Source organism: Psammomys obesus, unplaced genomic scaffold, assembly GCF_907164565.1.
Source record: "Psammomys obesus unplaced genomic scaffold, mPsaObe1.curated_primary_1811, whole genome shotgun sequence".
Taxonomy (NCBI): Eukaryota; Metazoa; Chordata; class Mammalia; order Rodentia; family Muridae; genus Psammomys; species Psammomys obesus.
The window spans coordinates 29,607,160-29,746,193 of record NW_026590062.1 but is presented as its reverse complement, the minus strand read 5'-3'; the positions used below and the strand labels follow the sequence as shown (position 1 = coordinate 29,746,193).

At 47.5% G+C, this 139,034-nt stretch overlaps 7 protein-coding genes across 31 annotated transcripts; 4 read left to right on the top strand and 3 right to left on the bottom strand.

Moving 5' to 3' along the window:
- Window positions 1-2,427: 2,427 nt before the first annotated feature.
- On the bottom strand, window positions 2,428-10,326 carry Synpo2l (synaptopodin 2 like). Of its 2 annotated transcripts, XM_055606252.1 has the most exons (4): window positions 10,222-10,326; window positions 8,703-8,854; window positions 7,798-8,315; window positions 2,428-4,686 (listed from the first exon to the last, which is right to left on the bottom strand). In XM_055606252.1, exons 1-4 carry the CDS (start codon window positions 10,324-10,326, stop codon window positions 2,525-2,527), a joined length of 2,937 nt encoding a protein of 978 aa, XP_055462227.1. In that variant the 3' UTR covers window positions 2,428-2,524. The 2 variants fall into 2 exon arrangements, with proteins under 2 accessions (XP_055462227.1, XP_055462228.1); XM_055606253.1 differs by lacking the exons at window positions 7,798-8,315; window positions 8,703-8,854; window positions 10,222-10,326 and adding an exon at window positions 6,602-6,751.
- Window positions 10,327-18,394: 8,068 nt separating this feature from the next.
- Sec24c (SEC24 homolog C, COPII coat complex component) lies at window positions 18,395-38,462 on the top strand. 4 transcript variants are annotated; one of them, XM_055605862.1, is made up of 24 exons: window positions 18,395-18,464; window positions 20,037-20,236; window positions 23,404-23,539; window positions 26,942-27,111; window positions 27,333-27,704; window positions 27,998-28,134; window positions 29,282-29,350; window positions 30,594-30,705; window positions 30,951-31,078; window positions 32,361-32,499; window positions 32,714-32,829; window positions 32,997-33,121; window positions 33,264-33,455; window positions 33,633-33,726; window positions 33,932-34,048; window positions 34,532-34,702; window positions 35,182-35,278; window positions 35,355-35,500; window positions 35,619-35,757; window positions 35,900-36,018; window positions 36,115-36,294; window positions 36,488-36,679; window positions 36,912-37,001; window positions 37,220-38,462. In XM_055605862.1, exons 2-24 carry the CDS (start codon window positions 20,065-20,067, stop codon window positions 37,358-37,360), a joined length of 3,354 nt encoding a protein of 1,117 aa, XP_055461837.1. In that variant the 5' UTR covers window positions 18,395-18,464; window positions 20,037-20,064; the 3' UTR covers window positions 37,361-38,462. The 4 variants fall into 4 exon arrangements, with proteins under 4 accessions (XP_055461837.1, XP_055461840.1, XP_055461838.1 ...); XM_055605863.1 differs by lacking the exon at window positions 18,395-18,464 and adding an exon at window positions 18,484-18,810; XM_055605864.1 differs by lacking the exon at window positions 18,395-18,464 and adding an exon at window positions 19,170-19,300.
- A 126-nt stretch (window positions 38,463-38,588) lies between these two features.
- Window positions 38,589-46,709, top strand: Fut11 (fucosyltransferase 11). Its single transcript, XM_055606271.1, has 3 exons — window positions 38,589-39,325; window positions 39,410-40,035; window positions 41,610-46,709. Exons 1-3 carry the CDS (start codon window positions 38,618-38,620, stop codon window positions 41,755-41,757), a joined length of 1,482 nt encoding a protein of 493 aa, XP_055462246.1. The 5' UTR covers window positions 38,589-38,617; the 3' UTR covers window positions 41,758-46,709.
- Chchd1 (coiled-coil-helix-coiled-coil-helix domain containing 1) lies at window positions 46,565-47,759 on the top strand. The gene is made up of 3 exons (XM_055606272.1): window positions 46,565-46,762; window positions 46,859-46,977; window positions 47,464-47,759. Exons 1-3 carry the CDS (start codon window positions 46,639-46,641, stop codon window positions 47,575-47,577), a joined length of 357 nt encoding a protein of 118 aa, XP_055462247.1. The 5' UTR covers window positions 46,565-46,638; the 3' UTR covers window positions 47,578-47,759.
- A 2,785-nt stretch (window positions 47,760-50,544) lies between these two features.
- On the top strand, window positions 50,545-66,718 carry Zswim8 (zinc finger SWIM-type containing 8). Its single transcript, XM_055606270.1, is given in 27 exon segments — window positions 50,545-51,314; window positions 53,881-54,034; window positions 54,267-54,361; window positions 54,675-54,847; window positions 55,015-55,122; window positions 55,255-55,336; window positions 55,453-55,573; window positions 55,947-56,148; window positions 56,305-56,480; window positions 56,884-57,868; window positions 58,847-58,978; window positions 59,117-59,296; window positions 59,396-59,579; window positions 59,843-59,941; window positions 60,923-61,047; window positions 61,480-61,720; window positions 61,809-61,967; window positions 62,073-62,301; window positions 62,475-62,767; window positions 62,908-63,131; window positions 64,247-64,735; window positions 64,954-65,137; window positions 65,229-65,405; window positions 65,563-65,630; window positions 65,632-65,683; window positions 65,936-66,114; window positions 66,240-66,718. Coding segments are annotated over 27 exon segments (5,523 nt in total). The 5' UTR covers window positions 50,545-51,106; the 3' UTR covers window positions 66,444-66,718.
- Window positions 66,719-66,833: 115 nt separating this feature from the next.
- Window positions 66,834-78,034, bottom strand: Ndst2 (N-deacetylase and N-sulfotransferase 2). Of its 3 annotated transcripts, none has more exons than XM_055606314.1 (15): window positions 77,844-78,031; window positions 77,219-77,312; window positions 72,941-74,276; window positions 72,648-72,735; window positions 72,242-72,396; window positions 71,874-72,059; window positions 71,508-71,636; window positions 71,203-71,385; window positions 71,017-71,113; window positions 68,934-69,057; window positions 68,621-68,795; window positions 68,035-68,205; window positions 67,834-67,943; window positions 67,573-67,675; window positions 66,834-67,475 (listed from the first exon to the last, which is right to left on the bottom strand). In XM_055606314.1, exons 3-15 carry the CDS (start codon window positions 73,943-73,945, stop codon window positions 67,350-67,352), a joined length of 2,652 nt encoding a protein of 883 aa, XP_055462289.1. In that variant the 5' UTR covers window positions 73,946-74,276; window positions 77,219-77,312; window positions 77,844-78,031; the 3' UTR covers window positions 66,834-67,349. The 3 variants fall into 3 exon arrangements, with proteins under 3 accessions (XP_055462289.1, XP_055462291.1, XP_055462292.1); XM_055606317.1 differs by having other exon boundaries at window positions 67,398-67,475; window positions 67,871-67,943; window positions 77,844-78,034; XM_055606316.1 differs by lacking the exon at window positions 71,874-72,059 and having other exon boundaries at window positions 77,844-78,032.
- Window positions 78,035-78,559: 525 nt separating this feature from the next.
- On the bottom strand, window positions 78,560-135,837 carry Camk2g (calcium/calmodulin dependent protein kinase II gamma). Of its 19 annotated transcripts, XM_055606104.1 has the most exons (23): window positions 135,670-135,834; window positions 134,231-134,325; window positions 121,269-121,328; window positions 113,614-113,668; window positions 112,696-112,761; window positions 109,522-109,594; window positions 109,265-109,367; window positions 108,750-108,833; window positions 108,229-108,323; window positions 107,481-107,603; window positions 103,635-103,718; window positions 103,356-103,398; window positions 100,952-101,014; window positions 98,960-99,003; window positions 92,120-92,152; window positions 89,914-89,982; window positions 88,705-88,749; window positions 87,052-87,100; window positions 85,531-85,644; window positions 83,408-83,483; window positions 82,524-82,618; window positions 80,909-81,153; window positions 78,560-80,536 (listed from the first exon to the last, which is right to left on the bottom strand). In XM_055606104.1, exons 1-22 carry the CDS (start codon window positions 135,732-135,734, stop codon window positions 80,921-80,923), a joined length of 1,767 nt encoding a protein of 588 aa, XP_055462079.1. In that variant the 5' UTR covers window positions 135,735-135,834; the 3' UTR covers window positions 78,560-80,536; window positions 80,909-80,920. The 19 variants fall into 19 exon arrangements, with proteins under 19 accessions (XP_055462079.1, XP_055462086.1, XP_055462082.1 ...); XM_055606111.1 differs by lacking the exon at window positions 85,531-85,644 and having other exon boundaries at window positions 135,670-135,833; XM_055606107.1 differs by lacking the exon at window positions 89,914-89,982 and having other exon boundaries at window positions 135,670-135,833.
- Window positions 135,838-139,034: the final 3,197 nt, after the last annotated feature.

The window sequence follows — 139,034 nt, the reverse complement described above, 5'->3', positions numbered from 1 at the left end:
CTCTAAATTCCAGGCCTACACAATGAAACCGTGTCTAAAAAAAAAAAAAAGAAAAAACAAAAAATCTTTATGACATCTTTTTACACACGTATCATTGTATCACTCACATTCACACCACATGACCCTCTCTTGTATCCATTCCTCTCCAGCAGTGGATTTTGAAGTTTCCAGATGTACCCCTGTCCCTTTGTGGACTTCCCACCCCCGCCCTTCCTGACCACACCCTTCTTCTATCCTATTCTTGTCATGCTTAAACTAGGGGCTGAGAGTCCTACACACACACACACACACACACACACACACACACACACACACACACATACCACCCCCCCACACCCCCCCACACCCCATACACACACCACACAGACCCCACACACACATACCCCCCCACCACACACACACACACACACACACACACACACACACACACACACACACACACACACCAGAGCTGGTGGCCACTGCCCAGACCTTTTATCTTTGGTCCATTTCCTCCCAACCCAAAGAAGAAACAGGAAAAACCATAAATAGTGAAAGGTAACTTTGTTGTTACTACATTCTCGTAAAAAAACAAAACAAAAACAAAACAAAAAAAACAGAACTTAAAGTCTGATCTTCTATGACCAAATACCTGAAATAAAAGATATAAAAATCCACTATTTACGCTATGGCGGCTCAGTCCTTTCCTTGGAATTCTGACACTGTTCTTGGAAGCATCTGCTCATTGGCACAAATATGCCCCCTGCTGGTAAGAAAAGTAATGACACTTTCCTTCTCTCTCCAGGCGGTTCCCAAATTCCCTGTTTTAGTCTCACTCCACACACTCACTCCCTTGTTCCATGCCACCCGTACCTGCCATTATATTCCCTTCACATGATTCCCAGAGAATACTTAACACTGTAACTGTCTTCAGGGACTCAGGAAGTGTCAAGGGCTCAGAGAGCCTTTCTAATTACTCTCAGTTGTGCAAACTGAGCCTTGCCTAGAGAGAATGACCTTTGGAGGACACTCTCCACGGACACTGCAGGGAGAGGGAACCAGAGAAGTGGTGAAGGTGATTAGATCAAAGCAAAATAATTGGCAGGAGGGCAGGATGAGAAGGCAGGGAGAAAGACAAGGAGCAAGGAACAGTCAGCAAAATGGAGTGGAGAAGACCAAAGAAATCAGGATTGATGTAAAACCAGAATAGATGACAGCAACAGAAGGTGTGGGCATATGTTTATTCTTGTGCACAAACCAAAGAACTGTGACACCCAATATTGCAAAGTTCAATTTCCAGATCAAACAGCAAGCATTGCTGGTGGTGGTCTTCATGTAAGGGCAGTTCTTATCCTCCTGGGATTGGAAATCAGGGCCTGAAGCGAAAGGAACCAAAGCTAGGCTTCTACAGGTAGGGTGGGATGAAAAGGAGGTTTGGCCTGTGTTTGCTAGGTCATCAGAATGAGCTGCAGAAAAGGGGAAGGTCAGACTCACAGGACATAACACAGCCACAACTCTTTAACATTGGGCACACATCCTTACATGCATTCTTCCCCTGAGCTCAGACTTTTCCTCTATGCCCCCTCACACATAGTCGGTTTCTTGTTGGCCAACTTTACCCTCTCCCTCTTGGTCACTTTCACTCATTGCTCTTGGTTTTTGCCTCACTCTCTCCATCCATTCTGGTTCTATTCACCATCCTTTCTGTCTTAGACTCAGTAAGCAGTTCAGGAGAAATTTCCTTACTTGCTCAGCACAGGACCCTGATTAGTAACTTCCTGAAATCCAAGGAAATAGAATCCTTGGTTTTATTCCAAGTCTAACTTGTATAACCCATGAAAAGTGTCGCTGCCTGCCAGTCTTGTCAGATTTTATTTTATAAGATGCTGTGCATACATCTCTACATGCTACAGACACTCCTCTCAGGAGAAAGTGCAGTTAAGCTCTTGTGCCCCGCAGGACTCCTTATGGAGGAGCTATCTGACCCTTCCAGGAGGAGGGAAAGAACTCCCCTCTTACCTTTGCCTCAAGAGAAGTGCACATGTATACCTATTCGATGCCTTTCCAGAGCAGATCCTAACCACACACATTTGTGAAAACGCACACACCCACACCCACACCCACATCCACACACCCACCTAGACCTATACCAGCTAACAGAATAAGCAGGGGCTAAGGACATAGTTCAATCCCTTAGTTGCTTGACTCATAGTGAGCCTTTTGCTTGAGATCTCAGTGGTCACTTTACCTAACACTAAGGTGCTGCCCACAGAGAGAAACACAAATGAAAAACAAAACAAAGAGATCTGAGATCTCTGGGTGGAGAAGCCAGAGATCCAGGCAAGGAAATACAGAGAAGATTCCAAAGCACAGATAATTGGTTCAAAAGCAGCGGCAGGGAGTTGAGAAAGTTGAGGGGAAACACTATCTCTGGCAAGAGGCAATCAGCCTCAGATGTGGGGTTGGGGGGAAGCCAGTAGGACAAAGCAGAAGAAACTTCTGGGATTCTACGTTCCTTTACTTGGTCCTGGGACCTATTCCCTGCTCACTGGTGCCCTGCCCCAGGCCTCCAGACATGAGCCTGTAACCCTGTTCTGGTGGCTGAGAACCTGGGCCTGGCTACTTGGAAACCACAGGAGCTGGGAGTGGCAGCAAAGCTCCTGGGAGACTCTTGAGGATAGTCTGGGTTAGGGACAGGGGGTGAGGTCAGCTCTGCTCTCCAAATGGGTTCGTCCAGTGTGGTAGCCGCTCTGGGGGCAAGCACAGTGGGAGCTAGGGGTTCTGCAGTGGGCTGGGGTGCCGGAGTGGAAAATCTGCGGATCTCCTGGACTCGAGCAGTTTTGAGAGGCACTGAAGTGGGGTCAGGAGATGAAGGAACCTCGTCAAAACAAAACATGGCAGTTTTAAGTTGGTACGGCTGATGACGCATAAAATCCAAGGCCTTGATACCCTGCTTGGGGGTCGCCCGAGGCCCCTGGGATTGGGCCTTATAGGGAAGAGTTCGGGCAGCGTGGGGGAAAAAGGGCGAGAGGAGTGGGTTGTAAGCAACAGGAGGTGGGGCACGGATGTTGGGGGAGTATTTCCACGACGGGGGCAGTGAGGGCGTGGGGGAAGGGCTTCTGGGGCTCAGGCCAGGATTAAAGCTAGAACCGGGTATAGCTTCCACCACGAACCTGTCGGCACGACTCTGCCGCTTGGCAAATAGCTCCCCACCCCTCCCCTGGAGCCTTTGGAGCTCAGGCATTCCAGCCTTTGGGGTCGACCCATTCACTAGCCCATCAAGAAGCCCTCGAGAAGCTGGCTTAGGAGCTACACGAGGTGGAGTCTTAGGCGTTGTAGGGGGTGGGGTTTTGGAAGCCAGTGGAGGCGGGGCTTTCGGTGCCACTTGAGATAAGGTCTTGTAACTTCTGCCCCCTGGTGGCTGCATGAAGTTACAGGCTTCAGCTCCGAGGCTTAAAGCGTCCTCCTCCGGACCAGATTCCGCACCGCCGGCCCGAGGTTTTTCATCCAGAGTCTGTACCAGCGAAAGCAGCTCCGGGTTGGGCGAGTTCTTCGTCTCTTCCTTTCCAGGCCGGAACATCTGCTTCCGGGTGCCCCGGCGCCGAGCCTCCTGCAGGATGCCGGTGCGGGCAGCAGGCACGGAGATGCGCTGTTCCCGAGCGCCAGCAGATTCCGGGTCCGCGGGGTCCGGCCCCTCCGGGCGCGCAGAGCTTCTGAGAGGCGCCGACAGGAAGAGGGAAGCGGTGGATGTCATGGCAGCCGCGCTAGGAGGAGTGGGAGGCTCTGGGGCGCCTCCTGGTGTGACGGGCCGGCTCGGAGCTGGGATGTAGAGAGAACTGGTAGCGGTCACAGGACCGGAGGAACGTGGGGTGCTGGAAGTCCCGGAGACGGCCGTGTGGCTGGGCACAACTGTGGTGAAGCTGGGCAGAGAGGTGGGCTCCTGCAGAAGGGCTGCGAAGGGGGACGGAGCGGAGCTGATGCCTCCCAGGCCTTCATTCACCTTCTTAGGGGCTAAGGGCCGGAAAATCACTGCGGTGGTACCTGACCTTTGCCCTTGTAAACCAGGGGTGAAAGGCCTCGCTGACCTGTTAAAGATATTTGGCGCTGGGCTAGGGGCTCCACCATCCGGGAAGGGGCTAGGGCTGGCCTCGGGGGCCGGCAAAGGACTAAGTGGGAGCACAGCTGCTTCTGGGGGAGCACTCTGAGCTCGAGGTGGTGACTGCAGACTCTGCCCATTTAGCATGGCTGCTGGGCCCTCCTGAGGCAGCTCCTGGCTGCTGGAGGCTGCCCGCTGGCGCTGCTGTTCAAAGAGCTGGACCCCTCTCCCAGAGACCTCACTCAGCTGCCCTCCCAGCCCAGAACTGTGACTCTCTGCTGTGCCTGTGCCAGCCCTGGCCAACTCCATGTCCAGATAAGGGCTGTCCCAGTCAGACTGATTGGTAAGGCTGCGAGCGTCCGAGAAGGCCTCTTCGTCCAGCTCTGACTCACTCGTTGGGGGGATGCCGTCCTCCTCCTCTGTTCCTGTCCCCACTGCAGCCCCGAAACTCACTAGCGTGTACTTCTTGGCTCTCTGCCGCCGTTTCTTAAACATAAGCACGCCCTTGGAGTGAGGATTGGGGGCTGCTGTTAGCAGGGATGCGATGGTCCGGCACTTGGTCTTGGCCTCCTTCACGCTCTTTTCTTGTAGGCTTTCTGCACGTTGCAGTTCTGAGGAGATCAAGACGTAGATTGATCAGGGACTTCACAGCCTATTCTAATCCTGCTCCCCAAAGCTCTTACCTCATGTATTTTCACTGAAAGGACCCACAGTGTCTCTTGCCTGTTGCAAAGACTGAAGACAGAGTGGAGGGGGAAGGTGAAACCAAGGACATGGACACTGCCCACACCACAACTCCTGTCCCTTTCCTCTGTTGCATTCCTATTTTCCAGGAGATGAGCCTTATCCACTCGACACATTCTTCACCTGCCTCTCATTCTTGACTGTCAGTGGAGTGGGGGAGGTGTCACTCTAAGGCAGGAAAATCAAACATTTCCCAGAAAGAGAAAAGATAAAGGACACTTCTCCCACCATGCTATCCTCACAGTTTGGACTTTATCCCTACTTCTCACCTATTACCCCTATAACCAGGAAACACAGATTCTTTCTTTTGATAACAGGATCTCTCTACATAGCCCTGGCTGTCCTGTAACTCACTATGTAGACCAGGCTGGCTTCGAACTCAGAGATTCAACTGCGGGTGCCTCTCAAGTGCTGGAATTAAAAGTGTGTGTCACCCAACACACAGATCCTTAACATGAGGCTCTTCATCCACAATTCCACCCGTCAAGTTGTTAATTTCCACACATCGTAAACACTCATAGAAATAACTTGTTAACATCCGCCTCCTAAAAACCAGCCATGGTTTTTTTCTCCATTGTACTTTTCTCATTCAGAATGTCTTATTGTCCCAGCTTACATACACACCAGTTCACATATACTAGCACAGTGTTGTCAAATACATTTGTATACCTACATGTTCCAGGTAGCTCCTCCCTCAGTTTCCCCTGGGGAGGCTCTGGTATCCATCCTATAGACAGGATTTTAGAACTGATCTTAGCCCTCCCAATTGCTAAAACATTCCTTTGTGCTTCATACCTCTGCTATTCACATCCGTGATAATCTTGGATCCAAAATGCAGGAAAAGCCAGAGTGCTGCTCTCCATGGCAACCCCTAAATCTTTAGGAAATTTCAAGGTCACCACATAATAAATACATTTTCCTTTCTTACAAGCTGGTGCTGGCACTAGAGTAGATAGAGGGCTTTAGAGGATAGAACTGTTTCCTCATTTGCCCAGTTTTTCAAGTAGAGAACTCAAAAGAGCAGCATTATCAGGTGGGCATGTGAGGGTCTGTGTGCTAAAGCACCAGGGCAGGACTTCCTCTGCCATGTGGGCCTGAGTAGGTGGGGCCAGGAAGTGGGAGGGGCTGTCCTGCTGTAAGACCCCACCTGGACAAAGATACTTTCTGGTCTGTGGTCCCCAGTTCCTCCTGGAAAATTCCTAACATTCCATCTACTTTTCCTCTCAAGATACCAAGCTGCTTTCTAATTAGGGACCTCATGCCTTTTGCCCCCACGTGTATAACACACAGAATAGTACTATATATGAGAGACTAGACCAGGGAGTCAGAATTCAGACCTAGGAGAGTTACTTCATGAGGATGATAATGGCTACCTCTTCATAAGATCACCATGGACACAGTGAGATGAGTCAACTTAGCATTTAGTACACTGCCAAGGCACACCATGAGCAACCACTATGCTTTCTTGATGTAAGCTGCTCATGGACAACAACATGTTCTTGTTCTTACATATCTTAGATTTGCACATACATGTCTTCATAGTGCACTCTCTCACTCTTTTCCTATGAGCTTCCCACAGTTCTTGTGGTCATAGACCCCTTGCCATGTAGTCAACCATTCTCAGAAAGGGGTGGTGACACTTTCCTGAAAGAACGAGGAAAAGAATGGCAAAAGAGAGAGAATAAGAGCGTATGACCTTTCCCAAAGACCACTCTTCCTACACTGTTGTCAATTGCCCTCACTCTAGCCCCCAGCACTCTCTTGAATGGGATATAGTAATACCTGCATAGAATGGGTCTTGGAGTTCAGGAGCTGGGGCTTTGTCACAGCTGGCTTGGCTGAGGGGCTCTTGGATGATGGGCTCAGTGGTGTCCATGCTGAGAAAGGCGGTGCTGGCTGGAGCAGGACCAGCTTGAGCCACCCCAAGGCCTTTTAAAGCCCCTTTGTCTGGCCCCCAGAGCTGACAGCTGAATGAGCTCACTGGGCTGTTTTTAGAACCTGTCCCCCTCCCTTCTTTCCCTGTCCCACAACTCCTAGTGTGACAGACATGGGCACCTGCCTCCCCTTCCCCTCACCCCGCCCCCCTGAACTCTGAGGTCTGCTTGACTAAAAATAAGCCTGAGCCACTAAACAGAATCTTAGCCAGCAGGATGGGAGGGGGGTGCTAAAATGAGAATTAGGGATAAGTATGGGATCTCAAGCCTGCATCTGGAATTTTTTTGTAGGATATGGGACACTCTCAGGATGTCAGACTATAAACTCTCATGATTTTAGCCTCCACAAATTCAAAGACAAATTGAGAATCACAATGGTGGAAGAGAAGAAAGATAACTAGAGAGAGCTAATCCTGAGATGTCAGAAATGGCAAAAAAGGAGTCTCTGGAAGGGGCATGGGGGCATAGGATGAGAGAAACTTCACTAGATCCAGCCCCTCTGTAGCTCACATCAAAATAGCAGAGATCCTGACGGAAGTGGAACTGGCCTTTTCTGCCCTGGTCTACATTCTTGCCTGAGATAAGAAACCAAAGATCCCTCTCTTTCTCGCTACTCCCCAGGAATCCTTTATGGACTTGTAAGTGTCAAAAGTAACATTCATACCACGCCTACAATTAACACTGTAATGAGCATGAGACACCTTCGCTCTGCTTTCAGGTTCTCCCTACCCGAAATCCTTTCTCCTCCCTTTATCCTGACATCTAGCAAAACAACAACCACCACCAAAGACTTCAAATTCCTTCCCCAGGTCCCCTCCAAGTCTGTTTTTAGTTTGAATTAAGCCATTATATAAGATAGTTATAATAGTTATCTTACAACAAAGTAGGAACCATGAATATTTCTTTTTCCTCTCCTTCACTATTCTTCTCAATTGGTTTCAAATGCTGTTTCCAGAGACTATGAGGTAGGTAGAATGTATGGATATGAAGGCACAGATTTAGGGCTCAGATCCTGATTGAGAACAAAAGGATTCAGGCACTCACTGGCTTGCTTGGCCTTCTGGGTATAAGTAGTAGTAAGGTCTTCTGCCACTGGGTGGGGGACAGGGCCCACCATAGGGATGAGATGAGGACCAGGCCGGAGAGGACCATGTGGTAACAGAAGTGCCTCTGCTGGTGGCGGCTGGAGAGCTGCCCCTTCCTCCCAAGATGGGGAGCTCACACGGCTGTCACCCTGCTTGGGAGAGCCAGTTTTAACAGGTGTTGGTTCTGCAGGGCTGTCAGACAAGTACACCTCATCAGGTGGGGCCCCTGGCAGAAAGGGCCTTGCAGGACCTCGGCGGCGAGTTCGGCGGGGCTTCTCTTGTGTAGCAGGGCCATCAACATCACTGTCTGTCTCTCCATAGTACGCTTCACTGTCAGGGGGGGAACGAAGGCTCCCAGGCTGAAAAGGAGCACCAGGAACAGGAGCACCTGGGGGCTCAGGACTCAATGGAGATAAGGGTGACAGCACTTGAAGCTCCCCTGGCGATGGAGATCTCACAGACCCTTCATCTGCTACCCTGGATGAAAAAGATGACAGAGCTTGAAAGATGGAGCTACAGAACTAATGACTCTGGAGGGGATGAAGAGACAAGGCAGTGGAGAAAGGAGAGACTGGCATATAGTTGGAATAAGTGGGCAAGGATGAGGGGAGGTCTGAAGGCTTTGAGGAAGCTGTGATAAGGAGGTGACAGGCCAAGGATTGAAGTCACCAGTCATTCAAATGCCTGCTCCCATCCATCAATTGCATATACATTCCATTGAGAGATATATACAAACATTTTCCAGTAGAAAAAGCATAATCGGAAAAGGTGCTTGTTAGTCACTCAAGCCAGGCCAGTGAGACATAGAGCTGGGGCAGGCAAGGAGAAACCTAGGCTATAGAAAAAGTAGGAAAGCACTCATACCTCCTCACAGTAAGGACAAGCTGATGCCCTGAGGCATCAATGAGGGTCATGGCACTGGCATGGGAGAAACTGGTGCAAGAAACCCCGTTGATCGCCAAGAGCTGGTCCCTCTCTCGGAGTCCTGCTCTGCCAGCCTGGCTCCGTCTTCGGATCTGAGATGTTGGAGGAGAGATTGTAGATCATGGAGAGCTCCAAAAGGGATGGACAAAAAGGACCCATGTGAGAGGTTTTTGTTTTTGAGGGTTTTGGGGGGAGGGTTAAAAAGGATAGGAAGATGTCTGGGGTGCAACTAAGGAGGCCTGTTCAGAGAGAAGGTACTGGTTGATGGGAGCAGCATAACCTCTGACTGTAGCAGAGACTGGAGAAACTGCATGGGATAAGGTCTGAGAAATGGCGAGTCCCTAAGATATTTTTCCAAGGACAGTGTCTCTACTGGCCAGAAGTTCTTTTTTAGGCCTTGAAATCCCAAGTGCCATTATGTGTTAACATTTTAGAATGGAGCTGGGTGTGGTGGGACATGCCTTTCACCTCAGTGCTCCAGGGCAGGAGGAGAGCTATGATTTTAGGGCCAGCCTGGTCTACAAAGTTAGTTCAGGACAGCCACGGCTACACAGAGAAAGCCTGTCTCAACAAACAAACAAAAACCATTTTAGAATGGTAGTCCACACTGAGGTAACCCAGCTGTATTCTGGGAGATTGTGACACATGCCTATCATTGGTTGAGTTCTCACTGCAGTGTATGAAATCTTGCACTTAATTCTTAGAATGGTTTATAAAGTTTGTATTATCATTTACCCACATTACAGCACAGAAAACTAAGTCTGTAGGTTGAAGTACTCAAGAGGCAGAGGCAGGTTAATCTCTGAGTTGGAGGCTAGCCTGGTCTATAAAGTCAGTTCCAGGACAGCCAAGACTACACAGAGAAACCCTCTCAAAAAAAAAAAAAAAAAATTAGGTTTGCTCCCATAAACTCTTCATAAGGGAGTCTAGGACCTAGTCACCTAGTAAGAGAATGGATTATGACTTAGAGAAAAAGAAACACGAAAGGCATTGGCAGGTTAGGGCACAGTCAGGCAGGGCAGGGCTGGGCTGGGAGAGACTGCCTCAACTCGTCACATATCAGTTTAGTCAGAGAGAAATTAGGACCTTCCCTGCATTCCTGGAGTTTGGAGTAGAAATTAGGACCTTCCCTGCATTCCTGGAGTGTGGAGTAGAGAGGCTCACACCCACAGGGGGGCAAATGCTGTGGCCAGACTTAGCCTCCTTGTCCACATGGCGAAGGCAGGGCCTTCTTTTGCTCTACTCCCTGAATCCGAAATTGGCTTTGCTGATAGTCCTCTAGGAGCTTGTGGTCACAGTCTGCTCCCCTGTAGCCTTGAGCATGCTTACCTGCCCACCTGCCCACCACCTCTTCTTCACAGCCTCCCACTCTGCCCACCTTCCTGGCCCAGAATGACTCTTCCCAAATTCCCCTGGGTTCCCTTCTCCATGAAACATCATTTTAGGAGCTCTCCCTTACCTTAGACACCTGTAAGGGTTTCCTCTGTTCGGCCCCCCCCTGAAGTCGGAAGCCCCAGGGTGCTCCCCCTGCTAACGTGACCTGCACCTCCTCCTCAGCGCCCATCGCACAGCTTGGCCTGTGGCCCCCGGAGTTTGGACAGTGTCCCTGGGAGAGAAGTTGAGGTGCTGGTACCCCGTCCAGCCTGCCTGTCCGGCTGTCCTGCTCCTGCCGACCCCGGCCCCCCCCCCCCCCCCCCCCCCCACTACAGGTCAGGCAACTTGGCCCTGGGATCAGTACAGTCCAGTACACATGTCATGTCAATCACAGCTTGCTCAAAATAGTTGCCGGCTGTATTTTTCTCCCTCCCCCAGCTGTGTTACTCCTAGAACTAATTATAGTACAAACTTCTGCCCTCCATGTCCTCCTTTTTACTGCTTGAGCCTTTTAATCAGGACTCAGTGTCAGTTCTAGGCTTTTTCTTTCAGGCAGCATTCCTTACTCCAAGGATTATGAATCTAAGTGCTTTTGGCAAAACCCCATTGCAAAGTGACATCAGTTTCATTCCCAGAGTTGGGACTTTGATCCTAGCACTTAAGATGCAGAAGCAGATGGATCTCTGAGTTGGAGGCCAGCCTGGCCTATAGAGTTCCAGGACAGCTAAACTACATAGAGAAACCCTGTCTAAAAAAAAAAAAAAAAGAAAAAAAAAAAGAAAAAAAAAGATGCGGTTTGCTCCCATAAACTCGACTGCTCTTTGAACTTACTATTGAACCAGGACCTACTTGTGCACCGCACAGTCTGCTAACCATGGAAAGGATGACTTTTGTGCATAAGAGTTTAATTCCAGCACTTGGAGGACAGAGGCAGGTGGATCTCTGAGTTCAAGGCTAGCCTGGTCTACAGCACAAGTTTCAGAACACAGAAAATCTAAAATGAATGAATGGATCGATGAATAAGAGTTTATATAGCAAGTGGCCAGAAATGACAGATTCAAGCCTCAAACTTTCCTCCAGAGGGTACAGTTAAAAGATATGTAGAAAATAAAGACATTTGTTAGATTGCTCATCATTTCTAGCCTGATGCCTGACCTGAGTTCTATCCCTGGGACCCACAGAGTGGAAGGAAAAAACTGACTCCAAAAGTTGTCCTCTGCACCCCACATGTACCTTGGAGCATTCAAAAAACAGCAGCAGGTTGGTCTAAGGTTGGGGAAAGGTAATTGGTAATGAAGCAATCAGTGAGTGCTTTCCACAAAGAAAATGTTTATGTTTCCCCCTGTGACACTAGCGATCACCACCACCAATGGAGGCCTCGACAACTGGTTCATTAGGCCCTTCACCTCCCCACTCATTAACTGTTCTAAGGCAAACATTACTGCCACCCATAGCTCCCCCATAACGCTTTCTTTGGTATTGCAAACTGCTCTAACTCCTCGGGGCACCTTGTGGGCACACTAGATCCTGCAGACTATAGCAATACCCTAACCCTAACACCAGCACCCAGCCCCTATGCCCAAGTGTTCACAATGCCTTGATTCTCTGCAGCACTCAAGTTTACCACTGCCTACCTACTAAATGGTCTGGAACTTGTGCCCTGGTTCTCCTTTTTCCAAAACTAGGAGTGGTACCTGGTAAAGAACCAGGCATAACAAACAAGCAGTTCAGATCTTGCCTTTTCTTGCAATCCTGGGTGTAACTGCGGGTGCTGCTACTGGAATGGCAGGACTGATTACTTCTTTAGTTATTTACCATCACTTTTCCTCTCCCTGCCTTCAGGATCTCCGACGGGTGGCTCAGACCATCTTCACTCTCCACAGCCAGACTCACTGGCAGCTGTAATGGGTCAACACTGGCGAGAATTAGATCTGCTAAAAGCAGAGAGAGGTGGTCTCTGTCTCTTCCTCAGGGAGAATGTTGCTTTTCTATCAACCAGTCAAGCATAGTAAAAGATAAGATCCTACCACTCCCTGTGGATCTCCAAAAAACGTAGAAAACAGCTTGAGGCCTCTGGACAGTGTATTATTAACAATCCAATGTGGAACTGGATACTACCCTTCTTGTCCCCCCTTCTCCTCTTTTCCTAATCCTACTAATTGTACCTTGACTTACAGACTTCTTCAAAAACAGATCCAAAAGATGTTTAACTAGACTTTTAATCAGTTGTTATTAGGGATTACCTGCTCTGAAGCCAGAGGCTTGCAACAGTGGGTCATACCCTAATTTATGACAATTGAACTTGCCTCAACCACCTCTACACCTGCATTTAGTCTCTAATGATAACGTCCCCCACCTTTCCCCAGCCCTGACTGTTCATCCACAGTAAAAAAAAAAAAAAAAAAAAAAAAAAAAAAAAAAAAGCTGGGAATGTTGCCTATTCATGACAACTCAGGCAGGGAAGCCTGGACTCCCTTTATAAACTTTGTACGCTTTGTAAACTTTGTAATCCCTCAAGATAAGAACGTGCCCAGGCCCCTGCCTGAGGAGCTCCAGCAGCCAGACCCATCCCCCAGACCGCTCTAACTGTCATAATGGCATTTCCAGCCTTTGTAACTGTCACAAAGGTCATCTCCAGCCCCTTAATAGAACCCTTCCCAGATTATGCTAATTTTAAGTGAAAAGTCTGAACAAAAACCCATCAATCCCTGAGCAGGAAAACCCAATTCCTGAGCGCCCCCAAGCCCAGGACTTGGAATCCTACCAATCCTCACCCTGGAAATCTCCACCCCTAAAAAAATCGTGCATAAATTCTGTGTCCGCTCAGTTCCCTGCTGTGTTCTCCCAGGATCAGTGGCAGCCACCCCTGGACTCCTTCCTCTCTGTCCTGGACCCTCCCAGTAACTCTCTTTCATGAGATTTGCTGCCTGGTGTGACTCTGAGAAGCTGCGAAGCAATGAAGAGAAGAAGGGAAGAAGCAAAGAAGTGGAGTGGGGCTGGGGCCCCTGAGCCCCTCAGCTCAGACGGGGACGCCTCGGCTGGAAGCTGCAACACTGGAGGAGTGGAGGCAGAGGCTTCCTTTCAGAGCGGTGCGGTTCCTGGGCTCCCATGACCTAAGACACCTTTCCACCCGAGGACGAAGGCTAACATTTTGTGCATGGTACAAAAAAGCTGGAGTTCTGAGCCATATCCCCAACCTGTGTAGCTGTCAGCTACATGAGTGCTTGGCTCTGATACCAAGCAGTCACTCACAGGCACTGTGGAGGTCCAAGTGAAGAGTCAGTTCTTTCAATAAAGGCTGCCTCCAAGCCGCTGAGGGGGAAGAAACCCACACAACTACTATGACTCACATATCAGAATGTTTTGCACACTCTTGTACACTTACACACACAATTACATATATTTGCTTTTAAAAAAATTTTTTTTCCCAAGACAAGTGTTTCTTTGTGTTGCCTTGGCTGTCCTGGATTCACTTTGCAGACCGGCCTGGACTTCACAGCAATTCACCTGTCTCTTCCTCCCAGAGTGCTGGGATTAAAGGCACACCCCACTACCCTCTGGTTAATTGTTATGGAGATCTGTATTACCCACTACAGGACAGAGTACTGAAGTCTGGTCAGCTCTGATTCGATTGTTTTAATACCTCTTCCTTAAAGCATTGTCTTCCAACTCCTCCCCTGCAGAATTAATCCTTCCGGTTTGAGCAATATAGGTATCTTGTGAACACTGTATTTTTTTTTAAAGATTTATTTCTTATGTATAAAATGTTCTGTCTGCATGTAAACCTGAATGCCAGCAGAGGGCACCAGATCTCATTATAGATGGTTGTGAGCCACCATGTGGTTTCTGGGAATTGAACTCAGGACCTCTGGAAGAGCAGCTAGTGCTCTTAACCTCTGAGCCATCTCTCCAGCCCCCACACTGTATTTTGTAGCTGAACATGTAGATTATTTATACACCTCCTAGACTATTAAAAAGTTGAAGGCAAGGAATGTGTGCAGTGGTCCACAGTCTGATTTTGTTGTTCTCTTTTTCTTTTTCTGCCGAGTTTCATATAAGCCAGACTGGATTCCTGAGCTTCCTGTCTCCACTACCTCAGGTTGTTCCCAGTAAATGTTTGCTGAACTGAATTACTATCATAGTATAAAGCAGGGGGAGGGAGTCAAGGAAACACAAATACAGATGTGTGTGTAAACAGGCAACTGTTGATATTAATAAAATCTCTACTTGTTTCTAGGTTTCCATTGCACAAATGTGTTCCACATTATGAAACCTTTTTCTGTTACAAAACATAACATTCTCATGTGGTCCCTGATTGTCAGTGGGTAGGGTCTGTGGAATAGATGTTCTGCTGGTGTGTGATAAAAGCTATTATCAGAAACAAAGCTATTTATCTTAGTTATTAGTTATGACATAGTTACAAATCAGAATTCAGAGTTAGAAGAACAATATCTGAGTTTCTGTTAGCCTATTGTTTATCAATATGCTGTTATGAAATTACTTGACTTTATCAGTTAAAAAAAAAAGCATCTGGATATCCTTTTCCCTTCATTGACTATTCAAATGTTTATTTTTAAATTATGTGTCTATGTGTGTCTGTATGTGGGTATGTGCCGGAGAATTCAGGTAACTAGAGTCAAGAAGAAGGCATTATATAGCCTGGAGCTGAAGTTACTGGTGATGTAAGCCTCCCAAACTAGGGAACCAAACTGGGAACCAAACTCAGGTCTTTTGCAAGAGCTGTAAACATTCTTAACTGCTGAACCATCTCTCCAATCCCTTAGTTTTATTATTTTTTATACCAATTAGTCTCTCTCTTTTTTTTAACTTTTAATATTTTTGGTTTTTTGAGACAGGGTTTCTCTGTGTAGCCCTGATATATTAGAACTCCCTTTGCAGACCAGTCTGGCTTCAAACTTAGAGGTCAGCCTGCCTCTGCCTCCCAAGTACTGGGATTAAAGGTGTGCACCTCCATGCCTGGCTTAGTTTTTTACATACCAATATTTTACATACATAACAGTTAAACTGAAATTATACATCTTCTGACTCCTTTCATTTTTTTTTTTTTTATTGTGTTTATGAATACATCTAAATCCCCACTACTCAGGAGACTGAAGCAGAAAGATTGCTTGGGACAGAAGGTCAAGATCTGCCTTGCCTAGCCTGGACAATACAGCAAGAACCCTCCTTAAAAAAAAAAAAAAAAAAAAAGAGTCAGTTGGGAGGCAGAGGCAGGTAGATCTCTGCGAGTTTGAGGTCAGCCTGGTCCAGGACAGCCAAGGCTACATGCACAGAAAAACCCTGTCTCAAAAAACAAACAAACAAACAAACAAACAAAAAGGCAAGTGCTACCTATATGTTAGTCATCGTGCTATATTAGTGACTTTAACTGTCAGTGCATATCAAAATCATACAGAAAACTTTGACAGCTATAGGTTCCTTAAAATAACACCCACACCCTTAGCTTTAGGTACTTTTTTGGTCTACTAAAAATTAGCAGTTGTTGGACACTCGCTGGGAAAGCACCCTTCACTGAGCTTCATTCACACTTACAGCCTCTTAAAAAACAAAACAAAACAAAACAAAACAAAAAAACCGATTTATTTATTATACAGCGTTGTGCCTGCATGTATGCCTGCTGGCCAGAAGAGGGCACCAAATCTCATTAAAGATGGTTGTGAGCCACCATGTGGGTGCTAGAAATTGAACTCAGGACTCTTAACCATAGAGCCATCTCTCCAGACCCCCTTGAACTTTTTTTTGAGGCAGGATCTTATGTAGTTTAGCATGGTCTTGAACTTACTATAAATGTTAAGGTGCTTAAAGTTCTGATCCTCCTGCCTCAGCCTTCAGAGTGCTAAAATGGGAGGCATGTGACACTATGTCCAGTCAGTACCAGTTTTTTCTGTATTAGATATGGTTTCTCTGTGTAGTCCTGGCTGTCCTAGAACTCCTTCTGTAGACCAACCTAGCTTCAAACTCACAGAAATCCACCTGCCTCTGTCTGTCTAGTGCTGAGATTAAAGGTGTGCACCACCAGTGCTCAGCCAGGAAAAATAATTTCCAGAGCACTACAGATGATTGTAAGTACAAACTTGAACTACAGAAAATTTTCAAATGCAATTTATAGCCTCCATCTTCAAGCTGTGAGTCTTGGCCTTAGTAGGAGTGAGTAAACATTAAGCATGACAGGTTATATCTTCTTCCTCATGGTGAAATGAAAGCTAAATGAGATAAGTCGTATAAAAGGTAAGGGTTCAGCTTCACCTTAGCAGGCCAGGTGCACAATGATGTTAGTTGCATTTGGCAAATTATGGAATGAGACAACTGTTAGTCAGCAAGAGAATCATCCAGGAGAAAGACACTTGTCACACTTAGTGTCAGGGACTCAAAGGACTAGTGTTAGCTGAACCCCATTTCCAAAACTGAACTACATCTAGGTAGGTTACGATTTTACATTTCTAGCCAGGTTTGGCGACATACACCTTTAATCCCAGGACTCTGGGGACAGAGAAGAATGATCTCTGTAAGTTGGAGGCTAGCTGGGTCCATACAATGTGACCTCTCTCCACCCCATTAAAAGAAAGAAAGAGAGAGAAAGAAAAGCCAGGTGGTGGGAGGAGAGGCAGACATATTTCTGCGTTCAAGACCAACCTGGTCTATAGATCGAGTTCCAGAACAGCCAGGGCTACACAAAGAAACCCTGTCTTAAAACAAAACCAAAAATAAATAAGAAATTTACATTTCTAACAAGTCCCAGCTGATACTGATACCATTGATCCTAGGATCTGATGACATTATTTTAAAACTGGATAGAAACAGGGCTGGTGACAAAGGACATTGTCTGTTCTTCCAGATGACCCAGGTTTGCTTCCCAGCATCCACAAGGCTTTTAACTTCAATTCCAGTGGATCTAATGCCCTCTTCTGGTCTCTGAGGGCACTGCATTCACAAGATGCATGATACACATGCAGGCAAGATACTCATACATAAAAAAATTTAAGGGCTGGAGAGATGGCTCAGAGGTTAACACTGGCTGTTTTTCCAAAGGTCTTGAGTTGTCTCAGCAACCACATGGTGGCTCATAACCATCGTAAAGAGATCTGGCGCCCTCTTCTGGCCTGCAGGCACAAGTGCATGCAGAATACTGTATAAATTATAATATCTAAAATCTTAAAAATTTTTAAACAAACTAGAGAGAAAGTACTGCCTGGTTAGTAACACATGTGCAAACTGATGTACCCATTTTTTTTAAAAGCATGAAATACTGTGTAACTACCATTACATATGAAAAAAATCATTTTGCTTAACCTATACATGAAACCTAGGACCTGAGTTGGCCCTAAGAAGTGTTTAAAGCAGCATGAACACACAATACTGAAAGGATTACAATGCATGCACCAGAGATGTGGAAGCATAAACATTGTGAGTTTGAGGTGACCCTGGATTACATATTCAGTTTCAGGACAGTCTGGATATATATATTGAGATACTGTCTAAAAAAAAACTGGTTAGAGGAAAAAAAAAAAAAAGAGCACAATTATTAGTTACGATTATTCTTTAAAGAGTCCTATCACTACTGAAAGAATTGTAGCTCTTTTAAAAGAGGGAGCAAGATCTTTTGATTCCGATTGTTTTGCCTCTATAAAAAAGGGCACGGCATAAAATGGTAACTAATCTTTATTGAACAAACACTGTATTAGGCAACCTTATGAAATGTTTCTAAATTCATCTCAATTCGCTGTTCAATAGGCATTATGTTCATTACAGTAAAGAAATAAACCGGGGCAGAAGTTATCCAAACGTCGAACTAATTGGCCCACACTGGAACTCATAAACACACAACTTTATAGCAAGGGCTAATACCCTACCAGCATCACCCGTAGCTCAAAGTTCAGGGTGCGATATGAGGGACACAAATCAATGGGGTGAAAGGTTAACAGGAAGTGGCTACAAGACCAGCAAGCCTTAAAGTCTCGACATGACGAAGGAAGCGTTTCTAAAAATAATCTGACCTAGTTTTCTCAATATTCTTTCAACTGGTAAAGCCGTAAAGTGTGTGGAAAATCTGGAAAACAAAAACAAAAACAAAAACATGAAACTCCAGCAGCACTTCCCAAACTGCGGCCAAGACGGGAAAGAACTCAGACGCATGCGCGGCATCCGGGTTCCCGGAAGCGTGCCTAAGGCCGACGTGGCAGAAGGAGGGGCAAGCCCTAGAGCATGGAGCGGAACTTCCGGGGACGACACTCCAGCCCCCTCGGAACCGGAAGTTGAGTCTGGGAGCCTTGACGTTAGAAACGAAGTCGAACCTGGATCTGGAGCCGGGTGAGGAGTGGCATCGCGAGGTTGCGTGGTGGGGAGGAATGCTGAGGAGAGGCCAGGGTATTTCTGGCCTGATCGCGGTCCGGTTTTAGAGGAAAGGGAGGAGCCTGGGGGCGGGGCCTGGAAAGAGACCCTCACCTCCCGCATTTGTGACCGGGCTTGGGTCTCAGCTCCCCAGACCCCTCCCTTCATCTCCTGGCCCGGGTTCCGGCTCCCGCCTTGCCCTCCCGGCATGTTGAAGGGCATTAGAAGCTTGGTCTACTTAATGAGCCGGCCCTCATCGTGGCCCTAGAGGCAGCCTTGGCTTCCCGATCTCGATCTCTGGAGCTCTCAAGCCTCCGCGTCTCGGGTACTTTCAGAGTTCTAGGAAGCTTGCCCCGCCCCTTTGGGTTGTCACCCTCGACTGTCTACCGAGAATGGAGTCTAGATTAGAGTTTTACTCCGAGCTTATTCCGTCCCCCTCCCTCCTTCAGGAAGTTAAAGGGAGAGGGACATCTCTCAAGCTTAGTGTTGGTGGCATGTACAAGGTTTAGGCTTTGGGATGACAGCTCCTAAAACGGCTTTGACTTTAATAAGTTTTCAGTCCGGGAGTGATTCAGGATTCGGGCTTTCCTAGCAAAGAGAAAGGCCCATTGTCCTACTGCAGCACCTGAGAGGTCTCACTCTGGGCCTCTTCAGCTTGTAGAATAATTAGAATGATAAACTGTTCAGATTTGCTGTCCTCTTCTTGGAATGACCCTTGAAAGGACCTCCGACTCATCCTTCTGTTGCCGGGCAAGATTGTAATACTTTTGATAGGAACCTATCAAACAAACATTAGAACAGAAACAGAATTACAGGTATGCTTCTGGATTTAGAATACCCATAACCTTCCACTTGAGGGATGAGATGAATTATATTTGTCACGGAATATTGTTACTTTTTTTTTTTTTTTTAATCTTTAGCTTCATCTGTAAGGTTAATACACTCTTCATGGAAAGACTGGGGTCAGAGTAACATTTGGATTATTGTAGGTCAGACAAAGAATGTTATTTTTCCCAAGCAACTGCTCTTCAGTTTGTCTTTTGTTGGGGGAGGGACTTTAGTTTATCCATTTTTTACTTTTTGCCTTCGTGGTTTAAAAACAAAACCCAATACATTTGAACTAACTCAGTGTTATGGGATGAATGATGAGTTGGTGGTAGAAGGAATGAATGGTAAGTGGAAACATTGTTTTATTTACCTGTAACATCATGGTAGTTATCAGTGAAAGGACTCTGGTTGAGTAGACCCTGAAAACCATGTCCCTGGAGAGTGGTGGCTGCTGTCTGTCCATTAGGTATTTCTGGAGTTGAAATGTAAACCTCTTGGCACTGACACAACATGGGGTTCACAGCAACAAAATCCTTGCTTTGAGGAAAGTGATTGGGTACTGGCTGGGGCAGGAGGTTTCTGAGATCCTGTGGTGGTGTAGGAGCAGTTTAACTGATCACTGCCGATAAGGTCAATCCCTTTTTGTTTCTTACTTCCTTCCCTGAATAGTTGCTTTTTCTTTAGAGAGTTTGTTTTGACTGATTATTTTCCTTCATCAAATAGGTGAGATCAGATCGGGGATGCTCTCATAATGAATGTCAACCAGTCAGCTCCACCTGTTCCACCATTTGGGCAGAACCAGCCTATCTACCCAGGTTATCATCAGTCCAGTTATGGTGGGCAATCAGGACCTGCAGTCCCTGCTACTCCCTATGGAGCCTACAATGGCCCAGTGCCAGGCTATCAGCAGACACCTTCCCAAGGTATGTTTCCAGGTTCCTTTTGAGCTAAGGAAGGGAATGAGCAGTCTTCAGGTTAGATTGTATTGCTCTGATGAAGCTACTTAGGGACTGTGATGGAGGAACATGAGTCTGTCTCTCTGAAAAGAGGGCCTGTGGGTAGACTCTCTCATCCTGTTTTTACATGTGTGACTGTTTCCACTTGAGACATCTAGTGGTAATGCATCTTCCAGATTCAGTAACAGCTCACTTCTGTGGGTGTCACGCCGGACTCCCTCACCTGGCTGCATTACTAAGAGCTAGATGGAAGAATTGTGGTCAGAGCTCTTCTATTGCCTGTTGACTTCAAGCTTCCCTGAAGTCACTTATTTCTCCTATGTGTTGAGATGCCTCTTATTTTACTTCTGGTTCTTATTAAGATTACTCTGGGACACATTTGTCTGTACATGACTCTGGGAGGAAAAGGATATTTGTATGTCTGACTTTTAGTGCTCCCTGGATCTTTTACTGTCTTTCATTTTCCTTTGCTTGGGTTTTCTCTTCTTGGATGTTTTGTACTATCAGTGAAATAAGAAAACTTGGTGTTGCATTAGATTCTTTGTGTGTGTCTTGGGGGGGGGGTTGAATATAGGCCTCGTGTATTCATGCTTTATCATGGCGCTGTGCTGCCAGCCCTCAGGGTTTTGTTTTATGATAATTTTTTAAGAAGAGTAGCTGGTCCTTTGCAGATCTGTGAAGTTATTAATAGTTGACTTTTTGGTTAGGCTGGCTGAAGACTTATAGTGTGCAAACTCTATTAGTCTTTTGCTGTTGTTTTCCAGACAGGGTTTCTCTGTGTAGCCTTGGCTGTCCTGGAACTGTCTCTGTAGAACAGGCTGGCTTTGAACTCAGCCTGCTTCTGCCTCCTGAGTGCTGGGATCAAAGGTGTGCACCACCAATGCTCAGCAACCAAACCTTATGTTGTTTAAGAGAGTAGATTCCACCAGGCCTGTTGGGACAGGCCCATAATTCTGGTTATGAGGGAGCCTGCAGCAGGAGGGTTACAAGTTCAAGGCCTGCCAGGGCTATAGAATTAGTCTAAATCCAGCTTAAGTAATAGAGTAAGATTCTGTTTAAAAATAAAAGTGAAAAAGAATATACAAATCATTAGCAAACTGCTTGCCTAACATGTATGAGAGCCTAGTTTCAATCCCTAGAACCACCAATAAATAAATAGACAGATCAATAGATAAGATGGGTAGGGTAGAATTAGAGGCTTGAGATGGCTCAGCAGGTAAAGGTGCTTACGATTAAGCATAGTGACCTAAGTTCAATCCCTGAGACCCATATGGTAGAAGGAGAACACAAGTTGTCTTCTAATCTCCATACATAATAAATACATAAATATAACGTTATGGGGGAGTAGAGAGATGGCTTAGTGGTTAAAAGCACTTATTCTTGTAGAGAACCCAGGCTCAATTCCCAGGACATACATGGCAGCTCACAAGCACCCACAACTTCAGTTGCAAGGGATCCAATGCCCTCTTCTGACCTCTGCAGGCACCGGTCATGTATGTGATGCACAGATGTACATATGAGCAGATCACTCATACACATGAATACAAAATCTAATAAATACATTAATAATAAATACATAAATACAACTTTAAAAAAATTAAAAAGAGTAGATTAACAAAGAGGAGAAGAAGATACCAGTCAGGCAAGGCATGGATAGGTTTTGAGAATGAATGAAATATTACCATTTTAATCACATTGAAAACAGTGAAGTGGTAAAATTAGGTCTTGGTTCTTTAGAAGTGCTGTGTTCTGGGGTGGGACTTTGACTGGACAGAGTCCACTTCTGCTCTGTTAGGTCTGACTTATCAGAATGGAGTTTGTCACTCTTTTGAGAGAGGTTTATTATTGAAGGGAAACCCGCCTGGTTCTGTTATGGTTAGTGAGCAAGTTCACTGAATCTGATCTCTCCTGAGGGTCAGGAACATTTCAAAAGGGATTTTCCATGTAACTTGTCACTTCTTGTGTTTTATGCTTGAAAGTATGGCTAAGCTTAGTGGAAGTAGTTTTGATGGGAGATCTGATCAGAAAAAGGACAGAGCCCAGCTTTTGTGAGAATGTAGATAACAGCATTGACAGTAGGATAAGCCATCTCACCTTTTTTTCTTGGAGGAAAAAAAGGTCTTAGAGGTGTGAGCAGACTACTGAACATGGAGAAGAGCAAAAACAACATGAGTAGGATTTATAAAATGTATAAAGTGGGGGTCAGAACAGTCTCTGGGAAGTACCTTTCTGGTAGTGAAAGGAAGGAAGGAACACTTGCCTAGCAGGCGTAAAGCCATGGACTCAGTCCCCAGCACTGTAAAACAAACAAACAACTCCCCAGCCACCAGTTTCTTGAATTTCTGGTCCTCTTGATTTCCTTGTTGTATAGGAACAACACCATGTAGTTTATTTACTATTTTCTTTCTTCTTTCTCTTTTTTCTTTAGTATTATATAAATGTAGGTTTATTGGTTGCAGCAAGAGAGGGGAAGGAAGTGGACACTGGGGGAGAGACAGCAGGAAGAGGAGAAAGGGGGAGAAAAGGCAGAAAAACTTATTTACTATTTTCTTTTATTGGTGAGAATATTTTGCCTGCATGTATGTATTCAGAAGTCAGAAGAGGTAGTTGGCTCCTCTGGAATTGGAGTTACAGATGGTTGTGAGCTACCATTTGGATACTAGGAATAGAACCTAGGTCCTCTGCAATTAGAACCCAGGTCCTAAACCACTGAGCCATCTTTCTAGACCCTGCCAGGCAGTTTTTTTATGTTGTGCTGGGATTTGAATTCAAGGCTTCATCCTAGGCAAGCAACTGACCACATCCCCAGACCTCTGGTTTCTTTCTTCTTTTTCTTTCTTTTTTTGAGATTGAGTCTTAGATTGAGTGAGAAAGAAAGTGTGTGTTGATCGGAGGAAGGTCTGTGTTGTGTTGCTCTGAATAGCTTCACCTTAATATGTCGGAGAAAGTAGCCTGTTTGTTGGATATCCATGCCAGATACTGTGGTAGTGAGAATTGCATGGTGTCCTTTTTGCTGTGCAGCTGGAGAGTAGGATCTGTGAAAGTTTCTCTTATTGACTCTTGCTTTGCATTCCAGCCTCAAAGCAGAGGAGAAAGTTATTTCCAGCCATTTATTTTCTGTCCTTTACCCTCAGGTGTGCCGAGAGCCCCACCTTCCTCAGGGGCACCTCCAGCCTCAACAGTGCAGGCCCCTTGTGGTCAGAGTACATATGGCCAATTTGGTCAAGGTGATATACAGAATGGGCCAAGCTCCTCAGCTCAGCTGCAAAGGTATGTACTGGGTTAGCCTAAAGACATAGCAACGTTACGAGCTCTGTTTTTCCCTTTCTCTTAGATTCTTTATTCTCCTCCCTCTATCATGTTTGTCTTCTTGTAATTATTTTATTCCATTTATACATTCTGTGTGCATAAGTGATACATGTGTGGGCATGTGTGCATGGGGTGCATGTGGAGGTCAGAGGACAGCTTGTAGGAAGCAGTTCTTTCCTCCCAGTATGTGGGTTCTGGGGACAAACTCAAGTCTTTAGGCTTGATAGTAAACATCTTCACCCACAGAGCCATGTTGCCAGTCCTTTTTCCAGGTTACAGGTGCTACTGATGTCTAGCCCTATTATGAACCCATCTTAGTTCCTGGGTTCTTTTCCATATTACCTTTCCATATTACCTTTTCCCCCTTTACCAGACATCTATTTCCACAGTGACATTTCCTGAATATTTCCTCATGAACCTTCGCTAAAGGAAGGTTGTCTGTGTCTGTCTCCCTTTTCACTAAATCAGGCACTTAGTAGGACTGACTGGTTAAATTTGTTCATGGCCAGTTATAAGAAGACTCAGAAAAAAAGCTGCATAAATAATGAGACCCTGATAAACTTCTCTTTGCATAAAGAGTCTATTAAAGGAGAACATTCGTGTCTGTCAGAACGTTGTTTGGGTGCTGGTAATAAATTAAAAAGTATAACCATGAGCTGGGTGCAGTGGCACACGCCTATAATCTCAACACTCTGGGAGGCATAGGCAGGCAGGTCTCTGTGAGGCCAGCCTGGTCTACAAAGTAAGTCCAGGACAGCCAAGGCTACACAGAGAAACCATCTTGAAAAGCCAAATAAGCAAGCAAGCAAGCAAGCAAGCAAGCAAATAAATAAATAAAACAGTACACACTTATAACTGCTGAGCCATCTTTCTAGCTCCAGCAACACTGTTTTTACTCACCCAAAATTGTGTTTCTCTAAAGTGGGTAAAGCCCTGGGTTTGATCTCTAGCACCTCAATTAAAAAAAAAAAAAAAAAAACTCATTAAAGTATGAAAACTAAAATATATATGTACAGGAAAATGTTTAGATGAGTTGTCACTTTTTTTTGTTTTTTTCCTAAGACAGGATTTCTTTGTGTAGCGCTGGCTGTCATGGGAACTAGCTCTGTAGACCAGACTGGGCTCTAACTCAGATATCTGCCTGCCTCTGGCTCTCAAATGCTGGGATTAAAGGTGTGTGCCACCCCGCTAGCATTTTTTATTACATATCTAACATTTCTGTTTGTAGGTACATGCGTGGTAAGTGTAGAGGTCAGAGGTCACTTGTGGGTGTTGTTTCTCTTCTACCATATAGATTTGGCAATCAAACTCAGGTCAGGCTTGGTGGCCTGAACTATACCTAAACTATGAGCCACCTCATTAGATCAGGTTGTGCATATTTAATGGAATAATGTTTGTTTGTGTGTGTGTTTGTTTGTTTGTTTGTTTGTTTGAGACAGGGTTTCTCTGTGTAGCCTTGGCTATCCTGAAACTTGCTCTGTTGTAGATCAGTTTGAGGCTGACCTCAAACTCACAGAGATCTGCCTGCCTCTGCCTCCTGAGTGCTGGGACTAAAAGTGCCCAGCTTAATGGAATAACATTTAATGGAATGGGAACATCATAGTTAAATTTCATAAAAATATGAAAACTCCAGAGTGTGTGTGTGTGTGTGTGTGTGTGTGTGTGTGTGTGTGTATTTTTTTTTAAGGCTAAAAAACTGACAAAACTGAACTGTACTGCTTTAAATACAAGGGGATGATAATTGAGAATTAGAGGAGTAGTTACCCCTGGGAGAAAAGGGAAGGAATCATGAAGAAGATATATGTAGGGCCTTTTGGTCTATACTTTTTGATTTGCTTTCTTGTGCCATTGGCTACATTAGAATTGCTCAAGTGTACATATCTGTGTTATGTCTTACAAGTTAAGGTGGGAATCAGTTTTAAACTGTGGTTATAGTTTGTTTTGTTATTCTTTCAGTGTTTTATTTTCCTATCTACTCTGTCTCACTATTTTGCTGTAGAGTTAGATTAAATAGAAAAACTGTAGATGCTATATATAGGTGTGGTGGAGCATTTGACAGAATAACACTAGGCTGTTGGTAGAAATGATCCACATTATTGGAGCAATACCATGCAATATAATTAGACTGACAAGATTGATTGAGCATCTGCCATGTGGTTAATAACAGTATGTTATTGTTGTGTACCACAAAACAGTACAAAGCCCAGCAAGGAGCTTAAGGTAAGGATCACTAGTAAAAATACTAGTTGAAAGCAATACTAAGGATGGGAGTAGTGGGATAGTTCACCATTAGAGTTTGTGCTTACCTAGCTTATGCAAGTCTGTGGGTTCAAGTCCGAGCACAATACACACGTAAAAGAGATTCCAGTTGAAGGAAAAGTAACAGGCTGGCTGAATGAATGACTGGATGAGTGTTAAACTAAAGAACAGATGGAGCTGATCACGTGTAAAGTACTAGCTATTTAGTATAGATAAATTAAGGCAGGGAGAGGCTGGGAGATGGTTTAGTGGGTAAAATGCCCAATGACCTCAGTTTGAACACCATAGCCAGTCCTGGAGGCATGGTGCACATCTGTAACCCCAGCACTCTTACAGAAGATGGGATGTGGAAACAGGAGAGTTGGGAAGAAGCTAGACGGCTAGCTAGCCTGGAGTGTGCTGTGCAGCAGAAACTAGAAATCTGCTTCAACATGATGGAAGTGGAGAACTAACATCTGAAAGTTGTCCTCTGACCTGCATGCACTCACTAACCCTAGCACATATGTGGGCATGCGTGCACACACAGAACTCCAGAGGCAGAGGCAGATGCAGGTGGATCTCTGTGAGTTCCAGGCCAGTCTGGTGTACAGAATGAGTTGCAGGACAGCCAGAGCTACACAAGAGAAAGCCTGTCTCAAAAAACAAGAACAAAACACAAAAACCTAAATAAACAGAAAAAGCTAAACAATCAAATTGTATTTATCAGTCTCATATTACCTAAGTGAGCACTTGCTGTAAGTGTGCTGTGTGCTTATGTGTGCCTTTCCTTTCAACTTCCTCAGGTGTAGATCACAAAACTGAGGCAGTTTGCCAACACAAGACTGAGGCTCAGGAGGCGCTAACTTCTCTATAAAGTGTTTGCCCAAGAGTGCTTGGTGTGTGTGGAGTGAGCCTAGTGGAAAGTAAGCTTTTCCACAAATCTTATTTATGTAGACAATGAAGAATGCCACTTGGCCACAACTGTTCAGGTATGAAGCTCTCAGAGAGCTCAGGATGAACATAACATGCCAGAACACAAGGTAGCTTCCTGTAATGGTGGGGAACTCCACCAGCTTTGACAACTCACCCCTCTAGTCATCTCTGTTTTGTTTTGGTTTTTAATAGGCTCCCTGGGTCTCAGCAGTTTGGGTCCCCATTGGCCCCTGTCGTCAGCCAACCACCTGTGCTTCAGCCCTATGGCCCGCCCCCAAGTACACAGGTGACTGCACAGCTGGCTGGAATGCAGATCACTGGTGCTGTGCCCCAAGCCCCTCCCCCTTCTGGGTTGGGCTATGGTAAGTACTGGTGGGACCTCTATCATCTAGTTTTCAGAAAGATTTGGTTCTGGAAATTTTTATTTCCTGTGCCTTTGAGCCCAGATGAAGGGAGAGTCTTCTGTTTGTTTGTTTGGTTTTTGTTGTTGTTTTTGCTTTCTGTTTTTTTGGTGGGAGCAGAAATAATTTACCAAGTGAGGCAGAATGACTGTGCCTCCACCTCTACTTCTTCTATCTCACAGGCCCACCAACATCATTGGCCTCAGCCTCAGGAAGTTTCCTTAATTCTGGTCCATATGGCTCCTATCCTCAGAGTCAGGCTCCTCCCCTTAGCCAGGCTCAAGGTCATCCTGGAGTCCAGCCTCCCCTGCGATCTGCCCCACCACTGGCTTCCAACTTCACATCCCCAGCTTCAGGTGGTCCTCGGATGCCTTCCATGACTGGTCCACTCCCGCCTGGACAGGGCTTTGGGAGTCTCCCAGTGAACCAGGCCAACCATGTGTCCTCGCCTCCTGCTCATGCTTTGCCCCCAGGCCCTCAGCTGCCTGGGCCCCCAGTACCACCACCACCTATGCACTCCCCTCAGCAGCCGGGTTATCAGCTGCAGCAGAATGGTGAGTTTTCTCCCCACCATCTGGCTAGAAGACAAAGGCTTCAGCTCTTGAGGGCTTTTTGTTTGTTTTGGTACTGCTTGCCAAGTAGTAAATTAGATGGACAGCTTCAGGGTACCATTACTAGGGTGTGAGGTTTGTAAGACAATTTTCATGTCTCATAGTTCATTCAGATAGTATGGCCTTTCTTGGCTTCCTCAGGCACTACGATACCTTATAATCTCAGTTATTTTCCTGAGGCTTTAAGAAATAGGGAAGGGATGTTGAGTTTGTCAACTTTGTGCCCTTGTCTTCAGGTTCCTTTGGACCAGCCCGAGGCCCTCAGCCTAATTATGAGAGCTCATACCCTGGAGCACCTACCTTTGGCAGTCAGCCGGGGCCTCCTCAGCCACTGCCTCCTAAGCGCCTGGACCCTGATGCCATCCCCAGCCCTGTAAGTAGGTGCTTATGTGGTCTTGGGGAAACATGTTTGTCTGCCAGAGATGCAGACTGACCTAGATAAGATGTTTGCTTGGCATTTTCTGATAGTATTCCCTTTTCAGCCATCTTCTATAAGACTTAAAATTTAGATGTGATGTCTAAGCCTTTGAAATGGAACTTGAAGTCCCCAAAGTCTTTTAGGGCAGTTTAACTCCACAGCTATATAGGGAAAAAGGGAACCAAGAGTGATCAAGATAGTGGTAGAGCTCTGGTTGAGAGTTATGCTCTGTGGCTCTTGGACATAATGATAACATGGTCATCTTTGCCCTTCTGTAGAGTAGTTGCCAGTTCCCACTCCCTTAGATCGAGTAGAATATCATTCTTGTTGACGTCAGAGCAGGTAGCAGTTCACTAGTTCCTCTCTGCTCCTATACAGCAGTGTTGTAGGTGACGTCCCCCAGTACTATTGATTGGCAGGCCCCTGTTGTGTGGATGGGGAACAATCACAGCGTATGAAGGTAGTGTACATGTAAAGTCCATTGAGGAAGCTGCTTCTCCCCCAGAGCCACTGGAATACTCAACCCCTCCTTACTGGACATGGGTAAAGTAGTTTTTCCATGTAGGGCCTGTTTTATATCCTATCTGTAACATCAGTGTTGGTTACCTCTTCATACTTAGCCATTGTCATATTCCATTCTGTTCTCTTCCTTCTTCCTTTGGGGTACTACCATGGTGAGGAAGCCTATTGGCTAAGGGGAACCCAAGAACACTAACAGATTCTCCCTCTCTCCTCCATGGTGGGAAGGAGAGTCTAGCTAGACAGCCAAGGCATCTCCCGGCATGAGAGTTCTTAGGCATAGGCTTGGCCTTCTCAGGAACTTTTTTTCTTGAGGGCTTTCCCATAAGGGCCTCCTGCCTGTGCTACCTGACCTTATCTTGCTCCATTGTAGTCTGAGTCACGGAGGCCTTCTTGTGAGGCCTAGAGAGGGCTAGAGAGACTTGGAATTCCAGATCCACTGGGTCCCTGACTTCTGAAATCCGAGCTGGGTTCCAGCTTTTCAAGTCTGATTCACCAGGGTTAGAGAAGTAATATCTGCCTCTTGTTCTTTTGTTTCCCTCCCTGTATATCCTTGCTGCCTTTATTATTAAAACACTAAAAGCAACTTAATGAGCTGCCTCCTCAGCAGAAAACCAGGCACAGAATAGACCCTGATGCCATTCCTAGTCCAGTAAGTGCAGGGGGTGGGCGTATGTGCTTGTCATCCCTGTGTTAGTGTCACTCATGCATGCCTGTGACTTCACCTCATCCACCATGTCCATCCCTTTTCATTCTCTTCCCTGAACCCTTCTAGATCCTTGCTTTTATAAGCTGAAGGATATGCATGCCCTAAGTCACAATGTGTGCAGGAGACAGCAAACTGTTAGCAGTGCCTTGAATATGGGATGGTGGATGGCCAGCTCTACGGGTGGGCCCGGTGGCATGGTAATCTTTGGTTTTAGTCTTGCTGGCTCCTCCAGGAGCTTGTGTGTGGCATTGTGATGGAACCAGACAGAATTGAGCAGCAGATCCTTCCAGTTTGGTGAGGAGAAATGTTTCGGTGGGTGTCTATGAACGTACAGGTTCATGGCATTTCTTACAGGGGAAGAATGTGGGTGACCTCATCTGAAGACTTTAGACTCTGGTGTGTCTCTAAGCTTCAACTCCTTCTGCTGTGGGATATAGTCTTATTTGCCCTTTACTTTTCTGGTTTTACCAAATTCATCTTGAAGTAACTGACCAAAGGTTATCAGCTTGCACAAGGGTTTGATTACCAGCTTTGTATATCCTTTTTGTGTTTGTTCTCTTCAATGTCTTGTCACATGTAGAGGTTTGAGGACCGGGCCATAAGGATTGGGTACTTATCCTCTCCTATATGGACCCACTGATGCTCACCTAAAAGGAAGGCAGCATTTGCTTCCTTACCTTACCTGATCATTTCTGGCTGTTTAATTCTCTCCTTTCCGTGTTCCTTGTTAATTTCATTGAGTTTAGAACCATTCCAGGTAGATTCATTTCTACATGAGTTTCTGTTATCTGTTCTCCTTGGTCTTACTCAGTGTGTCTTGAGGAGAAGAAGGGAGGGAAAGGTTTGATGGGAATGGAGAATGGAATCTAATCATGTCTTATGCTTTGGGATCAGAGTTGAAACGTTCCTGGAGTGGGAGGAATAAAAGGGTACTTACCAATGATTGGAGGCCAGGGACTGATTTATCAGAAAGTCCATTCTCACCCAGACCCACCAAGCATCTCCTTGATAACTGCTGCAAAGTAGAAGGTTAGCATTGTGGCATTTGATATGGTCTCCAGTAGGAAAGCATGCCTGGTGCATGTAGTGGGTTTTGGCAAGTCATTTGTTCTTGTGCTACAGTTCTGGCCTGCTGCTGTCCAATACTTTTTCTTATCATACTACTCATTCCACTTTTTTCCTACAGATTCAGGTTATTGAAGATGATAGGAACAACCGGGGTTCAGAGCCATTTGTTACTGGTGTACGTGGACAGGTGCCACCTTTAGTCACTACCAATTTCCTGGTGAAAGACCAAGGTGAGAACTTTAATGTCTATTTCCATAAGGCAGCTAATTCTTTAAAGCTATCTGCTATGGATCATGCTTTTGTTAGTCTTTAAGTAGAGACCAGTGTCCCCACCCCATCTCTGCTCCTCCCTCAGTCCTTCAGGGGGCTAAAAGCTACTGCCAACTCTTAACATGTGTGGAGGTGGAGTGATTCACCAATGGAGAGCTGGTATCCGGAAGCCTTCTATGATGTGACTCATATCTTTTACCTTCAGGGAATGCAAGTCCCCGGTACATTCGATGCACATCCTATAATATTCCTTGCACATCTGACATGGCTAAGCAGGCTCAGGTGCCTCTGGCAGCTGTCATCAAGCCACTGGCAAGGCTGCCCCCAGAGGAGGTAAGTCAGGGAAGGGGAGAATACAATGAAAGAGAAAGAGGGAGGAGATAAGGTTTCTTTCTCGACGTGATTCTGGCTGACATGGAAGTCATTTTGGTTGGGCAGGAGGGGATAGCCAGTATCTTTGGTATCTTTCTTTCCTAGGGCCCAAACCTGGTATCAGTGATAAGGATGAAAGCAAAAAGCCAAACAAATTACTTTGTGAGACCAGGATTGTAGGAAGAACAAATGAAAAGAACCAGAACCAGCTGTATTTTGAAGCTTACATCTGTATTTGTAGCTCTCAGGAACCTGAAACAGGAGGTCATGCAGTTCCAGCCCAGCCTGGTCACACAGTAGACTCCATCTCAAAACAAATAAAGAGCTAGGCATGGTACTCAGGAAGTGCCATGTCTAGAGGCAAGACAGCTGGATATGGGAATTTCCTGTTGTGTGGTCACATCTCTTGATGATGATAATAAATGTGTTACTCTGTGTGTGTCTTTAACCTTGCACTGGGTATAGGAAGGCATATAAAAGAGAAGGTGCTATTGTATCCAAAAATCCACCCCTCACCTGTCTTGGGCCCTCATCTGCCAGTCTAGTACCTGAAAGTAGCAGTTTTTGTTTTGTTTTTTTCAAGACAGGACTTCCTGAACATTTGTTCCTGGGACTGTAGATCAGGCTGGCCTTGAACTCAGAAATCTGCCTGCCTATACCTCCCAAGTGCTGGGATTAAAGGCATGTACCACTATGCCTGGTGAAAGCATTTTTAAATTAGGTAGCTGTTTAAAGAGTTCTCTAGAACTGGAACCTCAAGGCTTAGTGTACGTTGTGGTTGCTAGTGAGGATGGTTAGATGCTGTTCTTGTATTTCTAACCTGACATCTACCTGAGACAACAATAGGTGTCACAGAATTCTCTTGTGAGTGATGGGGGAGAAGTATCATAGCTATACAAGGAAAGAAGCAGAAGTTGTCTCTAGGACAGGAGTAGAAATCCTGTATAATCTTTAGCTTTCTCCTCAGACACTCATGGCAGCCCTTGGCGTGCTATGGCCAGTTTAATAGGCCCTTTCCTTTTTAAAGAAGAAATGCATTCTGGGATAGAAAACAGAGAGAGAACTGGAGTTTTCCCGGTGATCAGTAATACCCTTACTGTCTTCATTCTCTTCCACTGTATTCTTTCCCTAGGCAAAATACCTGAGCCATGCTGCCTCTCTCTTCAGTCTGTGTCATATGTTGCCATATGTCTGATCCCACTGTAGCTTCCCTCCACCTGAAACCCTTCTCTTTGTTCCTTAGGCTTCACCATATGTTGTGGACCACGGCGAATCTGGCCCCCTGCGTTGTAATCGCTGCAAAGCATATATGTGCCCTCTCATGACATTCATCGAGGGAGGGAGGCGCTTCCAGTGCTCCTTTTGCAGTTGTATCAATGATGGTGTGTTGTGGAGGCTGAGCTGTGTGGGGAAGGCTTGCATCCGCATTGTTCTCTTTCTAGTTAGATAAATGAGGGAGCGTTTGTCAGGAGCTGGGGAAGTAGAGCACAGGTGAGGACAGGGGGTATTGGAGTGATGTGAAGGAGCTTGGCTAACAGTTGGCATACTTAGGTTGAGGGTGAACCTTTTGAGTAACACACTGCATCTTCCCCACAGTTCCTCCCCAGTATTTTCAACATCTGGATCATACCGGCAAACGCATAGATGCTTATGATCGTCCTGAGCTGTCTCTGGGCTCTTACGAATTCTTGGCCACTGTAGATTATTGCAAGGTAAGGGAAGGTAATGGGAGAGGAGCAGTGGGTAGAGGATTGTGGGAGCCCAAATCAGCTGTTATCATTTCCCTTGCCCTGTCATGGTCCCTTTTGATGCTTATTGCCTTCTAGTCTACTGGCCTGCTTACTGTCTTCCTTACCTTCAACATTTCCTTCCTCTACAGAACAATAAATTCCCCAGTCCTCCTGCCTTCATCTTTATGATTGATGTCTCCTACAATGCCATTAGAACTGGTCTTGTTCGGCTCCTCTGTGAGGAGCTCAAGTCACTCTTAGACTATCTGCCTAGGTGAGAGTTGAAGAAGTACTGCTCTTCTTTGGTTAATGGTGGATGTTCGGGTTGACTGGGCATTATGTCTGGAACGTTATATCATAAAATTGTGGGTGGTGAAGAAGGTGGCCAGTGTGAGTAACAGTGTCACCTCCCACAGGGAGGGTGGAGCAGAAGAGTCAGCAATCCGAGTTGGCTTTGTCACCTACAATAAGGTGCTCCACTTCTACAATGTGAAGAGCACTTTGGCTCAGCCACAGATGATGGTTGTATCTGATGTGGCTGACATGTTTGTGCCACTGCTGGATGGCTTCCTGGTCAATGTCAGTGAGTCTCGGGCAGTTATCACCAGGTAAGAGCCAGATGGTGGAGCCAGATGGAAAGAGTGGGAGGGTACAACCACAGAAGACCAGGGAGTTGAGCAGGGTTTGTAGATGGGCAGGGGTGTGGTCCAGGAGTTTTCAGTCTGGGAGCCAGATAACTATTCAGTTAAAATCTGAGTGGCAATTTTGGTTGTCTGTCTTTTCAGTTTATTGGATCAGATTCCAGAAATGTTTGCAGATACAAGAGAGACAGAGACAGTATTTGCCCCAGTTATCCAGGCTGGGATGGAAGCTCTGAAGGTAAGGCAGGAGTCCCTGGTAACCTTCTCTCCTGCTTTTCTCTGACCATGTTATCCACTGGATAACAAGCCTTGGTTATGTGTAACTGTCTAGCAAGTCAGTGCGTGTCATACAGTTAGTGCCTAATAAATGACAAAGAAAAAGATGAGGGAACAATAAATGAATAAAGGAGGAATGGATGAGTAATTTTTATTTTTTTTCCTAGGCTGCTGAGTGTGCAGGAAAGCTGTTTCTGTTCCACACTTCCTTGCCCATTGCAGAGGCCCCAGGGAAGCTGAAGAATAGAGATGATAGGAAATTGATCAACACAGACAAGGAGAAGGTGTGGCTAGAGATGGGGAGGGGCATTCCATTACAGAAGAAGGTGCTGACTTTCCAAAGTCAGCTCTTCACTGTCACCCAGGTGGACTGGGATTACATTCTGCCCTCTCACATGTCCCATTTGTGAATGCCAACCTACTCACAAAATTCTTAGTGGACTTGACTAGACTCTTTCCTTTTCTCCTTTTCATTTTTTGCTTTTTTTGAGATGGGAGGGTCTAGCTATGTAGCTTAGGCTGGCTTGGAATTCACTATGTAGCCCAGGCTAGCCTCATACTTACAGTGACTTGTCTCTGTCTTCTGTGTGCTGAAATTATAGGTGTGCCCAATCACACCCTGCACATTTTCCTTTTCCCTTCTCTAGTCTTCCTTTTCCTTCCTACTGTTGGAATTATAAGGTGGTAGAAACTGTGAGTTTCTCATTTTACATACATAACTATGAAGTTGGGTAAAGCTTTTTGACATTTCTTCTGTTCCCTTCCAGACTCTGTTCCAGCCTCAGACGGGTGCCTATCAGACTCTGGCCAAAGAGTGTGTGGCCCAAGGCTGCTGTGTGGACCTCTTCCTCTTCCCTAACCAGTATGTAGATGTGGCCACACTCTCTGTTGTTCCCCAGCTCACTGGAGGCTCTGTCTACAAATATGCCTGCTTTCAGGTATACAGTTCTGGGTGTGGAAATACCTGCTTATATTTGGAGTAGCTCTTTAGCTATTAACTTAGTGGTGTGTGTTATAGTAATTAATGAGTATTGGACTATATAATTTTTATTATTACAGGTGCGTGAAGTTGAGCCCAGAGTATACTGGTTAGGCACATGGGTCTTAAAAGTCAGTCCTGGGTTGATACTGAGGTCCCCCACTTAGTGTCCAAAGATAGTCACTTAATTACTCATCTTTTGTTCTTTAATCTGCAAAGTAGAGTTTACTAACTCGGATTTATTTACAGAATTAAACAGTTGTATATAAAGCACTCTGTGTGTTACCTGGTTTGTCATGCATGTAGAAAAGCTTCATTGTCGTTCTTTTTTGCACTGTTATTATGATTAAGAGGGCTTGTAGTATGGAAGGGGTGCTGGGAGACTGACTGCAGGATGACCTGTATGGTCAGTGATGTGACTCTGGGCCTGGGCTGCAGGTGGAGAATGATCAGGAGCGGTTCTTGCGTGACCTTCGTCGGGATGTACAGAAGGAGGTTGGCTTTGATGCTGTGATGCGGGTTCGGACAAGTACTGGTGAGTTCTGGCTGAGGCTAAATCTAGTTGAGGCATATGTCTTATCTTCAGCCCTGACCTGTCCCTGTGGCCTCAGGTATCCGTGCTGTAGATTTCTTTGGGGCTTTCTACATGAGCAACACAACAGATGTCGAGTTGGCTGGATTGGATGGTGACAAGACAGTGACTGTGGAATTCAAGCATGATGACCGGCTCAGTGAAGAGAGTGGAGCCCTACTGCAGGTGGCAGGCGGGAGAAGGGACAGGACGAGAGTGCTGGATGCACTCACTGGGAAGAGGATAAGGGCTGGGTGGGATTGTGAGGGAGGGGTGTGAGTTCCCCCTCTCTCCCTTCCCCTAGTGTGCCCTGCTTTATACCAGCTGTGCAGGGCAGCGTCGGCTCCGCATCCACAACCTGGCCCTAAACTGCTGCACCCAGTTGGCTGATCTGTATCGAAACTGTGAGACTGACACGCTCATCAACTACATGGCCAAGTTTGGTGAGGGTAGATGCAGGGCAGGGTGGGATTGGGGATGAGAGAAAGGTCCAGGATGGTTCAGCACTCCTGGGTAGGTGTGACGGCAGGAAAGTGCATGTGATGGGAAGCTGACCAGTGACTGCTGTCTCTCTTTCTCATGCAGCATATCGAGGTGTTCTGAACAGCCCTGTGAAGACTGTACGTGACACTCTCATCACCCAGTGTGCCCAGATCCTAGCCTGTTACAGAAAGAACTGTGCCAGCCCTTCTTCTGCAGGACAGGTGGGGCAAGAATGTTAGTGGAGGGGTGGTTTCAACAAAAGCTTGTTTTAGAGGGATTTCTCATGATCATTGACTTTATTTCCATAAACCCCTCAGTTGATCCTACCTGAGTGCATGAAGCTACTCCCAGTTTACCTGAACTGTGTACTGAAGAGTGATGTTCTGCAGCCTGGAGCTGAGGTCACTACTGATGACCGTGCCTATGTTCGACAGCTGGTTTCCTCCATGGATGTGGCTGAGACCAATGTCTTCTTCTACCCTCGGCTCCTACCACTGGTGAGAATGATGGAGTATGAGACACTGTACTAAGGACAGGGTCTCTAAGGAGCAAATGGGATTACTTTATTGCCAACATCAAGGAATTTATTTTTATGTACATTTCCTATTACTATCTAGAGACTTAGCTTTCTTAGTTTGTGTAAGGGACTGTCTTTGTAGTTCTTGGTGACTTTTTTCCCTTTTTATCTAGACAAAGTCTCCCCTCGATAGTACCACTGAACCACCAGCAGTTCGAGCCTCTGAAGAGCGATTAAGTAGTGGCGATATATATTTGCTGGAAAATGGTCTCAACCTCTTTGTCTGGGTGGGAGCAAGCGTCCAACAAGGTGTTGTCCAGAGCCTTTTCAACGTCTCTTCCTTCAGTCAGATCACCAGTGGCTTGGTGAGAAGAGGGTGTCAGGGATAATATGGGTATGGAAAAACACTTTGGTGATTTGACTATGGGGTCAGTGAAGTCATTCTGCTGGTCCTTTACATATCAGAGACCGCTTGGGGCAAGGAAAGGTGCTGTCAAGTTTTTTTCAGGCTTCCTCCTTTCAGATTATACCTACATCTGTTGCTCCCTCTTGATTTAAAAGTACTCTATCATAGTAATACATGAATTTTTGTTCTAGAGTGTTTTGCCAGTTCTGGATAATCCACTATCCAAGAAGGTTCGAGGCCTCATTGATAGCTTGCGGGCGCAGAGAATGCGGTACATGAAGGTAACCCAGATGTTTTGTGTTTTGCCATGGTGGGGGTGGATATTAAGCCCTAGGCATTCTGTATGTGAGGCAAGCACTCTTAACACTGAGCTACAGTAACACTGCTCTGAATCCTGGATTTTTTACCTTGTCAAGTGAGCATGAAGGAGCATGAGGAGGGAGAGAATGAGTGCTTCATTTCCATTGGCCCTTCCTCACAACCTGCCTTCTGGCCGTAGCTTATTGTGGTCAAACAGGAAGACAAGCTGGAGATGCTGTTCAAGCACTTCCTGGTGGAAGACAAGAGCCTAAGTGGAGGTGCATCCTATGTGGACTTTCTCTGTCATATGCACAAGGAGATTCGGCAGCTACTGAGCTAAAGCAAGTGGGTAAATGGCATAGGGTCCCATGCCAGCTTCCAGGAAGTACCCCAGGATGGCAGAGAAATTGGGACAGTTCCATATCTTATAACTCATGTAAGCTGACCTCAGTTGACTTCTTTTGGGGGGAGGGCGAGATATAAGGTGACACCTTTCTGGGCTCAAATACCCTACCACTCTGTCCTGTCCTGCTGATGGAAGGTGCCCCGGGACCCTTACTCTACCCTCTTTCTCCTGCTAATCCTGTTGTAATGAATGTAGTTTCTCAGTTCACAGTATATGATTTGGTGTTGGGGGTTTGGAGGCAGCCAGGCCCTAGCAATATTGTGTCCATCTGGACCAGTCTCCGAATGGAAAGGGGCAGGCAGGAAGAGAAGTGGGAATCCCAGGGTTATTACAGAAGGTGGCAAATTCAGCTCCGTGTCATCAACAACTTCCTATATTAGGGATAAAATATACAGGTGCACAAGAGTTTGGGTAGAGACCGTAGGTGGTGGAGAATAAAGTGGCTGGTCCTTTGGGGGTCCTGGTGGTCAGTAGCAAAAGCTTAGTTACTGAGGATGGATTGACTACTTGTCTCTCTACTTAATTGTGCTCTCTTCCCTGCAATGATTGGTGAGCACTTCGTGGACAGAAGCACATAGCTAAAGATGAATGAGCCTGGGGACAGAATTGCAGAGCATATTAACACCCAGGGGAGGTGGCAGCCTCCTTTGCAGATGGAGAAGCCCCAATACTGGATGGTTTTAGAGAGAGCCTGATGGTCAACTTGCAATACCTCACAGAGCCAGCCTACATCCCTCTCAGCTCCCACCAGGAACACGGCTTCTGTAAACTGGGCGTTGTTGGGGAGAGGCAGAGATGGCTGGAGCCCTGTCTTCCTGTGCCAGGACGTTACCGGGCTTTGGTATTGACTGAGTGGCTGACAGTTATCTTCCAACTCCAATTGGCTGGGGCAGGACAAGGGCTAGGATTGACGGTGGTCAGGCTTGCCTGCTCCCAGCCCGGGATGCCCCTGCTCTGGACCTTTCATTTCTTTTCATTGGTTTATTTTTCAATGCATCTTTAATTTGTAAAGAAATAAAATAAGATGTAACCAGTATCCCTTTCATTACTTGGGACCTCTCCCTGCAAAGCCTGTGACGGAGAGAAGTTAACGCATGCGCTGCGTGCCCCTATGGCGTCGTAGGACCTGGTCGGCTACCCAGTCGCCCACAGGGCGGGGTTTCGTGGTGTCCGAGTGGGTCCGGTGAGAACATGGCTGCTCGCTGCACCGAGACCGTGCTAGCCGCCCTGGGGGTGCTCAGTGTCTATGCGGCCAGTAGCCCGGAATCCCAGGCTGCGGGGAAGACGGGTAGGGAGGCAGAGTGGGAGGAGCCGTGGGACGGCACGGTTTTCCGGCCGCCGGCTGCGCTAGGCGCAGTGGGGGTGGCGCACGGGCCGGAGTCCTCGCCGCCAGGGAACGCGGAAACGGCGGACCTACCGGTGCTGCTATGGTGGAGCCCAGGTCTGTTTCCGCACTTCCCAGGCGACTCGGAGCGCATTGAATGTGGGCATGGCGCGTGCGTGGCGTCCCGGGACCGACGGGTGCGCGCCGACCCGCGGACGCGCGCATTGCTCTTTTACGGCACCGACTTTCGGGCGGCTGACGCGCCCCTACCGCGCCTAGCGCACCAGAGCTGGGCGCTCCTGCACGAGGAGTCGCCGCTCAACAACTTCCTGCTGAGCCACGGCCCGGGCATCCGCCTCTTCAACCTCACGGCCACCTTCAGCCGGCACTCGGACTACCCACTGCCGCTGCAATGGCTGCCCGGAGCCTTCTATTTGCGCCGCCCTGCGCCTCCGCTGCGGGAGCGCGCCGAGTGGCGGCGCCGCGGCTACGCGCCGTTGCTCTACTTGCAGTCCCACTGCGACGTGCCCGCAGACCGGGACCGCTACGTACGGGAGCTCATGCGCTACATCTCGGTGGGTGAGAGAGTGGCGTGCCGGGAAGGGGGTGGGCTGGGCGAACGCGTCACCTTGCTGACCGCGGTGCTCTGCCTCGCTTAGGTGGATTCCTATGGTAAGTGCCTGCAGAACCGCGAGCTGCCCACCGAACGGTTACAGGACACAGCCACGGCCACCACCGAGGATCCAGAACTCTTGGCCTTTTTGTCCCGCTATAAGTTTCATTTGGCCTTGGAAAATGCCATTTGCAATGATTACATGACAGAAAAACTGTGGCGCCCCATGCATCTGGGTGCTGTGCCTGTTTATCGTGGATCACCTTCTGTGAGGGACTGGATGCCCAATAACCACTCCATCATCTTAATCGATGACTTTGAGTCCCCTCAAAAGCTAGCGGAGTTTATTGACTTTCTGGACAAGAATGATGAAGAGTATATGAAATACCTGGCATATAAGCAACCTGGGGGCATCACCAACCAGTTTCTTCTGGACAATCTGGAGTACAGGGAGTGGGGAGTGAATGATCCCATGTTGCCTAACTACCTCAATGGCTTTGAGTGTTTCGTCTGCGACCATGAACTGGCTCGGCTGAATGCCGAGAAAGCGCATGCATCCTCCCCTGGGGACATTCCTTTCCCTGAGCCTCACATTGCCCAGACCTCACACATGAACTGTCCAGTGCCTGCTCCTGGCTTTGGCAAAGTCGAAGAGATTCCTGAGAATGACAGGTAAAGATGAATTCTGGCTGTGCTAGAGATTAAGTCCGGGGCCTCCTACATGCCAAGAGAATACTTTTCCACCCAGTCAAACACCTCAGCTCATTCAGAGCATTTTGAAAGAACCCCCTCCCTGCATTTATCAACTAATCAGACATACTAGAGTGTCACTCTGTAGACCCAGGCTGACCTCAAGCTTGTGATCCTCCTGTCTCAGCCTCCAAAGTGCTGAGATTACAAGAGTCAGCCACCGTACCCCTGAAAAGCATTTACATATTTTTTTGTGTGAAGTCAGAGCCTTGAGTGTGCTACGCATGCACTCTACCATTGAGCTACGTCCCCAGCCGTCCTTTCATTTCTATATGTCCTGATTTAGTTCATATCCTGATTTATTCTCTCTAGACAGAAATGAATGCTTTCAATAGATGTCTCATTGGTGGTCAGTGTAGGGGAAGGGGAAATGAGTTGAAAGCGGAAAGGTGTGCATGGGAGATGGAATGGGAAAACATTGAAACCACATGCAACAAGCTGCCACAATTGATTTGAAAAGGGATCACTAGAATAGCTCGGAGAAAGGGACTGCCAACAGTGGATGGGCCCAGAGGGCTGCTTACAGTGGGGTCTTTCACTAAGAATTTATCAGTTTATGCTTAACACACACTTACTAGAAGAAAAGCTAAAGCATTAAGGAAATAGCCAGGGATGGTAGTACATACCTGTAATTCTAATGCTAAAGAGACCGAGGCAGGAGAATCTGGAGTTTTAAGGTCATAATCAGCCTTATACACTGAATTTGAGACCGGCCTGGGCTGTTTGATACTCCTGTCCCTCTAACAAAAGAAAATTCAGGTTACGCCTTTTTTTTTAAGTTTTATTTATTATTTATACAACATTCTGCCTGTACACCAGATCTCACTCTAGATGGTTGTGAGCCACCATGTGGTTGCTGGGAATTGAACTCAGGACCTCTGGCAGAGCAGGGCGTGTTCTTAACCTCTGAGCCATCTCCCCAGCCCCAGGGTTATGCCTTTTCTCTACACTACATGTCACTGCACCTTTATTTAGATTTTTAAATAACGGTGAAGGTTAGCACCTTCTGAAAGGCTCCCTTGCTTTCCTCTAGAATAGTACCATGCTCAGGACCCTTCTGCAACCCTTTGCACTTACTCCACATTTGAGAGCTCGAGGCAAGTCAGCAGTGTCAGCTACTTAGGTGTACTATGATGTCTTCATGTTTATGACCTACTTCCTGTTCCTTGGTCTAGTATTAGTTTTACTCCATATCTCCTTTCCTTCACAGAAGAGCCCTGTCCTAGCCAGAGGCCACAGTGCTTAGTGTTTTGTTGTTTTTTTCCCCAAGCCAGGGTTTCTCTATGTAGCTTTGGCTGTTCTGGAACTCTCTCTGTAGACCATGCTGGCCTGGAACTCAGAGATCCTCCTGCCACTGCCTCCTACGTGCTGGGATTAAAGGTGTGTGCCACCACTGTGGGACCTATTTATAGTTTCTTTGGAAGCACTTGAAGAAGGTAGAGTCTGTTGCTGCTGTGGCTCCCCAGTTTACCACCAGTCCTGTTTTGTCATTTCAGCTGGAAGGAAATGTGGCTACAAGATTATTGGCAAGGTCTCTATCAGGGGGAAGCTCTCACCACCATGATCCACAACAATGAAACCCAGCAGAGGAAATTTTGGGACTATGTACATCAGATCTTCATGGAAAGGAATAAAAATCTCTAATTTCCCTTGCACAGTAGCCTTTAGCTTGGAAGACTTAAGGAGACGGCTTTACCATTGCACCTAAGGCACATCCACTGCCCACCTTTAGTGGATGTTGTCCACTCTGGAGTGATGTGTTTGCTGATTCTGCTCTGCACCGGGGATGGAGTGCTAGGCAAGTACTCCCACCTCTCTACCCGAAGGGAGTGGAGCCAGTATCTCAGCTGTAGTAAGAGAGCTTCTCCTTAAAGAGAGACAGAAGCCAGAAGCAGCCATTTCACTCAAGCACACTTCTCATAGCTGTAGCCATTTCATCATTTCAAATATGGGCAGGATGGGTCAGGTTACGAACTAAAGCTTCCATTATTTAGTACCTGTAAATAGTGTTCATTCCTCATTTTACTTTTCTTATCAGTTATAATACTGGTGAAGAGGCAAAGCGGGGGTGGGGTAGGGCAGGTTATTCTGCTTCTCTGCTTCTCTTTCTTTTGAGATTGGTCTCACTGCAAGGCCCAGGCCACCCTCCAGCTCCTGGGCCTAACTGACCATACTTGCCCTCGGCTTTTAAGTAGCTGGGGCTACAGGTGTACAGCACTATGCCCAGCCCTGTACCCTTACTGTATTGAGTTTGTAATCCCACCACTAGGGGAGGCAGAGGCAGGCAGAGCTCTGAGTTCAAGGCCAGCATAGTCTACAAAGCGAGACCGGGACAGCCAAAGCTACACAGAGAAACCCTGTTTCAAAAAAACAAAAAACAAACAACAAAAAAAACCTTGCATTATCTTTAATATCAAATGTCTTTTATTTTAAATAGCTCTTTTTTGCTTGCTATCTCCCGTAAACGTTGGGAAGATGGACAAACATTTCCATCATTCTTACTGCTTGGTTTTCTTGTTTAGGGTATGTTCGGAATTCCTTCTCTCATGAACAGATTAATTAGCTAACATAACACTGATGTCAGTTCAGTGTATTGCAATATTCTAGGGCTGGATAGCTCCATTCAATTCATTACTCATATTTTCTTACATTCTTCCAGGCAACTGTATGGTGCTGAGTCACTGGTTTTTGTGATCCTGGGGAGGCAAGTTCTCTACCAGTTGAGTTATAGCTGATCCTAATACTGAGATTTCTTTCTTTTTTTTTTTTTTTTCATTAAAGCTAGCCCCAAATCCCCAATTCAAACAGATTGAAGAAGGCAAGGGATTTAAATCACCATTAAGTGGCTAGCTAAATGAAAACTTTAGGTTTGGGGCTGGTGAGATGGCTCCACTGTTAAGAGCATGGCTGCTCTTCCAGAGGGCACCCATCCACATAGCAGCAGACAACTAAATCAAATTCTAGGGGGGATTTGATCACTCTTGTGGCCTCCATAGGCACCAGGGAGAAATGTGCTGCACAGACATACATGTAGGTAAAACAACACCCATATATGTACACAACAACCACAACCATAGTTTTGGAGATGCAGACCAGCTGCATGCTGCTGTAGCTTGACCAGGACACAGGAGCTTTTGCTGGGGATATAGGAAAGAACACCATGGACCTTAGACCTATGCTTATTGTATTAGTTAATTTTCATTTGAAAAGTCAGCTTATCAGCATATCTGACTAAGCTACAGATAGCTGTGAATCTATATATAGATATGCATGCAGTGTTAGATGCTGTAAGCAGCCAGGCTTCATAGTGACATATAAGGATGTGACCAAGAACAGCTTTAACATACATGGAAGTAGATTGCTACAGTTTTTGTTTTTGTCTTCCCATCAGGTGTGTTTTGCTGGAGATGGATCCCAAGCCCTGTGCGTGCTAAGCATTTGCTCAGGCTCTGCCTCTGAGTTATGTCCCCCGACCTTTATTTTGTTCTTTAGTAAAAAAACGCCTTCATAGTAGCATGGAGATTGTTTAACCTGTTTTGTTTCTTGCAAAAAAGAGAGAAAGGTGTTTAAAAAACACCTTAGATATGTGGGTCCATGAGTGCTAGGCTGGCTTGGGCTACAATAGCACGACTGTCTCAAGAAAAGAAAAAACATAAAATTTTATAGTATAGATGGGCATGGTTGCACACTTTTAGTTTCAGTAGTCCAGCATTGGGAGGCAGAGGCAGGTGGATCTCTGTGAGTCTGAACATCATAGTATTCCAGACCAGCCAGAGCTATAAGGTGGGACACCCTGTTTCAATAAATAAATAAATAAATATAAACAAATACCATAGTACAAAAGAGTCATAGAAGACCCTGTTTCCGAGGGCATCGTCCATTTCAGTGCAGGTGACGATACCTATAGCAGAGTAGCCACTACAGAGTGCAAGCCTAGGTCAGAGCTCAGATGTCACCTTGCAATGAGAAACGTGATGGTTACACAGGATGTAGGGTCCTCTCCAATTCACCAGCTCGCTCCGTTAGCACTTTTATTCACAAAGTGAGCCGGCTGTTTATGAATGGTTCTTGTTGGTCAGGCTTCCAGGTTTCCTCAGTGCTTCCCAGACACTCTTTTATCCTTATCATTATGTAAACAATCAAAAGACCAGGACAAATCAGGTGCTTCATTTCCACAAGGGAAAGAGCTGTGAATAACCACAGAGTATTTACCAAAGAAAAAGCTTTACTTTCCATATGGGAAAAGCAGAGTGAAATTTTTCCGGTTTGGGGCTCAGCTGCAGCGTATACAGCAGCAAGCATTTACTGCAGGTTTGGAGAGAAGTTTCTGATATAGTCTTTTATGTACTACCAGAGTGGAGGGTAGGACACAAGGCTGATGGCAAGTGTTACTATTTTTTTTTATTTCCAGTTTCATCTTATATAATAAACCTTTTTTTTTTTTTACATAGTGTCTTCTACCTGGTTCCTTTTTTATTATACTTGTTTATTATGTGTGTGTGTGTGGTAGCTTGTATTATCCTGTGCATGTGTATGTCAGAAGACAACTTGGAAGAGTCAGTTTTCTTTCTACTATGTGGTTCTAGGGACTGAATTCACCCACTGAGTCATTTTGCTTGCCTCTATTTCCTTATTTTTTTGGGTTGAGGATGATAAAATTTGTGACTTGGAAAATAAAAAAACAAACCAAAACAGTGGTAAACATTTATCTACTATTTTTCCTTTTTTGTTTCATCATTTTTAGTTCATTTAAAGGAAAATGATTTTTTTTTTGTTGTTTGTTTCTTTGAAGCAGGGTCATGGTATGAACCCCTTGCTTACCTGATGCTCATTATGTAACTTAGGCAGGCTTCAGACTCCCAATTTCTTGGATCACAGGTGTATGCCACATTTGGCCTAACAATATTAATAATCAATGGTACAGGTAGAAATGAGCCCTTCGAAGTGGATGATGGAAACCAAATCTTAAGTAGAAGAGCCAGAGACACGACACCAAATTGTTGTTGAGACAGGGTTTCTCTATGTAGCCTTTGCGGTCCTGGACCCATTTGTAGACCAGGCTGGCCTTGAACTCGCAGAGATCTGCCTGCCTCCGCTTCCCAGAGTGCAGGAATCACAGGCGTGCGCCACCGTTTCTAGCCTCCAGAAACACTCATAAGCACGGAGCTACCTCTCCAGCCTGAGCCACTGTTTTAAAGTAGGTGTTGGGGTAGGTAAGGTCACAAACATTCAATTCACACTGTGACGGGTGTTGGTAGGGTGTGACAAGAGGCCACTCTTCGGTATGAACTGAGTGTTAATCCTGAGATTCCCCAGAAAAACCAACTCTACCATTTTGGGCCAAATTTCAAGTAAGCTTTTTAAATATTAAATACTGACCAAGAAATGGACTTTGGTGGGGGCCGTTTCCCACCGGACAGTGGCCTCAACCCAAGGCACGTGACTCAAGAAGAAAAGCCATCCATGTAGGTCATCAAGGGAGAATTCCAAACATCTGTGGAAAATAATTTCAACACAAGTGTACCCATGCAAGTACATCTTGCATGTAGACATTATATTAAAAACTACCTGATTGTTGGATTCCGCTTCCATTAGCATAAATGTTTTGGGAGTTCATTTGCAAATGCCATAGGAATCCGTAGCACAACCTCGGTTCTCTGTCATTTTTTTTTTTTTTTTCGAGGCAGGGTTTCTCTGTGTAGCCTTGGCCGTCCTAGACTCGTTTGTAGACCAGGCTGGCCTCGAACTCTGCTGGAATTACCGGTGTGTACCACCGTGCCCGGCTGGATTCGGTTTTTAAAAATAGCTGAAAGTCAAACAGTAAGTCTGATAAATCAGCCACAGCAGGAGGTCCATAAATGGGAATGATCTAAATGAATGTAATGACGTTAAGTGTTATGTACGTTATACATGTCATAACCCTCACCCCACAGTGCGGTCACGCCAAAGGAGTAAACAGCAGCTACACAGCAGTTTTAAGAGTAACCACTCTTTTGTTTAATATTTATTTTGTTTTCTCGCGACAGGGTTTTTCTGTATAATCTTGTCTGTCCTGGAACTCACACTGTAAACCAGGCTGGCCTTGAACTCACAGAGATCCTCTTTCCTCTGCCTCTCCAGTGCTGGGATTAAAGACGTGCCGCCACGCCCGGCAAAAGCAATCATTCTTACAGATTTGTTAAAACAAAAATCCTTTCCAACCCAACATCCTTAACTCCAGCCCCCGGGGTTCCGACGCCTTCACCAACGCAGCATTCACGTGGCCTCCACACGGAGACGCCAAACAAGTCGCAGCCTCGGACGTGGAGCCCACGCGTCCGCCCCCGACCCGAGCCGGCAAAGGGACGGCGCACACCCTAGAGCACGGTAACCTGGCCGCGGCTGCCGACCCGCCGGGGTTTGAGCCGACCCGCTCGGCGGAGTCAGGATCAGGAAAGCGCGCGCACAGCTGTCGGTGCACTCCTAGCGCGTTAGGGTCAGGAGGGGTCACGCACGCCGCGGAGGCTACTGGGAACGCTGTGCAAAATGGCGACTCCCAGTTTACGAGGCCGCCTGGCGCGATTGGGGAACCCGAAAAAACCTGTCCTGAAACCCAACAAGCCTCTTATCCTAGCTAACCGCGTCGGGAACCGACGCCGAGAGAAAGGCGGTGAGCACTCGGAGCGGGGGTGTCTGGGTAAGCGCGGGGCAGAGGTGTAAGGCAGGTCGGCGTGTTGCTGAAGGTTCTCCAGTTCTTCCCCTCCAGAGGCAACCTGTATCACGGAGATGTCGGTGATGATGGCTTGCTGGAAGCAGAATGAATTCAGCGACGAGGCGTGCAGGAAAGAGATCCAGGACTTCTTCGATTGTTCTTCCAGAGCACAGGTGACAGCTGGCTTCTGGAGTGCTTTCGTGGGAAGAGAAAGGGGAATACAGACAAATGCTTCACACGGTCTCGTGTGACCGTATGGAAAGAGCCTTTCATTCATCTGGGATTTTCGCACTCTGGCCAAAATGAGAAAAGCTAAGTTGTGACGATGGTTGAGCTTACTAATTTGTTAGCTAGATTAGTAGCTTCGGATGATACAATCATTTGTAGATCCCAAATCCTTTAAATGCCGTTTTTGTTCTTTTGGGTTCTCTTCCCCCCCCCCCCTCACTGTGTGTATAAATGCATGCATGTTTGAAGATGCAGGGGCACATTTGTGGGCACGAGTGCTGGTCAATGTCTAGAATTTTACTCCATTCCCTCTTCCACTTTGTTCTTTGAGGTAGGGTGTCTTGGGGTTTGGAGTATTAGAAAATGTATGGGTCTAGATCGGAGTAAATTGAAGAACTGTTACTATTTTTTTTTTTCTGTTGTATTTTCAGGAAGCCCGAAAGATGAGATCAATTAAGGAGACTCTGGGACAGTCTGACAGTTTACCTCCCCACAAAATGACCAGGTTGTTACAGAGATTTCCCAGCAAATCTCACCTCAGCTGAAAATGGAGAAACATTTTCAGTGAACTATCATTTCTGCACGCTATGCAGAGGCATGTTAAGGATGTTTGCATTTGCACTGCTGTTCATTTTTGAAGGGTAAATTGAGGCAAAATACTGAATTTTGCTCTTGTGAATGAATCATGTTCTGGATGCTGTCTTGAAATAAAACCCTCTAAAAAGAAGTTGGCTGTTACTTCTAATTAGCTACTCTTCGCCATACCTGACCCCCATCCTGAAAATGAACTTGGCCTGGCCTTGGCCTTTCCCAGCCTTAGGCTAGCACCCAACCACTGAGCTAACCCTTAACATCACTCACTCTCTTTCTCTTCTTTTTTTTTTTTTTTTTTCTTTTTTTTTGGTTTTTTGAGACATGGTCTCTCTGTGTAGCCTTGGCTGTCCTGGACTCACTTTTGTAGACCAGGCTAGCCTCAAACTCACAGAGATCCACCTACCTCTGCCTCTGCTAGGATTATAGATGTGCACCACAGAACCTGGCCAGCATACCCTTTCCTGAGATACATACTTTCCCCCTAGACCCTGGAAGCTCTTTAATTCCTGGTATGCTCTCTTTTCTTTTTTCCTTTCTTTTTGTTCTTTTGAGACAGGGATTCTCTATATAGCCCTGGTTGTCCTGAAACACTGTAGACCAGGCTGGCCTTGACCTCAGAGATCAGCATTCTTCTGCTTCACAAGTGCTGGGGTTAAAGTCATGCTCCACCACTTCCCAGACCAAATATGCTCGCTTTCTTTCTTTCTTTCTTTCTTTCTTTCTTTCTTTCTTTCTTTCTTTCTTTCTTTCTTTTTCTTTCTTTTTTTTCTCTTTCTTTCCTTCTTTCTCTCCCTTCTACCCTCCTTCTTCCCTCCCTCCTTCCCTCCCTTTTTCCTTTTTCCTTTCCTTTCCTTTCCTTCCAGCCTGTCTGGGATTGAAGGTGACCACCACCATGCCTGGCTCCAAATAGCCTCTTGATGAACAAGAATGGATGTCTTTTGTTGCCTTTCAAGTCCTTCATGCCATTTAGTGCTTCTCCTTTCAGATACATGAGGATTGGTGAAGTACCTGTGTATGCAGAGCTTTTTAATTTTTTATTATTTTATTTTATTTTTACCATAAACTGTATTCAGTGAGTGCGTGCTTCACAAATAGTATGTCCAAAGTACTTGCTGAAGAAAGTGCATAAACTGATAACCCAGAGGTTCTAAGATATGTTTTGTTTGATTTGTACAATTTTTAGGGGCTCAGAATTTGCTACTTTTGCAGAGGACTGACATTGGGTTCCATAGCAACAGTGATAGGTGTCTCACCAGGGGACCTGATGCCTTCAAGTATACTTACAAACAGATACACAAAATAAAAAGTTTCATTGGGTATGGCATACATGCCTTTTATCTCAGCACTTAGGAGGCAGGCAGGCAGATCTCTGAGCAAGGCCATAAAGATTCCCTGCCTCAAAAAACAAAAAAATTAGATCATTTTTAAAAAAAGTTGCTTAAGAAAAAAAGCCTGGTAGTGGAGAACACCTTTAATACGAGCACAAAGGAAGGCTGATTTCTGAGAGTTTGAGGCCAGCCTGGTCTACAGAGAGACTCTGAGGACAGCCTGCGTTATACAGAGAAGCTCTGTCACAAAAAGCCCCCAAAACAATTTAAAAAATTAAAAGCAAACATTACCAATGAATTAAATACTCTGCTCAGTCTTGCTTAATGAATAAATAAGCAGTACTATGTTGTAGAAAGGGGATATTAGACTCTTTAAGGTTTCTCTGCCCCCTGCTAGTTTCCAAATAATTGATATGAAGGGACTATAATTTCTAAGCTTTACAGCACTAGAGCTGGACAGATTTCAGCCCTCTAAGTTATCTTGTCTGCTTCCCATCCAAAAGAATACATAGCACCAGACCAATTCCTAACGGTACTGTGTTGTAAATAGTTCCGTGATGTGCATGCCTGTAATCCCAGCATTTAGGAGGCAGAGGCAGATAGATCTGTGACTGAGGCCAGCCTGATCTACAGATCTTTTGAGTCCAGGACAGCCAGCCAGGGCTGTTACACAGAGAAACACTGTCTTGAATACTCCCACCTTCTTTTTTCTTTTCTTTTTTTGAAGATAAAGTTTTTTCACTTCCCCTCCGACAACTATTTTTTAAATAAACAGGTAGAGCTGATTATCATCTGTCTCAATATTCCAGTGACTTTTTACTTAACTCTCCCAAGTGAGACTTGGTAGGAAATTAACTTCATTGTAAATTACTGTTTATTTGTTTTCTTATATTCTGCTATTTGCTGAAAGTATTTACTGTCCTCTGATAGTTGGAATAATTGTGTAGGATTCTATGTATGTTTTGCCCCTTCAGGCATAGTCTAGTTAACTTTTTCTTAGTAGTTGATAGCATTAAATGTGATAAAGAAATGAGAATTCTCCATGGTTTAGTGTGACGATTACTAAGGTAAAGAAGGGTCTTTCTTTCTTTTTTTAATTTAATTTAATTTAATTTATTATATATACAATGGTCTGCCTGCATTTGTGCCTGCAGGCTAGAAGAGAGCACCGTATCTCAGCAAGGTTAGGCTGAGAACCAAAAATGAGTTAAATACCCGCCCATTCTTGGTGTATAATTTATAAACAGTACTATGTTACAAGTTCGTTTTATTAAAGCCTTGATAATTGTGTTTAAACTTAAGTAATTTGTAATTCATAAATAATCAGGCGAAGTGGTGGGCATCCATGGACTTCACTAGCCTGACAAAAGGTCTACATCGCGCATGCACGCGCCGTGTACGCAGATTAAAAACCCCTAGATTCAAAGGCAGTACGGAGGAAAAGGACAACCATTCCTGAAGTCAAATCAAATGATTTCTTTCCTGGGGCTCTCCTTTAGACTCTATAAAGTGGCTGGATTATGGGCTCTGAACTGCAACTCCCAGGAGGCGATGCGGCCTCGGCCTATCCCGAGGGGTGACAATAACCTGGCCAATGGTCACTGCACTGTCCTCTGACAGCTAACTATTCTCGACATGAACAGCGGCTGTTTCTTCCTTGGGGGCATTACGGGCACCAAGTAGTTGCTGGAATCTGTAGCTGTTCGCATACCTTTGGGAGCTGTGTGTGAGGGTGGGCTCTAGAAAACAGCAGGCAAGGAACACACGTGTCCCCTACACCCGCCCGTACGCGGTCCGGTCCCCGAGCACGCGAGGGCGGAAGTGGTGATGGCCGGCGCGGCCGGAAGTTCGGATCAGCTGATGGGGGAGGCGGCGCCGCAGCCGCCTAGAGGCCCTGGCCGCCCAGCGCTTCGTCCCGGCCTCGAGTCTCGCAGACTGGCCACGATCCCCGCTCGCACCTCGCTGTTGGGTGAGGCCCGGCGCGGTGTCCCTCTCAGGCTCGAGATCCTCCCCTGGCACGGCCGCCCTGAGCGCCCCGGCCACCCCCAGCCCCGGCTCGCCCCTCAGGCCCCGGGCCTCCCCTCAGTCCCCGGCCGGCGGCCCAGGCCCCGGATCCGCTGGGGGAGACCCGGCCCCGGGGGGTGCGGGCCCCATGGAGCTGATGTTCGCGGAGTGGGAGGACGGCGAGCGCTTCTCGTTCGAGGATTCCGACCGCTTTGAGGAGGATTCACTCTGTTCGTTCATCTCCGAGGCCGAGAGCCTTTGCCAGAACTGGCGAGGATGGCGCAAACAGTCAGCGGGGCCCAATTCTCCCACTGGAGGCGGTGGCGGAGGTGGCAGTGGCGGTACCAGAATGCGAGGTGAGGAGGAGCGGGGAAGGCTGCGAGGGGGAGGGGAGCAGACTGGCCCGGCTTAGGCCTTGCTCCGGAGCTGTCCGGCCCGGGAGCTGTCCCAAGCTTAGAGCAGACTTCAGGACTCGCCCTTCTGGCCTTCCAGGGATGGGTGGCATCTTCACATCAGAGAGGCCGGGGAGAGGGAAAGAGGGAGAAAGAGAGAAAGAGAGAAAGAGAAGAGGGGAGAGGGAAGGAGGGAGGGGGAGGGAGGGAGGAAGGGAGAGAGAAACTGCGCGCGCTCATCCGCGCGCGCGCGCGCTCACGCAAGGTTGTGTTGTGGCAGAGAACATCCTGCCTTGGCCAGAAAGATCTTTTGTTATTCCTTTACGCCTTAGAAACCGAATATGGGAGAATACCTTTTCTCTGTTTTAAGAATGCTTAACGGAATTTGGCTTTTAACAAACCAGCAGTAGGCAGACAAGAATGTGGTTAGGCATGGATTGTGGAAAAGTGATCACTTGAGGTGTGTCACTCTATGGGATGGGGCATTGGTTGCTGTGCTTCCAGAATGTTGATCTCTCCTCATAAGCTGCACCAAGAAAGGATTTCAGCAAGAGGAAAGAACCTGTCTAATGAGAAGAGATGCCATAATTCATAGGGTTAGACTAGAGATTTGCTCCTGGCATCTGTTAGAAGCCAAAGCAGGGACCAGTGGATGGGAGCCTTGGGCTTCCATATCTGAGCTCCGGGCAGGAGGGTGAGCGATTAATTATCTTGGGGCTCTTCACATGAAGCACCTTCCCTTTGTGTTTCATTCATTCTTGGTCTTCCAGTGAAGTCAAGGATTAATGCTGTAAAGAATTTTGCTTTTGGAGGGGGTAGAAAGGAGAGTAAAGATGAAAAGCCTCACAGGTTTAGGAACCACCAAACCTTTCCCCTGCTCTGCCCAAGGCAGGTTTGTTGTTGTTGTTGTTGTTTTGTTTTTTATCCTGGTCCTCGGTGGAAGCTGGCTTTCGTTAGTGGTTGAAAGGATTCAGTTGTGTGTTCTAGCCAGGCCATTCCAAAAGACCTGTTCTGAAAGCTGCAGAGATTTCTGGTGCCCCTTTAGGACACAGAGACATTTGTCTGTGTCACTGTTCAAAAGGGGTGGTATTCAGCTTCAGTTGGAGAGAGAGAACATTTCCTGAAGTGTGTGTACACATGTGCGCAGATCACAAGCATTTTCAGTGTGAACCTTTTGTGCTCTCCCTGCTTCATAGACAGTGGATTGTCTGGGGGTTTTGAGTTACGAAATGAAAACATAGTGGTAAAGATTTTCAGCATATTGATACCTTCCTGCATAGGTTAAGATCTTTTCTCTCTTTCTTCCTTCCCTCCCTCCCTGCCGTCCTCCTGAGAGGATCTGGCTGTGCAGCCTCCGAAGGTCTTAACCTTCCTACAACAGCTTTTCAGACCTGAGTACACGTTTTTACCCACCCCCCAACCACCTTCAGGAGCTAGCTCAGAAAAGGGTGCTGTTGTTTTTGAAAGGTTCTTTTCAGTTCTGTGTTGTTGTTTTATCAGTCTTTTAATATAGTCATTTGCTGTGAGATCTGCAGTCTGTTATTGCTGCCTTTTGTTAAAGCAGTTTAGAAAGACCTTGAGTGCTAACTCCATCCCATTCCAGGTGATTTCAGGAGCAACAGCCAGGTGCCCTGGGATAATTACCTACCACTGGCTTCCAGGATGAGAAGTCAGGCTTTAGATACCAGAGGCTTTGTAGGCTCTTTTGCTTCTTGAGGTCCCTAATTATTCTGAGTTCTGGCTTATCTTCCCTCCTTAGATGGGGGCCTGCAGTCATTTAGAGAAAAAGTGATAAATAAAAAGACAATCAGAGCTGCCAAAGAGACAGTAGTGCAGTGTGATGTGGATCTGTGGCGAATGTCGGGGCTTTGGTGCTGGTGCCTGTGAGTGAAACCTGTCGAAGTCTTAGAACACTCCTGTCTGGCCACAAGTTTTCTGGAATCTCTCTCTGTTATCTTCTGTTCTGGGCCTGAGCTGGCCAGCTGGCTGTGTGTGGCTGGAGACTGCCCAGCTCCCCTCCTAGAAGGAATTTTAAGGGGTTATTATATCCTGACAAGAAGGACGCTAAGTGTGCTTGCTGTTCTTCAATAGGACCTTTATTCAATTCCCAGCCCCAATGTGAGATGGCTCACAACTACCTGTAATTCCAGGCCCAGGGATTCTGACAGTTTTTTTCTGGTCTTCATGGGCTCCTGCATACACATGCACAAACACACACAAAGACAAATAGTGAAAAAATAAAATTTAAACTTAAAAACGTAGCCCTTTGTGGTAGCGCACGCCTTTGGTCCCAACAGGTGGATCTCTTGAGTTCAAGGCCAGCCTTGTCTACAAAGTGATTTCCAAGAGAGCCAGGGCTACAAAGAGAAACCATGTATTGAAAAACAAAAACAAAAACAAAACAAACAAAACAAAACAAACCTTTAAAATATATATTTCTAAGAAGAGAGTATATGTGCCCAGGGTATGGCACTGGTACCAAGTAATTATGGCCCTTTCTCTTTCATCATCCCAATCTTTGTTTCGGAAGATGGATTGGTAATCCCATTGGTGGAGCTGTCAGCAAAGCAGGTGGCATTTCACATCCCATTTGAAGTGGTGGAGAAAGTTTATCCTCCAGTGCCTGAACAACTCCAACTCCGAATTGCTTTTTGGAGTTTCCCTGAGAATGAAGAGGACATTCGGTGAGTCCAGAGAACTGATAATGGGCAACAGAGTTCTATCTTACATTGGCTGCTGGGCTTTCTGCAGACCAAAGGAGGTACTGTAACTGGAACTGCTAAGAGGAAGATGAGGGGAAGGGGGAGTGCCCAGAATTTCCTCCTCAGGGGTGCTAATAGAGAGAGCTGCCTAGAGCACGGTGGTCTCTCACAGTGCCTGTGGAGGATTATTTGCTATGTCCTCTTCTTCCCCCAGTCTGTACTCATGCCTAGCCAATGGCAGTGCAGATGAGTTCCAGCGAGGGGATCAGCTGTTCCGAATGAGGGCTGTGAAGGATCCATTGCAGATAGGTAAGGGTTCCATCATGGCCTGTGGTAACTTTGCTCCTCTCATCAGTAGTGTTAAAGATTGAGAATCTTTGCGACTGGGTATGGTTGCATATGTCTTTAATTTCAGCACTTAGGAGGCAAAAGCAGGTGGATCTCTTATGAGTTTGAGGCCAGCCTGGTCTCCATAGTGAGTTCTAAAACAGCCAGGGTTACAAAAAGAGACCCTGTGTCAAAACCAAAAACAATAAAAAAGCAATGTAGACTGAATTGTCTAATTAAGTATGGGGAAGGGTTGACGGCGGCGACTTCTGAGCACGCCCTCATTTCTCCCTAGGCTTCCATCTGAGCGCTACAGTGGTGCCACCGCAGATGGTCCCTCCCAAAGGGGCCTACAATGTGGCTGTGATGTTCGACCGCTGCCGGGTCACTTCCTGTAGCTGTACCTGTGGGGCAGGGGCCAAATGGTGCACCCACGTCGTGGCACTCTGTCTCTTCCGCATTCACAACGTGAGGCCCTCCCAATTTCTCCTGGCCCTATCCTACGCTCCATCCCCCCCTTCTCTGCTGCATGCCTGGCCGCAATGTGAGCCCCTTTACTCCCCTCTGCCCATCTGGCCCCAGCTTCAGCTCCAGAACCTTTTCTCAGATGGTTCTATTTCTCTTTGCTCCTTCAGGCATCTGCAGTCTGCCTGCGGGCTCCAGTCTCAGAATCCCTGTCTCGGCTACAAAGGGATCAGCTTCAGAAATTTGCTCAGTACCTTATCAGTGAGCTTCCTCAGCAGGTGGGTGAGGTTGGCATGTCTTCCCACCTCTCGCTTTCAGGTTTAGCCTCAGCCTTCTTATTATGACTGGCCTCTTTGGACTCACCTGTGCCCTGTTCTCTCTGCCTTTGTTCCTTTGTTCCTTCCCCTCAGATTCTCCCAACAGCCCAGCGTCTTCTAGATGAACTCCTTTCCTCCCAGTCAACAGCCATCAACACAGTATGTGGAGCACCAGGTAAGTAGTAAGAAAGAAAGAATGCTGCTAGGACAGAGCATCACTTGCTGAAGGTTCCATGATGTTAGGTGAACTGGGTCCTTAGCAATAGGTGACTGATTGCTTGTAATTCCCAGATCCTACAGCAGGGCCCTCAGCTTCAGACCAGAGCACTTGGTATTTAGATGAGTCAACACTCACTGACAACATAAAGAAGACCCTGCACAAGTTCTGCGGCCCCTCCCCTGTGGTGTTCAGGTAAACTGGATCTTTGCATACTAAATCTGTGGTGAGTAGGCACCTTCCTTAGGCCACTGATGGAGCTTTGCTCTGTTAGTGCACGTGTCTCTTACCGTCTCATCCCTGCACTAGCATGGTGCCTGGCACTTGGTATCAGTGATGCATCCATGATTGTGGGTTCCCACCTGGGTAGAGCCAGAGTCAATTTTCTTCCTTTGGCTAACCATATTGATGCAGATGCAGAGAAGGGTCGAAAATTTTGTCACAGTTGTCTGTCTCCCCTTCAGGATGTATAGGTCAGGATCTCCCTTAGGGCAAAGCCCTACTCTGTTTTGACCTCCTTCATTCAGCAGCCCTCCCTCAGTCACCATCTTCTCTGTTGTGTTTACAGTGATGTAAACTCAATGTATCTCTCTTCCACGGAACCTCCCGCTGCTGCTGAATGGGCGTGTCTGCTGCGCCCTCTGAGGGGCCGAGAGCCTGAGGGTGTCTGGAACCTGCTTAGCATTGTTCGAGAGATGTTCAAGCGGAGGGACAGCAATGCTGCCCCCTTGCTAGAAATACTCACTGACCAGTGCCTCACCTACGAGCAGGTAACACCTCAGGATGGGGAGCTGTGTGGTTTCTTCTTTCCTTCCCCTCATCTTAATCTCTTTTTTCTGATAGGAACATGGAAAAGGGTATGGTTTTTGGTTTTTTATTTTTATTTTCTGAGCTTTTGTGTACCTCACAGCTCTCTTTGCCTCCAGATAACAGGCTGGTGGTATAGTGTGCGCACCTCAGCTTCACACAGCAGTGCCAGTGGGCACACAGGCCGTAGCAATGGGCAGTCAGAAGTAGCAGCCCACGCTTGTGCAAGTATGTGTGATGAGATGGTCACACTGTGGAGGCTGGCTGTGCTGGACCCTGCACTCAGCCCTCAGCGGTGAGTCTTCCCAGGGTTACTGTATTCTGACAAGGCCGGCCCAGGACAGCACAGACATTGGTCTCCTTGAGCACAGGGATCTCTCTCTCTCTCTCTCTCTCTCTCTGCCTGTCTCTGTCTGTCTCTGTCTTTCTCTCTCACTGAGAGAACCAGTGTTGAGCACTGGTTCCTGGTGCTTTGTGAGTCCTGTTTCTGACAGGCTTTCTCCCTCCCCTAAGTAGTACCTACTTTCCAAAATTCGTGACTGTTGCACTGATTCCTTATGGGGCTGGCTCAGAAGGAACAGCCCCTCCCCACTTTATGTCTGTCTTTGAGGGTGTAGTCCTACTTTATCTGCCCCTTTCCACTCCCAGTGCAGACTGCTTGTTATCCCCTAGCAGCCTCCTGCTCTTTGTTTCCACAGCCGCCGGGAACTGTGTGCACAGCTGCGTCAGTGGCAACTGAAGGTGATCGAGAATGTCAAGCGGGGACAACACAAGAAGACCCTGGAGAGGCTCTTCCCTGGCTTCCGGCCAGCAGTGGAGGCCTGCTACTTTAATTGGGAAGAGGCCTACCCCCTTCCTGGTGTTACCTACAGCGGCACTGACCGAAAGCTAGCCCTATGCTGGGCCCGGGCCCTGCCCACTAGGCCAGCAGCTTCTAGATCTGGGGGTTTGGAAGAGTCCCGGCCTCGACCGCTTCCTACTGAGCCAGCTGTGAGGCCCAAGGAACCTGGCACCAAGCGCAAAGGATTGGGTGAGGGGGTGTCCTCCCAGCGGGGTCCCCGCCGCCCATCTGCTGAAGGAGGAGATAAGGCTTTGCATAAGATGGGTCCAGGTGGAGGCAAAGCCAAGGTACTAGGTGGGACTGGCAGTGGGGGCAAGAGCTCAGCTGGCAGTGGGAGCAAACGCCGGCTAAGCAGTGAAGACAGCTCCCTGGAACCAGACCTGGCCGAGATGAGCCTGGATGACAGCAGCCTGGCCCTGGGAGCAGAGGCCAGCACCTTCGGTGGATTCCCTGAAAGCCCTCCACCTTGTCCTCCCTCAGCTGGCTCCAGAGGGCCCTCCACCTTCCTTCCTGAGCCCCCAGACACTTATGAGGAAGATGCTGGTGTGTACTTTTCAGAAGGGCCTGAGCCTCCCACAGCCTCTGCTGGCCGCCCTGGCCTGCTGCCTGGGGAGGTCTGTACCAGAGATGACCTCCCTTCCACGGATGATAGTGGCAGTGGACTCCATAAAGCCAAAGAAGCAGCTCCTATAGTTGGAGAGGATGATGATGACTACCAAGCATATTACCTGAATGCCCAGGATGGGGCTGGAGGCGAAGAGGAGAAGGCTGAGGGGGCTGCTGGAGAGGAACACGACCTGTTTGCTGGGTTGAAGCCACTGGAACAGGAGAGCCGAATGGAGGTAAGGGGACTGAAGACAGGGAGGTTGGGTTGTATCTTTGGAATGACTGAGAGGGGCCCAGTGGCTCTGGTTGGAAGTGTCAAGATAATTAGCATGACTGTCACCATTCTGTAGGGTACTGTAACTAGCCTCCTGGTCTACAATCTGCCCTCCCTACTGCTTGCTTCCACATTGATGCTTTTCTGGATGTTTTTCAGATAGAATGTCAGTATGCTACTTAAAATCTTCAGTGGTTGCTTGCTGCCCTTAGAATAAAAATGAAGGTCCTTGGCATGAGCTGTGGGCTCTGCTCTGTCTCATCTTCGCCAGATTCTCCAGTGTTATCTTAACATTGTCTTTCATCCTCTATGCAGTTCACTTATTCCTGGAGCTTGCCATGTTCCCTCTTGCCTACATACTTAGATCCAGATTGGCCTTTCTGCCTGGAATTTTCTCACCAGGTTTGGTTAGCTCTTGTTCCTTCTTCAGGTCTTAGAGACCTTAGAGTTCTGAGAGATAGGGACACAAGGCTGATGAACTCAGAATCCCCTCCATGCCATGTGTGGTAGCAAACACTTGTAATCCCAGCACTTAGGAGGCTGAACTACGAGAATCTCAGCTTGAGCTACATAATGAAACCCTCACTCAAATAAACAGACCTCGTCTTCCTACAAGTCTCTCTCTGAGCTTCCCACAGCCTCTGCTAGCTTTCTTGGCCTACTGTATCTGAGATGAACCCTCCCACAGATGAGAGTAGCACTGCTCTTCTGTGCCAAATCCATATGAGCCACCCTCCCCATTTGTCCCTTTTGACTTTTCTCAGCAATACTTGTTATCACATGATCTTGAAGGTTGGTGGTGTCTGTAACTCCAAACTGAACTCCTATGGTATACCCAAGATCAGCAGAGCACCCAGTGCTTTAGGAATATTGTGCTACATAATCAAGTATGATGTTCTCTAAATGAAGGTCCTGTGTCTTTTGTTCCTGTGTCCTGTAGGTGTTATTTGCCTGTGCTGAGGCCCTGCATGCCCATGGCTACAGCAATGAGGCCTCCCGCCTCACTGTGGAGCTTGCCCAGGACCTGCTAGCCAACCCACCTGACCTCAAGGTAGAGCCGCCCCCTGCCAAGGTGAGAGAGACCTCCTTCCTCTACTTTCCTGGCCCCACTTATCCCTGCTCCTATTCCCCACCCCAAGTGAGAGCCTCCTTCTAGCTCCACTGAGGTAAATCAGACTCATTTGTCCAACTCTTTGCACTTCCCATTTAGGGCAAGAAGAACAAGGTATCCACAAGCCGTCAGACCTGGGTCGCTACCAACACCCTGACCAAGGCAGCCTTCCTGTTGACAGTGTTAAGTGAGCGCCCAGAGCACCACAATCTGGCCTTCCGAGTTGGCATGTTTGCCTTGGAACTGCAGCGGCCCCCTGCTTCTACCAAGGCCTTGGAGGTTGGAGGCTCCATCTGTCTTGTCCTTAATCTTTAAAGATTCTTACATCTTGATCTCCATTGAGGTATAGGAGGTCTGAGTTTCTTTCTGTACTCTCAGGTAAAGCTGGCATATCAGGAATCTGAGGTGGCTGCTTTGCTCAAGAAGATCCCTCTGGGTCCCAGTGAAATGAGTACCATGCGGTGCCGGGCAGAAGAGCTTCGGGAGGGCACACTCTGTGACTATAGGCCTGTGTTGCCCCTCATGTTGGCCAGTTTCATCTTTGATGTTCTCTGTACTCCAGGTAGAGTGCATGCCCCTACAGTAAGTGGAGAACCTGGAGGGAGAAGGGTGTTTTTTTTTTTTTTTTTTTTTAAAGACACCCCTCCCCCAATAAAACAAAAACAAACAAACAAAAAATCCCAAAAGTTCTAAGACTGTCAGAGTCATCTGTAGGACCCAGCAGGCAGCTTTTGTGGGTAGGTCTTGGATGATGAGGGTCTTGGATTCCTTTGCATTCTTTCTGTGTTACTTTTGCTTTCTTGACTTAACCCAATTTTCATCTAGTGGTTTCTCCCACGGGTTCCCGGCCCCCAAGTCGAAACTGGAATAATGAGATGCCTGGTGATGAGGAGCTGGGATTTGAAGCAGCAGTTGCTGCCTTGGGTGAGTGTCTTGTCTTGAGCATGTTCGTGAGCAAAGCCTGGGTCAGACCTTGAGGAGTTGTAATGGGAAAGTCAAGTTGACTTGTGTGAACCAACTGGTTCGTGCTTATTACATACTAATTTAGAGCAGGGGCTGGAGAGCTGGCTCGCTGCTTTCCTGAAGGACCCTGGTTCAGTTCCCAGCACCCACCAGATGGCTCACTACTATCTGTGATTTCTTTTTCCAAGGGAGGCAATGCCCTCTCTGGCCTCTGTAAGCACTGCAAGCACATGGTACATGCATGCATTTAGGCAAAACACACGTAAATTCAAGTAAATAAAACTTATTTAAATGTGTGTTTCATAGGGTGGGTGTTTAAAGGGCAAAATAAAAATCTAAAGAAAGGCCTCAGAGAGGCGACAGCATATGTGCTGTAAGTTCAAAAGTTCAGGGAGCTATAGACAGGAAATTGCCAGGAATAGATTTAGTTCTCAGTTATGTCTGCAATCCTAGTTCTTGGGAGGTAGAGGCAAGATGATCAGAGTTCATTTTTATTTATTTATTTACTTACTTACTTATTATGCGGTGTTCTGCCTGCATGTACACTGCATGCCAGCAGAGGGCACCGGATCACATTATAGATGGTTGCGAGCCACCATGTGGTTGCTGGGAACTGAACTCAGGACCTTTGGAAGAACAGCCAGTGCTGTTTAACCTCTGAGCCATCTCTCTAGCTCCAGGGGTTCATTTGGTTACACAGCAAGTTTGGGGCTAGTCTGTGCTACATGAGATATTGCCTCTAAAAAAAAAAAAAAAGTCAAAAAGTGCCTCAAGTAGAATAGAACAGGTTACAAGGTCTTGAAAAGCAGACAGAGCTAAGGCTGCATGTGTTAAGTAGTGGGAGCCTTTTTCTCATGAGCAGGTAGCTGGCCCTGTTTTGTATATTTTTTGCTGTCTCTGAAGCTATAACCACTCCTAATCCTCAAGAGGCCCTCCTCACAGGCATGAAGACAACAGTGAGCGAGGCAGAGCATCCCCTCCTATGTGAAGGCACACGTCGGGAGAAGGGTGACCTGGCCTTAGCACTCATGATCACTTACAAGGATGACCAGGCCAAGCTCAAGAAGGTGAGGCACTGAGGTGCTGGGTTTTTGCCAGGCAGAGTGAGCAAAATGTCACTATCTTTCTTAAAAGTTTCCAGTACAATGACAAAAGTACTGGTCTGCCTGTAGGAGGTTAAGTAGAGCATTTTGGAGACTTCTCATAAAGAACAAGAGACCAATGGTTCTTATAGGTATGCTTGGGCATGAGGTGGAAGAAGAGAAGCAGAGAGCATAAAGTCAATCATTCATTTATTTCAATATTTATTGAATATCAGTATGTTCAATCCTCAGGTAAGTGTTATGGAAGATTCCAAGACATGTAAGCTGGGAGGTTATCCTGTAGTTAAAACGGGGAAGACTTCCTGAGGAGGTAGCATTAGGCTGCTTCAAGAAGAAAGGAAGGTAATAGAATTAATGAAATAAAGGACATCATGTCACTGCTTGTCTTTTCTCCAGATCTTAGACAAACTCTTGGACCGAGAAAGCCAGACACATAAGCCACAGACACTGAGTTCTTTCTACTCATCTAGCCGGCCAGCCACAACCAATCAGAGATCTCCTTCAAAGCACGGGGCCCCATCTGCCCCTGGGGCCCTGCAGCCACTGACTTCAGGCTCTGCAGGGCCTGCTCAGCAAGGGAATGTGGCAGGGGCTGGGCCAGGTTCCACTGAAGGCTTCACAGAGAAGAATGTGCCTGGTGAGGTGGGGCGCCGGGTAGGGCGGGTAGGTGGTACAGCCATGTGCCCTTTCCTGGGCTCATCCTGGTATCCTATTTTCTCACTCAGAAAGCTCCCCACATTCCCCCTGTGAGGGTCTCCCACCTGAGGCAGCTTTGACGCCACGGCCAGAGGGGAAGGTTCCTAGCCGTTTAGCTCTTGGCAGTCGTGGAGGCTATAACGGTCGAGGTTGGGGCTCCCCAGGGCGGCCCAAGAAGAAGCACACAGGTAGGACAGCCTATGGGATGGCATGGAGGGAAGGCTAGTCCTCAAGGCTGGAGACTGACTGCAGTACTCCTGATTTCCGAGACTGACTTGTTTTGGGGTTACTAGGCATGGCCAGCATTGACAGCAGTGCCCCGGAAACCACATCGGACAGCTCTCCCACCTTAAGCAGAAGGCCACTTCGAGGGGGCTGGGCCCCTACTTCCTGGGGTCGAGGACAAGACAGTGACAGCATTAGCAGCTCTTCGTCAGACTCCCTGGGTTCCTCATCGTCCAGTGGAAGCCGCAGGGCTAGTGCCAGTGGAGGGGCCCGGGCAAAGACAGTTGAAGTTGGCAGGTCGGTATGGAGAAAAACCCATCTTTCTAATCTAGCCCATCCTCAAAAATCATATTCCTAGTATGACCCCACTGTTATGCCCTAACAGCCTTACTTACCCTGGTTCCTCCTAAACTATTTGAAAACCATTTTGAAGAAACTCCAGCCCTGACCATGCCCCATTGCTCCTTCAGGTGTTACAAAGGCCGCCGCCCTGAGAGTCATGCCCCCCATGTACCTAATCAGCCGTCAGAGGCAGCTGCACACTTCTACTTTGAGTTGGCGAAGACAGTTCTGATCAAGGCTGGGGGCAACAGCAGCACTTCCATCTTCACACAGCCGTCTTCCTCAGGGGGCCACCAAGGTCCTCACCGCAACTTGCACCTTTGCGCCTTTGAGATTGGGCTCTACGCCCTCGGCCTGCACAACTTTGTTTCTCCTAACTGGCTCTCTCGCACCTATTCTTCCCATGTGTCCTGGATTACAGGTAAACCCAATGTTGTGATTTGCATACAGGATGGAGGTGACGAGGAAGGGTCTTGTCTCTGTGACATTGCTGATCTGCTGAAAGATACCATCCCAGACCGCCAGTGGTGCCCACTTCGCCCCTTTTTCTTTTCCCTAAAGGACAGGCAATGGAGATTGGCAGTGCAGCCCTGACTATACTGGTAGAATGCTGGGACGGGCACCTGACACCCCCTGAGGTTGCATCATTGGCTGATAGAGCATCACGGGCACGAGACTCCAACATGGTGAGGGCAGCGGCAGAGCTGGCTCTAAGCTGCCTGCCTCATGCCCACGCACTGAACCCCAATGAAATTCAGCGAGCCTTGGTGCAGTGCAAGGAACAGGTATTTCCTGCTGTCAGCCATCTGGGCATAGGGGAACTTAACCCAGCATTTTTCCTCTAAAAAAATTCTTTTTGTGGTGTGTGTACATGCTGGTGTGGATTATGTGCCAGTGTATGTGGAGGTCAGAGGACAGCCTGTGGGAGTTTGTCTTCTCCTTATACTGTGTGGGTCCTAGGAACCAAGCTCAAGTAGTCAGGCTTCGCAACAAGTACCTCTACCCACTAGCTGTCTTGCAGCCTTCCCTCCCTTCCTTCCGAGGTCTAAGTTGCCTAGGCTGTGCTTGAACTTCAAATTCTGTTTTAGCCTTCTGAGTACTTGGGACATGCTATTATTTGGGGTTTAGTGACCCTCTCTTAATTCCTCCATATTCAGGAGTTTATGGAGAATCATTTCACATATTATAGGCTGAGTGTCTGTTCAGTTCAAGGTTAGAAGTGTTTTGGATTTTAGGTTTCAGAGTATTTTCCTATACATGAGCTTGGGGATAAGAGCCAAATGTAGGTATGAAATTCATATTTCATGTATTATTTACACACACAGCCTCTAAAGGTAATCTTGTCTCTCTCACCCTCTTTCTCTCTAATGTACGTATGTATTTATGTTTCTATGTATTTACATACATATGTGAAATTGGATCTGGGGCCTCATGCAGGCTAGGTAATCAACTGACTTACTGTCTTCAGCCTTATCTGTGCACGAAAGCATAATATCATGGTATTTTCCACTTGAGGTGTCATGTTATTGTTCAAAGAGTTTGATTTTAGTGTTTCCCATTTTCAAATTAGGGATACTCACTAGTAATATGAATTCACATTTTCACATTCATCCTTTACATTCACCCTATTATATTCATATACAATGTGTCGCATTCTATTCTCTATATATTTATACTGTCATAATCGTAAAGCTAGGATGATTCCCATTATACACAAGCAAATAGAGCCTGAGATGGTCCCTGCGAATGGCCTGGGTGGGAGGGAACAATCATTTGTTCAGTGCCTGTGTGAAGCACTCACCGTGGATACTGTGAGCACTGACTCTGATCTCTGACATCCCTCTCAAGCAGCCCGCATTCCTGGATAAGCCCTTTCCCCTAATCCTCTGGTCCTTTCCAGGATAACCTGATGTTGGAGAAGGCCTGCATGGCAGTGGAGGAGGCGGCCAAGGGCGGGGGTGTATACCCTGAAGTGCTGTTTGAGGTTGCTCATCAGTGGTTCTGGCTCTACGAGCAGACAGCAGGCGGCTCAGCCACCACCCGGGAAGGGGCTGCGAGCTGTGGTGGCAGTGGGATGAGGGCTGCTGGGGAGGCTGGGCGAGGGCTGCCCGAGGGCAGGGGTGCCCCAGGGACTGAGCCTGTGACAGTGGCTGCAGCAGCAGTGACAGCAGCAGCCACAGTGGTTCCAGTCATCTCAGTGGGGTCCAGTTTATATCCAGGTCCAGGACTGGGGCATGGTCATTCCCCTGGCCTGCACCCCTACACTGCTTTACAGCCCCATCTGCCCTGCAGCCCTCAGTACCTCACTCACCCAGCTCACCCTGCCCACCCTATGCCTCATATGCCCCGGCCTGCTGTCTTCCCTGTGCCCAGCTCTGCATACCCACAGGTGAGACTATGTTTTTACTGGTGGTCTGGGTCATGTGGGAGAACACTAGGAGCTCATAGCGGTTGGAATAGAGTACTTTGGGCACATACAGGGCTGTCCAGGAGTCCTGGTAAGGTGCTGGGAAAATGGGAGGCCAAGGCCAACTAAAAAATGTAGGAATGTCCATTTGTGATCTAACAGGACTTGGTGTCTGCTCTTGTCTCCCATCTGTCATACAGGGCGTGCATCCTGCATTCCTGGGGGCTCAGTACCCTTACTCGGTGACCCCTCCCTCACTTGCTGCCACTGCTGTATCTTTCCCTGTCCCTTCCATGGCTCCCATCACAGTCCATCCCTACCACACAGAGCCAGGGCTCCCACTGCCCACCAGTGTGGCCTGTGAGTTTCGGGGACAGGGAGCAGGTGAATGGAGGGGAGGTGCACTGGACACGGGAGGTAGAGAGGGAATCTTCTTTGCACCTCTTCTCTCACATGGCTTTCAATCCACCCTCAGTGAGCAGTGTCCATCCAGCACCCACATTTCCAGCCATCCAGGGTGCCTCACTGCCTGCCTTGACCACGCAGCCCAGCCCTTTGGTAAGCGGAGGTTTTCCACCACCAGAGGAGGAGAGCCACAGTCAGCCAGTCAATCCACACAGCTTGCACCATCTGCACGCCGCTTACCGTGTTGGTAAGAAGTCCCTTTCTGTACTTCTAACTGCAGCTGGGTGAGGGGCTCTTCAGAGAACTCTCTCCACAAGCTCTTCATTTGTTTACTACGGGCCAGCATCAGGCCGGGGTGAAAGGTGAAGGGTATATCCTATTGTGTGCCCAACTGTATTTCCTAGGGATGCTGGCACTGGAGATGCTAGGACGCCGGGCACACAACGATCACCCCAACAACTTCTCCCGCTCCCCCCCCCTACACTGATGATGTCAAATGGTTGCTGGGGCTGGCAGCAAAGCTGGGTAACACCTCCCCTCCCCAGGACCATTGTCTCCTGACCTGCTTCCCCCACTTTCCTATCCCAGACCTCCTTTCTAGCTCTTGCTCAGAGTTGAGCCCTTGGTCGGGTATGTGTGTGAGCCTGGTGGGCGGAGGGTTGCCTCAGCTCCTGGGGTGGAGGGAAGCTCTCTGTCAGGCCAGAGCTGAGATCTGTAAGTGGGTCCCTAGGGCAGAGGTGGCCACCCCCGTCTCATGCCCCTCCCCCTGCCCCCCAGGAGTGAACTACGTGCACCAGTTCTGTGTGGGGGCAGCCAAGGGGGTGCTGAGCCCGTTTGTGCTGCAGGAGATCGTCATGGAGACGCTGCAGCGGCTGAACCCCATTCATGCCCACAACCACCTTCGAGCCCCGGCCTTCCACCAACTGGTGCAGCGTTGTCAGCAGGCATACATGCAGGTGAGAACTCGGGAAGTATGGAATAGGGTGTTGTACCCCCTGGGCAGAGCCCTCAGCATGGAAGGGAGTTGGGTCCCCAGTTGTATGTGCTTTGTGCTGAGATTCTCCTCCAACCCATCCTCCAGTACATCCATCACCGCTTAATTCACCTGACCCCTGCCGACTACGACGACTTTGTGAATGCAATCCGCAGTGCCCGCAGCGCCTTCTGCCTGACACCCATGGGCATGATGCAGTTCAACGACATCCTCCAGAACCTCAAGCGCAGCAAACAGACCAAGGAGTTGTGGCAGCGGGTCTCCCTAGAGATAACCACTTTCTCCCCCTGAGTCTGGCCCCTCTAGGGCCCTACATAGGGACACAGGCCTGTGGCTATAGGGGCCCCTCACACAGAGGGAGTGACTCTTGGCTGGACAGATCATCTCCGCTCAATTCCCTGGCGGCCCAGGCTGGCAGCTGCTCTTGGGCCGTAGCTTGGGGCCAAGACGTCTCAGGCCTTAGAAGCCTAGGGCTGGGGGAGACAGCCTGGTCTGGGAGAGGGCCTGGGGTGGCCTCTGGTATTTATTTGGCATTTATAAATATATAAACTCCTTTTTTTACTCTATTTTCTGGGTCTTTTCCTTCTTCCTTGTATAGAAGAGTTGTGGAAAGTCAGTTGATACCTGCTATGGTCTAGGGGTTTTTTGTTGTTGTTTTAATTGCAGCGAAGCAGACAAAAACAGAAAAATAAGGACCTTTATTAAGGGTATTTCTCGCCCACAGCTAGGGCTCATATTCAGCTCTATGAGCAACTGTCCGACCTCATCCCCATTCAATGTGAATGACACTAGAGAGGCCAGGCCACAGGTAGATCCCACTGACTTAAGGGGTCACAGCAAAGGGCCCTCTCACAGGTAGGCATAGACAGATTAACTGCTGGGGATGAAGAGGGAAATCATTGAATTAATACATTGTTCTACCCCTTCCCTGGACCCTCTCTTCCTCACCTACCGGGTTCATAGGTCAAAGGTACCTAGTACCTAGTACTATGCGGTACCAACAGAAGCCCCTTTATTAGGGCCCAAAACTATGGGAAAGGGATGGATGCCCTTCTCTTTTCAAACATCCCCGTACTAGGGGCCACTGAGGTAGAGGGTTAAGGGGCCTGGCCACACTAATCTCCCTGTGGGCGCTGCTCTAAGGCTGGCCCTCAGTGAAGTTAGCAAGCGTTTTGCTGGTGTGGAAAGCCTGGGACATCAGCCCACACTGGAATGCTGCAATTCTTCCCGAAGCCACAGGGGGGCTGGCTGTCCAAGCCGACTCAGCAGCTTTGAAAGCTCCAAATTATGGTTCCGGAAAAAATCCATAAGGAAAAGGCGAGACTGCAGGGAGAAAAGGTGAAAGGGGAAAGAAACAGTAAAGAGGGCGGCGAGGTCACTCTAGAGGCGGAGTGGCGGCCGCGCCCCAGGCTTCACTGACCTCCATGTCCATGTCTGGGTACCTCCGGCCTTTGCTTTTCCCTAGACAGCGAGTCTTACCACCTTCCAGCCCCTGGCACCAGAACCCTTTATCTTCATCAAACCTACTCAAAGGAACAGGCCATTAGGTATCAGGGAGAAAGAAAATTCAAGCCCCACAAATTGTACCCTACCCTTCCAGGCCACTGGGAGAGATGTCTCTTCCAAACAGGACCTCTTTCCCTTTCCCTGCAAAACCTTGGCTTAGCTCATGCTCTCCCACCTGAGGGTCCTCGTGTAGTTCAGAAAGGGGGTGATACCCAGGAACTTCTGGATGATCTCCATTGAGGCTGCTGGGTTGGTACGAAGCTCCTGTCCATCCACAATCAGCAACTGAAGGGATAGGGATGTGGTTCCTCCAGATTCTTGAGAAGACTGGGCTGAAGGGAAGGGTACTCTAATGAGGGCTTTTGGGAGACTGTACCTGTCCAGAGGGATAGTAAGTCAGCCAGCGTTGCAGATGGGTGGAATAGTAGCCAGGAACAAGACAACGGTTCTGCAGGGAGCGAAGTACCAGAGGGGCTTGAGAGGAAGCTGAAATCACTTGGTAGAAGGTATAGTTCAGAGCAACTGGGTCTCCATGTGCTCGCTGGTGCTGCAGGACAAAGGATAGGAAGGGATAAGGCTGGTGATTTGACAGGATTATTTTGGCCATATTCTTGTCTGGTGACAATAGGATAGCTATCTTTCCCTAAGGGGCAAGTTTTCCTACTCTCATTCCTTTTTTTTTTTTTTTTTTTTTTTAAAGATTTTATTTTTTATTATATATACAGTATTCTGCCTGCATGTACACCTGCACGCCAGAAGAGGGCACCAGATCTCATTACAGATGGTTGTGAGCCACCATGTGGTTGCTGGGAATTGAACTCAGGACCTCTGGAAGAACAGGCAGTGTTCTTAACCTCTGAGCCATCTCTCCAGCGCCCTCTCATTCCTTTTTGTCTCTCTAGCAGCTACTACCTTCTCCACCTCTCCCTCAAGACCGAATGTGTCCCTATCGTCAGGCAAACCTGGTACCAGGAGTAGGCCCTGTCAGCAGGGTTGGTGAGCACAGTGATGACCTTGGCTCTTGGCAGAAGGGCAGCCCCCCGCCGTGGTACAACCTCTGAGTCAAAGTAGGTGGCACTTTTTTCAAACAGGAAGTCAGTGCTGGCATTGGAAGGAACAGGGAAGAAGTCCATGTACCTACACAGTAGCATAGGAAAGAGAAGAAAAATCTCACTTGCAAGACCAGATGCTCGTGTGCTGGCAGGAGCTGCCATGGGTTATTTTTTGGAGAAGGCAACACTACTCTGAGGAGCACTCAAGGGGACCCAGTCTCACCAGTCAATACCCTTGTGGTAGTTAGGGCCATTGAAGAACTGAATTTCCTCAAAGGTGCTGGGGCTAGGAAAGCTGCTTGTCACAGCTGGATGCAGGCTCAGGAAGAAGTGAATAGCTGTGGTGCCTGTAGGGAGGAGAAAGAGCAGCCTGTTCCAGGAAAACAGCCAGCTCAACAGCATGAATTTGAAGGAAGTAAGAAAATACTCATTTGTGGGTAGTAAAACTCCCTTCAGCTAAGTAAAGTGAGGGAAGGAAGCCCTGAGAGAGGCCCAAGCCTGGGTTAGACAGGGCTTTCACCTTCACCTGATTAGAACCACTTGCAGACACCCCCCCCCCCCCTTAGCACTCAGGACTGAGTCGAGAGCTTCACACATGGTTCATGCTCTCACACTGAGCTGTGGCCTCTGACCTTCTTACTTTTCTTATTTTGAGATTAGGTCTTACAAAATTGCCCAGGCTTCCTTAAATATGCTCTGTGGCCTGGCAGACCCTGAAGCTGATACTTCTGCCTCCCAAACTGCTAGGATTACAAGCCTGAACAACCAAGTCTGGTTATCTAATAGACTTTTTAAAAATATTTTTTAAATGTATTTTTATTTTATGTGCATTGGTGTTTTGCCTGCATGTATGTCTGTGTGAGGGTGTCAGATCTTCGAGTCACAGACAGTTGTTGTTGTGAGCTACAATATGGGTGCTGGGAATTGAACCTGAGTCCTCTGGAAAAGCAATCAGTGCTCTTAACTACTAAGCCACCTGTCCAGCCCTATCTAAGATTTTTGAGACAGCCTAGGCTGGCCTTACTTGCTGTACAACACAGGGTGGCCTTGGCTGTATAGCAAGTGAGGTCTTTTGATTCTGCCTGTTCCGCCATGCTAGCTTTATGCTGGGACTGGAACCCAGGGTTTGTGCCTGCTCAGCAAACAGCTCTGCCCTATTTATGTATCTTTTACACTCTCCAGATGAAGCCGGGTATAGTGACTTATAAATGGAATCCCAGCACTTGGAAAATTGAAGCAAAGTGATCAGGGGATTTTAAGGCTGGCCTGGGTGACGCGAGACCCTGTCTCAAAAACTAAACATTAGAAAAAAATTCCACAGATGGGAGCTGGTGTCAGCCGAGTGGGACAGAGACGGCATGTGCAAGGCCCTGGGTGTAACTCTCAAAAGACTAAAGAAAAATACAACTGCCACCACAGCTGCCCTGGAAAGTCCTGCTACATGTCCTTTAGCAGTAGTGTAGTATTTCCTGGTTTTAAACAGGGTCTTCTAGCACCAGCTGCTGGTGGTGCCACATCCCAGGAATCCCAGCACTCAGGAGGCAGAGGCAGGCAGAACTCTTGAGTTTGAGGCCAGCCTGGTCTACACAGTGACTTTCAAGACAGCCAGAACTACACAGAGAAACCTTGTCTTTAATAACCAATGAAACAGTCTTCTCTCTATATCCCAGGCTAGCCTGGGACTCAGTATGTAGCCCAAACTGGCTTTGAGTTCACTGTAATCCCTTGCCCTGGCCTCTTAAGTGCTTGCTAGTGCTACCGGTGAGCCAACAGATCCAGTTCTCTACAGATAACTAAGCTATACATCGAGGGTTAACAGAAAACTACTCCCGTCTCAGGGCTGTGGCGGTGGCTCTGTGCCTCACTGTTGCACCAAGTCTGATAATCTAAGTGTGACTCATCAGGATCTACACAGGGGAAGGACAGACTGATTTTCTCAAGTTACCCTGTATATGTATGTATGCATGCATGTACACACACACACACACACATTAAATTAATTTAATTAAAAAAATATTGTGGTGCACACCTTTAATCCCAGCACTTGGGAGGCAGAGGCAGAGGCAGGCAGATCTGTGAGTCTGAGGCCAGCCTAGTCTACACAGTGACTTTCAGGACACCAGAACTACACAGAGAAAGCCTGTCTCAAGAACGCCCAGATAAAACTCCAAACAACAGGCTGTGAGAATAACCCTGTCAAGCTGCCCTGCACATGCACACACATGCATGCAAGCACACGAAATTTCTGATTAATCAGCAGCAGGTACGAGAAGGCAGTGGGAGAAAACTGGCTGTGCATAATTTACCTGTCTTCTGTGGTCCCACAATGAGGAACTTAGGGAGTCGATCACAGGTTTTCTCCTTGGACCAGATATCTTTGTGCCTCTTGTCATCACAGGGATTCTGAAGGTTAGGCCATGAATCTGATAAGGACTAATCTCATAAACTCTGACCCCCATCAGATCTCTAGTCAGCCTGAGCACCATCCTTACCTGCCAAAGGGGGCTTCGTTCCTGAGGAAAAAGTTCAAAGTACTTTCGCGCAAGAGGGACAGGAGGAAGGGTCTGCAGGCGCAGTCGTGTCCAGCACTGCAGAAAGCGCACCAGGCCCTCAAAGGTGTACAGCCCCAGCCGGTCATTCCCATAGTTTGACAGATGGGTCATAAAGACGCTGATCTGCAAGAAGATGCCTGCACGTGAGCCTTGAGAGCTACCCTATCTTAGAATCGGCTTTAGTGAGCAAAGGCACGGGCTTGAGAACACCTTGGCTCCCTAGTCTTCCCCTTTTGACACCTTACCGGGTTAAGCAGCACCGTCAGAAAGAGCTCTCCACCTCGGATGCTCCGATCTAGTTCACGAGAACCACCAGGATACTCATTATAGAAGATTGTGTGAGTGAAGAGGCCACATGTTTGCCGAGGGAGCACCTGAGAGGAAAAGAAAACACAGGGATAGATGAGATTTAAATGGTAAAACAGAGAGCAGATTAAGGACCAAAGTTAGGAAGGCACTGGAATTCCCTGAATTTACAAAGGCCTGGTCTGAAGTTATAGTAACAAAATTTATTATTTTGTGGATGCCTTGGGCTGGTATTTGAGGAGGCACAGGTCCATGCTGGTTGAAAGCTGTCTAAATGTTTGAAATTTGTAGTGGGACTTCCTCACCATGATGCCATTGTGAATGAAGCCACGGCGGTGGCGAGCAGGGCGGAGATGGGGGTACTCCTCAGTGCTGGTCACCTGGATGCCCCAGACAGATTTCCAGGCCTCATAGAGCTGCGTGTGGATGGGATACACGCCAGAGTGGTGGGGGGCCACAGCATAGCCCAGATCCGTAGGAATCCCATGCTCCTGGGAATGGCATAGACTCTCACCAGGACCTGGTGAAGTTTGGGGAGTAGAGGGTAGCGAGGGTGGGGATGCCTCCAAAGAAAGAAAACTGGAAAGGGTAGGGAGAAGGTATCCACAGGGAGGGTTAGAAAAGAAACGTTATCTCTGGGAGAAAGCACAGGAAAGAGATTCAAGAGCCTCACCAAGGCAAACTGCTTGTTGAGCCGCATCTGCTCGGCCAGCACAGAGCGGTTGTGGAACAGGTGAGGCTGCATGTGGCTCCACATGTGCGGGAACCACCAGAACTCTCCGCGGTGCCTCAGCAGCATGTCGTCCCCGGCGTCCTCCTCCTCCGTCCCTGTCAGCACACTGACTGCTATGCCCTCTGTTTTGTAATAACACTGACCATCTTCCATCCTTTAGCCATTACTGACCCCTGCCCAGGGCTCAAGGTTTTCTGTTTGCTTCACTGCCACCTATGCTAATCCAAATCCTCACTAGCTCATCACTGCATTAAGTCCCCAAACTTTGTCTTTTTCTCCAATTTGTGTACCCTGGGGTCAATACTAGAGACAGATCAAACTTGATAAAACAGGGCAAAAAGCTCACCAGTATGATAGAACTTGCCCGAGAAGCCCAGGTTGAAGGTGAAGTTGGGAACTAAGGTCCTGAGTTTGTTCTGGGTGGTCAACAGAGCCTGGAAGGATAGTAGAGAAATGCCGAAACATGAGAAAACAGACTGCGTGAGAAACACATAGTAGGCAGCTTTCTTTCCACCTATAAGAAGCATACTATACATACTATAAAATGTGTCTATGATCATCTCAGAATCAAAGCAGGGAACCTGACAGCCAGAGGCTGTAAATGTTCTAGCAAAATAAACAGAAGAAAGAAAAACTGACCTCTACATCAGCCACCTTCATGCGAGTGCCTTCTTTGCCCACAAAGATGTCATCAATGTCCACTAAGATGTAGCGGTCAAGGTCTAGGCAGAGGCGCTTCCCAGTGAGGTATGCGACAGCGTCCACAAAAACAAGCTTATGGAGCCAGAAAGAAAGGCCGTGTCCGAACAGCACCCGCTGAATGCCATCATGAAGTCCCAAGTCCTGTACCACAGTGGGGAGACGGGCCCGTCGAAGAATGGGTGCTGGCACAGGGAGCTCCGCTGGCCGATGGCTGGCGATAAGCACCGGTTCGTAGGTGCTATGATTTGACTGGAAGACGGTCCAGTCATCACCAGGCAGCGGTCCTGGCTCCACGCGGCTAGGGCGGGTAAGATGTAGTAGTGGGGCAGAAGGGTTTACTTGGTAATCCCGGAGCCCCAAGTTTGAGTGTAGGAAAAGGGGAAAGCCCTTAAGTTGGGCACTCAGTAGGCTATGCTCATGGGCTCGAAAAAAGCCAATGATGCCCACGCCATACTCCACACAGTACCGATCCAGCAGTTCTCGACTCCAGGCATCCAAGTTGACATACTTCAAAAGGTTCTCATAGATGACCAAGACATAGCGGCCACGGGTATTATCAGTCAGCGTGGGCATGTCCCCTCGGCCAGGTGCTAGCTCAGTGCTATAACGAAAACGACTAGACTCCAAGATGGCCACAATCTCCTGCCCCAATTGTGAGTATGCACTTTCCACAAACACAAGGACCACAGGTTCTGTTCGAGTTGTTTCTGGAGGCCTTGGGGGTCGAGGTGGGGCTGGTGGCCTTGCAAGGCCAGGACCAGCTGCCCCGCTGCTACTACAGTCTCCCAAGGGTAGAGGCAAAGGTTCCTTGGCCTTGGGGCTGGTGGACACGTAGTAAGCCAGGAATCCCATGGACACAAGACTGAAACCAATCAACAGCAGTATGAGGCGGTGTAGTTCCAGTTGCCGAGCAGGGCGTACCACCTTCCACAGCTGGAGCATGGCGAGGAGGAATGAGGGAGGGAGGGGGACTACCTCTGGAGAGGGGAGGTAGGAGTTCTATGGCCTGGAACTGTCTTGGTAGGGCAGAAGAATTGGAAAATAAGGGGAAGGAATTCTCCTAGGGTCAGTTCCCTGATGAGATGAACACAATTCCTTCAATACAGGATAAGGGAGGCAGAAGGAGCAACAGGGTCTAATGGACAGAGTCCACTGGTCTCAGGTCACCATGGCCTCCTGGCCCATGCCTCAGGCTGAAGCTTGAGCTCCCTCAGCTCTGGTGGAGGTTCTTACATCAGAGACGAGCAAAGTTCAGAAGGTTGGAGCCCACAATCTGTAAAGTAGAGAAATTGGTCGATTATTTCTTCCTTTGAAAGCTTGTCACTAATCATTCTCCTTAGCCCATCCCTTACCCCAGGCATTTTTGATGATCTCCTCTGGGTATGTGCATGCCTGTACACATGTGAGTGTCTGTGTGTCTAGAGGCCAGAGGCCGATATCAGTGTCTTCCTTTACTGCTCTCAAATTTTCAAGACAGTCTGTCAATGAACCTGAAGTTCTCTGTTCCAGTTAGAATGGCTGGCTAGCAAACCCCTGGTTTCATTTCTCTGTGCTGGGGATGTATACCACCACATTCCTGGCTTTTCATGGGTACTAGGAGTCCAAACCCAGATCCTCATGTTTACCCACTGAGCTCTTTCCCTAGCCCAGACACTTTATTCTTTAGAAAAAAGTAAAACTTCTATAGAAGAATATAAGCTGAATCCCATACCTTGGCTTCACAGCTTGTTCTCTTTCTTAGAATACCCAAATGAATGTCCAAATTCCCCAATGCTCAAGCTAGGGCAGTAACTCACATTAAGAGCCTATCCAAAGAGACCAAAAGCCAGGAGGATGAACAGAGGTCTACTCTGACGATTCCCATCCTGTGACTGAGAAGTTTGCCAATGAGCTCTCTATAACAAATGGATGGCACATCTTAGAAGTCTCATGATCCAACAAAACATCAGATAGAAGAAACTCATGAGTCTTAATCTTCTACATCAAGCACACTCATTACCACAGCCAACAGTACTAACGGACTTGCGGTCATGCGGACACTACGGTGGGGGAACCTGAGAAGTACTGAGAACTAATTATTTGATTATCTTCTGAGCCCAGAATTTGAGGGGATTTTCTTTCCACTACTTGTGAAAAATTGTCCCATGCCCTTCATTCCACCCATGCCAGAATTGGGAGAGAAGAGACAAATGCACGCCCAGGGCAGGGCATGTCATCACTAGCACTTGAGAAAAGTCAGAAAGCCAAATCGAGGGTCATCTCCCATCCATTCTAAGTCTCCTTCCTAAAGTAACCAAACTATTACTATATCCCCACTCCAGGACGGTCCCTGAGCTAACCTGGAGGGATCTGAAGGACTGAGTCCAGCTATAGAAAGTGAATCGAAGGTCAGACAATCAGAAAACAGTTTTAAGGAAATCTAACCTGTCTTTCTTTTTCTCAAACAGACTGCTGGAAGTTTACAGTTACTTTTTATTTTAGCCATTCTTAGGCAGGTCAGTAGCTGGCAATCCCTCTCTACCACCCATTTCAGTACATGTACCTCAGGGGTGATTAGGCACAGATAAGATTCTTTCAGAATCTAGAGATGATTTATTTAGAGTTCAGCGTTGGCATGGCTAAAACTAATCAACATAAGAGAGCTGGAAGACAGAATAAAAACTGTGAAGAGGGGCTGAAGATCTCTCCAGTGGTGAAGAGCACTGGCTGCTCTTCCAGAGGACCTGGATTCAATTCCCAGCACCAACACAGCAGAACAGAGTTCTAGGGGTTTTGACACCCTCATACAGACATATATGTAGGCAAAACACCAATGCACATGAAACAAAAATAAATTAAAAAAAAACAAAACAAAACAAACCACTGTGACGGGGCTGGAGTCCTAGTGTAGAAGCAAAGCCAGGCTTGGGGGGGGGGGGGGCCAAAAGAAAGGGGGGGGGGGGGGGGGGGGGGGGGGGGGGGAAGAAAAAGAAAGGGGGGAAGGGAGGAAGAGGGAGGGAGCGAGAAGAAGAAGAAAGAGGTCATGGGATGAACTGAATTATTTTTGTTTGTTTGTTTTGTTTTTTTCGAGACAGGGCTTCTTTGTGTAGCCCTGACTGTCCTGGAACTGACTCTGTAGACCAGGCTGGCCTCAAACTCTCCACCTGCCTCTGCCTCCCAGGTGCTGGGGTTAAAGGTGTACACCACTACTGGCTGGCAGGAACAGCTGCATTCTAACAGAAAATTTTAGGGAAAACAGTAGGGAGAACTCCCAGAGAGGAAGTTATACTTCGAATGTATCACCTATGTTAATAATAGTCTCTATAGCCAGGTACGGTAACACTCAGGAGGCAGAGGCAGGCAGATCTCTGTAAGTTTGAGGACAGCCTGGTCTACAGAGTGAGTCCAGGACAGTGTTTCTCTGTTTCTACACAGAGAAACACTGTCTCAAAAAACCAAAAAAGAGGGAAAAAAAGCATCTATTGAGTGTTGGATATTCTTCTGAGGGCTTTGCATATACAATGAGACCTAGACCTAAAATGGAATAAATAGACCTATAATTTATTCCAATGTGCAAACAAAGGCAGGCAGTAGTAAAGCACGCCTTTAATCTCAGCACTTGGGAGGCAGAGGCAGAAGAATCTGAGTTCGAGGCCAGCCTAGTCTACACCGTGAGTTCCAGGACAGCCAGGGCTGCACAGAGAAAGCCTTTCTCGAAAAACCAAAGCAAACCGACAACAACAACAACAACAACAAAAATCAATGTGTAAATAGCAAGCATTTAGCATAAAGTAGACTTCAAACTGTTTTGGGTTTTGGTCTCGGTGCTGGCGACGGAATGCATGGCCCACGCCAGGCAAGTGCTCTCTGGGGTTAGCAGCCCGAGGCCCTAGAATTTTAACTCGTTCCTAAGGTAGGTGATTTATTTATACACAACACTCTTCCTGTAATTCGAGATACTGCAAGTTCCTACTGAGCCACACAACCAGAAGGCTAAGCAACTGACTTCACACAGCAAAGGGCAGTGAGGAGCTGCTGTGGTCGATAGGTGAGGTGAAGTGCTATATGCACTTCTAGTTTAGGGTATCTAAGGTTTATCGGGGTGAACGCCACTGTAAACCAAGAAGCACCTGCACTTAAAACCAGCTCCAGGAGGAAGGGAAAACACTCAGAACTAGTGTTAGTTCCCACTTTACACACACCTAATTTCAGGCCTAGAAAAGTTTAGTAACTTACCCAAGATCACAAAGCTTTGTCAGTGAATGAACTGGGATTCAAAGGTCAGGCCTGTCAAGCTCCGCGCTGTAACCACTGCATCTGAGCTTCATACCTAGGGGAGGCAGAGAAGTTGGGGGGGGGGGGGGCCATGTGAGAACTGTTTGGGGGAAGCAGTAGGATGACTAATAGTGAAGGAAGAACATGTGTGTGGCAGTGGAAAGTTTCTGAAGAAGGAGAAACCCAAGGGTCGTCAGCCAAAGTGGGCGGCAAATACAGGGTCAAGGAGGCTTGGAGGGGTGGGTCCACCACTGGAAAAACATCAGGGCAGAGGTTGTGGGAGGAAGGCATACCGACTGGGGACCTGGCCTTGAGGATGGAGGGACCCTCCTACGGGAACTCCGGGATCACCAAAGAAATAGGGAGCCCACAGGTGGGGGAGCTGGAGGGGCAGGGGCAGGGGCGTGGCCGAGAGTTCACATCCAGACAAGCACCGGCTGCAAGAGCCCCGTGTGACCCGGGTGAAGTGACCGGAAAGAGGCAAGTGAGGGGAGGCCCGCGGCCGGGACACAGGGCAGGGGCGCGCAGGGGCGGAGGGGGGCCGCCCAGGACGACCCTGCAAGCTGGTTACGGTGGCGACACTCACGAGAAGTCTGATGGGAAAAACTGGAGGCGAGCGTGGACGGGAGCTGCTCTCAAGGATGGTTCACCCGGAGGAGTGGGCGGCGTCCCCGCTCTCCGCGGGCCCCGCCGCGCCCCGGGGCCGCCCGGCTTCCCTGCTCGCCGGGCCTCGGGCCGCGTCGCGGCGGCTCCGCCATCTCCGAGCGAACGCTCCGCCGCAGCCGGACCCAACTGCGGCTCCCAGCAGGGGGAGAGGCGGCGCGCTGCGGCTCGAGGTGTCCGCTCGGGTCCGCGCGCCCTCTCAGCGTGGCCGCCGCGCCAGCGGGATCTAGGATAAGCCAACGGCCCTCCGCGGTGCTCAGCCCAGCCGCAGCCGCCCAGGCCTTCGGCTTCGCGCCCGGCCCAGCGGAGCGGACCCCGTCCTCCACGCCGGGTGGCACGGTCTGCGGAGCGTCGGGGCGGGCTCAGGGCCCAGGCCGGTCCACTCAGCCCCGCTAGGGGGAGGGAGCCGCGCACCGAGGGCGGGGCGAAATCACAGTCCACCTTTTAAGAGCCTACTTCCTCCCAGCCACCCCCTCAACCCCGACTCAGCACTCCAGGCTGAGTTTATGAGAAGTTTTCTTCCTTGCGCCCCAAGGGAATGGATGAAAAGATGTTTGTCTCCTAGTGAAGCCCTGTCACACAGGCTGCTAAAATCCAAGTTCATGGCCATGAGCCTCCAAGAGCAACAACACAATGGACTGTTTAAAGGTTATTTTATTAAATATCTTCAAGGTTTCATTGTAACAAAGCTATGAAGGGACTACCAACATTCAGAACAAACACTATTTTTAAATTATTTCTATGTCATCATGCAAAAGTTCTGCATCAAATGCCTTCCATTTCCTGTTTAAAAGGTGTTTTTCTTTTTTTTTTTTTTAAATAGTCTATTAATAGTCTATAGATGCTGACATTAGCCCCAGAAGTGGAGTAAGAACGCTAAGAAGTGGGGCTGGAGCAGCCATATGAAGCTATGGGTCTCAATGAGCTCTAAGACCATTTGCTGTCTTCAAGCCAGCGAAACCAAACCCTGTTGGGAAGGTATTTGTGGGCTGGCACTGCAGGCTGCAGGGCAGGAAGGGACTAGGGTCCAGGGTCTGAGGCATGCAGGCGGTGCTTGAGGAGCCTAGCTAAATTCAAGCACCAGCACCTATGAGTGTCTCCTCTTCTCAGCTGGTTCCAAAGTTTGTAGTTCTGTTTTTTCCCAGCTCCTGTGCCTCCTGAAGGCCAGCCAAGGAGCTGCAACCTTACCCACCTCCCTCACCCCCCAAATGCAAATAGTAAGTTGTTTGGTGGGAGGGAACCAGACTATGACCAATTGCTCCTCCATTATCTTCTGTTATATGCTTAAGTTATAGATCTCTTCTTCCTGGAATGAAACTCCTTGAGCACAGAGGGACAATGAATGCAGGAGCCTTGGCTCTGGACCCCCTTTTTGGGTACATGCAGGTGAGGGGGTGATGCCCATGCAGACTGTCCAGCAGAAAGTCTGTACTTCGGTTGGTCAGTAAAGAGCCTCTTCAATGAGGACACTCCTCACCCAAGCAGTCAGTTCAATCTCAAACACAGGGAGAGATGGGCGTGCAGCATGGAAGAAGAGAGGCAGCCCAGGGGGCGGCCAGAATGCATAGAAACAACCAACTCTTAGGCTACTGCCTCACTCCTCCCATCTCAAAGGGGCACTTGGCAGAAGGCCCAGATGAGCGTCAGCATGGGGACCACCACCATGAAAATCCAAGACAACGATGGTCCAGATCAACACAGTAACAGAACTGCCAAAAGTGGCAAAAGGAGCCCTGGCCAAGGTCTGGGTCTCTCCTTGTTAAGAAAACCAACAGGAGGCAAAGTAGCAACCCCTCCCCCTTCCCATCTGCAGAAATCAGGCTTCAGTGCCAGGCCCACGTGCACTGTGCACCCTATAGAAATGGATGAGTGAGGGCATGTCAGACTAATGTGAGGTCTCTCATCAGCTTCGTAGCGGGCACACTTCTACAGCACCAAATCTCTTCTTGTCCACGACAACTGGAACAGTCCAGTGAGTCCAGGCCTTCGGTCCCGAAGCCTCTGCTTCGCAGCCACCTCCATAGCAGGCTGGGAGTGCTGTGTTCTCTCCCAAGTAGGTCCAACAGCCATGGTGTTTTCCTCCATCTCACTCATCGTCAATGCATGTTCTGAAGAAGTCCACTCAGACCTGGATGATCAGGCCACCTCTGGGGCTGCAACCACACCATGGCTCCCAGAGCTTTGTCAAGAGTCCTTGCCTGGTCCCCCTGAGTCCATGGGGGCCTGAGGCCAAGCTTACCTCTTCAAAGCTGGTGGGTGAGTGAGCCCACTGTTTATGCCTGGATGAACGTCACACAAACTCCTGCCTTCTTGCAAGCCCAAGGGCTATCAGTTGTTTTAAAACGCATCATGGTTTGAATTCCATTCTCTTTCTCTCAACAATCTTTTTCTTTTTTCTTTCTTTTTTTTTTTTTTTTAATGTAAAAAACACCTCGGTACAGCAGAGACAGACACGAAGGGCGGGCGGGAGGGCTGCATGCAGGGGCGTGCATTGGCTGCTGCCGCTTTAATTGAATTGTTTTAAACCTCAAACCAACAGGACTGCCGCTGTCACTCAGGCCCTCCAGAGTCACTGGCTTCCAAGGTTCAACCTCTAGCTGGAATCTCCTTATGCCCCTGTCAAACAGAATGGAAGGTGGTGATAGAACAGGATAATGAACACAGAGAAGTTCTTGGGAATCTTAGTCTACAAGGCTAAGTCGCTCGAGAGGGCAGGGGACGGAGGGATAGGCTACTGTTTAAAGTATCTTAATCCTCACGGTCCAGGCAGGAGTGGATGGAGAACCACTATCCCCCTCTTTTGATAACTAAAGAAACTGAGGCTTAGCAGGAGGAAGAGTACATGCAACAAGTCTGGAGTCTGTCTGATCACAAAGCACAACCTATCAAAACTACGCTGCCCAGTCTTTGCTGCCTCTACGATGGTCCGTCCCTCTTCCCGGATCGCTACCTCTCCCCGCCCAGGCCCTTCTCTCCCGCCAGGCGCACCTGTGGCTGAGCTCACTGCAGCGGTGCGGCAGGGGCCCCTGAGCAGTGATAGTGGACGTTGAGCCACTTGCCGTCGCGGCGGTGCCACACCCGGGTCTCCTCTGACTGGCTGGTGCGAGGCCGGCCCTGCCCGTCGATGTACTGCGTGAGCCGGATATAGGCGATGCAAGCTGCGTCCTCCCCAATCACGTGGACATGTGGGTTTAGGATGGTGGTGTGGATGGGCTTGCTGTTCTTGGACAGGACTGCAGGGGGCAGGGTGGGGGGTGGTAGGCTTTAGGCTTGGGTACTCACATATTCCTGCCAGGCTGCACCAGCAGCCATTTCTAGAATCCCCAAGTGGCCCCATATTCCCAGCCAGAGGCCAAGGTCCCCTATTACATTAGTTTCATCCAAAAGAAAGAGAAATGTGGGTAACAATAATAGCGACTAGTCATTTCATTAGGTATTATGCTGAGGTGTTACATGCAAGAGATGAATTTCTTCACCGATATTATTTTCTTCACTATAAGGAGGAGAAAAAGTAAAATAAAATAAAATATTTAAACTCAGGACTATGTGGTTCTAATAAAAGCCTGTGGTTTTTCTACTTGGTTAGACAGATATTTAAAAGTCCTAAGCTTATTTTGCCCCTAAAGTAAGGCTGAAGAGAAAAATCATAAAAGCAATACATTCAAAATCAATTTGTGACTTAAAAAGGCACATTAAAGTTTGAAATCCCCAAAGCACCCAGCTCAAGCTGTCACTCAGGTTCCCAGGGCTCTCTGGGTTTGGGAAAGCAAAGGAAGTTGGAATGCCATTATCAGCATATGCCTTGCATGTGGTGATGCTTCTGCTCAGATTCCCTTTAGTTCATTCCTAGGCTACAGAGGCTGTAAGAGACCTCCCTTGGAATGAAGAGAAACACTGCTTCTGGCTATCAGGATTACTTAGACAGCTAAGGGATTATGCAGGCAGCTGTGGCTGTGGAGAGGCAGGGTGGGGGTGGGAAATAGCTACAACATAAAACTCAGGGCAGAATAAGAGTCGCCTCAGATAAAGCAGACAAGAGGAAGGACAACTGAAGAATGAGGGTCTAGGAAAGTGGAGAAAGAGATGGAGGGTGTGATGATTCAATTCTGGGACTTCCAGGAACTATTCAGACTATAAACTTCCCCCATCCAGATGCTTGGCTCCCTCAGTGTCCAGGGTGTCCTCGCCACAATGTCTGACCTCTCTGATCACCATTAGTGCTACTACTTGCTTACACATTCTTATCCTGTTTTTAATTTCCTTTATTGTGAACCCTGCAGACACAAAGCTTTATTACTACTTGCTGAGGTTTTCTTAATCTTGAAGAGTTTACAGTCTGTCTTTGGTGATGCTTAGGCGAATACAATGACCCTAATGGTGATGATCAACAGCGCCTTGATACAGCCGCCAAATGAATGGGCACTCAGCTTTGAAGCAGTGCCATTTAAAAGCTGGCAGGGCACAAGGAAGCGAGTATACAGAGCAGAATGCAGCAGGAAGGGCAGAGAAGGAGAAGAAGGGTAACTAGGGTAAAGGGTGGGTGGGGACAGAGGCAGGGGTAGAAGGGCAGGCAGGAGTATGTCAGCAGCACGAACCCACTCACGATTCTCAAAGTAAAACTTATGGAAATCCATCCCCTCCACGAGGTTACCAAGGGCTTCTGGCTCAAAGGAAGTGAGGCCTGGGTCACAAATCTTCCTGCAGAAAAGAGGGCCGGGGATGGGGTAGAGGGCAAAAACACAGCCCGTCAGGCCTCGGTGGGAATTATGTGCCTTCTTCATCAGCTGTATCTGTCTCACAGCAGGTCAGCTATTGGCTATACTGGATAGGACAACACTATTACTCCAAACAGGACCATGCATGGAGATAACCCCTGTACAGATGTAGCCCATGGTAGCTCAGTGTCCAAGTGGTTTCCATAGTAATGGGAACACGGACTGTCTCTGACATGATCTCAGTGGCTGGCTCTTTAATCACCTCCTCCTGATGGGGGGAGCAGCCTTACCAGGCCACAGAGGAAGACAATGCAGCCAGTCTTGATGAGACCTGACAGGCTAGGGTCAGAGGGAAGAGGAGGAGGACCTCCCCTATCAGTGGACTTGGGGAGGGGCATGGGAGGAGAAGAGGGAGGATAGGATTGGGAGGGGATGAGGGAGGGGTCTACAACTGGGATACAAAGTGAATAAACTGTAATTAATAAAAAAATAAATTAATTAAAACAAAAAAACAAAACAAAACAAAAAAAAACAAACAAAGACAACACTCTTGAGGGTTTGCCTGCAGAGCCACTTAGCAATCCTACCCATTCACCCGGTGTCAGGCTCAGTTGTGGGGAGTCTACCTGGGTGGGACCCTAGCCTAGGGGCATAGGGGCTGACTGGGACACAGCTTAATATCCAGCCTGCGCGTCCCAGACAGTTTTTGGGAAAGAGAGGTAGGTGGACTTGGGAGACAATCAACATCTCAAGGCAATGGGTCTTTACTCACGTGTAGGCCTCAAAATCTCCGTTGTTGATGGCTTCAATCAGTTGTTCTGTGATCTTAATGATCTCCTGTTTTCGCACTGTCGGGAGGAAAAAAATCCACTGATTTACCTGCTGGGCAACTTCTAGAGGGACAAGAGAGCCTTCCTCAGTCCTTCAGGGATCCCTTGTGATCTTTTGTTAAAGACACCCTCCTCCTCTTGTCTTTTAAGGCCCTGTGCAGGAGGAGTAAGCCCACTCTTCTCCTCAACCCCCTTCTGGCATCTGCAGAGCCAAGGACTACCTCCTTTCTAAGCCTATCCGGTAGTTGTGGGTCTGTGGCCTTTTCCACCTTCTCCATCAACAAGTAGGTTGCAGAAAACATCTTTTTAGCAGCTGAGTAGCCTATTATATCATGAGCCCTCTAGTCAGTTTCTATATTCCAGCCTTAGCAGGCTTATCAACTTTAGATATGGCTGTTCTGTCTCTAACCACTTACTTTTCTCACCAGAAGGGGCTCAGCTAGGCTGCAGTTACTACCACACTCATAGCCCTTATCCAGTGGTCCAGAATTTAGTCTTGGACAGAACTTAGCCTGGGGGCAAAATCAAAGCTAGAGATGAAGTTCCCAAAGCATGAACAGACTAGGTTGGATACTTGGTTCTTTTTACACCACTCATCTCTTCCATGGAGTTTTTCTGGGATAATGGATCTTGGGACCACGAATACCTTTGACAGTCTCTCACAAAGAGATTAGCCACATTGCCCTTGAATAAGCTGCTGAAAAACAAAAAACAAAAAACCTAGAAACCTATAGCAATTCTCATACGAGGATGTGTTCCTACAGAAAATCAAGACAAGACTGAGAGGCAGGTAGGTTGGTGCCCTCCTTCCCTACCCAAGGGGCACATGGTGACATCCTGCTCTCAGGGTTAGCTCACTTACAGACAGGGCCACTATTAGCAGGGGGTGTCTCTAGCGTAAGGGCGAGCTTGGACTGAGTTCAGGCTAACCCTGACTGTAACTGGAGCCCCAGGCTGGTCCAGGCCACAAGCCTTTTCTCACAGGTGCAAGAGGCTGTAAGACAGACAAATGCGAGCATTAGAACAGTACCAGCATGACATGGCTGGGCCAGCACAGCCAAGGGGAGTATCTGGGAGGGGACAGCACAGCTGAAGGTGCAGCCAGGAGGGACCTCCACATAGACCACTGATGGTGGGCAGCCCTATGTGAACAAGAAGAGGTTCGGGGGGTGGGGACCAATGAGCTCCATTCTTTTTCTGGAGAAGCAAGCATTGGTATGTCTAACATAACACTTCCCTGAGAGTGCCATCAAACTAATCTGGAGGACCTGCCTGGGGTCCTGTGGGTAAAGAAGACTGGATTTAGAAACTCTGTAAGGATAGACAATGTGGGGCAAAGAAACCAAGAGAGGCATACTTAACACTGAACTACAGACAAAAACATGAATCTCAGGAACCCTGCCAACTACTTCAAGTGGGGACCCCTTCACTGGGCCCCACTTAACAGATAAGGAAACTGAAGCTCTTGGAAACTAAGATACTTCACAGACTTTTGAAGGTAGCATAGCTGGAATTTCTGTTTCTTTTGAGACAGTGTCTCACTGTGTAGCTAGACTAGACTGGCCTTGAATTCAATGGAGATCCTTCAGCTTTAGTCTCAGCCTCCTGAATACTAGAACTGTAACTGTGTATCACCACACTTAGCTAATTTCAAAATTAGGTCTGTCTCATTCAGAGCCCATGCTTTTCATATGGCTGAGATTCAGAAAATACTAAACCCCGACACAATTCCTAGGCTGTTGCAATGCACCACTGCCCTTACTCCCACCATCATTCTCATGTTCTTCCTGGCTGTTGCCAAAGCAAGGTATGCTCACATCCCAGGGACTTTCTACTCCCAACTTCCACACCACGTTTCCCCACCCACTCTTCTCTTCTCTAGGCTCCAAACTGAGGCCTGTCTGGGACTGGTGCTTCCAGCAGGTCCCTGCCCCTGGCAGACACCATGCCCCTACAGCTTACTAACAGGTAGCTGGGCTAGGCTGACTGCTCTTTGGGGAATCCCTGAGGGGCTTCAGGAAGAGCCAGGGAGTTGGAAGCCAGAATGTGCCTCCCTCACACTTACTGGCTGAGGAGCAGAGAGAAGGCTGGGGCTGCATGCCTGCAGAGGGGGCTGTTCTGTCCCGGGGGCTCCGTCCTTCGGGCACCAAGCTGCCATTCCCAGTGCGGAGCGGGGCAGCTAGCCGGGCAGGGCAGGGCAGGGCAGGGCAAGGCAGAGCAGCCAAAACAAACAGAATAAGGCAGGTGAGCGAGCAAGCCGGACAGGACCCAAGCCACTGGCGCTGCAGAGCCGGGGCAAGGTGACGCCTGGGGCTGCTGTGGACACCGGACCACATCCCACTCAGCTGCCTCTGCCAGAGAGGCCTCCCAGCTGGGAACACTGCAGAGGTTCACAGACCTAGGCTTCCAAAGGAGCCTTAAAACAGCCAACATAAGAGCCCCTGCTCCCAGAAAAGACATTCGAGAGGGCACGAGACCCCAAGTCTAGCAGTGAAGATGCCTCGTACTCTGTCAGTGCCACACTGACCTGACACTCCCTGCAGCCCTAGAAGTACTGTTTGTACTAACATATGTACACACTTTTGGTGTTTTTGGGTCCCAATGTCATGTGGCGCAGTCCTATTTTTTCTGAGGGACTGGCAGAAGGTCACTTATTGAAAGCATAGGCAGAACTTCTAAGAGGTCAACCCAAAGAACAGGAGGAGATTCCACTGCACTGGTTATATTCCGTATAGCTCTTGGGATCCTGGCCAGCCCAAAGTTTAGGCCTGTGGTCATGATAGGCCTCCAAAGACAGGCCAGCTGAATATAGCTTCAGACACCAGATCTGTTTTAATTCTGTCACTCCTGGCCAGAACTCTGGACCAGAGTCAATTGGGAGCTGTCCTTGGTTTTTTTCTGTTGTTGTTTTGTTTTTGTTTTTTAAGATTTATTTATTTATTATTTATACAGTATTCTGCATGCCTGTGTACCTGCAGACCAGAAGAGGGCACCAGATCTCTTATAGATGGTTATGAGCCACCATGTGGTTGCTGGGAATTGAACTCAGGACCTTTGGAAGAACAGTGCTCTTACGCCTCTGAGCCATCTCTCCAGCCCAGGGTTTTTTTTTTTGTTTGTTTGTTTGTTTGTTTTGTTTTTTGAGAAGAGAGGTGCTGGGCTAGGCAAGTGTTCTTCCACAAATTTATACCACAACCCTTTGTCTTCATTTTAAAACTCAAAGTTCTATATTCTAAGAATTACCTTGGTCTTGGGAAAACCAGGACCCATTTCTGCAGATGCCTCTGCTCTGGGATGCCCAACCTCATTATCAACAACAGGCACAGTTCTCTAAGCCCTGACCCTGGAAACCGTTAATTTGACTAGTCTAGATTTTGGTAAAAAAGTTCTTTTTTGCTTCATCTACTAACATCACATGGGGGACCTCATATCTCAGTGCATGGAAGTAGCTTTTAGGTCAAGCCCTCCTGTAAGTATAAGGAGTCATCAACCCTAGTTCCAGTGACAGAAAAGATAGATGCCCCATCAACACTGAGGTACCTGGATCACAGCTGGGGTCCCTTCCCCTTCAAGGGCCAGCACCTACCTTTGAGGTCTTCGTCTTCTGTAGTGGTGTTGCAGCTCTCTGTGGAGCCCTGTGGGCAAAAAGAACATGTGTGTGATCAGCCCTTGGAAGCTTGGAGGAACAGGAAGAAATGGGTTCCTACACGAGCTTCTACTTTCACCCCTGCTCCTTGACGAGAAACTCCTCAGGTCCCAGTATCCTTCCTGAGCTTTCCTATCAGGAAAGGCATCACATAGTCACTCATGCTAAAACTTTGATCATCATTCTTCTCTTTCTGTTATAACTCCATCAGTCAATCCAAAATAAAACTCAGCATTCCACCTTTAACACGAATCCTGCCTCTTACTTCTCTTCAGATGCATAACCAGCTACACTCTGTCTGAGCTACTGACATCTTGTACCCGAATCACTATCACAGCTTCCAGGTTTCCGTACTGCCATTCCTGCCTTCTCCTCAGAATTGTTATCTCTAAAAATGTGGTCACAGTGAACTTATAAAATACTAGATTTTATCTCTCACCTAAGTAAAAAAAACTACTAGTAACTTCTCTTTGCTGCAGGAGTACATGTAAACGGTATCTTCAGGAATAGTGGCACACACCTTTAATCCCAGCACTCAGACAGGAGCAGGCAGATCTCTTGTCCATTCAAGGCTAGCCTGGTCTACATAGGGAGTTCCAGGACAGAGCTACACAGGGAGACTCTGTCTAGAAACAAACAAACAGTCCTCCTAGCCCCACACACAAAGTAAACCACCCTGAAAACCCTGCCTGCTTCTCCAACTTATTCACTCTCCTATCCCTTTGGCCTCACTCACTAAGTTCAGATCTGCTTGGTTCTTTCAGGCATCACCCAGGCCAAGTCTCTGCACTTGAAGTGTCCTCTGCCTGGCAGCCTACCTGTCCGCCTCCTTCCCACTGATGGTTCATTTCTAGCTCAGATAATCCCCTCAAGAGGCCATTCCCTGACCACTTAATTAAAGGCCTCTTTACTTTGTGCCCCTTTCTTCAGAGCACTTACCACTATTGGGTTTTATCTTATTTGATTATCAGTATGTTATCCACTGGGTCATTCCCCACCCCAAATGAAAATTTGTTTTGTCCTCTTGATAGAGCAGAGCCATGGTATTTAGTAATGTTGGTAAACAGCCTGAGTGGGAAGTTATACGAAGGAGAATGCTGGTTACACTCTTCCCTCTTTAGGGTGTATGGCATTCACATATGTGTGGATGTGAGTGCATGCATGGAGGCCAGAGACCGACTGTTTGTCTTCTTCAATTGCTCTCCACTTTACTTACTAAGGCAAGGTCTCTGGCTGAACCCAGAACCTGCTAGTCCAACCTGGTTAGTCTAACCAGCCAGATTGGCTGGGAGATCCTGTTTCTATCTCCCACATGTGGGCCACCATGTGGCTTTTATGTGGATCCTGGGGATCCACACTCCAGTCTTCAGGCTTGCTCATAAGTACTTTATCCACCAAGTTTTCTCCAAAGCCCCTTCTCACTAAACTTAACTCATGGAGTTAACTATTACCTCTAGCCTGGACTCCACAAACACCTCCACCTTGGGGTGCAGCCTACACAGAGCATCCACAGAACGCTCACACCCCAGTGGCTTAGTCCATCTGTTTCCTGCTGAGGGAGAAGCGAATCAGACTTGGCGGCCACTCACTCACCTTGATCCCATCTGTAGCATTGTGTACCACGGTGGTTTGTGGTTCCTGTGAGAGAAGATAAAAATTACCCTCCTGATTTGGGACTTAAGCTCATCTCTGAGGGATCCCCCACACCCTTACATGGTGCCCTTAGAGACCCTATGATGACCACTGAGGCCTGCCCACCAGCCATCCCTATAAGAAAAAAATATACTGGCTCAACTAGGGTCCAGAGAAGTAGAAAAGCCTGGATTTAGTTGATGGTAATGGCTGGCAAAGAGAAGCTTGGAAGAGGCAGGTTCTCAGAAAGCTGAGAGGATGGGGCCTCGGTACTTGAATCTTGTTGGGTCTGAGGGTTCTTCCTAGATTGGAGCCTCATGGGGCAAATACACAAGAAGAGCTGTGGGATTCAGAGCACAGGTCAGGCCCTGCCAACAGTGTTCATCAAGGGGTTCACAGAAGACAGGGACACAGGGAAAGCAGAAAGATAATGTCTCCCAGTGAGACCTAGGATGCCCCTTTGGCAAGCTCAACTTAGGGAGGTACCCATTTCACCCACCTTCTGCCTTCCCTAGATGGACCTTCGGCACCACACCAGTTAGCAAGAGGGTCCACAGGAAGTAGAAGGCATGATCACTTGTCCCTCTGTTCCCAGTCTCCTCCTTGCTAGCTCATCAGCTAGCCAGCACTAACAGTGAGAGCTCTGTGATAATATTCTATGCACTGAAGAACCCAGAAAGAACTGAACAGAGCGGCTCTCCAGGACCAGACAAACACTAGGGAAGTCCAGTCCTCCTTCCTGTTCTTTCTTGACTATGCAAAGGAAAGGCTGAGGCAGATTCTACAAGGAGGCCTCTAGAACTAATGATCAGATACCAAGAGAACTCCTACCCTGTGCTGTTTGAAGCAGCTCATCCCCCTGGCCCCCATAACAGACCCACTAGGGGTCCAGCTTGGGGGTGGGAGGCCTAAATGGCAGCCCTGACCACTCTTTCCCCCAACAGCGAAAGGAGCAGGAGCAGTGGTTCCGCCATGCAGGATGGTGCATTGCCAAGCAGGAGAATGAAGGGCAAGGGGCCTGCAGGGCAGTACAAAGAGCAGTCTGCTCTATGGGAATCAAAAAAAATGACGAAAGCTGAGGAGTCCTAGGGAGGTAAGGCAAGAAGAGGAAGTGGAAAAGGAGCAGGAGGCAGCCAGGGTCAGAGGCGGAGAAGCCGTAGTCAGAGGTACCATGGCCGTCTGCAAGGGCGCGGGCTCTTGGGCTGGGCTTACGAGACTGTTTTTGTTGTTGCTCTGTGGCTGAGACAAGAAAACAGATGGTTTAGTTCCTCCAGAGTCACCAAAGCTGGTCAGGGTTGACTCCCAGACCTCCCTTGTCCCGTGGTCTGGCCCAGAGGTGCTAGGCCTGAGGTGGCAACTGTAACACTATGCAGATGGGAGCAATGGTTAGAGAGATGATTAGAGAAGGAAAATTTGGGGAGCCCCAGAGACTTAGCTCTGAAGGCATCCTCACTGCAGGACTAGCCAAAGATTTGTTTTAAAGCATCTCTCTAGAAATTTCCACTTTACTCTAGGTGCCATGTCACTACACAGTCACACCAAATACAAAGAAATTTAGGACTTTCTTCCCACATTACAGGTGGAAAAGATGGTGACTTAAAACAGAAAACAAAACAAAAAAACAACCCAAAAACGTGGGAACTCTGGCTCCCCTGTTGCCCTTCCCCCTGGCACCTGCATTTCCTTTCTCCCTTAAAATACCAGCTTGAGGCCTTATATGAAAAGAGGAGGAAGGAAATGAACAAGAATACCTGGCCTATGGGGTGGTGTCCAGAGAGGAAATAGGTGGAGTTCAACTCTGGGCATAAAATACAGCCACAGATCTCAGGGACCAGGACTGTGCTCTTCATCTTCCATCCGATAAATCTTAGACTTGATCAGTTGGAAGTGAGGGCAGAGCTCCAGGGAAGGGCAGACAAATCTCAGTGGTGGCTGTGGCTGTAATCCCAGCACTCAGCTCCCAGCAAAGAACAAGCCGCCCAGCAAACCAATATTCCTAATGGCAACATGACCACCAGGGATATTCCTTGCCTTTTAAGACATTACAGAGTGGACACAGCCAAGGAGGAGTGTGCAGGGGCTGGAGAGGGAGGAAGAAGACTGATCTCCAATGTAGGGAATCACACCAATGCTCTCTGCCTCTTCCGATTCCCTGAGCGGTTCAACCTGGTCTTACTGGGTTCCTTCCGAGTGTCAGCCACAAAGGAGCAGCCTGATCATCTGAGTTCTTCAACAGGCACAGAGACAAATGTGCCTCTGTTCAGAGCATAAGTGAAGACATGTTGATGGCCAGAATGCATTTTTCTTCTCCAAGGACACGCACAGAATGCATCTAGACTCTTCTACGCCTTGCCCAGAGGCCTCATGGACCAGCTCTAAGCTATATAACCCCAGCTTGCTGTCAGTGGCTGAGATATCCTCAAACCTGGGGCAAGGCATGGAATCTTGAATCAATATCAAGTACTACAAGATGCTACTGAATAGGAGTCTAGGCTGAAAAGGAGTCCCTGAGTTACCTCCCCCCCCCCAAAAAAAAAAAAAAATCACAGCAACTGCTGCCTTTTGTTTCTATCCTGAGACAGCAGAGGGCAGAGCTCTCCTGGCTCAACCACTGATGCTGACTTCCTGGTTGGGACCAACTGGACAAGGGTGCCCAGCCTGCAAAGCCTGGTTGACATTTAGAACTTTGCAGCAGACAGTGGATGAGCACTCCATGGTAAGAGAAGACTTATCTGCAGAGGACTGAGCTAACACCCAAGGTGACAAATGTCTGGTTGTAATGGATGATTTTATAATGACTAGGCTGCTGTGTTCCCTTGATGCCCTGTGTCCCATGAGAAATGATGCACTTATTGTAGTTTTTCAGTGTAGCTGTTCTCCCTGAAGGCTGGGTGGGCAGGCTACAATCTTGGACCAAGCAAGAAAATAGGATTTTCACAGATGAACAAGGTTTAGAACCAGGAGCCAACCAATAGCTCTTCTCATTACATGGCTGTCTACTGAACATCGGGGCCCCAGGAAACAGCGGCTCACACCTGGTGAACAGGCCTTATATCCTGAGTGATGGTCTCTGCCTGTGCTTGCTGCCTTTTCCCAAAATCCCTATCAGCTTTACTCCCTGCAATAGGCTGCAGGAGGCTGCCCAACTTCCACAGCAAGGAGTACAGTACCATACTTTCCAATGCCCATTTTTGAGGCCACTGGGTGACCTTGGGCAATGGCCCCCGCCTGGCAGGACAGGCCACACCTGCCCACACAGCACAGACATGCAGTGAGGATGAGTGACGCACACGCACATGGCAGAATGGGTCTGCATGGCTGGCAGGCGGGCACAAGCAGCATGAAGTGGGCAGATGGGTGGGCAGGCAAGGCTCACCATTAGGTGCACGCTGGAACTTGACTTCCTTTTCTGGACACACCACAGCAAAAGGGAAAGAGAAGGGGAAAGAGGAGGTAAGAAGAGAAGCACAGAGACGTTGCAGGTTAGTGCACCAGCCTGAACTCTGCATCAGGGAAAAGAGGAGGAAAAAAGGAGGGGGGAGAGGAAGATGGGGGACAACCCAGAGTCCAGCACCAGAGGGGTTAAAACAGCACACAGACCACAGGCGCATGTGCTCCTCCAGCTGCTAGGGAAGACCTCTTCTATTGGGTTCACAAACACAGGAAATTTAGTGTACTCCGAGAAGCACGCCTTGCTCGTTCACAAGCATACCTGACTGCTGCAAAATTTTAGGTTTGAGTTTACAGGACTGGCACAGGAACAAGGGTACTCATATTCTCACCCTGCATCGGTCAGGGTGAGTAGCGACCAGAGAAATACAAAAGCCGCTATAGGATGTTCTCAGTTTTAATAACACGTGACTTCTAAACTCAGACCTCAGTGAAGCCGTGAGTGCTATTCAAGTAAAAAGACGGCAGACTCTTTATTTTATGGTTAAAAATTGATACTTTATTCCCTGTCAGCACAGCCATACTGGTTTAAAAGACTTGCATGTTCTATTGCTTCTTCTCTAATTACTAGAAAGAGAAACACAGGAGTGCTGGAAGCCATAACTAACTCCTCAACCTCCACTAGATGCTTAGGCCTCAGGTTTTGTGTGAAACAAGAACATCGAAATTTAAGACCAAACAGCACACTGAAAGCACACCAGCGTAGACTAAAAGGGTAAGGGTAATTATAACTTTTAGAATTAGCTCACTGGGAGACAGAAGTCTCCTTGGAATATGTCTGCTGTTTGACTATTGTACATTCATGTAACAGTGTCCAATACCACTTACTGAGTGTTGTTCTGGGCATAATAAACATATCTGAGAAATGGTTTTTGTCCCCATGGGGCTAACATTCTACTTGAAGAAATATTTTCTGGAAGGGAGCTACTAATATTTAAAAGACTATTTCAGAGGATAATAGGGCAAGCGGGAGTCTGTGCACCTGTATGAAATGACATAATGAAACCCATCACTATGCATAATTTATATGCAAAACATTAAAAAATAAATTTGTCCATAATTTGGATTTGAATTAAAGGAGAAGAAAAACCTATGGTAGGCTTCCTTTTGCATTAGCCCTTTGTTCTGTTTTGAGACAGGGTCTTGCTATATAGTCTACGCTGGTCCTGAATTTGTAGTTTCTCTGCCTTACTCTCTCGTGTAGTTGTATCATAGGTATGTGACACCATACTGGACTTTGGCTTCAGGTAGCTCAAGATGCCTCTGACCAAGAATTAATATGGACTCCTAACCCCCGCCTTCACCTACTAAGTATGTCACATGCCCAGATTGCATTAGTCTTTTGGATATGCTCAAATATGAGATTTATTTCCAAAATTATCCCTAAAAAGAAGGGAGTTTCCTTACATGTGTGTGTATATATAAGGAAACTCCCTTCTTGTGATTTTTTTCCCCCTTTGACAGGTCCTCACTGTGGCCCACTCTGACCTTGAACTTAGCCTCAGTCTCCTACAGAGTGGGATCTCAGGTGTAGGTCACTACACTAGCTAGTATTGATGCTTTGAAGGAAGGGCCATTATCTTGCCTGCCTTTGTAAGTGTCTTAGCAGAAGCCTGGCAGTTAGCATTGGATCAATAAATATGTGCTGTGCTGACCACATCTGGGGAAGGCGGCTTTTCCCCAAGCTAACACAGAGTACATGTCTCTAATGTTACCCCTGAGAAGGGGTCCAGGTGTCAGTCCAGGCCCAACCTTGGTTCTGGTGATTTTCAGTGGCTGTTTGTCAAAGGCCACTGCCTTTGCTTTTACTTCCTTTCAGCACTGCTTTACCTGATGGGTAGTATGTTCCTAGCCTTCTCCTGGCTTGCTCTGTTCTTCCTAAGCTGTCCTACAGGCAAACCAATCATCCTTTTCTGAAGCTGTTTCCCAGTGCCTGTCTTTCCGTTTTCTGCCCATCTTTTCAGGGCTCAGCCACACACAACTGGGCTCCTTCTCAACCAGAACACCAGAGCATTGTTTAAATGCCAGATCACTTTTAAGAAACCATGTCTGACTTCTATTTAAAAACTACGTAAATTTAAAATTTTATAGTTAAAGGGTTCAGGCCTCTTTTCCATACTCAATTAAAACAAATACTCAAAGAATACTTAACTATGACCTTTGCTTTTGTTTTTTCTTTTTATTTAAAAACAAACAAAAAAACAAACAAACAAACAAGCTTGGATGGTCCCCCTGGCCTGAAACCAGCTAAGCTGTGCAGGGGCCTCACAGAAGCTGAATATTTGTGGTTCCCTTCAGTCCCGCCTTCAAAAGTAGAGCTCACTTCTCTACAGACCCTGGGTGACTAGCATCAACCTTTAAAGAAGCCTGACATATCTCAAGTTCTCCAGTTCAAAGCCATGGGATCTGCTCAAACACATGTTAGCTGTAGCAAACATCTCGCAGAAACATCCAAACAAAGACAAATTAGCTGAAGAATCAGGAAAAAGCGCACTGGAAAGGGAAGACAGATTACCTTTGACTTACTGACTAATATTAATGAATGCTCTAGGTGAAAAGTATGGAACATAAAGAAAAGTCGCAGTAACAGAAAAATGTTTAGAAACCTCGATGTTACAGCAATTCCCATCACTTAGCGATTAAATACTTCAGTGCGTTTTCTTCTGTTGGTTTTATTTTCCTGTCTCCATATCATATGTTGAACAAGAGTCTACAGTTATGTTGTATTTTAAAAAATACAACTTAGGGGCTGGAGAGATGGCTCAGCAGATGACTTGATGCTGTTGCAGAGGACATGGGTTTAGTTTCTAGAACCAGAGCCAACTCCTAACTGGCTACTCAGTTCCAGATCTGCCTGAAGAGGCCAGAGAGGGCCTCAGATCAGCTCTTGTAAGCCGCCAGAGGTGGGTGCTGGGGACTAATCTACAGTCCTCTGCCAGAGAAGCCAGTGTTCCGAACTTCTGAACCATCTCTCCAACTCAAGGTGAATAAATTTCTAATGGTCTATTAAGTGAACTTCTCATTATTATTTAATCATTTATTTACGGCTGGCTTTTAAAACAGTTTCCAATTTTTTCATATGTCATATAAAACATCTATCTGCTTTCAGCTTTCCCTGTCTTGCATTAGTTCTTTAGAATACTTAGAAGAAAAGGTAGTAACATCTGTACAGCTTCGACACTGCATCTTTACATCCATCACTAACTTAAGCTAATAATTAAGAAAATGGCGAAATCCCCCACCCCCTCGTGGAGTTTCCCTATGTAGTCCTGGCACTCCCGCTGTAGACCAGGCTCATTGCTTCAATTTGCATTTCACTGATAGTAATAAGGCTAAAAAGTTGCCATCCTGATCTATTTCCCACTTCAGATGACCAATAAATCTTCTTAGATAATTTTTCTACTTTTTTTAAGTGATAGGGATTATATTCGTTAAACACTTTAACAAAAGAATTTCCATGCTACCACACCTACTGTGAATATTTTCCTAGGCTCTCTGTGTCTCCCACACCCCTGTCATCTACCTGCCAGTACTAAGAACTGTGCATGCGAGGCAAGTACTCTATGGCTGATCTATATTCCTAACAGTTGTAGCTGGTCCTGTTAACTTTGGTCATTCCTTTCTTAAACAAATACTTGTTTCTTGGCCTCTTAACCCATCACAATAGTGAAACCTTTTTCTCAGAAAACAAAACAGACAAACCAACCCCAAAAAACCCATAGCATTAAACTCATTTACCAAATACATGGCAGAGTCAGACATACAGAGCTAGGTTCTCCACACACTTTCCTGTTTACCCAGCCATTCTGTCCACACAGCCTCCTCCTCGGCACTCCAGCAGTGTCTAGCATTGTTGCGCATTTGTTCTTCTCCAGTATCTGTTCTTTTTCCAATTCCTTTGCTGAAATCTTTTTTCCAGTGCCTTAATAACATATAACTCCAATTATTTTCCTTCTATACTTTTAATTTTCAGGTTAGACTTACATGGGAGAAGGAACGCATTAAAATTCAATAGTTAATTTTGAATCCCATTCAAGGCCTCTGGAATCTAAATCTCAGGCTACATCCTGAAATCAATTTTTGAAATATTTATTCTTATTTTATGTGTATAGGTGTTTTGCGTTCATGTATGTCTGTGTACCAAGAGTATGCAGTGACCACAGGGGTCAGAAAAAGTCATTGGATCCTCCGGAAATAGAGTTACAGACAGGTTTGAGTTGTCACACGTGTGCTAGGAACTGAACATAGGTCCTCTGCAAGAGCAGCTCAAACCAGTATTTTTTTTGGTTTGTGTTTTTTTGTGTGGTGTAGGGGATCAAACCAAGAACCTTGTATATGCTAAGGAAATATTCTATCACTGAGATACACCCTTGGCTCTGGAGACTATATATAATTACCTTCTTATGTTAATGTTATATGGCTATACTAGATAGTCATCTTTGAAACCATATTTAAAATGTTGGGTCTGTCAGACACTGGGTTCGCAAAGATGGATACGATGGCATTGGCCTAGAGTCCCAATACTCTAGGGGAGACAGAGTTCAAGGCTAGGGATGGATGCTTTCCTGGGTTATACCACGTGATTCCCAGGGCCATTAGAAACATTTCCATTGGATTCGCCAGTTGTTCCTTATCTATGAGACCAAAGCAGAACTCATCCCATCTGAACTAACACTTTTCTCATAACCCCTCTGTCCAACAGTCAAGGCTAGAAACCTTGACATTGTCTGATGAATCTTCCTTCCAGGGTCTCTCTATATAGTCCTGGCTTACAATGTAGATGAAGTCAGCCTCAAACTCACAGAAATCTACTTGCCTCTGCATTTTCCCCCTCCCTCTTTTGGTTTTTGGAGACAGGGTTTCTCTGTGTAGTTCTGGCTGCCCTAATTCCTGCCTCTGCCTCCTGAGTGCTGGGCTTAAAGGTGCTCATCACCGCGCCCAGCTCATTATTGCTATTTATTTACTCTTTCTGAGACAGTGCTGTGCCATGTGGCTCAGGATAGCCTGAACTTCTGACCTTCCTACTGCTGCCTTCACAGTGCAAAGTTTACAAGGACGCACCCCAATGCCCAACCCATGGACTCTTCTAAAACCACCCACCCAGGGTGAGCCTCTAATTGTAGCAGGCCTTCCCTGTGTTACAGGTGCAGCCGGACCATGACTTCAGGTAGCCTCTACTGCAACTTAGTCAGGAGAATCTGGTCAGTAGTTCTGAGCATTTTCCCTTGCTATCCCTGACCATCTATTCTTATGAATCTTTCTTCTCCAAATAAAAACATATCTTGACAGCTCTGCTCACAACTCTTTGCTTCTCCCATTCACCCATGTACACTTAAGACATCTCTCTATTTTCCTTATTACAGTACATATGAAGGCTATCTCTAGCCCTTCCAATTTCTTATCATCACTCTTACCAAAGCTTCCTAAATCTGGCATACACTATTTCCCACAGTCTAGCTCAACCAGATTAGTAAGGGGCTTTTTTGGTTCCTTCAGTGCCAAGGAATGAAACCCAGGGCCTTGCTGTTCTCTACCACTGAGCTACAGGGCCCCACCCCTACAGCCCTAGGCATAATTCTGACTGCTTTTTCCTCTCAAGCTGGCTCACTCTTACTAACCTTCTACATCAGCTTCCCAAGTACTATAATGCCAGGCATGTGCCACCACACCTGTCTTCTTTCTACCATATCTTGCATTCTCGTTGGACAGAGGACATCACTATGTATGACAACTCTTACATATGTATTTTGTTGTTTTTATGTTATAAAGGTAATGTGTCTTGTTTTGAAGAAAATGCATTCAAGTGTGACGAGGAAAAAAAAAAGCTGTTTTCCTGTCTTGCCCTCACCTCCAACTCCATACCTCAGAGACAATTACTAAATGGGCTCATCTTCCTGTGCCCCTTAAGCTTCTTTCCAGAGCTTCTTGGACTGGACCATTTAGTTGAGGACCTATTTTCCTATTTCGTTTATTCATCTTGCTCATGCTCATGAACCAGAGAGCTGGGAAAAGGCCCAACTTATGCTTTTGTTAGAAATTATGGTTTAGATAATTTCTTGGTTTGAAATTCTTCAATGTGTCAGCTGGTGGGTCTCAAGACAGTATGAATTCCTATCCGGTTTCCAGCCTCAGGGTACTTTTGTCTCCAAAATATCTATGCACCCTCTATCCTGTGGGTATTTCTAGCCACTTTTTTTTTTTTTTTTTTAAATCTCAGCCAAGTCACCACTACTATAGGCCCTCTTATTCCCTGACTCATACAGGAAAACTCCTTTACCAGATGGGAATGATCTGTGACACACATGTCGCTTCACTTACAGAAGCTTGAGTCTCTCAGAGGCATCTGACCTGGGATCTGGAAGTGGTTTACAGAAAAAAAGCAGAAAGAAAGTAGTAGTTTCTGGTTCCCAGTACAGTGCCCTGCCTGAGTTACTATGGCACACTGGCTTACTTTGATTAAAAGAGATTGTGCAAAGAGAGACAAGATTAACCAAATGGCTCAAACAAATCAGAAACTTAGGGAATCCAGTCCTGGAGATGAGGCTGGTGTATAGGGGTCAGGATCAGCTCTAGGAAACTGTAACCTGGATCATTCCCCCAACATCTTTCCCATCTACCTTAGGTGAGAAGACACATATCCCTTCTCCCCTCTCAGGCCAGGAGAACTAGCTATTCTGAGTACAAAGGCTTAAAACAAAACAGCAAGGACAATGTTCCTAGAGAAAGGGAGGACAAAGTGCCTAGAGAGGGCTAGAGATATACCTACCTTGACACCGCCATCTGACTTCTTGTTCAATAGGCTTTTGGCAGCTGTGAAAACAAAGAGGCAAGTCATGTCTCCTGCACCACATCCTCTCTTCAACCTGGCAGCCAGATCTGCAAGAAACTGCTGCGCTAACAAGGGGCCAGGAGCCTCCACAGCTCTGAAAAAGGCCATTCATTCCAGTAGCTCCTCCGCAGGAAGGGCATCTCGAGGGTTTCAGAGCCATGGCACTCTAGGACCTTCTTTGCCATGATGAGGGCTCAGTGGAAGCAGACACCCTGTGCTTAGGAAGAGAAACCACATTCGGTACGAGAGCTTCCTGGGGCACTGGGAGGGCTGTCCTCAACAGCTTCTCCCCAGGCCAAGAAACAGAGTGCCAATGTGAAAGGGTGAGGGCTCCAATTCTAGACACCATGGAAGTCCTCTCGATGGAAGGATGCAAGACATCTTCGGAGTTTTCTCAAGAAAATAGTGTCACAGTTCACGAAAGAGACCAGACGTGAGGACAGACAGTCACAGACACAGAAACCAGGACCACCTACAGGAGGGTTTTGCCAAGGGGCTGAAGCCTTCACTGGGCAGGACCTCACCAGTTTACTGGGCTCTAGCTATCGCCCTTTCCCATTCTCTGAATCCACAAGCAGGAAGGACTGGATAGAATTATGAGCTGCCAAACAGATTCCAGTCAGCCACAGGTGATACACCAGGCAGATGGTGACACCAGAAGGTCACAAAGGTCATAGGAAGGCAGCAAACAGAGGGTGGGAGAGCTCTGAGGAGCACAGGGAGATAAGATCATCTCAACTCTCTGCTCCACCTCAATGCCCTAGATTCGTATCTTGGTTCTACCACTTAGTAGCTGGTGTTCTGTGCCTGAACATGAGTGAGACTCAAATTCTTTATTTGTGAGATGAAATGAAACAGCACCTAGGTCACAGGAAAGTAGTAGGTTCCAATGGGACCATGCCTAAAAAGCACTTAGCAGAGTGCTTGGCATGTAAGAGCCATTGCTCTTTACCATCGCTGTGACTACCGCCACTGTACTCTGTTCCTCAGGTGGCCATTCCTATCTAAGCTATGTTCAGTCTTTCTCCAGTGAGAGAAAGACCATAACTCCATCACAACATCTTGTTTCTCATAAAAGGGCCATTAGCCTTATCGCTAGTCATGCTGTACATGGGCAAGAAAAGTTTTAATGTGTTAATAGCAGTAAGCCTGACCATCTACTGTTACATTTATCAGTTGGTTCTCAACTCAGGATGCCCACTAGAATCACTTGGAAAATTTTTAAGAAACACTTATACTTATCCCATCCACTAAGGATTCTTATTTTGTGTGGGGTGGGACCTTGGCATCAGGATTTTATTTTAAGAGCTCCCAGGTGGCTGGTGGTCCTGTATAGGCAAGAGCTGAGAACCTACAACATAAATGTTCTTCAGTATCTCTGTGTTACTTGTTAAGACCATTACAGAGATGAGAGAATCAGAGGTGGGAGAGCTGACATGATTTGCTCAGTGTATGACAGGGCTAGAATTTAAGCCAAGGGATGGCTGATCCTACAGATTCTGTACTGCACAGCCTTTTAGACCTGGAAGTCTATAAACTTCAGGCTTCACAATTTTGAGGCTTTCTCTGAGGGGTCACCACTCTCTGAGGGCGCTGTAAAAGTCTAGTCTGCACCAGACAGCTTCAGGTGATGCCCAGGTTTGTTTGCAGGTCAAGCCCTTGGGCCACCTGGAGGAGAGGCTCCTACTGCCCAATTCTAAGTCCCCAGGCTATTGCCTCCTGAGAGTTGGCAAGCGCCCAGCATGCATGGCTGGTTAGGGGGCCTTCAATGTGCTTGCAGATGCCAAGTTAGGTGGTCCGTATGGCATGCCCATCTCAGCCCGCAAGCATGGGACTCGCCTCCCTGGTGAGTGGGCCTGGCATGCTGGCCCTACTGTTGGGGTGGCAGGGAGCCAAGGCAGGCGGTCGGGGAGGACTCATGCCACGTACCTTGCCCGGCCAGGCCGGCGGCGCTCGCGGCAGGCGAGGCGGGGGCGGAGCTCTGCCTGCCAACTGAGGGGATACAGTCTCTCAGTGCACAGAGCTGCCGCAAAGCCACAGGGGCCAGTCAGCAGCGAGCATGCCCCAGCATGAGGCGGAGGCACTGGCCGCCCACGCACAACAAGGCCTGGGTGGCATGGCCAAGCCAGCCGAGCTGGGGTACAGGAGGCACCAGGGGCAGACTGAGGAGGCAGGAGCAGCCAGCCCTATAGCAGTCTGGGGGCCTGTGAGGCTTCAACAGGCTGAAGAGAATACCATGCCTCTACTTCATGGCAATGGCTTTGTTGTTTGTTCCATGATTACTTCAAGTTAAGAGCCAGCAGGTAAAAGCCTGAGCTGGTGGGAGGCATGTGCCTTTTCTGAGAAAATCAAGCTCTGTTTTAAATGAGCCTGTTAGTAGAGTGTCTGGAGCACAGAACAGGTCCCTTACCACATTCCAAGTAACAGAGGGATTAGGGCACGGGAAGGCTCTCACATGGCCCGTTGGCAGCCACCTTTATGGATAAGCCCCAGGTCCTTCCTCTCCCTAAGGAGTTAGCAAAGAGAGGGAGCTCTTCACAGTCTGCACTCCCCTGTCCCCTGGAATGGAGGTGCCCAAGAAAGGAGGTCCGGAAACTCAACAAAGGCTGTCAACCTCTGTTCAACACTACTATACCCGTGGATCAACTTGGGAAACAGTCTCGTTTGTGCCACAGAAACAAGTGACTATCCTTTATCACACCTGCAGAAGTCTCTGCCTGGAGCCTGTCCTCGCCTGTCCTAAATTCAGGGCAGAAGAAGCCAACATGGAAAGCTTGCAGGACTGTTTTGTTTCTACTGTTCCTTCTGACCTAGGATAAAGCAAGCTCAAAGGCCAGACAGCTCTCACAGGGTGAGTCAATGCTCTTTCCTAAGAGAGCCTGACTGCCTGAAACCAGGACACTAATTTCCTGAAGTAGAGAGGAAGGCTGACATGCAACCCAAGATCACAGGACAGGGCACTTGCTTCTGACGGGCCAGACTACACAAGAAGCAGCAGCCTGTCTACATGTTTAACTTAGAGGAGAGAGGAAATGTCACTCTATAGGCAGTATAGAAATGTCCTTGAGTGTCCTCTAAGAAGGCTCTGAAATCAAGAAAATAAAACCAGAAGTCCTTACAGGGTAAGGAGCACCATGGGGGGAGCGGGACAGGGGACACTACTCTATCTCCTGCTTGCCAATCGGAGGAGACCACGACCTTTTAGTGTGTACTCAACATAGGAACAAGCCTCCAAACAAGGTTATTCTAGGCGCACCATTCAGTCCTGACATTCTGGAGCCCTGTGGTCTAAGGCAAGAGTTTATACAGACCTAGCTCTCCTCCCTGAAGCCCCCTTCAAAGCCAGAGCTTTCCAGAACCAGGTTCTAGCAGGATCTGCACTCAAAGACAAAAGCCTTGCCCAGAATGTCTGCCTACTGTAATGGTGGATGGCTGGCACTCCCTCACAAGCCCCTCTCCATGGCGGTGCAGGGGGTAAGCAAGGGAAGGAGTCTTGTTAGAAGGATGAGAAAGGGGGATCTTTAACCAAAACAGCGAGGCTGGGGGTTAGAGGAAGGGAAGACCAAGGGCAAAAGCAAGCTGGGGAGAGAGCTCTGTCTTCAGTTAAGCCTTGACATTAATCTTTTCCTCACAGAAAAGCCACTGTGCTCCCAACTGAGGGCAAACAATGACGGTGGGGGTGAGAATGGGGCAGAGGGGACTGGAATGTCTTGCATCTTAAAAAGAAATGTCAAGTGTGATTTACAAATTACTGGCCCAACTCTGCCAATTCCTCATGCAAATTAAGTGAGTTCCTTTACCTACCCATCACTGGTTTCTTCACTTTTATAACCTCACAGAGAGTATTGTCACAGAGAGCACTGTAAGCCTCAGTCACTGTGAAAGGTTTAAACACCTGGAAGAATTTCAATTCTGTGCCACTTCTTGGACACAGTGGAGTAAGAGGTGAGCTTAAGTGGGTGCGATTGAGAAAACACACTTTGTCTCATCCTTCTTCTCACTCCGGTGCATCCCTCAACACCCTAGGCTGGCCAAAATCTTAAAGCACTGAAGAGTCTTTGGTGAATTACAAAGAGATGGGGATAAGGTACATGGGAAGCTGGTCAGGCAAGTCTTGTGGGTCCGAAGAAACAGAATTGATAAATTGGAGGTTCAGAAAAGCCCTTCTGTCCATATGGGTGACAGAAACCAGCAGCAGCCACCCTCAAAACAGGGTCCTCATCCCTCCTGCTCAAGGTGTAGCCTGACATACCTATGCTGCCCGGACTGACCAAATCCCATTCTTGTCCCACTCACCTCAGCAGAATTAAAGTGCACAGCTGGGAACACATACCTGAAAAGTTCCTGGAGACAAGCATGGTTGTGAGGATGGCACCCTGGGGAAAGAAGAGAGTCCTGTGAGTTCAAATGGACTTTAGAGAAGGGTAGCTTGGCCTCAGGCAAAGGCAGCTCTTGCCCAGAGCCTAAAGACATGAGTTTTCTGGTGTTCCAATATGAACAATCTTTACAACTCAGCTTCAACAGGAGGGGGCCTTCACTGTGGGCCCAGGTAGGACCTTGACTGTCAGAAGGCCCAATTTTGAGAGGCCAGTGACCCAGAAGGCTGGCTCACCTTTAGTTTTCTTCGGGCATTGAATTTGCGCAAGCACTCCACCGTCTCTTGGCGATGCATCATGGATGCTACTGTAGATCGTTGCTGGAAGCCAGACAGACAAGTCCATGAGATTCCCCACCACAGCTCCTCCACCCCTCACCTTAGTCCCACGTCTCCTGAGCACTGATGGCTGTGCCAGGATGGGGTCACACACTCTGCTACCTCAGTGCTGACCAAACGAGGTCACAGACGAGAAAAAGCCTTTAGAACTAAGTGCCACCACCAACTCAAGGTTATGTAGGGACAATCTGAACAAGAAAAGCACCAATAATTGATTCTGCATGAGGTTGCCAACAGAGCTTTTCAAAGCAGCTGAGAATGAGAGTATCCGGTGTGGTGTGATTCTGGCCCAGTGACTTCTTCAGCAACTGTTTACTGAGTCCTCGCTGTCATCCAGACCCTGCACAGGGAGAGAGGCTCCTGCTCTACAGAGGGCTTCCCAGGAACCCCTCATCATATCCCACAAAGTCTTGGATGAAACGGTGTTCTGAAAAGCGAAGAATTAACCTTGAAGCAGAAATTATCTCTGTTTTTTTCTGAGACAAGGTCTTGCTGCCGTAGCCCCAGGTTGACCTCAAACTTATGATCCTTTGGCCTTGGCCTCTCAAGTGCTGGCATTATAGATGGGTACCACATGCCCAGTTCTTTTTTCATCATTTTGGAAGGATTTTTTTCCCAACGTATTTTCTTTTCATTCCCTTGCTTCCTTACCAGACACGGTCTGCATTTCTCAATGATGCAGGGCCATAATGTGAGCATCGCTTACTATGCACTAGTATAATACAGTGATGTTCCTTGGGGCTACAGAGAACTACAGGACCGTAAGTGGGGGGGCCAACTCACAGTACTTCTGTGATTCTTGAGTGGCTGAATTGAGCTGGTCATCACTCTACAATTGCTATTTTAGTCAGCCAGGTTGAAAATAAATGCTAGGGTTTATGGCCTATAGTGTCCCATAGTCCTTGCCTTTGCCCCTGGCTCCCTCCCTTTCCTGGCTCTCCAAAAATTCTCTTCACCTTCTCTACCTCGCCCACCTCTCCGTGTGTGTGTGTGTGTGTGTGTGTGTGTGTGTGTGTGTGTGTGTGTGTAAAATTCCCCACAGAATAAGAGGCTAGTACTCATGCCCTGTTTCTGCTTCAGCGTCTGAGTCTCCCTACCCACAACCTAACCCCAGTCTCAGGTGTGTCCTTCATTGCGCCCAGGGTAGACCTCTGACCTAAGCTCAGAAATCCCTCTCTCCCTTTGCTCTCCAAACTCATCCTTCTTCAGTCAATCTCCCTCTGTATTAGATTCTTTATATACAAACTTCCATCAAACAAAATCTTTAAAAAAAAAAAAATACTAAAATTGGAGGGCATTACATTATATGAAATAAGCCAGACACACATACAGGCCCTACTTACTAAGTGTTCCGTCTCGCACATGAAAGTTAAAACAAAAAGGGGGGTTGCAAGGAGGATGGCTCATTGGTTCAGAGCACTTGCTGTTTTTGCAGAGGACCCAGATTCAGTTCCTAGCACCCACATGGTGGTTCAGAACTTTCACAACCATCCGTTAACTCCAGTTCTAGTTCCAAGAGATCTGACACCATCTTCTGAGCTCCCATGAACACTAGGTATAGACATAGTGAACACACATACATACTTGCAGGCAAAACACACACACACAAATTAATCTCTCTTTCTCTTTTTTAAAGTAAATCTGAAAAGTAAAGACAAGTAAAAATAGCAATTCCTGAAGGCTGGGAAGAAGGGGAGTAGAGGGATGAGGGTTTTGGAAAGAAGGAGAGTATATTTAAGGTTTGTGGGGAAGTGGGGGCACTGAACAGTACATGGTGTAGGCCTGACCTAAACTATCACAATTAACAGTGGATATTTATATGCATAAATGCTTAGTAACAAAGGAAAACACAAAGCTTCCTGACCCATGTTCTTCCTTTAAGGAATACTGGTTATTTGCTCCTTCACTGCCTGGCTTCCCAGCCTTTTCAGTCTCATTTATCTGCAGACAAAAAAGGTTTTCCCTATCATGTTCTACTGTCTCTATGAAATCATAAAACCATGGCCTCTCATCAGTCAGAGCTAGCGAGCCTTTTCTGTCTCATTCAGCATCTGGCGGCGGCTGCTCTAAGGCCCACTTGTTCCTGTGTCTTCTCTGATTATAGACAGTCTTATTCTCAACCTCTCTGCATGACTCATTTAACTCTCCCTGTCCTTAAATGCTGGTATTTAGCGGCCACCTCTTCTCTTGCTGAAGCAATACATGCTCACAGTAAGAATCTACTCAGACAACAACAATTTCATACATTTCTAAATCCTCAACATCACCTATGAAGAAATGATAGGATGCATTTCCAACTTCTCATCTCTACAGTCCCCTCTCTTCCACATCCCATGCTCTCTTTTTGGTGCTCATATGAACCCAGGGTTTCATGTATGCCAAAAAAGCATTCTATCACATGTCCAGACCATACAGCTGTCCTTCTCACTGCCCACCAGGTACCTCAGCTGGTGGTTCTCTAATACCACGTTTACTGCCTACAAAACTAAGTCATTGTCTTTTCTCACAATCTAGTTCTTCTGGGCCCATGCACTGTACAACCATCTGTTCACTGACCAATTAAATTGAACAATATGCACTGACTTGTCCTCTCCTTCACTCCACTTTAGTGTTCAAGCCCAGACACTAAATCCTTCAGATTCTCTTGAATTTGATGACACCACCCACTCCTCCAACTTCACTCTCAGTTAAGACCTCACCTGGCCTTGCTTAGACAATTGTGACAGCTTTTCGTCTCTCTGCCTCCAGCCTCATCAATTCCATTCTACATAGCTTTCAAAGTGACATTAAATGCAAATATTATGCTCTTTTAAAAGCCCTACTCAACTCTTCAGGCAGAAGCTGGTATGTCATGCAATCTTTTTTTCTGCCTCATTCTTCTGCATTCCTAGTCACGGTCTCGCTGAAAATCAAACTACTCAACGTTCCTTACAGGTGACCATTCCCTGTGGCCTCTCTGTCTCCACGTAAAGCTGTCTGCAGGGTAACAGACAGGGGACCCTGGGTCATCTGCCAAGAACCAAGACAGAGATCACCTTCTCCACAAAACCTTCTGTGATCCTAATGCCTACCAGGGGCAGCAGACAGCCCTGAATTTGTTACTCTGTGTGCATGTGTGTTTATCAAGTTACAGGCACGGTTGCTGGTTTGAATGCCTATTTCCCCCAGATCATGGTAGAGACCATGCCCCAATTCATCTCCAGGAACTGGTGACCTGCAAAAAGGCATTCAATAAACATGGAAAATGACACAGAAACAAACGCAAGATGCTATACCATATGAGACCCTTTTCTTTGTCTGGAAACAGTGGTTTCAGCTTGATGGAACTGTGTATCAACCTACACAGTCAGTCTAGGAGTTCCTAGGAACTCAGCCCAAGAGCTTCACAACTGAGCTTCAGGAACATATTTCAATACTTCAGAAGCCTCTTCTGTTTATTCACTGGGTCCTGGTCAATGCTGAGAACCAAGTATATCCTAAGTGTGGGACTTTACACAGGGTTCCAGCTGTTTTCCACCATCAACTACCTGTCCTAATTCAAGAACAGAACCAAATTACAGCCTCACAAGAAGTGTGAGAGAGACAAGTAAAGACCCATTTAGTACCTTTTGTGCCCCAAGTACCCCTGATGACATTTATTGGCCTTAGACTCCACTCATCCCCATGAATCCTTGTGCAAGGAGTGTAAAAGAGTACACGACAGCCACCATCCCCATCTCCAAGACCAGGGGCAAAGACACTTACACAGACCCATGGGTGCTTCAAAGCCTGGTCAGCTGTGATGCGCTTTGCTGGGTTTATGGTCAGCATCTGGTTGATCAAGTTCTTAGCTTCAGGAGTGACCGTGTCCCATTCTGGTGATGGGAACTGAGGAGCAGGAATAGGGAAAAAGGAGATAGGAAATTTGTGAGGCTACTACCCTGAAATGTAGGCTGTCTTTATTATAATTCCTATAATTGGGATACTCTGTGGTATCCTGGAGTTGGAGAATATTCCTGGGAATATTCCAGGATCTGTGTCAACTTAAAGACTTGGAAAGGAAGAGAGAACAATAATGGTTAGAGTGTCAATGTATCATATCAGTGAAGGATGGGGGACTCTGACATTTTTGCTTCAATTTTATCTTTCTACTAAGAAGAAAACGAGCTTTGCAATGTGCCTAAGGTACCAAAGCAGTGGAGGGAGCCTCTAGAATTCTCCTTGTTTGATATAACACTCCATGTAGTTTCCCTGTTCTTTGCAGAAGTAGACCAAGGGACTACAATGAGTTCCTTAATTTTATAGCTAACAAGGAGGATTAAAAAAAGAAAAATCTGTTCCCTGTAAATAAGGTGGCAAGAATTGAGTCCTGTATGCCCATCCTTGGGTCCTCAAAGTCCCCTGACACCTGTTATCGAACGACAATAATGCCACTCCCTTGGACAGACCCTTAGGGGCAGGGAATCTGTCCTTCCAGGAGTGCCTGCTCAGTTCTCAGAAAACCCATCCTTACATCGTAGGCTCCAGCTTTGATCTGCTGATACAGCTTGTGCTGATCCTCATCCCAGAAGGGAGGGTAGCCCACCAGGAGGATATACAGGATGACCCCTGCGAGACAGAACACACAGGTCACTGGGGTCAGTCACCTACCCCTGAGGAACCAAGAAAGGCCATGCAGGGCTCAGAACCACTCAGAAAGCAAGGCCAGGCCAGAGTTAGAGGTGGATGCCAGCTGATAATGCTGTGCCTCACTCCTTACGTCACAGACTTCTTTAGGTACAAGCTATCCTTCAAGGCGTGGGTAAATCCTTCTCCAAGAAGGATGCAACATAATTCAGAAAGTTACTTGGAGGAGGGCATCATGGGAACAGCCCTCCCAAGGGAATGAGAACAAACACTATGATTTCACACACAGCACACACTTGTGGAACCCAGAAGGAATGGAATGTCTTTTTTTTTTTTTTTTTTTTTTTGTCATGACAGAAAGCCGAGGGCCCATAACACCAGAAAGCTCAGGATATGGAATGGGCTTACCGCAGGCCCAGATATCCACAGGTTTTCCATAAGGATCTTTCCTCAAGACCTCAGGGGACAAGTAACCTGGGGTGCCAGCAAAACCTGTAGCAGAAGAGAGGGTAGAGGCATACTGAACCCAGTTTCTCTCTCAGTAAGTCCACGTCTGTAATTTCCTCCAAAGCCCTTCGAAGGCCTGTTGCTTTTACTGTAGAAGCTCTCAGAACCCAGGCTGCAAAAGATGATAGGCTGGGCTTCGTGCAGTGTCTGGAATCTAAACCAGAGGGCAAGTACTTGTGCCTACCAGGAACTCAAACACCTCCCCAGAGGCAACAAGAATGCAGTGCTGACAGCAACCAGACTCACTGTACTGAGTCATGAGGGCCAGGAGGGACCTCTGTGCCCCCCACCCTCCTCCACTTTCTGAAAAGGCCAGGACCATTAAAGGCCTGACTTCTAGTTCTGGAAGAGGAAGGCAGACCAGGAAAAGGACGAAGGGCGGAGGCTGCATTCCCAGAAAACAGGGTCACTCTTACCAAACCAAGCCTGCTGCTCTCCCTGCACTTCAATAGCGAGGCCAAAATCAGCTAGCTTGACTGCAGCTCCCTTGCATTTACTTGCCAGCAGCAAGTTCTCAGGCTGCAGAAGAAACAAGGAGAATCTTATGAGGTACCCACCCTGGAGCCCAGAGGGAGCCTACTAGTACCCTCACACAGTACCACTACCTAGCACCAGATGGCGCCAACAAGTCATAAGCAGGAGGCAAGGAAACAAAGTCAGCCTGGTTAAATACCTTCAGGTCTCGGTGGACAATGTCATGTTGGTGGATGTGGTTAACACTCTCCAGGATCTGGTGTATACAATGGCTGGAAGAGCAACACAAGAAATACCAGTGCAGGGATAAATCACACTCACCGAACAAGGCCTTAAATATTATCTAGCTCAACCTATTTTGTTTTTATCTTTAATTGAAAAATAACTACTTCTGAAGGACAATATAATATTCTGATACCTGTATACCACCTCAAGTATTTATTCCTTCTAGTGAGAACATATAAAATCCTTTTTCATATGTTTTAAAATATTGCCAGGTACAGGTAGACCATGCCTTAAATCCTAGCACTTGGGAGGCAGAGGCAGGCAGACTGCTGAGGTCGAGGCCAGCCTGATCTACAGACTAAGTTCCAAGACAGCCAGGACTACAAAAAGAAACCCTGTCTCAAAACACAAACACACCAAACAAAACATCACTAACTCTAGCCACCAGCTGTGCAATAAGATGTGGGAATACATTCTTCCTATCTGACCACCAACTCTCCTTTCCCCATCTACTCTGGCTTCTGCTAACCATCATTCTTCTTTACCTCTAGAAGAGCATCTTTTTTAGATTCCACATATAAGTAAGATCATATGGCATTTGTCTTCCTGTGACTGGCTTGTTTCACTTAACAGAATGTCTTCCAGGTTCACCTATCCTATCATAAATGACAGAATTTCCTGGCCTTTTTAAGGCTCAATAGTATACACGATTCTTTTTTTAATCCATTCATCTGCTGATGGACATTTAGGTTGTCTACATATCTTGGTTATTGTGAATAATGCTGCAATGAATGTGGGTGTATAGACATTTCTTTAACATGCTGATTTGAATTCCTTTGGGTATTTACCCAGTAGTGGGATTGCTGGATCATATGGTAGTTCTATTTTTAGTTTTTCTAAGAAACATCCATACTGTTTTCCAAAAACGGCTATACTAATTTATAATACCAACAGTGTATAAAGGTTCCTTTTCCATTCTTTCTTCCTTTTTTGAGGGAGAGTTTTCCTGCTATGTAGCATAAGCTGGCCTGCAACCTGCTATGTGATCCAGGCTGGCCTTAAACTTACGATCCTTCTACCTCAGCCTCACGACTGCTGGGATTACGTATGGATTTATGCCATGACACTCAGCTTAAAGTTCTCTTTTTCTCCTCATCAGTACTTCACAGAAAAGGAAACTGAGACCAAGGTAAACTTATGTGGGTTTTCCAGAGTGACAAAGCCTTAGGGCGAAGACTGTAATAGATGTCTACTGCAGATTATTTTGACTACAAAGGTCCAAAACAACGTTTGTTCTCTAGAGATTGAAAGATGCTAAATGTTCCTAAGGAAGGTGAGAACATCCAACATTCTCTTTCCTCATAAGCAAACTTTAATCTTAGAGGAGAAGCTTATGATGTTAACTTGGGAAGTGAGCTAGGAAGACCACATACCTTCACTTCCTCAAACATTTACTGAGTGACTCTTAAGGTGTTTTTTTATACTACCTAAGATATTAACTGCTCTAAAAGTTTCTCATCTAGTAGGGAGATAAGACAAGCACATAGATTCCTTCCCAAAATAACACTTTACGAGGGCTCTAAATAGGGTGTCTACAAAGCATTTCTGATAATTCTGCAGGGGAAAAGACAACCTAGCTCAGAATCACACTCTGCTGCTGTTTCTTAGAGTAGACTGTCCACCTTGCACACTCTCCTGCCAGTTCTGTAGCTAAATCCTGGTAGCAGGTATGAGTACCCAGAACAATAGTTTCCAAGTATGGGTGAGTATGCCCTACAAGAGACATCTGGCAATGTCTGGAAATAACTCTGGTTGGCACAACTTGGAAAGGGGAAATCTACTGCTCAGGGATGCTTTTACGTTCTCTTTGTGCATAGGAGAAACCTTCATAACAACAACAAAAAAATTATCTGTGCTAAAGGTCAGTACCACTGAGGCTGAAGAAGGCTGGTACATGGCCAGTCAGCAGCCTCCGGCAGGTGTGCAAGGTAAACCTGCAGGACATCCAGGTGTGCTGGCCTAATTGACCTGCACTTTGTTTCTCTAAAATCTGAGGCTCCTATGAGAGCCAAAGGGCCAATGGATGTTATGAGACCTGGAGACAGGCTCAGGGCCTCCTACAGCATAGAGCCCAAGAGTTTGCCAAAGGAGGTTTAAGACTGAGCTGCAGAGGCGAGTCTCCACAGAAATGTATAATTAGAACAGAGCCCGGCTAGCAGGGAGAGCCTTCTGGCCAAAAATGGCAAAAGTGCGAAGTGTCCCAGCAGAGCCAGGCCAAGCCCACTGGTACAGTCCCCCCACCCGCAAGCTCCCTGAGCTATCACCGCCTCCTCCCACCCACAGCCTGGTCCTCCCCTGCTGGCACTGGAATTCATCTCTCCACTTGAGAATTTTCCGCAGGCTGAGGCATCTGAAGTTGATCAGCAAACATCGGCTGTTCAGGGTGGAGAAATTCGTGAGGAAGCCACACTCCTCCACTCTCTACAGGCGGCCTGAGCCACCACAGAGCCAGAGAAACTGTAGGTTGTAAAGAGGAATAGCTGAGGCAGGCCAGGCAGGCCACACCAGCACCTGTGTGCCAAGATGCAGGTGGACTGTGTGTGTCATACAGAGCCTTGATGGAGAGTCAGGGGCTGAGCCATGGGACCGGAGGACACTTCCCCATGCTGAACTGGTCACGGTGATGGAGTGACAAGGTGACAAAGGCTGAAGGCTCCTGAGGAAGCTCTCCAGTTTCATACCCTTCAGGACAAAAAAGATGCTTTCTCTGATCCCCCAGTCCCTTATGTCAGAACCTTGTACACACTACAGTTTGTCAAAAGAAGGAAGATGTGCAGAGAGGAGGCACTGGGTACGTTTGTGAGCACATAATAATGGGGGGAGGAGGGAGAAGGTATTTCTGAGGTAACAGGAAAAAGGAGACCTTGAAAGAGGCTTTGAAAGAAATTAATCTGGGGATGCTGAATTTTCAACTTCTGATACTATGCACAGAATGCAGCTCTACCACAACTTTTACACACTCTTGTCCAGGTGAGAGTCCAAAGATGATCCAAATAAAACACAATCCCCACCCCCCAAAAAAACTAGCCAGGATTTATTTCAATCCTAAACTCAAAGGGCTTCAACTCAGACATGGAGGATTTCTCACCTGGCATCAGCTTCACTGTAGTACTCTCTGGCCACAATGTCTTCAAACAACTCCCCTCCAGTAACACTGTAACCAACAGGAGAAATGGTCAGAGGAGGCGGGTCCATCGGCCAACTCTAGCACCCAGCAGGTAACCGAATCATATAGGCAAACAGCTTTTAGAGCCATTCCAACTCCCCATGCACTTTGGGAGCCCAGAACATGTTCAGCCCTTCAACGGCACAGAGCTTCTCCATGGGCCAACATGGGTTCTTCCCTTTTTGACAGTTCTGTTTCCTTAACCTAACAGAATCACTAACACTCAGAAAGTGATAAAGACATAGGGATCTAAGAAAGAACATTCTAAAGAAGTCATATGAACACGGTCCTATGGCAGGGCAAGGGCAGACCTACTGCTGAAGCTGAAGAACAACGAGACCACAGGTACAGAAATTCAACCATGACAATGCCAGAAAGCCCTCTTTCCAGGAGGTAGAGAGTCACTCTTAAGACACTAAAGAACAACTAAAGTAGAAGAGAGACCAAGGGAACGCCATACATGACCCATAAAAGCTACCTCCAACTTCCTAGGATTTTTAAGGACATGCAAAGAGGCATTATTTTGTTTCTCCAATAAGGAAAGCACGGCAAGAAACAAACACATCTGCACACGGTATGCAGAGAACAGAAAGGAAGGAGCTAGGTCATTGTGGGGCGCAGGTACTAGGAGACAGAGAGTGAACAAATGAGGGGGCTGGGGAAGGGGGCGGGCCTTTGGGCAGGCACATTCACCCCCCTAGAAACTCTGTGAGTCCTTTTCCTCAGGCAATAGAGAGGAATCCTCAACAGAGGCTGAAGATGCAGTTTAGACTTTCCCAAGCTTTCAGCTTTAGCCGGCTGGAGAGAAAGGTCCCCATACCCACAGAAAGTGGCACTTACAGGTCAAACACGAGGTAGTGAAACCCTTCTTCAGAAATACTGTCATGGAGACGCACTGTAAGAGAGGAGATGGGAACAGAGATTAGCAGAAAGGAACTCAGAAATCCTATTCTCTGTAGCAACCCCACCCAGCTCCATCCTGTCAGCCTCACAGGGATTGCTTCTGAAGATGCTGCAGAGAAAAGTGGCAATGTGCCTAGTACCAGTCAGGCCGTGGGTACACAGCCACAGCAAGAGACTGGCGCTTGGTTTCCAGTGCAGACTGAGGCAAGAGATAGAAGCTTCATGGCTCTGAAAAAAAATCAGATGGAGAAAAGCAAGAAGCTTTCTAGAGGGGCCAGTCCCACAGAAGGTGCACCTAAGACATGATGTGTGGCACAGGACTACACACTGCCAAGACAGGGAAGCCCAGGAGCTCTTTCAGGAACAAATGGAAGCAGGAGGATGAAAGGGTTTGGGAAAAAGGTAGACCCCATCCAAAAGGCATGTGGAGCAGGCAACACACATGCTCAGGCAACCAACACAGTGACTGTTTTGAGACATGATCTGCATATATAACATATAACCTCAAACTCAACATGTGGATGAGGACAATCTCAAACTTCTGATCCTCCTGCCTCTGCCTCTCAGCGCTAGATTTATGGATACATGCCACCATGCCTAATTAATGTGGTGCCGGGGGATCTGGAACTCCATGTATGTAGGCAATCACTCTACCTGCTGAGCCACATTTTCTGCTCGCCCATATACTCAGACCCCTTATTTTTGAGACAGAGCTCCATTATAAAGCCCTGGCTGGCCTAGAGCTTGTCATGTAGACTACAGTGGTCTCAAACTAACTGAGATATGTCTGCCTCTGCCTTCCCGGTTTTGGAATTAAAGGAGCAGTACAACACTATGCTTAGCTTTTATTTATTTTTGAGATAGAGTACTGCTGTGTAGCGCAGATGGCCTGGAGCTTGTGGTAACCCCCCACCTTACTGTCTGGAATACTAGGACTACGGGCATGTACCAACATGCCCAGTCATAACTACTGTTTAGTCAATGTATATATACCATGGGCCAGCCTTGGGTTAGATGTATGTCATACACTACTGACTCTACACGCATGTCTTAAACAATACGGTGTGCCAGGCTAGGTGATGGCATTTGGGGGGACAGACTGTCCAAGGAGTTTATTACCCTACCCTGGGTACTTCTATTTTACAGAAAAGAACCATAGAGGCTCAGGCTTCCACTTCTTGGCAAAGGTTACTAACTGGTGGGTCTTAAACACCAAAAGATAGTCCACTCGATTACAGCTTCTAAGAAATGTGGGTCAGCCTACACAGAGGCAGCAAAGCAGCAGAGTCAAGGAGAGAGTGCTTACAAATGTACCTACAACAGGGCTACAGATATGTCCAAGAGGGCAGCAGGTGGAGGCAGCTCAAGTGCAAGGGAAGGCTGGCAGGCACAATCCCTTCTTAATGCCTGCCTCAAAAGAACTTGGGCAAAAGACCAACGTGATGTCTTCTGAGGTCTCTCTAGTTCCGACTACAAAGCCACCCTGAGTCAAATGCCAACCCTGAGCATTACTCTCATACAAACAGGACTTGCTTTGGTGCCTATGTGGATGCTCTTATCCTTCCCCTCACCCAAATGCTTCCTCTAGGGAACCTTTGGTTTCAAAGGACTCCCTCCATATCTTTGAGCTCTGCTCCAATCCTCAGCAGTTACAGGAATACCTTCCAGAGCATTTCAGGAATGGCCCGACACAAATGCAACTGGTGAGGTGCCTGGGCAGAAAAAAAATCATGGTGCCACTTCCTTGGCATGCCCGACTGCTGCCTTTTCCAGTGCCAAAGCATCTCCTAAAGGCTGATGCATTTCCTGTGTCCCCTACAAGAGAGGAAGCCAGAAGCTGCCACAAGGTATTGGACATCACCACAGCCCCCTTTCTCCTCACTTCAGGAATGAGGAGGGATCCAGGGCTAACAACTGCTCTGCCCGTCTGTGGATCTTATCTGGTTCTGCAACCCTCCTCACTTCTCTAGTCTGTGATGGCGGCTTCTAAGATGGGAGGAAGGGACCATAGTTAGACCCGCTGCTGCCCTCCGACCACCTAACCCAGGTTTGGTCAAGCTACACAAAGTACTCCCCTTGCCTCCCCATTTCACTTCTCTGGTCTCAGTCAGTGCCTCACCCTGTGTCCTGCTGCGGCTGCTCCCTTGCTTCCAAAAGGACTTTCCACTTAATTAAAATTTTGCTATTAAAAAGCATTAAAGTGTGTAATGCAAATAATCCCCTGGAAATCAGCTGTCCCAGAAGCCGAAGACCAGCTTCATTAGGGAGCTGACTAACAGCAGCAAGATGCTGAGCTGACAGGATAGCAGGCAGGAAGATAACAACCACTCCCAATGGGAGCCCAGGTGCCCTACCCTGCTGGGCTTGGCCTTGAGCCTTGAGGTTGGCCTCACCTGGACAACCTCCTCCCAATACTTCACTCCCCAAACCCCAGACCTAAGAACAAGGCCAGATGCACAGACAACCAGGCTTTTGCCCTTCTGGAGCAAGGCCACACACACAGTGCAGGTGGGTGGGGATTAGCAGAGAAGCAGAAAACTAATCCTTCCAGGCCACCCAGCCCCAAAGGTTCTGATGTAAGCAGGAAGCAAGATACTCGGCATGCCAAGACAAGGGGCCCTGAATGAGAACTGCTATATTTTTTTCTTTTTCCTTTCAATTTGTAAAGAAAATTAACAGGAAACTAAGGACAAGGTAGGAAAAATTAACTGTGCCACGTTAAGCACAGCTGATAGTGATGATTAAAATTAAAATGACTAAAATTTAATTAAGCTATTCCTATGTGTCAACCACCGTGTTACTTTCTTGAAACGGTGTCTCATGTAACCGAGGCAGACCTTGAACTTACTAAGCGGCTGAGGATAAACTTGAACTTCTGATCCTCCTGCCTCCTCCACCTCCTGAGTGCTGGGATTATAGGCATGCACCACCACAGCTGATTTATGCAGTGTTAGGAATTGAACCCAGGGTCTTGTACATGACTGGCAAACACTGTATCAACTGAGCTACAATCCCCGCCCATATGAAGTGTTTTATGCAAATACTCTGCTGAATTCTTGATTTAACTGTCAGACAACTACTTATGCCATCCCCACCTGAAGAGAGAGAAAACGGGCTCCAAAAGAAAACAGTTCAAAGTCACATTACATAGCAGAACTTGAAACAACTAACTCAGCAAACATCAAGATCCTTAATATCACAGGACAAAGAACTACTTTGTTCATGCTCTCAGATAAGGATGCTCCACTCTTTCCCGCCCAGCTCTGGCTATTCTAATTGGTTCAATATATGCATTAGGTGACAACCCTGAAGCAGACACAAACATGGCTGTGAAGAGAGGAATCTAGGCCCTGCCACTACCGAGCTTACCCCATGTAGAAGACAGGCTTTTACTAGTAATTATACAAATATGTAACTAGTTACTTAAGTGGCACCATGGACACACTGAATAATGTCATCTGACACCCTGCCCAAGAGGACCGAACCAAGTCTACAGACAGGAAGATCTGGGGGAAAAACATAAATCATGACTGCACTTCAGCAATAAACCTAAATAAATAAATAAGCCTCTAAAATCAATGGGAAAGGGACAGATTTAAATAAGTTTTACTTAACATTTTATACTCTCATGAACCAAAAAAAAAAAAAAAAAATTTACAACCCAAATTTTGTGAATGGCTATTTCTAATTCTTCAAAAACCACCAGCAATCTTCGTTTTTACTTTAAAAGTCTTTCTCAAAACAACAACAACAACACTGAAAAAGTATCTGTTAAAAATTATTGAACTGGGGATAGTGAGATGGCTCAGCAGTTAAGAGTGCTTACCGCTCTTGCAGAGGGCCCTGGTTTGGTCCTCATACATACACTGGGCAGCTCACAACTGCCTGTAACTCCATCTCCACGGATATCCAATGCCTCAAGCTTCTGAGGGCACCTGCATTCACGTCCTGCCCATTCGTGCACACACATACACAACGTCCAAATTTAAAAATAAAATCAGGCATGCTTTTTAAACGTCCTTAATAATAAAGCAATGGGGATGGGATCTCAAACAGAACTAAGTCTGTCCCCCAAAGGCAGCTGTGGCAGCTCTCAGCCCTCCCAACTCAGGGAGCCTTTAGGACAAGCTCAGTCACAACTCAATATTTGTTGTTGTTGTTTTTCTTCCCAACTGTTTTTGCTGCATTTACTATCAGCTGAATGGGTCCTGGGCCCAAGGTTTAATGCAGCCAGGCTTGAATAATTTATCATTAGCTGAGCTGGGGCAGGGGGTGGGGGAGCTGGGATTCAGAATCTCTACTTTCATGTTTATGCTCTTTCAGAACCCTCTGCTGACTCCATGAAGGGTCATAAAGGACAAAGCAAGCAGGCAGATACAGGTTAAATACTGTGCTAGGGTCACAGCTTCTAAGCAGAAACTCAGAAATCCAAATCCAGTGAACCTGACTGCAAGCAAGGTCACAAACCGATGGACTACAGACCAAAGCATTGACATCACCTGGAGACCTTGAAGCTAATCGAAATCTCAGCTTCCCACCACCACCATAGACCTACTGAATCAGGATCTGAATTTTGACAGGATCCCTGGCTGATTCATAAGCACCTAAGAGTTTGAGAAGTGCTGCTTTAAACCATAAATGCTGGGCTGTGATTGAAACTGCTGGAACAGCTCAGCATAAAGAAAACACAGTCTATTCATTAGAGGAACTTAGAGCAGAGAGCAAACAGATCACAGGTAGCACGCACTCCATTCAGACTTCAGACTATCAGCACTAGCCAACTCCTCCACTTAACTCCCTACAGCCAGCCAGCCACGCTCCCACTTTCTGAGTTCAACAGTGTATCCTACACCCAACAGGCATTATGTTTGCCTGTTTTTAATTAACTCTATGTTTTATAACAGTGTTGGGTTCACAGCAAAACGGAACAGAAGGTTCATACACTCCTGACTCCCATGTACAGATTCTCCTCTATGAACATCCCACACCAGGATTTGTTATAGCTGATGGACCTACGGTTTACACTAAGGTTCACTCTTCCAACAGGTCCTTAATGCGACACAGAATATGTACTAGGGAAAAACTGGAACCGCCTGGCTCCTTGCACCGAATACTCATGCGTTTCAGCAGGCCTGACGGCAGCCAGAAAACCTGCTCTCCGCTCTTCTCAATCGGCATGGCCACCGGGTGGTCTGCTTGTCTCCCTTCGGCATGTGACTTAAAAGGCCACAACCAAAGGGCCATAGCTTTAAAGGACGCAGCAGCAGAGAGAGAAAAACAGTGAATTAAAGGCACAATCGGTCTCCTCTCTAGCCACAAGCCAGACTGGGATCCATGGCAACCCCTGCCTCCTGCTCAGCCACATCTCCAGAAGTCCTGGTTCCCACCAGAGAGAGTTCAGCCAGACAATGCTCTCAGAACAGTCCTGGCTCGCTCTTCAATCTGCCTACTCTTAACCCTGAAATTAGTCATTAGACCAACACATCCCTCAGGACAGTTTTGCCAATCTGGTACCGAAGTGAACATACTATGCTTGCTTTTCCTCCGCTTTACACCTTGCCAGCAGTGCAGACTCACAGGGTATATGGCTCCTCCCTCGGCCTTTATTCTGAGCTAAGTGCACAGGAGAAAGGGTACCGAACCACATAAAGTGAGAGGTCACAGACTAGATAAACTTATTTCTATAAATAATGAAAGGAAGGCTAGAAAGTCTTTTAGGCTAGGACCCTACTTTTGCCCTACTTGTTGATTTCTCAATTGTCATTATTGTATCCTCACCTTTTCATGGTCAACCCCACATGTCACAGATGAAGGAGAGGTAAGTCAGCCTCCTCTCTCATTGAACCCCAGCCCCTCTGGTCTCCATTCATCATTGCTATCTGAGTTGATCACAAGAAACACAAACTCAAGTTATTGCCTGAGCTAGTAGGTAGCTTTATTGGTGTTTTTGTTTCATTTTAAGACAGGGTCTTACCATATAGCTCTGCAGGCCTGGAACTCACTATGCTTTTTTTTTTTTTTTTTTAAGAGCAGTGGATCTATGCCACCATTCATAGAGATCTGCTTGCCTCTGCCTCCTAAGTACTGGGATTAAAAGTGTATGCTACCTCTCCCAATGGTGGGCAGTAGGCAGCTTTAAAGTCAGGCCTGTTGGTTCAAAAGGCAAAGAAATAATTTTTTTCCAAAATGTAGAATATAATTTTTAAATATTATCAAATAACAAAAATACTTTTATATAATTGAACTAGCCAAATTTTGTGACTGAACATGCCTTATTTTGTGACTGTTGTTCTAGGGTTCTTCCCTCTTTTGCCTTCTATCCATAGCAACATACTGGTCTCCAGTGTATTTTTCAGGGGACGAGTCTAACCTCAGAAGCAACACAGGAACCCCAGCAGCTCTAAGGCCAACAAGAGTCCCTGGCTAAGGGATGCTGGTGCTATGGAACACTGCACAGGCAAAGCAGAACCCCGGCTATGGCAATCAGCTTCAGGTGTAATCCAAGTTGCTGATTGTGATCTATAAAGCCCTGCATGGTTGGAGTTCTTGTTACCCCAGGGTTGTTCCTCTCTCAGTGGGCTGCAGCTTGACCTCAGCTCCTCCACATAAATGCTCACACTGAGCCCTGAGATCTGGGAAGCCAGAGGCTGGGTAGCTCTAGAGGCAACATCAAGCTTCTTAAGCAAGTTGCCTCTCAGCCCTAGCCGCCAAGAGCTAAGCAGGAAGCCTCCGGGGCACTGTGGGAGCCTTGATATTTAGGCCATGCCTGAGGAGAACATGTGTTGTCTTTTATGATGACTCAGGGATTTCAGGAAAACCTAGGAGATGCTCCCTGCTTCAAGTCAACACTGGGGTTTCTGCTCAAACACTGTAGTCAGCCCAGATTCTGTCCCTTCTGTGAGGAGCAGCAGAACAGGGCCAACACTTTTGGCAGAGACTATTTCAGCCGAACAATGTAAAACTGAGCCAGAGTGGGCTATGGTAGGCGAGGCTCCTCAGGCTTTAGAACAACCAACAATGTGCTTTTGTACCCCAGTCAGGGTGGGAGTGGGGAGAGAGCCTCTCAAGTTTTTCTCCTTCCTCATCTAAGCAGCCCTTGCCATTCCTTCTCCAGAGAAGCCAGGCAGACAGGCAGTTTGCTTTCCTGGCTCTGTGGAACATAAACAGAAGTGCCATGGAAACCCCCAGAGTGTGCAGGACACTGCGACAGGGACAAAACTCTTTTAGGTTCAGGAACAAAATGCTGAGCCTTTCATGGAGGCTATGGATGGCCTCTGTTGAGGGACTCTGGCAGACTGGTAGCCCGGAACCTCACACACTGAGGACTCTGGATTTCAGCCCAAAAACAGAAGGAGAGAGTCTGAAACATATTCAAAAGCCTCACATCTCAGCCCTGAGATGGCACCATACCCAAGGAGACATTCAGGTCTCTAAACAAGAAAGCTCTAGAATTCTGACACATAGCTGCCACCCTACTTGAGCAAGAAAAGACAACAGGTGAAGCTCCAAGACCATAGGTAACCCACACATGCAAAGCCAGTCTCTGTCCTCCCTGCCTTCTGTGACACACTCAGACTCTGCCGGACACTCACCAATGTTTGGATGCTTCAGAAGTCGGCATATCCGGGCCTCTCGTTCTAGTTTCTGATGATCTAAATGGAGACAAAAGAAAACAAAAGTCATCGGCCATCCATTCTAGCTCTGGTTGCCTGTCCACTCATATTTCTTTAATTCTTGGGCACCATCTAGGCATTTTTTGGCAATTGGCTAAGTTAACACTGCACATCTGTAGCAAATCTGTAACATAGCAAATCTGTAGAAAGTTGCTGTGCCTGCCCTTTCCTGATGAGGAAACGAGACTGGAGAGGGTAGACACCTTAAACCCGTGAGGGGCACACTACAGTTTAAATCTAGGTCTCTAGGTAAACCTTGATCTTCTTCCTCTACCACAGGTATTTCAATGAGCTGGGGTGTTAAGAATCACGGGGTGGGAGTGGAGGTGGGGGTAGCACACGCCTTTAATCTCAGCATTTGGGAGACAGAAGCAGGCAGATTCGGAGTCTGAGGCCAGCCTAGTCTACATAGTGAGTTCTTTTATGAGTAACAACAGACCTCCCTCATCCAAGAGGGGTACTTCGATATCCTCAGCTGATATGTATGAAATTCCAGATAGTACCAAACACTACAATAAAAGCACTGTAAATGCAGGTATGGTAGCCCATGTCTGTCTTTTCTGTGCTCAGGAAGTAAAGGCAGGAGGAGTACCAGTTCAAGGCCAGCCTAGGCTGCATATTGAGACAATGTCTCAAAACTCAAGGACTAGGGGATACAGCTCATTGATACAGAACTTGTTCAAGTATGTACAAGATCCTGGGTTCAACCCTTAGTATTATAAAAATACACAAAACCCACAACCAAAGCAGGTGTTCATGCACACCTATAATCCCAGTACTTCAGAGGCGGAGGCAGAAGTGCAAGAAGCAAAAGGGGGAAGCACCAACGTACTCCTGATCAATCTGATAACCAAGAAGGCCGCTAAGTAGCCACTAAGTGACTAACGGGCAAGCAACAGTATGCTGTGTGGATATGTGGGTGAGTCATGTCCTGAGCGGGATGCAGCAGGATGGCAAGAAGCTTCATCATGTTGCCCAGACAACATGCAGTTTACATTTTATTAGTTGCTTATTTCTGGAACCTTGCAGAACTTCGGATCATAGCTGATCACAGGTGACTGCAACTGGATACAGGAAAGCTAAGCTGACTTGCACTGAGTCTGGACACAGCAGTCAGCACACTGGTTCTACATGGATTCTCTTATGACAACCCTAAAACACAGTGATGCTGACAGTGATGATGTGGGTGATCAAGGTAATGATGAATTAAAATAATACCAATTATATGGTCAGTGAGAGGATTCAAAAGCTCCTGCCACCAAGCTTGATGAACTGAGCTGGGTCCCTGAAACCCACACAGTAGAGGGAGAGAACCAACTGCCACAGTTATTCCCTTACCCATAATCACACCCATATGCTATGGCATATGCACACGTCTGTACACACACGTAAGTGTAATGAAAATATTTTAAAGTAAATAAAGCAATAGCAGTGATAGGTGAACTTGATTAAAGGTTTGCTATACAAGTGAGACATGCTTTCTTTTACCCAAAATAATACAGCCATTGAAAATTGGCATAATTACGATGCCCATTTTACAGAATGAGAAGCAAGGACACAAATCCTACTCCTCTTTGGGATACTCTTGGCTACCCACTACTTTGGAACTTAGCTTTTCTGCACTCAAACCTAGGATTACTGTTTCAAGGAAATAACCAGAATCTATTGAGTCTTCAGATCCAAGGGAGCTGATTCCTTCCACAGGAAGACAGAGCTCCAGGAAGCAGAGAGTGATGCCCACAGCAAGAAGGCCTCAAACCCCCCTACCTCCACCTGATAGAATTTGGCCAAAGTCACGACTTTCATAAAACCCTCCCCACTCTTCTTGGCAGGATGTGATTTCCCCTCTTAAAACTATCTCCCCATTCTCCCACTGTATTCTCAGACTCCTCATATCTTAAAACTGCTATCTTCTGGTCATAAGCTCTTCAAAGAGGGTTCAGGGTTTTAAGCTGTACTTGCTGGAGGTCTTTATGCACACAGGGCTCAGCAGAGCTTAACCGGAACAGCAGTAGCAGTAACTACCACTCGCTATGCTTTACTGAATGCCCGGCAGAGTCAGGGATTCTCAATAGTTCATCCAGAAACTCTGTGACACAGGGCTCTATTTTGCTCCATTACCTAAATAAGGAAACCGAGGCTTAAAAACAGAAGTAACCTGCCCAAGGTAATACGGTCAGAAAGCTGATGAAAGGTGGTTATGGTTCAGACCACTCATTCGCCACTGCTCTGCCATGATAGAAAGAAGAAAAGTGGAAATAGCAACTGAAGACTCCCAGGGTTTGGGGTACAGAATCCAATCCAATCTAACTCTCCAGGATAAGCAATTCCTCCCCTCTTCCTCTATTTAAGACAGAGCCTTATGTAGCCCAGGTTGGCCTCAAGCTCCCTAAGGAGCTGAAGACGGAGACCTTTAACTCCTTATCCTCATGCCTCTACCTCTTGAGTGCTATTACAGCTGCACACGACCATGTAGGGCTTATGCAGCCTGGGGATTGAACTCACGGCTTCATACATGCTGGAAGAACTGTACCAACTGAGTCCCACCCACAGCCCTCCTGCCTCCCCATCTGCCCTCTTTAAAGTGACCCCCTCAATGGTCTTATCAAGAAGGAGGTATGATTAGTCCTTGTTTGTTTGTTTGTTTTTCTGTGTGGCCCTGGTTGTCCTTGAACTCACTCTGCACACCAGCCTAGCCTGCAATCTGAAATCTGCCTGCCTCTGCCTCCCAAGTACTGGGATCAAAGGCTTGTGCTACCATGCCCAATTTGGTTACTATAATTTTACAGATGGTAAAACTAAGGTCCAGAGAAGTAACTTAAGGTTCAACAAGAGAAAAGGATTCAATGCTGGCTTGTCACTGTGAGACACTACAAAGATGACAGACTAGAAGGAATTCCCTTACAGTGTTTTACAGTCATTCTCAGCTTTATCCTAACCTTCCCTCTAGCAACAGCTCCACGTTGTTAAACGAGGTGGGGCAGTCAGAGATTAGTTCCTGCTACTCAGCCAATCTGTCCCAGCAGCCCAAGAGCTGGGTCTGGCCTCTCTTCCCACCTTCATTCAGCATGATCAATGACCAGGGTTTGGCCAGAGAGAACCCTGGATAATTCCCAACATGTCCTGGTATCCCTTGGCCAGGTAGAACAACATGGCTGCAGACTTCAACAAACTGAAACACTCAAGGAACCTGCTTGATGGGAGTGTTGGGCTTGCTCCTCCCATATCTGGCCATATGACAGGACAGATTGACATTTTTTCCCAGCCCTGGTCTTGAGACCAAGGAATCAAGCAAGCCAGCCCGGCCAGCTGCAGATCTACCCATGCTATCTCTGACCACTTACCTCACCACCCCTTGACCCATGGCTCCTGGGCAGGTGTGAGAGAACAGCATCTTGCAATGTGGAGGTGGCAGCTGAGAGAAGGCCCAGAAGATTAATGTTTATCTCCTCTCTTAAGTCTAATGGTTACAGCCCTACAATAGTGGCAGCACTAAAAATAAGGACGGGTGCTCTGGCTTTACCAGTGACTCAGAGCAGAGAGAAAAAGACAGGAGGCTCTCAGCTCTTGAAGGGGCTTGCCTAAGGTCCAGAGAACTCATCTTTCCACTTAGTTCAGGCCTAACTCCAAGGGGCCAAGCCTTATTCTCTTGGCAAGGCTTATGTCTTCTTGGAACCCCAGAGCTGTGCTCTGAGTTTAAGCCACAAGCTAGAGCAATTAACACATTAGTTTTGGAAGGGCAGACACTCCACCAAATTATTAAATGTGCCTGAGCCTCATTCATACCTTCAAAAAGTAGTTATTGAGTCCTTCACTCCTAGAGGCATTGCTCTGAATTCAGGAAAACGATGAATAAACCGGTCAAAAATCCCTACCCTCATGGAGTTCCCATTCTATGGTGGTAGGGGACACAGACTCAAGAAGCTCATTAGATGCTGAAGTTAGCACTAGGCAGACAAAGCAGGGCAGGAAGAAAGTGCTAAGTTTAAGTAAAATACGCAGGGGAAGCCTCAGCAAGGAAATGACATCTGATTAAGACCAGAAGGAGGCAAACCAGTCACTTACTTTCTGAAGGAGTTTCACCCATCCACCTACCCATCCATCCATCCATTTATTTATGGTGAGACAGGCTGTCCTTGAATTTAGTATGTAACCAAAAATGTCCTTGAACTTCTGATCCCCCTATTCCTGCCTCTTAAGTACTGGCATTATAAGTACCTCCACACCTCATTTATGTACCTGTGATCTAACCTAGGACCTGCTACTTGCTCCTTATGCACCCTCTCAACTGAGCCATAACCTCAGTCTGTAGTTTCATACTTCCAGAAAGAAACAGCAATACCTGAAGTTTAAATGAGGTAATATGGTATAATACTTAGCATACCATTTTCAACCGTCTGGTGATAAAAAGGAAAAGTCTCTTGTACTGACATGTGCAAATGGCTTTTCTTTTTGTCCATTTTGCATGTATGCGGTTATGTGTGAACATGCATATGAAGGCCTAAGGTTAAGTTAGCTCCCCACCCCCACACAAACACACACAAAGATTCTCTGTGTGGCCCTGGCCTTCCTGGAACTCACTCTGTAGACCAGGCTGGCCTCAAACTCAGAACCGTGGGATTAAAGGCGTGCACCACTATGGTTACGCTTTCTTTTTATTTGCTAAAGTAGGATCTCACAATCAAATCTTCCAAAGGTTATGGGTCTGCTAGCCAGCTTGTTCTGGGAGTTCCCTATCTCTGTCTTCCGAGGCTAGAATTACAGGCAGGTCACCATGACAACTCAGCATTTACACGAGTTCTTGGAGATCCAAACTCTGGTCCTCATACTTCCACGGCAAGCACTTTAACTACTGAGCCATCATTTCTAACTGTGTGCTCATACATACTGCCAGAGAAAGAGTACCTTCCCTCCCTCCCCAACCCTGGACAGACACTGAATCTGAATGCAACAACCGAAGCCCTGACTTGTTCTTAAGGTTCCTGTGAGATCCTCCGTTGCCATCCAGAGGTGAAACCTGTGCATGTCTACAGCCTGCAGAAGAAAGCAAGCAAGAGGCACACTCAGACACAGCGTCAGCCCAGGGAGTACTTGACCACAAGATACCTCCTCTTCTCCGGTCTTGCTGGCTATGGCATCCTGCCATCCCAAAGCTCTCTGCTCAGTGAACCATGTGGTTTCTGCCTACCACACTCTCTTACACCATGCATAGCCTAACCTCTCCAGTAGTTATCTCTCTCCCCATACCTCCTGCTCTATAGCCTCCTCAGGACTGGTGAGAAAAAAAGTGTTCTACACTAGCAGGAACAGGAAGTGATTTGTAGAGTACCTTTCTTGAACACAGCATTCTTAACACTAAAAAGGGGTGAAGCCATTGAGCTTGTTCAGTCCATGGTGGTGGGACTAGACTTAGGCTTGGCATCTCAGGGTAAGCACAAACCAGCAGGTACTCTTGCCACAAAGCCAGCCTCCTCTTACCCGCCTTTCTGTAGGGCTCCTCCCACCCCATAGCCCAGCCCCCCCTTCCTGTTTAAGAACAGCCACTTCCTGCTTTGCACAGGGCCACTTCCTGCCCGCCTGTGTGCTACTGCCATGGAGACCCACCCTGCAGTCCTTCAGCCTAGCTACAACCACAGGCAGAAGTGCACTCCTGCAAAGTTTTCCCCCTTAATAGCAAGAGGTGGCATCAGGATCAGAAAGCAGAAGCAGCCTTATTAGGAGCCTGTTCCAGCCCTCCTGGCCCTGCTTGGGCTTTTCCCCAGCCATCTACCTCATGAGAGCCAGGCTTCGGCCCCGGGGTTTCAGGACCTGGTCTAGGACACCACAATTTCACAGGTAGGGCAGTGAGGAATGACCAGATATAGCAAGGGAAGCACAAATGAGTTATCAGAGGGCAAAGTAACTTCAACAGCATACAGCAAGGGGCACACAGAAACCCAGAACTGTCTCTTCCTTCCAGCCCAACAGAAGCCTACCCATATACATCTGCCTTTATTCTTCAGCACTGGAGGACCAGGAGCACTGGCCACTAATTCTCCATGTCTCCTGCCAAGGACCTGTACACTGATTTAGAAATGTTTCTCTAAAACCACAAAAGCCAGCAGCAGCTTCAAATAAGAGTTCTGTTGTCACATAAACATACAGCCTTTTGTAAATAGGAAAAGACACACAGTCACATTGCGGCTATAAAGACTCTTCCTGAGGTCCAATCTCAAAGACATCTTTCCCTCTGCACATCTGTGCCTGTGACCTCAACATCAGCTGTGAGAAGCTCCCAGCAGACTCACTGATTTCTGACAAGAGATGGAGGTGGTCTCATCTAGCTGCCCTCCTGGGTGCCCCCACCTGAGTGCCTTTCACAAACAGCTGACACCCTGCTTTGACTCCTTGGGCATCACTCTGAGGAGCAGAAACAAGGAACACAGTGCTTTCGTGTCACAAACCACCTTCCCCTGCGCTTATACACAACCTCAACACTTGGGCACCAACAAGTGAGAAACTCAAGCCACAATCCCACTGACCTCCCCATGACACCATGGTGCCAAATCCCTTCCTCTTTAAAGGTGCAAAGAATCTCCAATTAAAGGCAAAGGTGGAAAGCTGGGCACGGTGGTGCACACCCATAATCCCAGTACTCAGAGAAGCAGAAGCAGGCAGATCTCTGTGAATTCGAGGCCAGCCTGGTCTACAAAATGAGTCCAGAACAACCAAGGTTACACAGAGAAACACTGTCTCGAAAAAACAAATAAATAAATAAATAGGGCAAAGTACGTCTACCAAGTAAGCAAAGAGTCTTCTAATTCGTCCATAAACCTGGATCTAGCTAGTGGTTATGAATACAGGGGACCAGGACCTGAAATATGCCCATGTTACCCAAGGCTCTGTCCCTTACACAGCACACATACAAATATTCTGCCTTCAACTTTTAACTTGAACAGTTCCAATCAGGCAACAGAAAGTCCTGAGCCTCACTGTGGCCTCTGGCTCTCAAGACAGGGAAAGGCTAACTAAGGAGGGAAAGGCAAGAGGCGCCAAGACGTGCCCTAAAGTTCAAACCCCAAGTCAGCTTTGACGGAGAAAATCCCCATGGGGTCACTAACAAGCCCCAAGAAGGCAAGGCTCTGCCTGTGGATACTCTGGTTACTTTTAAGGGTCAAAATGGGGTCAGCTCCATGACCCTAGTGGGTGCCCCTCTCCTTTGCCCATGTTTTGGTGACATTTCCTTCATGGTAACCAGCCCCAAGTAAAACATCCCAGGGAGCAGCCCCTAAAAATAGCTCCTCCCAGGGCAGCAGCAAGAGAGGGGGAGGGTAAAGAGAGGGAGGAGAAAAGAGGGGAGCAGATGGGAATCTTCTGTTGCTGATGGTGAGAGGGCCCAGGAAACAGAGATGATGTATGTGTGTGGGGAGTGGCTAAAAATGCCCTCACCAGTCTCCCCCCCCAAAAAAAAATGTGGGTACAGAAGATTGAGGCAATAAGGGGAGGTTTGTTTTGTTGGGCTTAGAATTATCTAGGGTGCTGGATGGAGAGCTGTGGGATGACACCAAAATTCATTACAGAACAAAGGACAAGAACCTGTGTTTAACAGAATATAACCCTAGCACTTAGGAGGTGGAGGCAGGAAGATCAGGAGTTCAAGGTCATCCTTAGCTACATAGTGAGTCTGAGGCCAGCATGGGCTAATGAGACCTGTCTTAAAAGAAAGATAAAAAGAGAGAGAGAAAGCAAGAGCAGGAGAAAAAGCTCAAGGGGACTCAAGGCCATACTGTCTGAACATGCTGGTGTCTGAGAATCAGGAAAACTGTGTATGTATCTAACACCCAAAACAAACACAGAAGAAATCTTTTATGCCTTGGTTTCTACAAGGAAACATCTGTCTGGCTATGTGCAGGTGACAAGGGCCTCTACAGAGGCACTCAAGAGGTGCAAAGTACCTATCTTTTTCTGTCACCACCCTTTGGCACCCCTAGGATCAGCCCCTGTCCGTCTGTCAAAGCTGTTCAGAAAGTAGCAAGCATGGAGATGAGGGGTGGGAACCGGTCACCCCAAGCCCTCCCCTTCCCTGCTCCAGCCTCAGCAAAGAATGGGGCCAGCCACTCCCCTCTAGGGTTTCAGCACAGCTTCTGATGACAAACACCAGAAAGAAAATCAGGGTCCTATTTTACAAAACAGGACACATTTTAACCTCCATCCCCACCCAACACCCCAGTTCCTTCTGGGAAGGTGGACAGTAGGACAAGGTGACAGGTTAGTGTTCTGTAACTCACACCTCACATCATGATTGTATGATGAAAGTAGCCAAGTAGAAGCCTTGGCACAGAAGTGGGACCTCTACCCTCCTCCCTCATGCGCGGCACGAAAGGTGGCAGCGGAGTGCAGTCACTTATATGTAGGAAAACATTTCTCTGTGTCTAGAAAGCAACTTATTTTATCCTCCATTGAAAAGCTTGTTTTTACACAAAACCTCCTCAATCTCCCCTCGAATCCCAGAGGTCCAGGGCAGCAGAGTCCTTCTAACTGTTCTCTTTCCATTCCTACACCATCCTGTCTTGTCCTCCCCTTACTTCACCCAGATCCCTAACAGGAAAGTCTTACTTGGAGATACCACAGGGGACACAAATGTCATGGGGGCTACTCAGGCCAACACCGAGGGGGTGGGGACTTTCAGCTGGCACCATTCAAGGGGATCCCATTTCAGTCCCCAGGGCCAGCTGGACCCAGAAAGGGACAGCCTTTACCCTTCTGGTAGCCAACATGCCACAACATCAGCCACTCGGTCTGCCATAGCCTTAGACACAAAGTGACATCGCAAATGAGGGATGCAGAACAAGGCCCCTAATCACAAATCAGCTATGTACACAGAACGCTATATTACAGCAGAGTGCCCCTGAGACACCACCTGAAGAAGGCCGGGCAAAGGTGTGCCCAGTGAATCCCAGGAGAAAGCATGAACGGCTGTGGTTGTTGCTGCTACATCGTTTGGTTTTGTCTTTTTTGTCTGTTTTAAGATGGGGAGTCTTGATATATATCGTAGCCTTGAACTTGTGGCAATCATTCTGCCTCAGTCTCTAGAGTACTGGGAATAATGGTCTGTGCATCACAAGTAACATCTACTGATTTCTTAAAAGTGGCTCATAGATTACTTGAAGCGTGTGTTAAAAATGCAGATTCTGGGTGATACCCCAGGCTTCAATCTTAAAGCAGCATCTCTGTAGACTGAAGCCAGGAAGCTGCTGTTTTAATCAGTACTCAAAGTGAGCTTCATTGGCACTGAAATTGAAAGTCACCACTTAGAGGAAGTCCCAGAAGTGGTCCTACAAGGCCATGAATGATGAGAAAGGAGAAATCATAAACTACACTGCTTTATGCCCAAAGCATAAGTCTTTATCCTCATCTGTTCTCGCCAAAGCAGCCTGGCTCCCTGGATCAAAATGGAGGAAACCAAGCCAGCACCAGGGTTCAAGGGCTCCAGAAACTTAACTCTGAGTTTCCTGGGAGCTAAAGCCAAAAAGCAACCATGACTGGTTATCTAGCCCTCTTAATTCATATATGTGTGTGTACATGTGTGTGTTCAGTGTGTATCATGTACTTTGCTAGGACCTGCCTACACGAAAGCAAACAAAAAAAAGTAAGGTCTTTTTTCTCACTTCTCAGGTCCTCGCGAAGAGGAAGGCTTTTCTTATACCTAGTTACAACAGAATTTTTTTCACATGAAGTATACAGACAGACAAATAAGGAAGGAAGGAAGGAAGGAAGGAAGGAAGGAAGGAAGGAAGGAAGGAAGGAAGGAAGGAAATAATGTAACAGATTTCATAACACTGTTTCTGGTAGCATCCTTCCTAAGGCCAAGGGCATTACTCCAGTATCAATTTCAGTCAAAGGATCTGAAATCCGGATAAATAATCCAAATACAGAGGTTTCTTATGATGCTCTAAGGATAAATCCTAAGCTAAGTAGAAATCAGAAAGGACCGTTTGCTGCCCTTCAACTGTAGCAATACGGGGAAAAGGCTCTGGATATAAGCAAAGAAAGCAGGATATAAAATGTTATGCTCCACGAGGTGAAAATCTGTATGCATATGAATAAAGATAAGAAGGGAATATGAAGATTTAAAAATAACAAAAAGACATAAGGGCTCAGGCTCTTTGGGGGGGGGGGAGGTTGCTCTTAAATCTTAAAATAACGACTTATCGTTGCCATCACCTGGCCCACTAGATCCTGCATCCAATCCTATTTTAAATGCCTCCTTCAGCCTAGTAGAGCTAAGCTTAGAACCATAGGCTCTCCTGTAAGAGTCCCAATTCTGTACCCATCATTGCACTCAAGTAAAAGCAATGGTGTCACATGACTTTTAGTGCCCATGTAGACAGGCCTGCAGATAAAAAACAAAGCAATACTCAATGCACACCTGTATGTTCATCCTACCTGGTAACTCAGCCACCAATAGCATTGTCAGAGGCTACAACGACAAGAAAGTACGGCCCACAAGAAAGCTTCCTATCTAATCTGACACCCCAAAACACTAAGTTGTCTCTCTTTAGGGCCTCTTGGGCCACATCATTATGGACAATGAGGAAAAGCAACTCTCTACCCTTTTTTTTACCTTTCAGCTTGTAGCAAAGAAAAATCACAAAGAAGGTAAATCATCAAGGAACCCCAGTAAACACAGCAAGCCTCTTTAGACCTTCACATAGGTGACCCTAACGGGCAATGACATTCCCAAACACAGAAATCCAACACCTGCGGAGCCCTAGACAGACAGACAGCAGCAAGTGAAACCCAGCTCCAGCTACAGCACCTTTATAAAATATACAGCGTAAACTGAGAGGCTGCAAGGAAGCCATGGTTTTCACTCCTGAACCCCATGGGGACCAGCCCAGCGTGGACCTTGACCCAGCCCCTATGACAACACATACGATCTCTAGCAGTACCCTCCTCCTGCTCCCTCACCTCCAAATAGCAATGGCACCTCTGCATTCCTGACCCCTCTTTTTGGCATCTGAGCACATCCACCAGCCGCCACGAGCCTCTGTCCCAAAGTTAACCCAGTACGTAAGCCAAAGCCTCAGTCTTGGCATAACCATCTCTCAAGTGGGGGAGTTGCTGCCTGGTACACATGATCTTATTCAAAAATACTCAAGTTGAAAAGAAAAGCAGAAAAATTAAATCTCATCCAGGGAAAGAAGAACATGAAGATACAAGTTTGGAAAGCCAGAATAAGGTTGAAAGGCTTTGAGGAAGGGAAAAAAAGGGACACTATCCCAGAGCTTAGGAAGAAGTTCAGGTGGATATGGAAGTAGCAGAAAATGAAAGCCTAAGGTTGGTAGCTCTAGTCACTAAAACCAGCTACCTTCAGATCCCAAAGTTTCAGCTCTTAACATCCTATCCCTCTCTCACTCCTGGACTAGAGGACACTGGTAATGAGCAAAGCAAAGTGCTACATGGTCAATCACAGACACGAGATATCAGCCACATTTCTGATATCCCTCATCAACTAATGCCTGCCTACACCTTTCATTCTTAGTCAGAGTATGTCTGCCAGAGAACCCAACTACTGTTGTCCCCCTCATCCCAGAGGAGGGCATCTGACCACCCACATATCTCTATGACAACCATTGCCTTGGACTCAAGGTACCTGCTGAAAAGAAAATAAACAATTCAACTTTACAGCCAATGTACATAACAGCATAAGACAGAAAATGGAAACAACCAAACAAACCTTGGTAATAGGAAAGACACCCAGACCAGGAAGCAGATACCGCCCTGTGGAACAGGCCGCAGAACCACCACCAGCAGGACAGAAGCCACTGTCATCTCTCTGGAATTCTAGAGCTTCTGGGTGCTTGGTACATCTTAATATCTTGATGCCCATGTGACTACTGGCCAAAGACCACATATTCCCCAGGACATCTGTCTTGGGAGTCCTACTGCCCAGCCCTAATCCCTTTCTCTGAGTCGTATAACCTTTACTGCTGTGCTGCACCTTGAAGCTTTCCAGGACCTGACCTCTGTATTAACCAGACCAAGTCACCTCACACTTCACACGCTGCCGGGTCTACACTTACCAGATGAGGTAAGCTTGGCAAGCACCCAATACCAGCTTCAGAGATGTGCATCCAAAGTGTTAAAGACAGGCCCTGGCTTCTTCCCAGCCTTAGGTACACAACAGCCTCTCACAAGTGAGGCTCTAGGGCCCACACGTTAGGTTCCTCACACACTGAGGCACTGCGGCTCCTGCTCAGAGCAGACCACTGGGATTTCTAGACCATAAGGCATCGTCACCCTCTGCTCAGGACAGACTACATCTGCTGCTTCTCCACCAACTTTGTAACTTGATCAAAAAAAGCAATCAAGTTCATCTGGCAGGATTTGTTCCCCAGAAGCCCTCGCCAGTAGCAGCCTCCCCTGATGTTTACAGATTTCCTTCCCTTGGGAGTCTGTTCCGCCTCCTGGTGGGCAGGGAAGGATAGAATCACCAGAACTGCTCATTTACTGCATCTCCATCCAAAGTCACCAACAGGGCATAAGGCTAGAACAAGTGGCCAGCACTGCCCTAACGGGCTCTACGCACCCTAAATTAAGCGCTTTTCATTCCAGACCACCTATCACCTCTAGATTCACCACTGAGAACTTGAACTTCCTCAACATCTTTGGTGACCACTCCAGCTACTTGTATCTCTTACTTTTTTATTTTTTATTTTTTTCCTCCAGAGCACTTCCAATTTCCTCACACCTCCTTGTCTGGCTTCAAAGTCCACCCACCCTGAAATTCCAAGTCATACCTGGCGCTAAAACATAGCCTCCCTCAGCTCTCAGGGCATCTGCATAAGTCTGATCTCTGGATAGATCCTCTGGGAGAGGCCCAGACAGGGAACACTCACCTCGAGCTGACAACTTCTTGGTATTGATGATTTTTGCTGCATATTCCTGCGTAGACGTTTTCTTCACACACCTTCGGACCACTGAGAAGGCACCCCTGGAGGGAGAAGGGGGGAAGAACTGGGACATGGAGCCAAGCAAAGTGACACAGACATACTTCAGACGAGGACAGCAATGCTCCCACTGCCAGGTTTGTAGTAACAACCAACAGCTAACATAAGGAAGGATAAGGCCACTCCATGGCATTAAACAAATGTGGGTGGAGTACCACCTGGCTCCTACCCCACCATCTCTAGTTCCTGGGCAAAGCAACAGCCTCAACCTCAGACTGTCCACCAGGAGCTGGTGGGCGATGCTTCAAATACACACCTGCTGCACCTCACTGGTAGCCTTTCAGTCCCAGCAAAGGCAACAGAGAGAGAAGGGACAGGGAGAAGAGAGAAGGAACAAGGAGAACTTGTCCATTCTCTCAGCAGAAATAACTGAGAGTAGGGGAAAGGGAGATTAAACGGAAGGTATGATTTCCTGAGAAATTTCCCTTTAGTCTGGGAGAAAGTAAGGCTCAAGATCTGCTAAACTGGCTTAAACCCAGAGCAACTGTGTTGCTCAGCTGACAGCAGGGAAACAGAGGAAGGACAGATCTGATACTGACAGCAGTGGCTCCCCTTCCTCACGCTATGTTCCTCTACATGACCCTCCAAATGGGCTGCGATCTCGGGCTCTGGAAATATCTAGGGGGGCGGGCAGAGCAGGGGCTGCAGTGGCCAGGCTCCGCACCGCGGGTGGGGGTGGCGGGGACCCAGGCTGCGGCGGCGGCCAGCTCAGTGCGGAGGGGAGGGGGATGCGGCGGATGCGGCGCTCGGCTCCCGGGACCACTGCAGGGATAGGGGGAGGGGCCGGGGGTGCCGCAGCACTGCCCAGCAGAGAGGCTGGGATCTTGGAAGCGGCACTAGCGGGGGGGGGGGGGGGCCCAGCACTAACCATCTCCCCACACCAGGGCACCGCAGCCGGGCTGTTGCTGCAGAGCTGGGGAGGGTCCTGAGTGCCAGGCACGCGTGAACTGGCGACCGGGTGCAGAGTGGGCTCGGGAGCCCGTTGGGGAAGGGACGGTGGGCAGGTAGGGTCGAGGAAGGGGAGCATCTGAAGGGTGCGGGAGGGGCGGGGCTGAAAGGCGCCCTGGAGCAGTCCCGGGGCTGCAGTTCCCGTGGCAGCGCCGGGTGCAGCAGCTCAGCAGTGGCTGCAGGGCGCGGAGGGGGCTGCGGGACCGGGAACCCAGGGCCAAAGGACCCCGAGGCAGCACGCGGGAAAAGCTGGGGGTGGGGCGGGTCGAGGGGGCGCTGCAGCGACCGGTGCAGGGCCGGGGGGGCGGGGCGAGAAGCCGCATAGCGCCTAGACGCCTAGGCTAGGGTAGGGGGCCGCCGCGCGTGGTGGTGGGCCGTACTTGCCGAGCTCCTCGAAAAGCTGGTAGTCGTCGGTAAAGCGGGTGCAGGTGGCGGTGGTGGCCATACTGGCGGGCGGGCGGACACGGCGGTGCAGCCCGCGCCGACGTCGGTGCACAGTCACCGCCGCCCGGCCGAGGGAGCAAGAGGAGGAGACGGGGCTGAGCCCGGCAGCACCGCGAGACTTTACCGGAGCGAGCGAGGGAGGGAGGGACACCCCCGCGCCCGCCCGCCGGCCCCGCCCGCCGGCCCCGCCCCCAGCCCCTCTGGCTCCACCCCGCCCTTGGGGAGGGGCCTCCCGCCGTCGGCCCCGCCCCTCCCCGGGAGCCGCCCGAACTGAGCCCCTTGCGCCAGAGGGCTGTGAATGCGGGGTCCCATCTCCCAGCCACCCTCTGGGATCGACCGATGCTTTTAGTTAGCTACTCGTAGGCTTCTCCAGGAGGGGATCCTTCAAGAGCTCAGAAACGAGAGTGCGAAAGTGGTTTCTGAGCAGCGTAGGGTCTAGACCACCGCGGTCTGGGGAGAGGACCCACACGTGGGTCCCAAGCCTGCAATGTGAACCAAGCCGACAAAATGCCAAGGTCAAAGAGCTTGTGTGAGACTGTACGCTCGGGAGGTCTCCCCAGACCTTGCAGAGCCAGCTGCCAGCAGCCTTCCCTCAGGGTGCCGATATTCTGGACTGTTGCAAGAATCAAGGGCATCAGTAGAAAAAACAACCCCAAAAAACCTTCAGCCGTGATTTTATCAGGGAAACTAGGCCAGGGGGCAAGATGTTTGCTTGCTTTTCTTTTCTTTTCTTTTCTTTCTCCCTCTTTCTTTCCAGTTATTTATTTTGCATGTGTATGTGCGTGTGGAGATCAGAGGACAACTTGAGGAGTTGGTTTGGGGTCTGGAACTCAGGTAGGCAGACTTAGCGCAAGTGCATTTGCTCACTGAGCCTTCTTGTGACCTGTGTGGTGCTTTCCTGCATTCTTAGAGATACACGCTCTCTCCTAGGTCAGTAATGAAAGAGAATGTCTTTAAAAGGCTTTGTGCATTGGGAGTTAAAAGCAAAAGATGAACGCAGACTCATTTTCTGGTGGGGCACCCTGTACTGTATTTTACGGGACTTTTTATCACACTGTATAATGATGCATTTGCAGGTATGAGTCTAGCACACATTATTGAGAACTCTTCGATCGTACTACCTAGCTCCGTTTCTGGACCACTCATTGACCTTAAGCAATTCATGCAATCTTTCTGGGCCTCAATGACCTTATTTGAAAACTGGGAATAATGGTATAGTATATTTCATAGGGCTGTGCACATTTACTGGGTTAAATAACATATAGTACTTAGAATAATCCTTGTACCTAATTAAAACTGTCTACAGATATTATTTAGTACTTGTCTTCCCACTAAATGCACTCCAATGGAACCACTGAATAATCAGCTCCAGATACAATCCACCCCATCCTCCGTCTCTAAGAGTACAGGGGACACAGTCAAGTAACTGTTTCTGGAGGAGAAACAGGCTGGGCAAGTTCCCGATGTGCCCCAGCAGCTGTACCCCAACTCAGGGGCCATTCCCAACTGGGCAGAACGGAGCTCCGCCAACTGCTGCCTCTCAGACTTCATTACAGCAGGATGTCCATTGGGAATCCAGCCTTCTCTGTCAGCAGGCTGGTGCTGCCACATGAGGCAGCTGAGAGGTATCCTGGCCTCCCGTGCTTCCCTCTGGAGGGGTGGAAAGAGCAAAGTACTCAAGGAAAGCTTCCCTTTCTTTCCTTACCCCAGAGTCCAGGGAACAAAACAGAGTGATGACTGGAAAATAGGAGGGAGTGGGGCTCAAGAGGAAAGCATTAACTGAGGGAGGAGAGCAGCGAAGAACCAAGGTAGTGGCTGAGGTGACAGAGCAATGTACTCCACCCCTCCACATGGTAACAGGAAGTTAAGTGTAGGGGACAAGGCCTATTCCTACCTCAAAGCAGCAGGTCCCAACTCCCAGCATAGGTTGGTAGGCTAAGGAGTTGTAAAACTGAGAATGCCAGTAAGTCTTCAGTGTCTATCATCTACCCTGGAGGTAGAAGCAGCTGCTAGCAGTGCTCCAGCAAAGGAGGCAGTCTATCAGTTTTTCGTAAGTGTGCCCTTTCTCAAGGCAACTTGGTTCCTGACCTCCAGACTCTGATATGTGAAACCGCATTAACGTGAGGTGGAATGAAGAAGAGGAAAGAGTTCACAACAAGCATAGACTAGTGATAAAATGGGATCTTTTAGGGTTACCCCAGAGGAAAATGTAAAAGCAGGACTATAACCTGACTGGTCCTATGTGCCTGCTGTGAGGGTTTGTCATTCCAACTATGGGGAAGTGTTCTACACTGGCCATTTCAGGGGAACTTTATAAAGCACTGTGCATCTCTGGGTGAAAAAAATGACCTAGGAAAATACTGGGTGAAAGCTTAAAAATGACTCACATTACTGTGTAAATGGAGCTACCTGTTTTTTAACAAATGTTCGTCAACTACCTACTATGTGCTTGTCACTGCCTTTTAGTGAAATAGTCTAATAAAGTGGATATTTATAATTTATACAATTAGAAATGCCCATTCTGTCCCTTCCTTTACATCTCTACCTTGATTATTTCTCCTAATAGTGCAGACCCTGTCCACTCTAGCAGCCTGCAGCCTACAGACACTTCTGTGTGCTCACACAGACACACCCTCAAAAACACCCTTCTTGATCCCCACTGCTGAAGCACCCACACAACCTCCAGCTACCCCACAGCAATTAGAGGGACAATACATACAAAAAATAGAGCTTACTAGCTCCCTGTGCATTAGTATCTATGGCAACCTCCTGGGGTCTACAGGCTGCGCTGTTCAGGTTGTAGCCGGTCCCCTGGGCAGCACTCAGGCAGAGCTTGCTCAGAGCTCCTGGAACAGCAAATAACACAGAAAATGGATGCCTTGATAATCACCAGAGGTACCCCACTAGGTGGTACTCCTCCCTTTTGTCTTGAAGCCACTGAAAATTACATATTGCCCTCTGAATGACAGATACTTCCCTCCCGGATTTTGGAATGTGATTTTAGAGCATGTGAGAATACTTACTCTTCCAATCTAAGGAAAACAGAGCAGTCGGAAGTGAGGTATTTAATTGAAAGAGGAGCCGGTGTGGTGTCATGCACCTGTAATCATAAAATGGTAGGTAGTTTGAGAACAGCCTGGTCTATCTAGTGAGTTCTATGCCAGCCAGAGGTATACATGAAACATTGCCTCAGAACAAGTAACTAACTAAATAAATGCAAGGAAGAGGATGTCATTAAAAACAAAGAATGGTCCCTTTCTGGGAGATGTAAAAAATCAATGCTAGTAGAATTAATTCAGTC

Excerpts from the sequence above, each read along its gene's own strand:
- Synpo2l (XM_055606252.1), bottom strand. The coding sequence starts at position 10,326 with ATGGGCGCTGAGGAGGAGGTGCAGGTCACGTTAGCAGGGGGAGCACCC. Across the intron at positions 8,316-8,702 it reads CTTGTCCTTACTGTGAGGAG|GGTAGCAGATGAAGGGTCTG; the intron begins GTATGAGTGCTT and ends TTTTTCATCCAG. Across the intron at positions 4,687-7,797 it reads CCAGAAGGCCAAGCAAGCCA|AACTGCAACGTGCAGAAAGC; the intron begins GTGAGTGCCTGA and ends TGATCTCCTCAG.
- Sec24c (XM_055605862.1), top strand. The coding sequence starts at position 20,065 with ATGAATGTCAACCAGTCAGCTCCACCTGTTCCACCATTTGGGCAGAAC. Across the intron at positions 27,705-27,997 it reads TTATCAGCTGCAGCAGAATG|GTTCCTTTGGACCAGCCCGA; the intron begins GTGAGTTTTCTC and ends CCTTGTCTTCAG. Across the intron at positions 33,122-33,263 it reads CTCTTAGACTATCTGCCTAG|GGAGGGTGGAGCAGAAGAGT; the intron begins GTGAGAGTTGAA and ends CACCTCCCACAG.
- Fut11 (XM_055606271.1), top strand. The coding sequence starts at position 38,618 with ATGGCTGCTCGCTGCACCGAGACCGTGCTAGCCGCCCTGGGGGTGCTC. Across the intron at positions 39,326-39,409 it reads AGCTCATGCGCTACATCTCG|GTGGATTCCTATGGTAAGTG; the intron begins GTGGGTGAGAGA and ends TGCCTCGCTTAG. Across the intron at positions 40,036-41,609 it reads GAGATTCCTGAGAATGACAG|CTGGAAGGAAATGTGGCTAC; the intron begins GTAAAGATGAAT and ends TTGTCATTTCAG.
- Chchd1 (XM_055606272.1), top strand. The coding sequence starts at position 46,639 with ATGGCGACTCCCAGTTTACGAGGCCGCCTGGCGCGATTGGGGAACCCG. Across the intron at positions 46,763-46,858 it reads CCGACGCCGAGAGAAAGGCG|AGGCAACCTGTATCACGGAG; the intron begins GTGAGCACTCGG and ends CTTCCCCTCCAG. Across the intron at positions 46,978-47,463 it reads ATTGTTCTTCCAGAGCACAG|GAAGCCCGAAAGATGAGATC; the intron begins GTGACAGCTGGC and ends TTGTATTTTCAG.
- Ndst2 (XM_055606314.1), bottom strand. The coding sequence starts at position 73,945 with ATGCTCCAGCTGTGGAAGGTGGTACGCCCTGCTCGGCAACTGGAACTA. Across the intron at positions 69,058-71,016 it reads TGTGGGACCACAGAAGACAG|GCACCACAGCTATTCACTTC; the intron begins GTAAATTATGCA and ends TCCTCCCTACAG. Across the intron at positions 67,676-67,833 it reads AACTACACGAGGACCCTCAG|GTTTGATGAAGATAAAGGGT; the intron begins GTGGGAGAGCAT and ends TCCTTTGAGTAG.
- Camk2g (XM_055606104.1), bottom strand. The coding sequence starts at position 135,734 with ATGGCCACCACCGCCACCTGCACCCGCTTTACCGACGACTACCAGCTT. Across the intron at positions 113,669-121,268 it reads TCTGAAGCATCCAAACATTG|TGCGTCTCCATGACAGTATT; the intron begins GTGAGTGTCCGG and ends CCTCTCTTACAG. Across the intron at positions 87,101-88,704 it reads ATGCTACAGATGGGATCAAG|GGCTCCACAGAGAGCTGCAA; the intron begins GTGAGTGAGTGG and ends TTTTGCCCACAG.